The sequence below is a fragment of the Magnolia sinica genome, chromosome 5 (genome assembly GCF_029962835.1).
Source record: "Magnolia sinica isolate HGM2019 chromosome 5, MsV1, whole genome shotgun sequence".
Lineage (NCBI taxonomy): Eukaryota > Viridiplantae > Streptophyta > Magnoliopsida > Magnoliales > Magnoliaceae > Magnolia > Magnolia sinica.
In genome coordinates, this window is record NC_080577.1 from 87,456,813 (window position 1) to 87,600,991 (window position 144,179).

The following is a 144,179-nucleotide window of genomic DNA, read 5'->3' on the forward strand; positions in this document are numbered from 1 at the left end:
CCCACTTGTGGGCCTCAAAGTTGAGTAATCTGGACCGTTTAGATGATGATCTACATGGTGGATGGCCCGTGCACCATAAATCTTGGACCTTGAAAGATCCTAACATCAGCTCTTCCAATGGATAATGGCACTTGAGAGTCGTAGGCACTTAATATTTTGATTGAACAAGGTGATCCCATACTAAACTAACTCGCGTGTTTGGCCGGGCCGATTCCATGGGATTTGCTGGGATGGAATGGGTTTTAAGGTAATGGTGGTGGTGACAGTGGATGGTCGGACGATTCCTTGGGATGGAAGGAAAACCGCGTTGGATGGCCAGCGTGTTTGGGATGTCTGTCGGTTTCGGTGTACACTGTTTATTTTACCTCATTGTATGTTTGGGTTCAGCTGACCAACTGAATTCGACTACACCTCTACCATAACCAATGCCAGAGCTTATATATTATGCACATTTCAAAACATACGAGGGAAATGGGTGGGTCCGTGCTATGTGGGCCCCACCATGTGGTTTCTGTCTCATCCATGCCGCCCATCTATTTTTAAACATGTGTGAGGCTACACATACCAAAATCAAATATCACGCAGACCATACTATGAATTGCTTTTTCACCTACACCCATTCCATCTTCTTCCAACCATGTAACTGTCTTCAGAAACGTTTTCAACGGAACGTTCATCACGCCATTTCGGTGTCTAAAATTACACACATGGGTTAGGACGATGAACGGATGAGATCTCATACGTGGATGCAATTACACACATGTATGGCGCTTGTTGCGGCGTGTGTAATTGTGCGGCAGCAAATACCTTGTAAATTCTCACTATTTTGGTGTACCCCACTTACTTTCGGACGTTACAGCGTTAGGTCAACAGCGTAGAAAGATTTTGGATTGTTCTGCCTAGCCGATCAATAGTCCAAATAAGGATTTTATGGTGTGTGTTTTTCACAATTTATTGAAATTTAACCTACCCATCCAGGGAGGTGTGAGGTGCATGTATGCGAAAACTGACCATCCTCCCTCATGGGATTGGTCATGGATTGATCTTATGCGAAATTTGTAGTAGGCCCAAAAAGCCTAACTGTCGAATACTTATCTTCAATGAGATGGTTAGTGACAAAATCGCCACTCCGATGGAGTGAAATAAAAAGGTCATGATTTTGCAATATTTGGCCTCTTTTCAAGCTATTGTTCATCCACAAGATGTATCGCAATGTGGGTTGTTTGATTGGATTAAGTAAATGCTACTCTTCGGTGAATGAGTTACCACACTTTAGTAGTTCATGAAAATAAAGACCACATTCCTGTCCAATAGGTATTGTATATCAGACAGGTCCCATACAAATAGCTAGCACTTTCATGTAATATAGGCTAACATTTCATAGCACGTATATAGTAATCGTCCGTGCTGTGTGTCTTTAGAAATGATACGGTGTATAGAATATGGATTGAACATTGGTGTGCCGAACTGGTCATCGTCCTTTGCATCACTTAAGACAAGTATATCAAATGAACGTGGTAAAGTAGGAAATGCATTCCATGTAACATATTATCATGGAAGTGCTTAAGTAGTAGTGAAATTGTTTACTAGGCAAAGCAAGTGACTAAAGTTTGATGACAATATACAGAATAAAAAACACAATTATAATACCCGTTAGCAATGCAGCTAACGTTTCGCCCCATGATACGTCGACATCATCCGTTGAAGTCGCTCGAGAAACCACTGTTCGGGTCGTCTGTTGGGTTGACGACCATGACGTCCTCCGGGAGGCAAACCCATCGCTGGAGTGGGATGTAGGTGCCTCGATGTGCGCCGATACTATACTTGCCTGAGCAAGTGTGATAGAATGATAACTTTCCCAATAAGCTGCAACTTCTCTCCAGTTTTTGAAGGCCCGGAACCTACTGTTTCTGTATCCTTCTACTTCCAATTGGGCCTCTTCCCAGGACAGATAAATCCCTGGACAACGACCAACTAAAACAACGTAATACTTATCTTTCTTCATCTGTAGAAACAAATAACACTCAATCATTTTAGGAGATCGCAATGTGAAATGAAAATAGCATAAGAATAAGATATTATTAGATACAAATGTCTGTATGTAATATTGAAGAAAGGTAAGTTAGATGAATTTATTATTTAGCCCTGCAACAGGGAGTCTATTGCAATGTATAGAAAGGAATAGTAGCACGTACCTTGATCATTTGTCAAAGACCTGTATTAGAGCTTACATATTTCAAATATGTGAATTTAAGATTTGGCTAATATCATGAATGTCTATTTCATATGATCATATAAAAGTATTATAGTTAGCGATTGTAAGCAGTTTAATGTCATCCACAAAATGTAAACCTACCAAGATCAAACCAACCAGAAAAAAAAGAGTAAAATCCCAATCCACACCACCAAGCAAAAAAAGAGAAAAAAAAAATTAGTTATTACAATTCTAAAAGCATAAACTGTATCATCATGGGACAAAGCCCATCAGACAGAACCACTAGCACCATCACCAAACTTATCTCGGATTGTTTGTTTCAACCAATCCACGTGGCGCTCAGGGCGTAGGCTGACAAAGAAGGAAGCCATCTTCTCGTTTCTGCTTAAGAGCTGACCAACTTCAATGAACTCAGAGTTGGTTAGGCCCTGCACCTCTTCGAGGACATCCAGAACTTTGCTTGTTCGGTTGATCTTCTGTCCTAACCCAAAGTCTCGCATAGCGTCCGCAACAGACCTTAGAGAAGCACCAAGTACATCACATGGTCGAGGTGGGCGCTGTCGTTTCTTGGTGCTACTCCACTCCCAGTGCGGCCATGATTTGAATCAGATGTCTGAGTGGGAGTGTCGCGATAACATCGATTTTACATGCTCGGTGTGTCCGAGGAAACTTGACCGCCCATGGTCCCTATAGAATCCCCTAACGTATCCTCTGATACGTCAATATGATCGTCAAGATCATCATCTAACTTCGTCCACATCTCGTTCAGATCTCGATTAATCCTAGATGACGAAGCAACCATTGTCCTTGGTCCCTTTACATAATGTCCGGTCGCTTGATCAGAGCCAACGATAATCCCTAGGTCATCCATTCTCTCAATCCTCTTGCCCCGTAATCTCGCAGCGCGTGGGTGTGAATACAGAAACAGAACATGTGTCATTATTTCCATGTATTTAGATTTATATAATCAGAGATTTGTGTTGAAAGATAATACATGGGATGAATAGATATAGAACAACTAGATTTAATAGTACCTTGAGATACTTTTCCCATACTTCATCTGGTGCAGTGACCACCATACGCTCATTGTCCCAGCCGAATCCACTAGCAGCTAGCATGTCCCTGACATCATTGTACTCTCTTTTGTGATATCGAAGTCTGTTTTGTATGTTCTACCAGGTGACAGGCATCCCTGTTTGTCTTGTCACTTGCTCGGCCGCAACTTGATATGTTTTTCTTTTAAAGCCATTGTCGGCTCTCCTTCTCAGTGCGATTTGTTCCAACAATGTGTTACATAGAACCTGATCCGTTGGAGAGCTCCACTTGCTCTTTGCTGCCCGGAAGAGCGGTTCTGCAAGGGATTTGATCGTCTTCGCTCGTGGTGAACATCGTGTAGGTAAAGCAGGGATCCGAATGGGTGACTGTATCAGCGTGGATGTATCAAATAGACAATTGTCCGACATTGCACCTACACAGACAACACACTATTATGTGCCCTGTTATTCAAGCATTGAAACCATCCATTAAACAATTCGTAAAGAAAGTCGATGTACTATAGGCAAATAATGCGGTTGATTAACAAGACGAAAATATTCATTGCCCGCTCCATTTACTTACAACATGTTTGGTCTAATGTACTTCATACGTAAAGACAGAACTTGTAAAAAGTAAATTACAATTGCATGGGCCATCTGCTGTGCTATCTTATCCTACTTCATATGATTTTTCAAGTTATCAACCCACTGTTTAATAGAGATTTCACTCTACCACTGTTTCATCAAACCCTCACCAAGAACCGTCTGAAGTTACATAGGACGGTAATTCCTTCTTTCTCCATTTATTGTGGTCGCTGTATTGACATGTATTTGGTATCGGTTCATTCCTTGCTAGCAACCATCGGCAATTCCTTCTTAATAATGTTTTGGGCAATTCCCTATCTCACCATGTCCTATCTATGTCCACTGAAGCAAACAACCTATTATTTTTATATTTATAAAAAGAGAAAGAGAGTTCGGTCTTTTACTACAAATGAAAGAAACAAGTCCCCAAATCCATGCAGGATCCAACCATGTAACTTAGAACCGTCAGCCCAAAATAGATTTCTCCCGTTTCAATCAAAAAAATAACCACTCTCAAACAGCACATTGATATTATTTGTAAAGAGGAAAAATAGAAAACATTAAAAAAAGAAAAAAACACAGACATAACACAAGAAACTTGTTTCCCTTTAGCAAGTGTGTTGTTCTTAATCATCACACTAGGATATTGTATATCCTCACAATGAAGTACCCAAATCCATTCAAGATCCAAGACAAAGAATGCAAAAGTCATCAATGAAAAACAGATCGGACCCATTAGAATCCGTCCCAGAGAAAACACTCCCCAAACAAGATAGCATTATGGAAGAAATAAAAGAAGGTAAACAGACAGACAGACACACACACACCCCCAAACAGACATTAAAGCAGAGGATTGCAATACCTTACACCACACCACTAGAAAAAATTACCATTATTTTGGTTTGTGGTTCAGGTATCTACCTGCAATCGATGGCCATCAGATAGTGGCATTTTGAAGACCGGAGGGAAGATTCACCTCACTGCATGCAACAGGGACAGGGTACACCGTCGCTGGACACACCGTTTCTCGAAGTACCTTAACCGTGGCTGTAGGACGTGGACGATGAAGACGACCGAAGAAACCCCACCTCAACGAGGATGAGGGAGTCGGGCGACCCTAACCTGAAGCTTCTCCTACCCCTACCCACTACGGCCATGATCCTTATATGGATGAGTAGCACTGGTTCGGTCGCAGTGTTGCGTCCCTTCCATCACCATTCCGAGTCGCCTGCACCCGCCGTCTGCAGCGTACTCTTCAATCCCATCGCGAATCCCATGGGATCTGTTGGGATGGAAAAGCGAGGGTGGCGGATAGGCTGAATCCGATCGCAATCCCACGCACGGTTTACGAGGGCAGCGCTATCGCCTGTACATGGAGTGGCCAAAGATAAGGTGGGATGGGAAGAGTCAGGATAACCCATGTTACGCGCTGGATGGTCGATATCCAACGCCCGACCAAACACGCCCAGTAAGACTGGATTTAGAAACTCAACCATCACTCCAACGGCCAATTGTAATAAATAATGAGGCAAGTTGTAAAAGGGTAGGGGTGAGTCTTTGCTAATGAATTCTTTTTGCCTTGTTTTAATAACTTTTTTTTCATTAGTATTTGCGACTAATGTATTTCTCAAATCAATAAAGATGAACAAATAAATTAAAAAGATTAAAATAATGCTGATTTTATTAATATGTATATATGGCTTATTACAATCAACAACATAAAAATAACTAGAGACAATGAAAAAAAGATAAATACTTAATTCATCCATATGCATAAACAATTGAGGTAGATGATCAACATGATTTGACAAAAAATATTGATCACTTAAGTAAAGACTTGGTTGATTAGGATTCAACAACTTTGGGTTGTGGATGTCTAATATAATCCTACGATACTGTAGTGACGATGTTGAATAGTAGTCATTTATATTAAAACTAGTCTATGATAATATAAACATAAAAATAAATGTAAAAGAAAGATTGTGTTTGGCGCGTGCTTTGAGCTTTTCATTGCGGGCTCTTTTTATAGGTTATCGAGGCAACAAAACTCTTGCTGTGTTTTCTTGATGGTCTAAAATCCTTCGCATCTATGACTTGCATTCTGAATAGAGAAATCTCTGTAAATCTCAAATCGTTAGTTCTCAGATCTCCACTTTTACATAGATAATCTCTTATTAGATACATTTAGGACAATGTTGCATCTAAAAATAGCTCTATCAGAGATATCTCCACCCTTCATCCCTTTAATTTGATCGTAGAACTGGTGAGATGGAATCCACTCAATCGAGCTCTCCCATTCTTTTGATTCCGGATCTGTTCCAATGTGGGTCTATTCCATTGATACCTATATGTTCAGATGTTGGTTCAATATTTAGATATTCGGAATCTTTGTGTCGCCACAAGACCACCGAACATCTTTGGAAAGATCTCCCATTTTAGAATAATTGTGAGAGACGATTTTACCGAGTATGTCATATCTAGATTCATAATAGGATTCTTGCTTTGGTAGGTCTTTTATAAATGTGTTTGGTATGTTGCCTCATTCAAATGTCATGTGAAAATCACAGTTACGTTTCATTCGGCATTTAAATCTCTTAAAGGCATGCATACAGTTTTGTGCCACCCCATTATTAATGAAAGATGTATTTTCGAAGAAAAGGTAGTGAAAGATTTCTTCAAATGTGAGTATGATTTATACCAGCATTGAACTCATAGTGTCAATACGTGATGACTTCTTATTAGTCCACATTGGTGCACTGAAAATGGGTGTAAACAACCATCACATTAATGGTCAAGGTCACTTTACAGCATAGTTCAAAATGCTAAAAATCATGGGGTCGTTTGATTTCTCATTTTCACAGTAAATACAAAAAAAAAAGGTCATTATTACTCAATGTGCCTGTTTGAAAATATGTGAGTATTTCTGCTTAAAAAGTCGATCCGAAAAGGACCGACTTAAATATGTGAGCCCCATTATAATGTATGTGACATATTCACATTGTTCATCCATTTTATCGGAACATTTTAGGGCATGAGCCAAAAAATGAGGTAGATCCAAAGCTTAAGTAGCCTACATCATAAGAAACAGTAGTCATAAAACTTTCACCATTAAAAGGTTTTCTTAGGGCCCACATGATTGTTTATTTGTCATCTAACATGTCCGCAAGGTCACACATGAATGGATAATGGGAAAACACAAATATCAACTTGATCCAAAACTTCATAGGCCCCCGAGAAGTTTTTAACTCTCCACTATATCATATGGTGTGGTTCGCTTGGGCTTTGTATATGCCTCATTTTTGGGCTCATGCCCTAAACTCATCTAGTAGAATGAATGGACAACGTGGATAAGCCATATACATAGTAGAATGCCTCACATGAAATTCATATCCATTCTCGATTTTAGGGTTCAAAAAGCAAAACATCAACATCAGCATTGAGAATACTATTAGAATTACATTGGTAAATAATTATTACATATTTAAAACGATGAATTAAAAAGAAAACACCGGTTCGATGTCTAACCAAGTCTAGCAAGCTTGTAGACTCTAATGAGTTTTAAGTTGATAGGACTGAACTTTGAAGTTGGTAATGTATGAGAAATATGAATAGTACAACTGTACAACTCACCTAATGGATGTGGGTCGTTTATAACTATACACCCACCTAGCACCTTCTCGTCTTTTCTTTAGGTACATTGGTTTTGTTAGTGAAAATTGATATTGTGACTTAGCTTGTTACTTATTAATATAAGCGGAAAGAAAATGAGCAGTTTATAATTCTCTTTTTCTCTCTTTTTTACATTTTTTGGGTCTCTCTCTCTTTTTTTTTTATTTTAAAAAAGGTAAATAAAAGAACATGGGAGAGAAGATGCAACTTTTGCTTTGGCAATGTAATATTTTGAAAATATGGTGATATTGATGTGAAAGATTAATATATTAAATCCATAAAATAATGCATTTTTTTAGAAAAAAATAATTCCATATCAAGAATCACTCCACCTTGCAATAGATGCTCTCTAAATCTATGAATTCGTAGATTTTCCCAAAACATTAGACTTTGGAATATTGCATTTTTCCACCAAATGTCCAGTTCAAAGGTGACTGACTCGGTTGAAGTCATGTCGAGTTATATCGAGAAGGCCTAGTTGTTGAGTCAAACGAGTCTTGACCGAGTCAATCTTGTCATCAAATTTCTTTGATACTTTGCACAAAATCTCATCAAGCTGAGTTGATTCAGCCAAGTTTAAGTCTAGTCGCGCCTTTTAGTACTGCTCTTCACTGGACCTGTACACAGTCGAATTGAGTCAGCTTGGCCCAACTTGGCTAGGCTCAGCCAGCAGACTGAACTTGGCTTGGCTCGATCCTTGAGCTTGACTGGGCAGCTCGGCCAGCTCAAGCCGTTAATATTTTTGTGACCTTTTTAACATAATGACAAATAAATATCACTGTGGGCCCGAGGAAAGTTTCAACGGTGGACAGCGTGGTGTGGTCCACTTGAGCTTTGGATATCCTTCAATTTTGGAATCATACCCTTAAATGATCTGAAAAAACGGATGGACGGCGTGGACAAGACACATAAATCCATGGTGGGCCCCACAGAGTTTATGGCACACAATCCGCTTCCCTCGATCTCAGTAGATCTACCGAAAGCGGCAACAAACATGCGGTCCAAGGTACGCGCTCGGCGTACGCAGCGAAAGCGAAACGGTTCCTCTTCTTGCTTTTGTATATTTGAAATGAGAGAAGAAATGTGAGAGAGAGAGAGAGAGTAGGTGAGATAGAGATGGGTATAAAAGCCAAGAACTCCCTTCTCTACTCTCCCGACTTTGGAAGATCCAAACTAGAAGGTAAAAACGTCCGAAATTGGTTCTCATTTCTTCAATTTTCGGTTCTTGACTTCTGTTTCCCTTCTTTAGAGAATCTCGAATTTTTTATGATAATTCCGTATTCCTCTGGAGTTTTAATCATCACTGATTCAGATTCCGTATGAATTATTTGATTCTTGCTATCGATTTTCTTGATTGTGTTCGAGTATGGATGTTTATCATTCATGAGTTGGAATTTGACTGACATTGAGCATTTGTCTGTGTATAATTTGGGTTTGTATTTGCCTATCTGGTGGCTCGGGATCATTAGCATGTGTCGTCCCATGAGGTCCACTTGTAAATATGGTCTGAATATCTGGACTGTCCACTTGGCTAGGATGATCCTGACAGCTGAATTTCCTTTCACTGTTCCACATTCAATTATACATATCCAATATCAGAATGGATGTTCAGCGTACGTTTCTTATGGCTCATCTGGGATAGCTTCCAGAACATGGACGGTTCTGATCGCAGAACTATCTTTGCATGTGGGCCCCACTGCAATCACAACTCGCGACGTGGGAATGGTGAATTCATCTAATTTTTGAGTAGGAGTGAAAAAGTTCAAATTCATTTGAGAAATGTTTTCTTGATAGTGTTTCAGTGTGTTCTTCATGTGCAAAAAGCCTCTGGTGTTGGATCTCTGTAGGTAAGCTAGGTGACAAAGCACTCTATTACTGTACACCTTGGCTGCATATAGAAGATCTGGGCAATTCATCAGTGCAGACCTGCCATAGATAGGCCATGGCCCAAGAAATCACATTGGCAGAGAGAGGACCATCCTACTCACGGGTTGAAGGGATGTTAGAAATGCAAATGTGCAGTTTCATAATAGCGGGACCTGTTGTTGATGAACATTACTCAAATGTGCAGTTTCTAAGGTATGATCCATTGATGTTAGGGACAAACAGATGAGGAACCCGGATCTCATACATGCATGCCATGCGTGCAGAGATAAGAGTGCCGAATCAGGATTTAAGTACTGGTTGGAGTGTGACTCACCTGTGGACCTAAATTGGTCTGAATTGCTTTGACTCAGTTTGACTCAGTCTTGTATTAGTGTGGTAACTCATATCATTTCCACACGATGTTTAAAATGCATAGGTTAATTATTGTGCGTTGCACTAAAAAATTCAACATTTGGCACGAGGGTTTGGTGATCCAGACCATTCTTGTGCTGGGCACCAGCAGATAAGTGGTATGGATCTGTTTCATTCATGCCCCATTTACTGGGATGGACTATCCGGTAAATGAAGAGAGAATATTAGTTACAGCTAGTTCTCCTGTGTTCTGTACAGACAATATCTGACTGGATGGTTCAATTCATCTGGACTGTTTATGTGATTGGTACTGGATTTCCTGTTGATCTGGATCATTCATGTGGTTTTCCCTACCATGGATAGGCTACGGTGAAATAATCTTACTGACAGGATAAATGGAGGTGAAAAAACCATAACATTCAACTGGAAAAGGTCCAACCATCAGACAGGATTTTCCAATCCATACAATTTTTGGATCATGGTTGTATTCACGATAGGGATGACCAGGTGAACATATTGGATCACCAGTCAGTTCAACACACATCTTTTTTCTGGGTCCAGATGAACATATTGGACCACCAGGATCACAGATTCACAGTAGTATTTCACTACCATTTTTGTCAATGTTGGCATGATTTGATCCTTTTCTGTTATAGATGTCATAGATGTATACAATGTTTGATGGATAGAGTTGTAGCGATTGTTTTATGGAAATTGTTCAACCAGATACGAGAAAATGGTTTTACGGCTTGTTTGAATTTGGTTGGTGGAATGAATATGTAGTAATGAAAGAAAAGTAATGTAGTGTTCACCAATGTTTACTGGCTTTGCTGGAATTGGACTTCTTCTTCTTTATAAGTGCTTCAAGATTCTGCAATCCAATGCACAACTATTAATAACTAAGAAAATAACTTGATTGTTTTGTTATGATAGATATTCTAATATATCTGTTTCAGCTCATGACCCATGAGAATGGTTCAAGATTGAAGAACCTGTTTTGTTTTGTAATAACAGGAAAAAGATGTCGTCTTATGATAGTTGTGAAGTTTAATCTTTACTTACCACTGCCTTATGCAGATCATAGGGTATTGTTGATCATACCAGCATTCTCACAACGCACTCTCATTGGCAATGAGTGAGTCCTCAACTTCAACAATTGCATCCTTGTCAAAGGGAAGCGACTCCAACAATTTACCAGAGAAAGGGTGCCTTTCCATTGTTGTGCTTGGTGCTTCAGGAGACCTTGCCAAGAAAAAGACATTTCCAGCGCTTTTCAATCTTTATCGACAGGTTTGTTTTAATATGTTAACATTACATGTTGAGGATACTGTTAGAGTTATATATTTTGGTTATCATTACTTGTTTCATGTGAAGCCCTTTTGGGAAGAACATATCCTGTCCAAACCATCCAAGCAATAAACAAAAACTTGAATGATATGTAGTTTCGAGGAGGATGTGAATTACACGAGATGGTGTAGTTTGAAGGACTTTATTGTATTATACAAGCCCGGATTCAGGATTTTCCCTTGTGGGAATTGGGAAATCAGGTGTTCTGAAGATGGCATTTGGGGTGAAGGAGGTATGTAGGTTTTCTATAAGCTAGATCGCCAGAACGGATTAAGAAGGGCATGTACCTTCCGTTATATACTGTAGTCAGCTCTGTCTCCAAACCACAATGAACTGATTTACTGCAAACTTGCCTCACTTTGCCATAGGAATGATATTGTGAAGCTCGCGTTCTGCATGGATTTGCATAAAGCATGATATAGGACATCTCAAGACATCAGCTTATGCTTTTTAAAATTTTAAATTTATTTTTAGGGATTTTTCATATTAACGCCTATCATTTAGTGCATACATTAAAAACCACCTACTTCTAAAATTCTTCCACATAAACACTCACCTTTTCGGCAGTCAGTAAAGTGCTCAACGTTAGAAATCCATACTATAACGTATGGTATTTTTTAAATGACTAAAACGCCCAGAGTAAAAGCCCCCTTAACTAACCCACCTACCTATCTAAACCATGGTTAAATTTCATCTACCATGCTACACATGCCGCTTGTCACATGGAGATCGTATAACTCAAAGTTCTGTGGCGCACACTGTGATGTCCTTGTGACATCTTCTCCGTCCATGAATTTCACCAACTCATGGTAGGCTGTGACCCCACAAACTAGGCAGATCCAAAACTCAAGTGTGCCACACCACAAGAAACACTGGGGGATGGAAACATCCACTGTTGAAACCCTTCATGGGGCCCACCACAATGTTGACATGCACTCTGTCCATCAGTTTCTGAGCTCATGGTAGGATGTGAACCCAAAAACTAGGCACATCCAAACTCGGATGGGCCGTGAGTGACACCACAGGAAAGAGCAGGGGATGGAAATGCCCACCATTGATACCATCATGGGGCCCACCATCATCTCTATGTTCCGTCCAACCCGTTTGTAAGGTGATGCCCACAACAGTAAAGGGAAAACACAAATATCAGCCTCATCTAAAGCTTCTTAATAAAGTTTTAATGTTATGCATTCAATCCCACACTTTCCTGCGGTGCGGCCCACTTGAATTTTGGATCTGCCTAGATTGTGGTCTCACATCCTACCATGAGCTTGTGAAACTGATGGACGGAGTGGATGTGACAAGGACATTACAGTGGGCCCTATCAAACTTTGGCTTACCCGAGCTCATCTTAGCCAGGTGCAATTGGAGTAAAACAGTGGAAACTATGTTCAAAGGGGGCCAAATTGTCGTTTAGGCTGTTAACAACTCTTTTTGTTAACTATCTGTTAGTCAAAGTCGAAGTATCTGCCTTTTCAACTGTATATATAAAAGGTGAGCTTTTTGTGGAAAAAACTTAAAAAATATGCGGTTTTTGGTACATGCACTACATGATAGGCAGTCCTATAGGAAAATCCATATATATATATATATATATATATATACACATGGACCCTCCTCACCTGTTCCACTGCATGCTATCTTGCGGGAGCACAATCAAAGCACTCGATCCACCTATCAATTGCCAAAGCAACATGAACATCTCCTGTCCTGCACCTCCAATGCACACTTACAATGAATCAGGTCCTCTCAATCCTGCAGCACCACCTCTCTATGCTAGCCTGGAACTTGAGTTCAGCAATCAAATAGTTCACCAATCTTAATCCATGGGGTTGCCATCATGTGCCCCAATCCGACCAAAGCTCTGCTTTCATGGGCTTCTCCTGTATGCCACAAGCTGACTAAACTCGAATCCAAAAATCTTAGTTATCCAATCTTAATCCATGTGCCACTAGCCGACCAGCAAAGTGCTGCCTTCATGGGCTCTGCCACAAGCTGAATGCAAAGTTTTATATTGTATAACTATAAACCTTCATCCACTATGACTCAATCCTCAAACTCCAACCTTTGGTCAACTCACTTTGACACCAAAATGACTGTTAAAATATGCCTACCTCATATAATCAACTTTGATCGCCTGAGTAGCCATGAGTGTGACTTCTGATTGTACGGCCAGGCTGATCCCAATATAAGGCTTGAGGCCCTTACTCAGTACTCACACATTGGACCTCAACATTAGCCTTCAATGTCAATTCCAGATTGCACAAGAACATTTTTTCAAATTCCAATATCTACAAAAATCTGCTATTGACTGGAGAATTTGCAGCCAAATGCATGCAGTGCTTTGTAGCTGCTCTAAGTTTCTATCCCACATGCTAACTGCTTTGTGATGCAGTTATGGGCATAAAGTCTAAACCTAAATCACGAAGCAAACATGCTCAATGATCTGGTACACATCTAAGGGTTGTCATGGCCAAAAGGGAACCAAGAACAGGGCCTAGAAAACAGCCCAAATTTGTAGCAAGGGAAAATCTGCCATGGGAGGTATGAAAAATAGTGCAGGATGGCATAAAAATTTGAACCATGTGTGTTTGGAGACCCAAGACAGGGGTTGGTTGATAGCATGACCCCATATCAAACTGACATCGACATTCCCCCATCGCAAAGGCTCTTTCATATTAGTTACATAAGCTGTGTACAGTTGGTTTTAATGAACTGATATTGTCCAGTCTACTTGCAGACTGTGGCAACTGTTGTTTAGCTCACGTGGCCTGTGGGTTCCTAAATAGGTTTCGTTGCTTAACGTGACATGTATTTATTTATGGATTTTAGTGGCAGAGGTTACGACAAGTCTATGGCTAGGAATTAGGAGCACTTTATGGTTGATTTAGAAGGTTTATAAGGGATGTTTACAGACATAATGGACCGCAGTTGCTTCTTCTTCTTTTTTTTTTCTATTGTAGATTCAACATGAGGCTTTTCATGGGTTCCTTAATATAACCCTAAACTTGTTGATGTCTCTCCTTATTTGTATACATGTGAATTGGTAGATGTAAAGTTACTTTGATTGTAGAGTATTTGTGATTTGATGGCTGATTTTTATGTTATGGTTGCTGAAATTTGAGTTATATTAGCAGCAATTGAGCGAACAAATGGAGTGTGCAACATATGGGAACCAATTTTTTCTCTCACAAAGTGACAGTCAAGTTCAATGTGTTTTGTCCTCTCATGAAAGACAGAATTAGATGCAATACTAATCACAGTTTGTTGTAATGTTAGGGGATAAGTAAAGGAGTACTATATCCCATTGCCTTAAGAAACAATCTAGCCCAAATAACTAAATCCCATTGCCTGAAGAAACAATCTAACCCAAATAATATCGCAAATTGCTTGTGCAATTGCATGATACTCTGCTTCAATGGAGAATGAGCAACTACAATTTGCTTCTTGCTTTTCCACAATACAAGATTACCCAAAAAAGTATAAGAACCAACACCGGACCTTCTATCTGTAGAAGAGCCTACCCAATCAGCGTCGTATTACCCAGTCAAGTTCAGATGACCATGGTTGGAAATTTGGAATACAAGTGTTTCCTTGGGGTAGATTTTTGATACCGTAGAATCTTGTATACTGTATTCAGATTGTAAGAAGAAAGAGAAAGGAGTGGAGAATGTAGAGAGGAGAATGGGTTGAAGTTAGGGTTCACACCCCTCATCTCCTTCTTTTATATTATGAAAGTTTCATATTACATAAATTCCATTAATAACGAAAGAAAAAATCCCCTCTATGTCCTAGACCAAAATAACCCATCTAAGTGGGCCTATGTAGGCCCATATCACATTCATTAACATTCTGACGCAGGGATGAACGTGATGAGGATAACTACTCCGAATCCACGGAGCTTCTCTGGACTCCTCACAGAGACTTCTCGAATCCACGAGGAAAGAAAGCAGAAAATAGAAATAAATTCTAATAAATTCGAAATTGATTAATTGATGAATAAAAACGAGTTCACAACCCTTTAAATAGGGGTACCAAGCAATGGGAAAGAAATCAGAATCAAACTACAACTCAAACTCTTAGAATCCGCGACTTACTATAAATAGTAAACTTACTATTTATAGACGGTCGTGATGTCTACTAGTGCGCAAGGTTTTCGGCCAAAAATAGTAAGTGTCCTATTTGGCTTCACCAAACCGTTCTCCTAATTATTCTAAGCTCTTTTCACGTTGGGCGCAACTCCTAAAGCCCGACGGATGAAGAGTTATAATCAAACTAAAACTTACTATTTATAGTAAAAGCGAAATTAAAACAAGGAAACAACCATCGATCCAGGGGTATTTCCCAATTTCAGGTTACATAACCCGGCGTGGCGGGGTTGGTTGGCTAAAGTAGCTCGTTCTACCCCAAAATCATATATTTTACGCCTGATAACTCATTCCGGATTGTGAGATACGCCCGATCTAAGGTCCGACGGTCCGGATCACTTCTGTCGTCGACCGGGCCTTTTCTGATCCATCTTGGCCATGAAACTGTCCGCGACCTGCTCTACATCAGTCCCCTCCACTTCAAAAGAACTCGTCCTTGAGTTCTCACCCTACTTTGGTTCATGATACTTGGTCAGGTCCGGAACGTTGAAAGTCCGTGAGATGGGCATGTCATCGGGAGATCAACAACATAAGCGTTGTCATTGATCTTTCGGATGATTGGTACCGATCCAATCTTCTTATTTTTCAACTTGTTGCACATCCCGGTTGCAAATGGACCATAACGCGGCCGCCTACCTCGAACACTTTTTGCGCCGATGCTTGTCCGCTTGTTCCTTGTGCTCATGATCTTGTCTACCATATGTTTTGCTGCAAGGCTCAAACCTTTGAGCTTAGGCAAAGGAACCAAGTCAAGTGTGTGGCGAGGCACTTGGCATAAATAACCTAGGACGGAGACTTCCCTTTCGAGCAATTCACCATGTTGTTGAATGTAAACTCTGCTTGAGACAAGACCAAATCTCACTGCTTCGATTTTTCTCCTGAAATACAGCGAAGAAGGTTTCTCAACGTGCGATTCATAACTTCAGTTTGCCCATCAATCTGTGGGTGGTAAGCACTACTAAATTGAAGTCGTGTATCGAATCGATTCCATAAAGTCCGCCAAAAGTGGCTAATGAACTTCGTGTCACGATCAAAAGTAATGGTCTTGGGGACCCTGTAGCCGAACGACCTCCCTGAAAAATAAATTCGCCACATGTGTTGCATCGAGGGTCTTCTTGCATGGGATAAAGTGCGCCATCTTTGAGAAATGATCTACCACCACGAACACCGAATCCATGCCGGTTGTGTTCGTGGGAGACCAAGACGAAGTCCATTGATAAATCCCCCCTGTAGAGGCCCGTATTCCGAGATTGCCCCTTGGAGGTCCGACAAACATGACAACGTTGTACGGCTTTTCCCACATCGCGTGCTAATCGCGGCCAATAATACCGCTCTTCCACAAGAGCTCGCGTCTTGTCTCGCCCCTGTGTCCACCAAGGCCACCTCCATGTAGCTCCCGAATAATCTGCTCCTCCGAGAACTTTGGGGGATGCACAATCGATTCCCTTTAAAGAGAAAATCGGTCACTGGGGTGACCTTCTCGACACTTCATCCAAGAATCAAGTCCTCATCCTCGATCCTCCTTGAGCAGCCGACTACCTCGTTGCTCATTGTTACTAGTAGTGATGCACGACGGCTAAGTGCATCACCACCTTATTCCGGCTCGACTTGTGCTTTTAACGAACGTGAATTCCTGTAAAAACGTAACCCATCTAGCATGCACACGATTCACGTTAGTCTGACTATTAATAAACTTTAATGCTTGATGGTCGGTGTACAAAACAAACTCTCTTTAATCGAATAATGCCGCCAATGTCGCTGCGCCTTGCGTTCAACTCAAGCTCATAAGTCGACCCCTTCTTTCGGGCTTCGAAGGCTACTGGCTTGCCTTCCTGTGATAATACTCCTCCAATTCCGACGTATGAAGTGTCACACTGAACCTCAAATAATTTGTTAAAATTAGGAAGCATGAAGACCAGTGTTGTAGACAAATGATGTTTGATCTCATGAAAGCTCTTGTCAGCTTTATTGGTCCACTGGAACGGTCCTTTTTTTTATACAATTTGTTATAGGCGCGACTATGGTGCTAAAATCTCGCACAAATCGATGATAGAAAGTCGCCAACCCGTGAAAACTCCTCACCTCATGAATGTTTGTCGGGATCGGCCGTTCCATAATGGCTCGCACCTTTTCATCGTCCACACGGATGCTTGTGGATGTTACAACAAATTCTAGAAACAATAGTTAAAAAACTATACTTCTTCAAGGAGGTACAACTTGTTAAGTTTTAGGAACCTGCCCGAGATGTTTCTTGTGCTCCGCCTCATCCGGCTATATATCAATATGTCATCAAAATATACTACCACAAATCGGCCGAACGGTTTTAGAACTTGATTCATCAAACGCATAAAAGTACTTGGTGCGTTCGAAAGGCCGAAGGCATGACCAACCACTCATACAACCCTTCCTTGGTCTTGAATGCCGTTTTCCACTCATCACCGGGTCGAATAATCTGATGGTACCCGCTCCTTAGATCTAGTTTAGAGAACACCTTGGCCCCTTCTAACATATCGAACATGTCGTCCAACCGTGGTATTGGGAACCGATATTTGATGGTAATTTTGTTGATTGCTCTGCTGTCGACACACATGCGCCAGCTTCATCTTTTTTTGGCGTTAATAATGCGGGTACGGCACATGGGCTCATGCTCTCTCTCAAGAGACCCTTACGGATCAATTCCTCCACTTGCCCTAAGTATCTCACACTCCTTCTGACTCATCCGATAATGAGGGCTACCCCGGGACGAGGTCTATGTGATGTTGGATGTCCCTCATGGGGGCAATCCATTAAGTCCTCAGGCCGGACTTCTTTGAATTCGTTTAGAAGTCTTAAACTTGGAGGGATGTTTGAGGGTTCCTCTTCCTCGCCCTTCACCACTAAAGCGTATACCTCGCCGGTTTCCTTGGATTCTTCCATAAAATCCCGAATGGTCAAGAGGGAACTCCCCTCCACTTTAGAGGCTTCATGGTGGTTCTCTGGTGCCATAGGGGCAAGGATTATTTTTCGACTACTTGACGAATACATAAACATTATCTTGTCCCTGATGGGTCGCGTCATCATCCGACTGCCAGGGTCGACCGAGTAACATATGACAAGCTTCCATATCGACCACGCCACAAAGTATTTGATCTTTATAATTTTTGCCAATTGAAAACGAGATAGTGCATTGTTCAATTACCTTGTCTCATTCACCTTTTTTATCCAGCCAATTGAGTACGGGGAAGGATGCTTCGTCGTTGGTAGCTGCAATTTGTCCACCATCACTCTTGAGACGATGTTCTCGCTACTACCACTATCTATGATCACATCACAGACCTTCCCGTTGACAGTACACTGAGTATGAAATATATTGTGCCACTATGGATGTAATTCCTTTCGTGGGGCATACAGTAATCGCCTCACAACTAGAAATTTGCTACGATCCTCGCCCGTCACTTTATTGCTACCTGTTATTTCTTTAGTGGTTTGTTCATATTTATCAAAGCCATGGTCTTCTTCTGCAGCCTCATCTTCAGTGCCCCCTTCATTTATAGTCAAGTGTGCTGCAGGACGTTGAGGACAAGTGTTTGATAAGTGGTCTAGTTAGCCACAGTGGTAATAATTATTCGACCTTAGCCGAGCATAAGGATTTGGAACCCTACTCGGACCCGCTGTTATGGGTGCTGCACGTTGAGGTCTGGATGAGCCCGCTCCCCGTATCACGGTTTGCGGTTGTAGGAAGTTGAGGTACTAGGTCTTTTCCTCGTGGCAACACTGGATCCTGCATGGGACCCGTCATAGGGGGTCGAGTTGAAGGATATGAACGAGCAGGAGCTCTTGCAAGTTGTGTTTCTACCCTACCCGCCAATTAAACTGCTTCATCCACGATCCCGACTGGGTACATCTGAACTCGGTCCTAAATTGTCAGTCGCAACCCACCTATAAATCGTGCCACCTTCTGTGACTCAAATTCTGACAGATCGTTTCATGTAGCCAACCGTTGAAATTCTTCAGTATAATTTGTGACAGTTCGATTTCCTTGTCTACAATTTTGATATTGCTGGAATAATATCTGCTCATAATCACTGGGGAGAAATCGAGATCGAAGAAGACGTCTCATCCGTGGCCATGATGAGATGGGCGCCTTGTTCTGGCGAGCTCGTGAGAGTTGTAATTGTTCCCACCATGCAGAAGCACCAGATTTTAATTTAAACGCTACCAATTTTACCCTTTTATGATCTGGCACGTCCATGTAATCAAAATATCTCTCTACTTCGGCTAGCCAATCGAGAAAATCTTCTATACGTAATAAACCGTTAAAACTAGGAAGTTCAGCCTTACCTCGATAGTCTCTTTCAGCACGATCTAGACGATCACCTCCATGGATTGGTCGTCGCGCAAAACCCTCATTAAGGTCCTCGTCGCTAGAACTTGAATCATCTGGTGTAGCCCTACGGTTTGCCACTGGTAGTGCTCTACGAAAATCGGGGTTGTGTCGTACCGCGACCATGGGTGGTGGAGCCACCACGGGTGGTGGAGCACCGCCTAGGGCTCGGGGCGGAAGTAGCGCATCCGCAAGACGGTCGAGAGTTGCCTGCAGCCCTTGCATGGTCAACTGACTCTCCCGGTGGAAAGCTTCCATTCTTTCCGAAAGATAACGAATCCCTGGATCACCGTCCACAGGATTTTGATTCATACCTTCGTTGTTTGCCATCGGCCCGAGGGGAATCCTCGCTTTGATACCAATTGACGCAGGGATGAACGTGATGAGGATAACTACTCCGAATCCACGGAGCTTCTCTGGACTCCTCACAGAGACTTCTCGAATCCACGAGGAAAGAAAGCAGAAAATAGAAATAAATTCTAATAAATTCGAAATTGATTAATTGATGAATAAAAACGAGTTCACAACCCTTTAAATAGGGGTACCAAGCAATGGGAAAGAAATCAGAATCAAACTACAACTCAAACTCCTAGAATCCGCGACTTACTATAAATAGTAAACTTACTATTTATAGACGGTCGTGATGTCTACTAGTGCGCAAGGTTTTCGGCCAAAAATAGTAAGTGTCCTATTTGGCTTCACCAAACCGTTCTCCTAATTATTCTAAGCTCTTTTCACGTTGGGCGCAACTCCTAAAGCCCGACGGATGAAGAGTTATAATCAAACTAAAACTTACTATTTATAGTAAAAGCGAAATTAAAACGGAGAAACGACTATCGATCCAGGGGTTTTTCGCAATTTCGGGCTGCGCAACCCGGCGTAGCGGGGTTGGTTGGCTTCAGTAGCTCGTTCTACCCCAAAATCATATATTTTACGTCAGATAACTCATTCCGGATTGCAAGATACGCCCGATTTAAGGTTCGATGGTCCGGATCACTTCTGTCGTCGACCGGGCCTTTTCTGATCCATCTTGGCCATGTAACTGTCCGCGACCTGCTCTACATCACATTCCCTCTCCAGATGGTGCATAGATATTATCTATTCCTAGCATGGAATATATGTATAGCCTAAGTGGAATGAAGAGCCTTGATGAACATATCAGGATGAAACTTGATCGAGTAGACCCATTTGCAACCCACATCATGTTTACCAGTCAGAAGAGTGGTTAGTGCCCAAGTGTCATTCTGATGAAGTGCATCCATCTCTTCCTTCATAGCTTGCTTTCACCCCACATGTAATAGAGCTTCCTCATATAACTTGGCAACATTGTGAGAAGACAAGGATATGGCAAAGTTGTGGAAATTTGGAGATAAGCCATGAAAGAAAACATATTTAGAGATGGAATGATTGGTGCATGGACGCTTACCTTTTCTTATAGCAATAGGAATATCAGATGGGAACAAAGTGAGAATACAAGGGTAGGGCAAAGTTGTGGAACTTTGCAGATAAGCAATGAAATGAAACATATTTTGAGGTGGGATGATCGGTTTATGGATGCTTACCTTTTCTTAGGGTAATAGGAATATCAGATATATTTGGAGAACTCATTGGACTGCAAGTCTTTGAAGAAGTTATGTTGGATGGCACATTGTGATCGACTCTACCATCTGTCTGTTTTTGTTGTGAATAGACATTCAATTAAGGCATAGAGGGAATGTAAGAGATAGTAGATGATGGAGGTTGCATGTCTTTGTTAACCGTAATACGTGTGGGAATAGCTTTTGTATCAAGAAATTTGCTATCTTTTAAAAAAAATGAGGTGGACTAAAAAAAAAGGTAACATTTATACCTATTGTCTTCGAAGTGGACTATAACAACAATAACTCCTCTGTGTGCAACAAGAAAAATACATTTAATTGCTCAAGGATCAAACTTATCATGGTCAGATTCTAACTGATGGACAAAACAAACAGATTAAAAACATTAGGAGTTAGAGAAAGCAACCAAATATTTTGGAACAAAACTTGATGAGGTGATCGACCCCTTAAAACAGATGAGGATATCCGATTTATCGAAAAACATGCTATGAGTATTATGTCACTTCTAAAACTCTTATGAACATTCATATGAATTAAGAGAGAACGTGTTACCTCAAGTAGGTGACGATTGTTTAGTTTTGCAACCCCATTTTGTTGTAGGGTGTGTGTGAATGATGTCTGCTGTAGGATTCCTATTTTGGAAAAAAATGACTAAAAGCTTGAGACATGTACTCCTTTGCATTATTAGACCAAAACACAAACACTTTCGAATTAAATTGATTTTGCACTTTCATGCGGAAAGTTTTAAAAAGTAGAAAATTATTCAGATCTATCTTTCATCAAATAAAGCCATGCCATTCTCGACCAATCATCAACAAATTTAATAAAATACTTAAACCCAGACCTAATAGATATTTTTACTGGACCTCAAACATTTAATAAAGTAAAGACATCCTTGCTACCATGGGCATTAATTTCACATTTAATGTGGAAGATCTAGTTCCCTATCGCGAGTCATGACCTTTATCTATTGGTTCCCTCGTTTCTTCCCAGACCCCCCCTATATATGAACCTTGGCCATGGACTTACCTTCCTGTATCCATCTTACATTCTCTTCCATCTGCATCGAGAATAGACGAGATAGAAGAAATTTTGGACTTCGAGGCGGTTTCCACTTGCTCTGGGGGTTTCTAGAAATTCCTAGTCGAATGGAGGGACATGCCCGTTATAGATAACTCTTGGATCACAGAGACAGTTGCAGCGCATCGACCTCGATTTGCTCGAGAGATACAGAAGTTCACTTTCGCTTCTAGCAAATTCTTCTTACCCGAGGTGAATTGATGCGGACATCATGGTACACCTTTTAAAGTGTACCAGAGGAGGAGGCGTCGTCGACAGAATACTAGAGCGGAGGAGTTGATGTGGATGGACGTCGGGTCCATCAGACCCATTTTCTGACGCGCTACAGGTACAAGAGCGGCATGATCGCACCTTGACCGCGGGCCCATGGGGCGGATTTTACACCCTGCTGCGCGAGTGTTTTAATTTTAGGCATCTTTTTGTTCTTTTCCTTCCTTTTAGGGGCTTTAATGCACTTGTTGTTTTTAGGCGTCTTTTTATCATTTTCCTTGTTTTCAGGGGCGTTAGTGCACTTTTTTGTTTTTTCCTTGGCTTATATATATTGTGAGAAATCCCATTTTATTATTGAATGAATGAGAATTCGTATGCTTTCTTCCTCTTTTACCAAAGAGATTAGGGTTTCAGGATTGGCCCTTGGGTGTTGAGGATTCCGCTTCGGTTTCAGGTTTTCATTCTTTATAAATTTTCGAGGTGTAGGAAAAGGTAAGAATCAATTGTCTTCTTTTTCTTTAATGCCCTAAAATTCGTACACTCTTTTAATCTCGGACCCATCTCTTTCGTTCCTCTCTGGATATTCCTTTTTGGTTTGAATGAAAAAAAAAAAAGGATGGCTAGTTAGGAGAATTGGATCCAAACTTGATTGTGGACTGGTTTATGCTAGATCAGGGATATCCTCATATCCCTAGGTCCTCCATTTTATTGTTTACGTGATTTTATGTTAAGGGGCATGATCTTGACGGAACAATTTCATCTCTATGTTGAGATTTGCTTAATCGACATGATTGATAACAATTAATTGATTAATTTTATTATTTGAATATCTTCAACCTGATTACACATGCATCTACAGTTAGGCCATCACATGTCCTTACATCAACGGAGAGGCATGCCAGGCCTTATTTTTTTAGTAGAATATGTTGATGATATGGTTGTTATAGGAAATGATGATAAGGGAATAACAAAGCTAAAGACGTATCTAAAGATGCTTTTGTTCACAAAAGATTTGGGACATCTTCAATACTTAGGTATAGAAGTAGCCAACTTAAAGGAATGAATTAATTTGTCTCAACGAAATATGCTTTAGATTTACTCATAAAGACTGGTCTTCTTGGTACTAAGCCAATAGATATGCCGATTGATCCAAATAACAAACTTACTAGTGATCAAGGAGAGGTGCTTGAAGACCTAGGGAAGTATCGAAGATTGGTTGGTAAACGCATCTATGAACCATCCCTTGGCCAGATATTTTTTACATCGTGCGTGCAGTGAGTCAATTTATGGCCTCTCCAAGTGTACTGCACATGGATGTAGTCATTCGAACTCTCTGATATCTTAAAAGGGCACCATGTCAAGGAATTTTGTATTGATGAAACAATCATCTTTGGGTCATATGATATTAGGAAGACATGAGATCCACTACAGGATACTATACGTTTATGAGAGGAAATCTAGTTACATGAAAGAGTAAGAAATAAAGTATTGTGGTTCGATCAAGTGTTGAACCAAAATATAGAGCAATGGTTCATATTACTATTGAATTGGTATGGATTAGTGTTTTAAATAGCGGTAGCGTGATGCGTAGCACTCAACCCTCTATAGCGTGTAGCGTAAGCTACATGATACTTCTATTTTTTAATTTAAAAATAGGACAAATATAATAAATAGTGGAAAAAAGGAAAAAATATAAAAATGCTTAAAAGAGTATTCATTTTATCAATTATAAGCATGTTCAAACAATTTATTAGTTATCATTTATCAAAAGCTAATCCACTTATATAAGACAAATCAAATAATTATTACATCAACAACTTTCTAAGAAAACCACTTTAATTAATAATGTCTAATTGAAACCACAAGTCACAATTATGAAAAGAAATAAAAATCCCATAGGTTAAAAGTATCAAGTACAATATAAGTGTCACACAAGGTGTTCTGTAACAGTAACGGTGGCCGTAATGGCCACGTCCGTTACCTTTACGATACGGGGCATAACGGCTGTTATGGCCCCGTAATGGCCGTTACGGTCTCTCTTTTTTATTTTTTTATTTATTGAAAAAATCCCCAAAAACATGTATCTGCCCCATATTGTTGATTAAAAAATATGAAAAACCTATATATGTCCCGTAATAGACCATTACGGGGCTATTATGGCCTTTATAGGGGATGTAACGTGTTGTCAACAACAATTACAGGTCATTTTTTTCCATAACGGTTGTTACGGCCGTTACGACCCCATAACGTGTAACGGTTGCCACCATTACCTTTACATAACAGCCTTTACGACCCCGTAACGGCCTTTACCGCACACCATGGTGTCACATTCCTCAACATTAGAGACAGAAAAACCATGAAAAAAGTAATAAAAAATAAAATAGTAAAAAAATACATTGTAGCTTACGCTACGTATACTACGTGCTATGTAACGTACGCTATGACCCTTGTAGCGATTTACACTATTTAGGACGCTACGTAGTGCTATAGCCACACTACGCTACGTAGCATACGCTGCGGGTGCTATTTGAAATACTGGTATGGGTCAAGAAATTGCTACAAGAAATGGGGTTTGTGGTGAATCTACCAATGCAATTGTTTTATGATAATTAGCTTGTATCCCATATTGCAAATAATCAAGTCTATCGTGAAAGAACTAAACATATTGAGGTAGATTGCCACTTCATTTGTGAGGTCTTTAGTGGCGAAATCTCTACACCATATGTCCGGTCATAGGATCAACTCGCAGATGTATTCACCAGGCTCTTCCTCATAGTCGGTCTACGCATTTATATTGCTAGCTTGTCATCGGCAACATCTACACTTCATCTTTAGAGAAAGTATTAATATACGAAATATGGGTATGACCCATCTATGGATGGTTGATATGGGCCTAGTCTTTCTTTTATCTCTTTGCTAAAGTCAAATTAGGGTTTTAGATTGATTCATTGTTTGTGTTTGATTAGAATTGCTGTTTATGATATAAGTGTAATTTTTTGCTTTTATTACTGAGGGTATTTATGTCTTTTCAAAAACTTAAATAATATAAATAAGGGGGAGGGGGACCCAATCCCCTCTTCTTTTTTTCCTCTTTTCTTTCACATGTTACAATACCGTGATGCAATAACAAGTACATTGTTCTATAACAACGATCACACGTGAGATGATATCATTTAAGAAGCCGATGTCTTCATTCCCCTCGCACAGACGGACCATTACAAGAGGCCCGTCACACAAAAGAAACAAAAAAGAAACCTTAGGTTTCTTAAGAAATTTTCAACACAAGCAAGATAAAGGGCACTAGGGGATGAAAGAAAAGAAGAAATAAGAAGATTTAGAGAAGAAGAAGGATCAGAAATGATGAAGCTCTGATAGTATGTAAATAGTGGAAAGAGAGATGGAATAGAGAAGAAGAGGAGAGAGGAGGAGACTGTAGGATAACGGGCTGAAGTTAGGGTTCACACCTGCCCGCTCGTTCTTTTATATTATGAAAGCTTCATAATTATAGAATGCCATAAATAACAAAAGAAAAAAAAATCCGTCTATGTTGTAGACCAAAATACCCATCTAAGTGGGCCTCTGGAGTACATGGAGCATGCATGAACAGTCTAGTCACACTCACAGCATAAGCAAAAGATCTGGATGCATAATTGTCATATAAGTATAACAACCGACTAGATGACGCCACATGTGGCTGATGCATTTCACCAAAATCTACGCAACTCCTTCAAATAACTTCAAATAAGTGTGCTACCACTTTTGGGGCATTGATACTTTCATACATACCAAATGCAATAAACCTCCTTAAGAAACCCGAAATCAAGAAATATAACCCACATACCATAAATGAATTTCGAATGATTATTTTTAAGATTTAACAAAAGACCTTTAAAAACTCACCAAAAAGGCTCTAAGACATGATCATAAATCCTCTTAAATCATGCTCTACTTAGTCCTAAGTTCCTTTTTCCAAAATGAGAACAATTGTCCATAAGAGCTGATGTCATCCATACAGACTGATGATTTTAGCGACAATACGAGGGATTGTCGACAAGAAACTTGGCTCATATCCCAAGTAGAGATGGGAGGTAGATTCAGACATGCTTTATTTATGAGATGAAGAAAAGGGTATGGTAATTCTCACGGATACAAGGGAATATACACATGCAACATAATCAAAATATATCTCTATAGTTATGCTATTTTCTAGTGTGGATGGCTAAGGTCTGGTCGTTGTTGGTTAACTCAACCAACCTAGAATTGTACAACATTAGCTTTGGGTCATAATCATCATCATCATCATCTAAGCCTTATCCCAATTAATTGGGGTCAGCCACATGAATCTTGTCTAGCCATTCCACTTTATCAAGGGCCATACCTTCAATTACACCATAGGTCATTAAGTCTTATCTTACTACCTTCATCCACATCCTTTTGGGCCTTCCCCTTGCACTTTTAGAGCCTTCAACTTCTAAGTTGTAACCGGTGTTCTAAATATCAATATCGCGTTACATATCACACCCTTGGGATACGGATACATATCAGTTATCGCATGGGATATATCGGCTGTATCACGTAATGTATCGATGTTGTTGGAAACATTGGGAAATTGGTCTAATTTTTCAATGAAACTTCAATGATTGTTAAAAAAGACATCAATACACACTTATAAATCAAAACATTACAAAAAATAAGTGCACATAATAGGTTTTCTTTGTATGTTGTCCTAACTGAATTAATGCAAGTACCTTCAAAGTCTATTCATATAATTTATAAATGTAGGAAGACGTGCAGAAAAACAAGCAATACATTCAAAAGAAAAAGAAGAATCACTAGATTAGGTTACATACATGTTTGATTTTATGTTTGGACGTAAAGATTGCAACTGATTTACAAGAAATTGGAAAATTTTGATTTTTTTCAATTTTTTGCAACTCCGCCTATCTCCTCAAAATCTCAAAATCGAAGCTTCCAATCCATGATTTTTCATGCTTTTGCATGAAAAATCATGGATTTACAACAATTTGACACCGATTTAACATGATTTATAGAAAAAAGGGATAAAAAATCGAAAATGCTCACTAGATCGAACATGTGGGATATAAACCACTACTTGTGCGTTTCGTATTGCACAAATGGAATACAAGATATATTGTGGGATATATCGGCCGATATCGTCAATACTTAAAACACTGGTTGTAACAACAACTCGTAATTGGTGCTTCTTGGTGTTATTACCTATTGGTGCGACTCCCAAGCTCCTTCGAATGTATTCATTTCTAATTCTATCTTTCCTCATCTTGCCGCTCATCCATCTCAACGTCCTCATTTCAACTACACTCATCCTATGAATATGTTGTTCCTTAACTGTCCAACATTCGACCCTATAAAAATTTGCTAGTCTTATAGCTATCTTATAAAATTTCCCTTTCACTTTGAGTGGTAAATGGCAATTACATAAAACTCTAGAGGCACATCTTCATTTCTTCCACCTAGCTTGAACTATATGGGCAACATCCTTCTTAATCTCTCCATTCTCATGAAGTATTGACTTAGGGTATCAAAAGTGGTCATTTTTGGAAACTTCTTGGTCAACAAATCTAACTATTTCATCATTTTCACTCTTATTATTACTAAGATTGTGCTCCATATACTCTGTTTTGGTTTGACTAATTTTAAATCCTTTAGATTCTAAGTACTCATGAATCTGGCTTTATGTTTACATCTTCCCTTGTCTTGTCAATTTAAGCTATGTCATCCGCAAACAACATATACACTATTGTATCTCTTCTTGTAAATGCCTTGTTGACTCGTCCATAACCATTGCAAACAAATACAGGCTCAATGTCTACCCCCTGGGGCAAGCCTATAGTAATTGGGGAATTGCTTCTCTCCATTATTGGTCCTCACATTTGACTCCCTCATACATATCCTTAATTATGTCAATATATCCTCTTGAAACTCCTTTCCTTCCCAACATTCACCGGATTAACTCTCTAGGGACCCTATCATACACTAAGTCAACATAGACCGTGTGGAGATCCTTCCTCCTTTCCTTATATTTTTCCATCGATTGTCTAAGTAAGAAAATAGCTTTAGTGGAGATCTCCTAGGCATAAAACGAAACTGATTTTATGATACATCCATCTCATGCCTTACTCTTTGCTCAATCATTCTCTCCCGAAGTTTCACTCTCCTAGAGGCATGAAACCAAATTTATTTTTTGATAAAGCAAAAACTTTGGGTCATCATCATCATCTAAGCCTTATCGGCCACATTCTGCATGAAACCTATTCCACCATTCAACTATCCAGTGTTCGAAATATCGGTATCGCACCATGTATTGTACCCTTGGGATATAGATATGTATCGGTTATCACACGGGATATATCGTTTGTATTGCGTAATTTATCGTACTTTTTTGGGAAACATGGGAAAACATTGTGAAAATTGTTGAATTTTTCACAATGAAACTTCCGGGATTATTAAAAAAGATCTTAATAAACACTTTTAAATTATAAAATCTCAAAAAAGATGTGCACATAATAGGTATCCTTTGTAAAGGGTCCTAAGCTATGCGATGGCTGACTGAACTAATGCAAATATAGTCAAATTGAATGCATAACATTAATAAATATATTAAACCAAATTTATTATTTATCCATCGATTGTCTAAGTAAGAAAATAGCTTTAGTGGAGATCTCCTAGGCATAAAACGAAACTGATTTTATGATACATCCATCTCATGCCTTACTCTTTGCTCAATCATTCTCTCCCGAAGTTTCACTCTCCTAGAGGCTTGAAACCAAATTTATTTTTTGATAAAGCAAAAACTTTGGGTCATCATCATCATCTAAGCCTTCTGCATGAAACCTATTCCACCATTCCACTATCCAGTGTTCGAAATATCGGTATCGCACCATGTATTGTACCCTTGGGATACAGATACGTATCGGTTATCACACGGGATATATCGTTTGTATTGCGTAATTTATCGTACTTTTTTGGGAAACATGGGAAAACATTGTGAAAATTGTTGAATTTTTCACAATGAAACTTCCGGGATTATTAAAAAAGATCTTAATAAACACTTTTAAATTATAAAATCTCAAAAAAGATGTGCACATAATAGGTATCCTTTGTAAAGGGTCCTAAGCTATGCGATGGCTGACTGAACTAATGCAAATATATTCAAATTGAATGCATAACATTAATAAATATATTAAACCAAATTTATTATTTATCCATCGATTGTCTAAGTAAGAAAATAGCTTTAGTGGAGATCTCCTAGGCATAAAACGAAACTGATTTTATGATACATCCATCTCATGCCTTACTCTTTGCTCAATCATTCTCTCCCGAAGTTTCACTCTCCTAGAGGCATGAAACCAAATTTATTTTTTGATAAAGCAAAAACTTTGGGTCATCATCATCATCTAAGCCTTCTGCATGAAACCTATTCCACCATTCCACTATCCAGTGTTCGAAATATTGGTATCGCACCATGTATTGTACCCTTGGGATACAGATACGTATCGGTTATCACACGGGATATATCGTTTGTATTGCGTAATTTATCGTACTTTTTTGGGAAACATGGGAAAACATTGTGAAAATTGTTGAATTTTTCAATGAAACTTCCGGGATTATTAAAAAAGATCTTAATAAACACTTAAATTATAAAATCTCAAAAAAGATGTGCACATAATAGGTATCCTTTGTAAAGGGTCCTAAGCTATGCGATGGCTGACTGAACTAATGCAAATATATTCAAATTGAATGCATAACATTAATAAATATATTAAAACATGTATGAAAACACAATTAATTCATTCAAAAGTTAAAAAAAGAAGTAGAAATTGTAAACATACCCATCAATGATGTAACTGACTGTTTAGGGCATGATGGACGTTTAATCATCACTGTTTCGTGTTGTGCGGCCCACTTGATCTTAGGATCTACTTGATTTTTTGTCTCATGTCCTAATATGCTCTGCAAAAATGGATGGACAGAGTGGATTTCTCATAAACATCATTGCGGGCCCCACCATGAGCCCCATAGGACCATCCGTCTCTAACTAGGTCCTAGCAGGATACAGATTGCCTACTGACGCCGTCAGTAGTCAGTAGCTATTGGATTCAAATATGAGGGCCCCACCATAATATATACATTTTATCCACTTTGTCCATCTATTTTTTCAAATAGTTTTATACCACAATCCAAAATATGAGGTAGATTGAAATCTCATGTGGACCACATATGCAATCGGCGCGTGGATACATAGCTAGAGACGGACGGTCTATCAGGGGTTCATGGGACCCACTGTGATGTATGTGTTTTATCCATGTCGTCCTTTCATTTTAACAGATAATTTTAGAGCATGAGCTAAAAAGGTAGGGAGATCTAAGGCTCAAGTGGACCACACCATAGGAAGAAGTGAGGATTGAATGGTTGTAGTTGAAAATGTCTTGAGGGCCACATAATTTTTGGATCAAGCTTATATTTATGTTTTCTCTTTATCCAGGTCTGTCAGACCTTATGAACATATTGGATGGAAAATAAACATCACGGTGGGCCCTAAGAAAGTTTCAACAGTGGGCATCATTGTCACCACGGCTTTCCGTGGCATGGTCCACTTGAGCCTCAGTTCTAACTCCTTTTTTGGCTCATGCCCTAAAATAACTTATCCAAATGGATGGACGATGTGGATAAAACACACATCATGGTGGGCCCTACAGAGCCCTCGACAAAATCATCTATCTCCGGCTACCAATATGCCTGCACTTGTAAAAAGGACGCGGATTACTGATAGGTTGAGTGGCGAGACTCTATACTAAAGTGATGTCACCACGTTTTATGGGCCTCACCATGATGTATGTGTTGTATTCACACCGTCCATCCATTTGGAGAGATTATTTTAGGGCACAAGACAAAGAATGAGGCAGATCCAGAGCAGTAGTAGACCCCTTCATAGAAAACAGTGGGGAGAGTGACGCCCATTATCGAAACCTTCCTAAGGTCCACCATGATGTTTATTTGAGATCCAACCTTTTCATAAGTTAACACAGGCATGAAATAAGGGAAAAAACAAATATTAGCTTGTTCGAAAACTTTTGTAGCCCTTAGAAGTCTTTATTGGTGGGCGTCACTCTCCCCATTGTTTTCTGTGGTGGGGTCCACTGGAGCTTTGGATCTAAATCATTCTTTTTATCATGCCTTAAAATGATATCTCCAAATGTATGGACGGTGTGGATACAACACATAAATCATGGTGGGGCCCACATAATGTGGTGACATCACTTCAGTAGCTAGTCGTGCTACTCAAACTTGTCATAGCTAATCTGCGTATGTAAAAAGGGGACACGGTTTGGCTAGTTATGCTGCCACCAGCTAGTTGACTAGTGCTCGGTGCTATGTGGACCCCACCATGATGTATGTGTTTTAGCCACACTGTTCATCCATTTTGAAAAATAATTTTATGGCTTGGTCCCAAAAATTAGGTAGATCTTAATCTCAAGTGGACCACACCATGGGAAAACACTAGTGATTGAATGTCCACCATTAAAAACCTTCTAGGGCCCACTGTAATGATTATTTGACATTTAACCTGTTGATTAGGTCAGACAGACTTGGATGAAGGGAAAAAATATATATCAGCTTGACCAAAACTTTTGTGGCCCCCAAGAAGTTTTTAATGGTGAGTGTTCAATCAATATTGTGCGGTCCACTTGAGATTTGGATCAACCTAATTTTCAGGCTCATTCCATAAAATGATTTGGAAGAATGGGTGGATGGCATGGATGAAACACATACATCATGGTGGGGCCCACAGAGCACCAACCACCAATTCGTTTCCCTAAAAAGGCATCGAAGCCTTTTTTTCGAAACCAGAGTGGATATTGGTCCTTCCTGCCCGGAACCCTAAACTCGAAAATCCCTGTCTCTCGAATACACTCCAAAATTGAAGGTAATTGAAGATTTTTTCGCACTTACCTATGAACAGCGCACCACTTCGATTGATTGGCCCACCAAATGCAACTTCCGATTATGCAATCGCTTCAACAAGTATCGAAATACACTCTCTTGAAATTTTTTCCTATATATATATATATATATCGATTTTCTGGGGTTGTCCTGATTTTTTTTCTGATTTTTCCAACATTCCCGGCCCTTTAATTGCGAAGAAAACGTTAAAATCCCCGATAAAAATGGTAGAAGTGATAGTGTCAGTCGATATTGCCCGATATTTTACGATATCTCACGATATTTTGCAATATATTGCACGATACAGAGGATTCTTGGAATTTTTTGTATTTCAGGGGCCTTCCGAGGGGTTTCGTATCGCTCGCCATCGATACCGATAATATTGGCCGATATATCGGCCAATAGTATTGATATTATGAACATTGCCACTATCAAGGGTTAGACCTTTAGTTTGAAGTGTCATATTGTTCAGATTCGTGATGAAAATTGTGGCATAAGTTTGGCGCTGGCAGCCAACCTGATGCAACCCTCCTTTATCTAGGTTGGGGACCAGCAATGAGAGCACAAACTCCCACATGATCAATGTAATAGATTATTACATGGGTTGCTTACAATCAAGCGCTATGCCGCTGTCTTATAGTCAATCACATAGGTTGATTATAATCAACGAGTTACAATACTAACTTCGGTTATTATATTTAATTAGCCCTTGCTATTTTCTAATTCATGTCTTTTTGACATAATATTTCCTTTTTTCCTTTTTGGTGACTCTGCCTAGTGTAGTCATTGAAATTGTTCGAAATCAGGCATATCAACTTTAATACTGCATTTTATTTCTCAGGAAAATTGTGTGGTGTTAAGCTTCTTAGTTCATTGGTTTTATCTAGTCATCTAAGGAAGTAAGTACATTTAGACTCACAACCTTGGGGAAGGTGTAATCTCTTTCTGATGAACTATTAAGTTTCATATGCTTCCTCCAATATAATTTTGTGGTTTCTTTTTATTTTTCAGTTATGTTTCCACAGAGTCCTGAACATTCTTTCTGTAATACTTGGTATCTTGTATTAATTTTGGTTAAAATTCACATAGGGATTCTTGCAACCAAGTGAAGTTCACATATTTGGGTATGCACGAACAAAGCTCTCAGATGATGGTTTGAGAGACCGGATACGAGGGTGAGATGTTCTATTAGTTTATTCATTTTGACTAGATTTTCCTAACATCCAGAACATTGTTAGGAAATAATTGAAATATCGACTCACTGTTTCTTATGTCATATCAAGTTTGAGTTATTTTATCTTATCCATGTTCATTTCTTAATGTGGCAGAAACTTCTGTATCATAATTAACTACTCATGGAAGTTAAGTGGAGATGAAGCTTGGGTCTAACAATAGAGAGTGTTATAATTGATGTTACGTTATGTCTATTGGGAAAGAGAACAGTTACTAGACTTGAACAACCCCAAAATCTTTGCATTTCCTTTTTCTAGTCTCCAGGGATGGTTTCTCATCATTCCTCTTTATGTTTTCTAGCCTTTCCTTTTGTTTTTAATAAAATAATCGTTAATATTAAGCACACACACGCACAGACACTCACTCAGGATACAGGGACACATATATTTTATGCATTAATATATTCTAATATCACTTTGGACATACTTTTTTTGTAATTATAATTATTTTTTGTAGTAAAATATGCTTTTGAATGTAATGTTTTCTATTATCGATTTCTGAACTAAAATGTAATTTGACATACATTTTTTTTAAAAAAAAATAAAAAAATATTGGAAACTGTTTAGATATCATCGAGCTACATTTTACATGGATTCCATACCCTTACCCGTACCGTGACATGTTCAACACATGTTCTTTGAGGGTTTTAAAAGATCTGTGAAACATAGTTCGTAATGTTGCATGTAATATTTGACATTCCATCTGGAGTTATTATAGAAAATAGAGGAGCTAAGCAGGGAAGCAGATGAGTTTTATTTTCTGTTGTTGTAAGTTGTGACAGACCCCCCCCCTACAGTTTTTCTTTGCTTAGTGACTTCATGATATCTTCTTGTCTCCATTAAAAATTACATAGCAATGTTTACATAGAGATGAACATGTAAGAAATTTGTTTGTGCCTGTCACATAACTGCGTGGCTTAAGATTCCCTGAGACACTTCGTCATGCAGTCCCTTGTGTGAGAGAGAGAGAGAGAGAGAGAGAGAGAGAGAGAGAGAGAGCTATTATAATGAACCTAATGCACCACGAGCTATTATAATGAACCTAATGCACCACGATTTTGTCATTATACAGTTACCCTAGGAATATCAGGTACACGTCTCACAGCACCTTGTCATTAGTTGATCTATGCTTCATCATAAGTTCTGAATCTTCTGATTGATATTTTGCATGTTCTGCCTTTTTCAATGTTTTTTTGATATCACATCTGATTTGGATGCCTGCCTGATATTCTTGTTTGTTCCATCATTAGTTCCAACTTCCAACTCCTAATCAAAATTGTTGCTTTTTTCGCTTTTCCCTGTTCTTTTTCTTTTTCCTGTTCTGCATTTTTTGTGATGTATTTCATAACTAAAGGAGATTGATTCATGTGTGAACAATGAATACAGACATCTTACCCAATGCAACGGAGCTTCATCCATTCAGTCAGAAGATCTTTTGAAGTTTTTACAATTGGTAAATTTGGTCATTTTCTTTGTAATTCTATAATAAACATGCTTGTTTGGTAATTTATAATTACTTCAAACATCAAATTTTGCAGGTCAAATACGTTAGTGGTTCTTACGATGATGAGGATGGTTTTAGATTGTTGAACAAGGAAATATCAGAGCATGAATCATCAAAAAACAGTCAAGAAGGCTCCTCCCGGAGGCTTTTTTACCTTGCACTGCCTCCATCTGTATATCCATCTGTTTGCAAAATGGTTAGACATTTTTGCATGAACCAATGTAAGCATCTCTTGAGTATTTGGATCCTACGAACTTAATCTTTAATTCAATTAAAACTGGTTTTTATCAGGCTAGTTTGCTTGTAAAAACTACTCTTTATTTCTTATTGAATTTTCATCTAGATGAATGAGGTCTACTTGATGCTTTTGGAAGATTTATCTTTCAGTTTTCTATATGATTAAGTTTACTTGTCTAATTCATATATACCAAGAAACAAAGGATACCAATCCCCTTTGCATGATAGGTGTCATATCCCACTTGCTTCAGGTAATTGGCATTGCATTGAGACATACCAAGAGAAATTGCTGAGGACATCCGAGCACCATACTAGAGGAGGGCTGAGCCAGTCTCCATATGGCTAGATGGCCATTACATGAGGCCGACTTGGTCCAATTCACATTCCTAGCCACGTTAAAGACCCACGTGCATGTTCGTGCATCTTTGAAGACCCCACATTGGGAAGATGCACATGGGTTGCATATAGGAGCTTGATGGACACATCGAACTCTTGGATTGGGTGGATACGATAATCGGACCATTGGATCATAATCCTTGGACATTTTGATCGTGGACCCCCATGGGCCATGAAATAGTTTAGTTGTTTAGATTGTTTACATGCTTGTTATTTTTGGTATACTTTACATTCGTGTTAAGATTAGGGACTTAGGAACAACTTTTAATTTATTAAGCGTCTTTATGTTGAGAATCTTATCTGAGAGTGTCTTTTTGTATTATTATTATTATTATTTTTTTGATACTATAAAAGAGAAATATGGGTGTGTGAAGCCCTAATGCCATTATTTTGAAAAAAATCTTTGTTTTTCTCTTCTTCATATGATTCGAAGAATACTCCATGTGATTTGGATCTTAGGTGTGGTATGATTCTATTCCTCATTCAATAGAGGTGTGAGACTTCCATCTATCATCTTCATTCTCTCTTCCTTTCTATCCAAAAGAGGTATTTTTCCAAAAAAAATCATCTCTTTTCTTCCCTTCCTATCCAAGACCATCCAAATAATCTTTTTCTTCAACTTTTCATCATCCAACTTCAATCCCAACCGAGATCAACCATTGAGAGCCCAAAAACCCTTCCCAACAACCCACACGTGCTAGCTCCTAGGCTAACCGTATGGACAACCACTCAATCCTTTGATTTTCTCTTGCTTCCCCCATTAAAACCCCTTGATTCCCCATCCATAACCCTACCCTAAACCGTAGATCCCCAATTTCTAAAAAACTCTAATTCCAAAATCCTCAATTCTCATGAACCCTAATTTCCAAATTTCAGATATTCCCCTTCCTAACCAAAATCAAAAACCTACAAATCTGTCCCTTGAGTGTGGAACGTGCTTATGCTAAATTGGAATTTCTATTCATCCATCGGGCCTAGTTTTAATTGATGCATGTGATTTCTTAGCATACGGGCATGTGATTTAGGTTAAATGAGATTATATTTCCTATTGTTTACTCTTAATTACTTGGTGCGTTAACATATTTTGTTAATTGAATTACTTTATGAACTCTTTCATAATATCCACGTTGCATGCTAGCATTAAATCATGTGTCTTGCATAAAAAATCCACTTTATATTAATTTTGATCTTAACCCTTCCTTTTGAGCTCATCATTGAATGGCTACGACAATTGTGCCTTCATATTGTATTTCATCTGATGGCTGTTGTTCTCTCCAAAAGTGATGCCTTTGCGGTGTGTCAACTATATGAGAAATCCTCTAAAAAATAATAGATGATAGATGCCGAAGCATATAAAGACGCAAATGCACAAAAGAAACCACACATTACTGAACTCCACCACTTATAATAGATAACTGATGACCCAATGAATTAAGATAAGGTATCTGCAAATAGGGCTACATACCGTTTTAAATCAGCATTTGGGATTGGCAATGATATTTGTCACAATATTGCATTTTGCTCCTGTAGGCATACAAGTGCAAAGAACTTGATGGAGAAAGGCTAAGTTTGCACATAATGGTATTATCTGTTTAGATGGTGATTGGCTTAATTTCATTGATGATTCATCAGTTTAAGTTCATGTACTTTCTTCTTCTTAGGTCATCTCTCATCTCATGGAAGAGAAGTAAGCATCACAAAATTCGTTATTGAGGCTGAATATCTAACCAATTATCTACTTGTAACTAGAGGTGTAGCTTTCTAGCAGTTAGGAAGTTGGTAATAATTCCCTTCCTCATCATCACAATGTGGATTGACAAGTGCACTGTTATGATTGCTTCTAATCCACTTTTCATGACCATAAAAATTTGAGATTGATTAACATTTTCTTGGAGAATAGATTCATAGGACAAAGTCATCTTAGCATCTCTTCCGGTCATCAACTTGATGACTCATTCAACAATCCCGTGATGTTCTTGGTTAGCAAACACCTTGTTCTTTTCACTCCTTTAGTGGTGTTACTTGTTTTCCTTTTCTTTCATGGGTTGTCCTCTATTATGTTCTTTTGTATTCGTATGTGCTATGGGTTTTGTTTCTGTTCCACTTTACTAGGATAGGTGGTAGTTTTGTTTTGTGACATTTTTTGTAATTACATTATTATTTTTCTTAAAAATAATGTTATCAAACTTAGTTATATAAGCTGAACAAGCAATATGAGAAGCAGACATTGGGGCAGAAGCAGTGTTCGAAATATCAGTATCACGTTACATATCGCACCCTTGAGATACAGATACGTATCAATTATTGCATGGGATATGTCGGTTGTATCGTGTAATGTATCATTGTTGTTGGAAACATGGGAAAACATTGGGAAATTGATCGAGTTTTTCAATGAAACTTTAGTGATTGTTAAAAAAGACATCAATACATATAAATCAAAACAGTATAAAAAACAAGTGCACATAATAGGTTTTCTTTGCATGGGGTCCTAATCTATGTGTTGTCTGAATGAATTGATGCAAGTATATTCAAAGTCTATTCATATAATTTATAAATGTAAGAAGATGCGTGGAAACACAAACAATACATTCAAAAGCAAAAGAAGAATCACTAGATCAGGTTACATACATGTTTGATTTTATGTTTGGATACAAAGATTGCAACCGATTTGGGAGAAATTGGGAATTAATTTTTTATTTTTCAATTTTCCACAACTCAGCCCATTTCCTTCAAATCTCGAAATTGAAGCTCCCAATCTATGATTTTTCATTCAAAGCATGAAAAATCATGGATTTGTAACAATTTGACACCGATTTGAAATGATTTATAGAAAAAAAGGATTGAAAATCGAAAATGTTCACCGGATTGAACATGTGGGATATATCGCTCTACTTTGTAGATTTTGTATCGCATAGGTGGGATACAAGATATATCGTGGGATATAACGGCCGATATCATCGATACTTATAACACTAGGCAAAAGGAATTAGGTAGTCAGTTTAGATCTTAGAATACATAACTAATGTGATAGATGCAACAACTTTCTAAAAAACAATGATACAAAATCCAAGGAAAACACTAAAAAAGAGGAAACGAAGATATGATAAGTGACCTCTTTGTTACATACATGCATTACGTAATATAAGTGTTACCTTCAAAACTATTGAGACAACAAGGGATCAAGATTATTGAAATACTAATATAATTGAGGAAAGAAAATTCCTATGAATAAAAGTTATTCTGATATATCTTGGGATCTCCCGCCTGGTAGAAATTTATGTTTGTTAGTGCTCACCATGATACCCTCTCTAGTAACTTGTTGATTGTTAAGGTCGGTTCACTTATTCCACTTAACAGCTAGATAATTTTTTTCTGCTTTTAGTCAATTTTGTTCTAGAGCAGATTTTTCCTCCGACATTTTGACTGGGCTTGCCATGATCAAATATCCCTACACAAGTAGAAATGTCAATCTTGATAACCATGAGTATATTTTCTTTTCCAGCTGATCTTGGTGGATGGACTCGGATTGTTGTTGAGAAGCCTTTCGGCAAGGATTTGAGCTCTGCAGAAGAACTGACTGCCCAGTTGGGAGAGTTGTTTGGTGAAGAACAAATTTATCGTATTGACCACTACTTGGGAAAGGAATTGGTGCAGAACTTGGTAATCTTTGCAACACGAGTCCAATCAGTATTTTTTTTCTAACATCTTTCCACTCATTTGGTCTTTCTTTCCTATTTCCATTGGAATTGGCAGCTGGTGCTTCGTTTTGCAAATCGTTTTTTTTTGCCCCTCTGGAATCGCGACAGCATTGATAACATACAGGTGGGTCTCTTTCCATTAATATATGTATGTTTGGGTGCGGATATTTGTAAACTAGTTCTATGGACAGTATTTATTTTTAAGTATTCTCAAGTTTAGTGAATGCAAGTTTGTTATTAGAATGCCAAGAAAAGCTTCTAAAGGGATGATTGGATCACCATAGCTCCATCAATATTGCTTTTTGTTTCTTCGAAGAAAATATTGAGTACACCGTCCAACTATCCTGTTCATTTCATTAGAAGTGATTACCATAAGGATTATATTGTGAGTTGTTACTTGAGTTTCATGATGATGTTCACATGTGATCTGTTCCTGCTTGATGATAGTAGGAACGATTCAAATAATCTATGCAGCTTTAACTTCTTCCATCCAAAGCAATTTAAAAAAGCGAATTGCCTTTTCCTCCGTATCTCATATGGGTTTCACAATTATAGGAGTTGGTTCTTGCAATTCTGAGTGGAAATAAGGCAACCAATCAAATGAGTTTTTTTGGCTCCATTTGCTGATAATTTAGTATATGTGTCTCCCATGTTATCCACCTCAGAAGACATCAATTCTTTATTGTCCCCTGAAGCATATTAGTTATATCAATAGAATTGTAAAAAGGACGACAAGATGGTGATGCTGCTGGACGTTGGGCGTCCACACAAGAAAAGAAGAAGAAGGCAGAGAGGAACTGAACATTTAGACAAGGCCCATTATAACCAGCCCAATACATCAGAGATCCCAATGGCCCAATGAGCCTCTATACGAATTAGCCCAAACTGGATGTTTACACCCCCTCAAGCTGGAGCATATATATTAATCATGCCCTGCTTGCTATTTAGTAAAGCGCCATGTATGTGAGGTTAAGGTTTAGTAAAAATTCGGTGATGATCTCCTTGGATGCGACCTTCTCTTGACTAAAATGATAATCCACTTCTATATGCTTTGTTCTCGTGGAAGATGGATTATTTGCTATCTGGCCCGCTGCTTGATTATCAAAATGAAGGACATTTTGGTACCGTCAAATAGCTGAAGTTCTTGGAGATGAGATCTGACCTACAAAAGTTTGCAAATTTCATGGCCCATTGTCTGTATTCAGCTTCAACTTGATCTAGAAACTGCGTTTTGCTTCCTGCTCTTCCAGGTTATTTTCCTCCAACAAATGTATAGTATCAAGAGGTGGATCACTGAGATTTCCCAGTCTGCATCTGCATATAATTCGATCTGGAATGTCCATTAGATTTGTAGATGAGTCCCTTTCTTAGGGCTCCTTTGAACTTTCAAGTACCATAAGAATAAGATGCGAAGGATAGTCTGCCAATGTTGAGTCCTTGGTTGATGCATAAATCTACTTGCCACTCCCACACAGGAGATGTCCAGCCAAGTGATAGTAAGATGTATAAGTTTGCCAGCCAACCTTCTGCATTTCTCAGGGTCTTCAAGTAACTTGCTTTGATAATCAGATAATTTGCTATTTGGGTCCATTGGTGTGTTACACGACTTGCATGCCATCAGCCCATTTTCTTTTAAAAGGCCCGGTGCATACTTCCTTTGGGAAAAAACAGTCATAGAGGTGGACCAAGTTTGGACATGACACGTGACTTCCAAAGTTCCCTAGGAAGTATTTCAAGGTTCCAAGATCCTTGGTTGGAACTACTCTGGATATGATGCTTGACTTCTAAGATTCCTTCTTCATTGTTTCCTGTGATGATAATGTTGTCTACATAGATGATTGGAGCTACCATCCCCTTTGAACTCTGCTTTAAAAAGATAAAGTGGTTCACTCGGAAACCTATGAAAGCTGTTGATGAATTTTTTGAACCGGACCATTGGAGATTGCTTGAACCTACAAATTGCTGTTTGAAATCTGCACACTTTTCCACTCTCCCCTGATCCGCAAACCTAGGAGGTTACTCCATGTACACTTCTTCAGACAAGTTCCCATTGAGGAAAGCATTCTTAACATTCAACTAGTACCATGGCCCACTCCTATTAGCTACAATAGAGATTAAAACTTGAACAGAGCTTAGTTTTGCACAGTGTTTTAAATATCGATGATATTAGCAGATATATCCCACGATATATCTTGTATCCCACCTGTGCGATATGTAACGCACAAGTAGTGGGATATACCCCACATGTTCGATCCAGTGAGCTTTTTTTCGCTCCTTTTCTTTCTTTCTTGTGAATCATGTTAAATTAGTGTCAAATTGTTACAAATCCATGATTTTTCATGTTTTGGGAGATTCAATATCGAGATTTGGAGGAGAAGGACCGAATTGCGGAAAATTGAATAAAATCAAAATCAAACATGTATGTAACCTTATCTAGTGATTCTTCTTTTGCTTTTGAATGTATTGCTTGTGTTTCCACATGTCTTCTTACATTTATAAATTATATGAATAGACTTTGAATATACTTGCATCAATTCAGTTAGACAATGCATAGATTAGGACCCCATACAGAGAAAACCTATTACGTGCACTTGTTTTTTGTAATGTTTTGATTTGTGTGTATTGATGTCTTTTTTAACAATCACTGAAATTTCATTGAAAAATTCATGCAATTTCCAATGTTTCCCCATGTTTCCAACAACAGCGATACATTACGCGATACAACCGATACATCCTATGCGATAACTGATATGTATCCGTATCCCAAGGGTGCGATACGTAATGCGATATCGATATTTCGAACATTGGTTTTCCATCTTGGGGAGATGTCTCTTCATAATCCAACCTTGTAGTTTGAGTATATCCAACCAGGTTGGTATTTAATGGTGTATACCCTCCGGCAACCGACTGTTTGTTTGCTAGGAGGTAAGGGGACTAATGTCCATGTCCCACTTCCGTGTATGTCAGATATCTCTTCCTCCATCACTTTCTGCCGTTCACGGTGAGCTAGCGCATCACGGTATAAAGTGAGAAGTACTTCACGTAAGAGTGGGTACCTTTCCAAAGAGGAATGGGAAGATTAAGTTCACTAACTTCATGTGTTGCCTTAGAGACCTCATTTGGGTGCGAAGGTGGTTGACTAGAGTCAAATGCTTTGATACTGTTATTGGACGTATTGCTTGGTGGTGTAGACTCTAGCATAGTAGGATTACCCAAGGTTGGTTGAGGGTGCTCGAAATGGTTTTTAGGCATTAGATCCCTTTCTATAGAGGTGGCTAAAAAAAGGGTGTATCTTTGAAAAAAGGTTATATCTGCACTCACGTGCACCCACTTAGTCACTGAATCAAAGCACATGTTACCTTTCTGTGTGCATGAGTAACCAAGAAATATGCACTTAACAACATGTCTCCAATTTATTTGACTGCATACCTAATTTGTGAACAACAACAGTGCAGCCGAATGCTTGTCTATTGTGAGATTATTCTTTTTGCAATAAACACACAAATGTTGTTGTCCATGTGCCATCATTAGAATAGGCATGCTCATGGCCTCTTCCTCTTTAGCAGCCACCACACCATGGTGGTCGTCCACCTCGCATGTTGCTGCCCGCGTCCAAAAGAAGACCAGCATTCTCACTAGAGTGTGTGTGTGTGTGTGTGTGTGTGTGTGTGTGTGAGAGAGAGAGAGAGAGAGAGAGAGAGAGAGAGAGAAGAGAGGGGGAGAATGGGATTCATCATTCGAGACAATGAGTTAAACCATAAAGTTATATGAGTGAAACAAAACAGCTTATGAATTCGTAGTAAGAAGATTGATTCTTATTCCCTATGTACGAGAGTAAGGTAGAAGTAAACATAAGCAGTGGAAACTGTTATGGAGTTTATACTATTGTATGTATTACCATACTAGGGATTAATAAAAAATGAGTGGACAGTTAGGAACACCAAGGTACACAATGGATTAGTAATAGAGATAATGTAAGGTATCCAAAGGGATATTTCTGCATAAAAGGAATCATAATGAGGGCTTTAAGTTGGTAGAAATGAACAAGGAGTACGTCCCCATGATTACGATATAGAGTATGCTTTTATCCACTAATTAAAGAAATGACTATCGGGAACGATGTAATCCTTTTTTTTTTTTCCGAATCCCCTCTTCTTTGGCAAACACATCTGATAAAGACAAAACCTGTTTACTTTCAAGAAGTTGAGCCTTAATTGGTTCCAAACATGGTTAGACTATGGCAAGGAACAGAGTAACACCAATCTCTTCCCTCAGGCATTGTTTTTGGGCAATATCCTAAGTGAATAGACGGTGAAGCTTCCATTCGTCGAACATGCTTTGAAACCTAGCATATTGCTCATGAAGATTGTTGCCTTGTCTTATTGTTTCAAATTTCTTTAAAATGCCACATAGACGTTGAATATTCTGCTCCTTAGAATATAGTTGTTGGAGTGTGTCCCATGTTTCTTTAGCACCATCACCATACATCACATTATGGTATACATTTTCTTCTATCTATGGAAGAGCCAACTCATCACTTGACAATTATCCTCTTTCCATTGAGAATGTGTCAGATTCTCTTCCTGAGCCACTATTTGTCAAGCGTCTCAATTTCCATTTTTTGCGAAATTTTTTTGATAGGCCAGCCCCAGGGCAAGTAGTTTTCAACCTCTCTTGACTAACGAAATTTGTTGATTGTTAGGCTTATTTTTTGATTTCGACTCCATCACAAACAAAATAATGCAACGGCTAGTAGGAAGGAGACAAACTACAGAAGGTTTGAAGAAGACAAAGTTCAATGATGGAGGAACGACATGCAATAGTCAGCGTCAAATAAAGGGTAGCGTTAACAACATCTACGAACCATATTGCTATTATCTCTATCTAGTGTCACATGCTAGTCACATTGTGAATTCTAGCATCCCACATTGGTTATGTACGGTGTTCGAAATATCGGTATCGCTACAAGTTTTGTTGGCCAGGGATACAGAAACAATATTGATATCGCCGATAATATCGTTGATAACCGGAAATGCGGGGAAACATGGGGAAAACGGTAGAATTTTCAGCGGAACTTCAGGAGATGTTAAAATGTACATATTTGTATATTTAGAAATAAAAAAAATGCAAAAAGAATACATACATAACAAGTTTCTATTTAATGGGGCCTTAAAAGCATGTGTTGTTGTAACTTGTAAGAAATCAGTCCAACCATTCCATTCGACCTTTTTAACCATCCAACCTTTCATCCAAACATGCATCGATATTGCCAAACATCAACAACACATGATATTTCATCTAGAAATCCATCAACACTGGGAAAGAAAATGAAAGATTGTGGTCCCAATATCGCACATGTTGCGATATCGATAAGATCAAGATATTATCAATGACAAATTGAACACGATACAACCATGTGCCCATGAATAAAAATTGAAATATATATATATATATATATATATATATATATATATATATTATGATAAACAAAATTTTGATGATATCAATACGTTGGCGATATTATTGAAATATTGTCGATACACTTATGATACAAGCATTACCCAGAATTTACATAGTCGAAAATATGGGCAATACATTGGCGATTTTGATGCATTGGCAATACAAGCGATCCCTAGAATTTACATAGTTGAAAATATTGGTGATTATATTAGCGATATTGATACGTTGGCAATACTTAGCGATACATTGCTAATACTTGGAATTTTTGATACTACCAGCATTATTGGTATCGCTACCAGTGTTATCGATATCGCTGAGCTAGAGATAAAGATAATATCGGAGATAATTTGAACACTGGTTATGTATGAACCACACCAGCGATGAACAATAGCCAACAATGAAGAGATCACTGACCACGATAATCTTAGCAATGATCGGGCCACACAAGTGACCACAACAAGTAACAATACAACGGTGCAACGATTAGATGAATATCGTAACACGTAGGCCCAATTGGCCTTTGGACTCAACTGATCTAGCAAACTAAGGACGAACACACAGTGTCTGCACTGCTTATGCACCTAGAACCCAGCTGGTTATGAAATGAGGGAGGAAGAATGAAATGCGCTTGCTAGATTAAAACTGCAAGATTAAAAAAACAAATGTATTCCCCTTTTGCAGATGTAAAAGAAGCAAGGTCCTGAGTTTCGATCAACACTCTGATATAATGTAAAAAAAGGCAGCAAGATGGTGATGCCCTTGAAGGCTGGGTGTCCACACAAGAAAATAAAAAGGCGAAGAGAGAGAGAGAGAGAGAGAGAGAGAGAGAGAGAGAGAGAGAGAGAGAGAGAGAGAGAGAGAGGTTAGGGTTTCATGTTCCCTATGGGCATCCATACAAATCTGCCCAAATATAGATTTTAATAAGAAAACCACTACCCACTACATTGTAGACCTTTTGTTTGATGGTTGTATATTTCAAATCTAGCTTTTTTCTTGCAGATCGTGTTCAGGGAGGAGTTTGGAATTGAAGGGAGAGGTGGATATTTCGATGAATATGGGTATGTTATTTGAATTCTAATACGTGCTCCAAAAAAGTATTTTGAGGATTCAAGAATGTGTTCATGTTTCTCACATGGTTTTATGTATCATTATTTGCATATGTATCACACCCATGGGATATAGAAACATGTATAGATCTCATCGTTAATATCGCAAATATCGGGAAATGTATTGCTGTCTGAGGGAAACATTAGGAAGATGGTGGCATTTTTCAATGGAACTTCAAGTGATGTTAAAAAACACATGATTACACATGCAGGATTCAAAATTTCACAAATTTTTTTTTTGGTACATAATAGGTTTCCTTTGTATTGGGGCCCAAACCATGCGCTGTGGGGAAAAATACTTCATTAATAAATATGATTTTAATGCACAAATTTTTAAGAGAAAATACGATAATGCAACATATATAATGGACTAATTTAAAAAATATTTCATTAATAAATATGATTTTAATGCACAAATTTTTAAGAGAAAATACGATAATGCAACATATATAATGGACTAATTTAAAACACAACTTCGAAGAGATTCCCTGAAAAAAAAATTCTTGAAACAATTTCGGTATTTTATTCTTTATTTTATTGTATTTCATAAATTTTAACTCTAGTATCTTGATAATAAAAACAATGTATTTATTTCAAAAGGCTGTTGTTGGCAGTGATTTAAATATCAATAGTATTGGCTGATACTCTTGATATCACATGTGACCGATATGATATATATGGGAGTTATTAAATTCCCCTGTATTGCACAAAATACTGTAGTGTATCGCCGATATATTGTGATATCAAGATAATGCAATAGTTTGCCAAAAGCCTTTTATAAAATTCTTCATATCATTGAAACATGCTTTGCGATACATTGCGATATGTATCTATGATCCAATATGATATCTTCCCCATCGTAAATTTTAAGAAATTGCACAAAAAAAAAAAGTACGTTTCAAAAATTCATTTCCCCCAATTTGTTTCGGGAATGTGTTCATACTTGCATTGTATCTGTATGATTTATGAATTATATGACCTCTTTTTGTATATAATTGCATTACTTCTATTAGATAAAGCATAATTTAAGACCCTATATAAAGGAAACTTGTTGTGCATACTTGTTTCTTGTAATCTTTTGAATTTTTAGTGTATAATCACGTCTCTTGCAACATATCCTGAAGTTTTATTGAAAAATTCCACCATTTACCAATGTTTTCCTCAAACAGCAATACATTCCTTGTTACCTGCAATATTTTCCAAGCGATGCTGATATGTTTCCGTATACCAAGGCTGGGATACCTATATCAAAACCAATATTTAAATCACTGGTCATGGTATCTTGTGGCATAAAAAAATACCACTAGATATTAGGATATTTCGAATTTACAAAAAGCGTCACAAAAATTAATTTTCCCCCATTTGTTTAGAGAATGTGTTCATACTTGCATTGTATGATTTATGAATCATATGACCTCATTTTTTACATAATTGCATTACTTTTGTCGGGCAACACATAGTTTAGGACCCTATATAAAGGAGACTCGTTGTGCATACTTAAAAAAAAAAATCTTTGAAGTGTATAATCATGTCTCTTGCAACATATCCCAAAGTTTTATTGGAAAATTCTATCATTTCCCAATGTTTTCCTCAAACAGCGATGCATTCCTCGATCCTTGCGATATGTTCCACGTGATACCGATATGTTTCCGTATACCAAGAGTGTGATACCTGTATTGAAACCAATATTTAAATCGCTAGTTGTCGGTATCTCGTGACATAAAAAATATCATTAGATATCAGGATATTATATTATCAATGATATCTTCCAATTTTTATTTCCCCCAGTATTTGTGTTGATGAGCGATGCAAATAATATTGGCGATATTTTGAACATTAGCTTCTTATTCATTATAGGAAAAACTTAACTGATTTGGAAAGCTGCTCTGGTGTGAGTCATTTTCCACCAATTGCAACAGATTAGTTGGTTTTGTATTAGGAAATTTATCTTATGATAGCAAATTAGCACTTTAAAAATTCCTATTTGCTTGAACTTTTTTCTTATTTTCTCAAAAACGAAACCGGAAGAAACTAATAAACTTTCTTTGACATTTTTGCAGAATCATTCGTGATATCATTCAGAATAATTTGCTGCAGGTATGACAACTTGCTATTTGGTGACACATAATGCACCATTTAGCTGTGCGAATGCTATATTGAGTTGCAAAAAAAAATATTCTTTGATATTAATTTATTGGTTTTTATTGAAAACAAATAACATTTTGACTGCTTAGATTACTTGAATGCCTGATGATTGGTACCTAGAAATTTGATTAAAAAAATCTTTCTTTTTTTCAAACCATAGATGTACACGTCATCCCTGTACCCGTGCACAAGTCTTGTCAATCATGTTGTGTTTGTTTTATGAAATCTACACGTGTATCCAAGGGACTAAGTTCTCTAAATAGATTTCATTGTGTACATAGACCTTCTATAAATGATCAATGGATTTCACAATATGTATTCTATGTGGACATCTTTATCATTATGTATTCATAATCTGTGATACTTCTTTATTTTTAAGTACAAGATCATTCTTATGCTGTTTAAGTTGGAGGAAGTCATCAAAATGTTTTGCTGGGGATAATTTAAGGATTATGAAATGATTGAACTTTAAATCTTTGAATCTGAAAATTATTCCTCAACCTAGAGTTAAATTATTGGTTTCGACATCGAAGACAATATAGAAGCCATCAGCTCCCAGAACCCTATGTCAAATTTGATGTTGTAGACATGATGGTGTACTAGTTCTCGTGCTTATAAGATATTTTTACCTATTTCAATGCTTCAAGCCCATTCCATCTAAGAAGCAAAATAATGCTCTATTTACTATGGTTCTCTAGAGAGATAGTTGGCCATGCTAAATACCATATAAGGGAGTGGCTAGAGGAGGCTTCAAATGGCATATTAAGGATTGTTGTAGAGCTAGAAGGAGGCCTATGAGGTAGGCTGGATGTTAGATGTTGTTTAGATATGTGGATGATTGGATTTTCATGAAAGGATATGATGAGCACCAAGTACAACAACTTGCTTTGCTTCTCAGTCTATCTCAAGATGACCCTTTAGAAGGTGTTAGCTAAGGTTACACAAGGCATTCAATGATTTGACCAAGTTGTGGTAGAATATGATCATGTAGCATGAGGTAGTGCCTTCAACAGTCAAGGGTGTGCGACTACAGTTAAGGCCATTGCATGGGAAACATGCCTATGGTGCACTCAACACTTACTATGGCAAACATAGCTAAACTACAGTGTAAGCGGGTGAGAGAAGAAGGAAACGAAGAAAAGGTGATTTTTTCATTCCAAAACATCTCATCATTATGCAAATTCATTAAGGCAAGCAATCAACTCAACAGCTTGAGGAAACTACTCTGACAACAACCTTGAAAGAAGAGCACAAGGGGAAGCCACTGAAAGCATGGACTGCTGAATTATCTATTGTCAGAAAATCCCCAATTTTCATGGCTGAATTTTCTGTTAACGGACTATTTGGGCAGTTATGTTGTTGGAATTTTAGTAGCGTTGTGTAGTTTGCCTCCTATAGAGTCCTATAGGATCATTTAGTCCCATTGAGACGCATATAGTGTATTAGAGGGTCTTTGAGTTAAGTGAGTAGTTGTATGCCCACACGTACTGGTCGTGGTTTTGGCTTGCACTCTACATTAAACATGGAGCAATTGTAAGAGTCAATGAACAATATAACCCAGCAGTTTGAGTATTTGGGTAGGCGCTTGGAAAAATGTATTGACCAAAGCTCTGAACAGCTTAATGTGCGCGTTACCCAACTAGAGACCTCTGCCTGGGCAAACCCCACCATTGGGGAAGATGCCCACTCTCAGGCAGGTGGTCAGGAGGATAGATAAAGGAATGGAGGTGGCTAAGGTATTGGTTATGGGCATGCACTCGTGCACCCAACTCGCAAGGGGCATCATAATCACCATGACCCAGATGAGTGACTCCTCCAGGGAGTTAGAGTAGAGGCCCCTACGTTAGATGACCACTTGGATCCTAAAGCTTTTCTAGATTGGTTGGTGGATTTGGACTACTTTTTTAAGTGGTATGATATGTCGGATGCTCATCGAGTTCGATTTGCCAAGATAAAGATTGTGGGCCAAGCAAAGAGGTTTTAGGCTACCATGGAGAGAAAGAAAGAAAGGTTGAGGGAGCCCCCAATAGTCCATTGGGGAGAAATGAAAGAAACTCTTAAGGAAAAATACCTCACTTTCTCCTATCACTTGAGGTTAGTTGAAGAATGGCAGTCTCTTCTATAAGGTTCCATGAGTGTGGCTGAATACATTGAGAAGTTTGAAGAGTACTTGTCATGGTGTGAAGTTGATGAGGATCCTGTACTCACTCTTGTTCGATTTAAGACAGGCCTCCATTCTGACATTAGGAGAGAGTTGTTCGTCAAGGACATAGACACTCTTGAACAGATGTATTAAGTAGTGTTGGAGGTCGAGCAATACCTCAAAACACCTGTGGAAAGGCGTTTTGAGCCTCGTGATTCTGGCGCTAAGGCTAACCCTTTTGGGGCTAAGTCTAGCACTAGATATTAATACAAGCCTTCCGGTAGTGTTCAATCTGGGCTGAAGGATGATAAGGGTAAAGGAGTTGTCGGGTCTAGCTTGAGCAAAAGTGATGCGATTAGGTGTTTTAGATATCAGGGGTTTGGTCACTTCGCTCACTAGTGTGGCATGAGAGAGGGCACCAAGGTGTTCCTTATTGATGGGCAAGTAGAAGTAGTGCACCTAGAAAGTGACGGTGAGGAGGAAAAATATGAGCCAGCAGAAACCTGTAGTGATGAGGAAGAGGGAGCGCAAGAGTCTGCGACCCTTGCAATTATGCATCGCGCCTTTGCACAAGCAAAGAATACTGACGATTGGTATCGCAACACGACCCTCTATACTCATACAAAATGTGGTGATAAGAGCTGTAAGATGATCGTGGATTGTGGTAGTTGTACCAATGTGGCATCAACTGGCACTGTGAGCCGTTTAGGCTTGAAGCTTGAAGCCCATCCTCAACCCTATAGAGTGTCTTGGGTTGCTGAAAATTCTAGTCCAGTCTCTCACCATGGTCTTGTTCCTATTCAGTTTGGATCATATAAAGCCACACTTTGATGTGATGCTGTTCATAGGAAGCCTATTGATCTTGTCCCCATGTCCCTGCCTCATAGGTCATCAGAGTCTGCAGAGTCCTTTGCACATCACATTCATTCATTGCATCAAGAAATCAGACGAAAGATCAATACTAGTAATGAACATTACAAAATTTCTGCAGACCAATATAAACGATTCAAGGAATTCAATGTAGGAGACTCTGTGATGGTCCGCATCAGGCCAGAGCGGTACCCTCAGGGAGCCATTCGTAAATTACACGCGGGTAACGCTGAACCATTCAAAATTATAAAACAAAATGGTCTCAATGTGTATGTGGTAGATCTTCCAGCTTCCATGGGAATTAGTTACACATTCAATGTGGAGGATCTAGGTGCATTTCAGGGGACCACTGATACATTGTCCAGCCTTGCACTGAACCATCCTGATTCCCCAGACCTTTCCCTTGATTCATGGCCTTTTCCCGACCCATCTTCTTAGCCTCTACTTCCCATACCTACCCTTCCCACACCTAGAGAAGAGATAGAGGATATTCTGGACCACGATCATCATAGGGATTCCACCATTGGATCTCATGATCGTGGTCCACTACCCTAGATAATATAGGATTTTGAGTTTTGGTTATTATCGTTATTAAAAACATCATGAACGGTTTTGATTGCGTTGATTAGTTGTTATTTTTGTTACTTCGTCTCTAAGTAATTGTGTGCGCACATAGTGCGGCTTTTGGGGTTTAGGGTTTTCTTATAAATAGGTAACCCCATGTAGGTTTTTTTTCCATTGAAGTTTATGAATAAAATTCTGCGTTTTTTCTTCTCTATTCCTCGGAGTTGAAGAATCTAATTGGGTGCGAAACCCTCCCTTCCTCGAAGGGCTAACAACTGTGGTGCGAAGCTACAATTATCCCAAATTGCCCTCACCTCCTACACCTTACATCCATCATCTTCCACAGCCTTCCCATCTTCAGATTTATCTTTTCTTTGCACCCAAATTCTCCTTTACAACAGATTTTTAGATTTTGGCCCACCAGGGGGTCAAAACTTCGGCGGAGCACCACGCAGACACTGGACCGTGGATTGACGTGAAACTTGGCGTGAGGATGGACCTCCCCTGGCTGACCAACCCCTAGCTGGCCGTTTCCAGTTTCATAGGCCCCACACACGTGCGGACAGGAACCCTTGCACGTGTGTCTGGGCTGAGCTGCTGTCCACATGTGTGGACTGTCTCAGGTTATTCTCTCTCCCTTATTTTACTCCTCTTTCACCTTAAATCCTTAACCCTAACCCTAGATAATCCCAAATTCCAAGTTTTTCCAACTTTTGCAAACCCTAGACTTTCCCCGAATTGAAACATGGTGAATCTCTTGAATTGGGGAACAATCCTTTGCAAGAGTGGATGAATCTTACACTCCTTTGGGCATTGTTTGGTTTATAATTTTGTTTGATCCAACCCTAAACGTGTGTAGGCTTGGACCCTGTAGATTCCCCTTGTTGAATGTTTGATCGTATGTGGGACGTGGAATTTTGTGATTGTTTAAAATTGGTATGATTTAAAGCTTGAAATCTTGCATGTCATATTTAATTTCATGTCCTACATCATCAACTCCATGGCTTTACCTTTGGCTTGGGAAGGTTAGGCCTTCATTGTCATATGTACACTTGCTAAAATAGCTTGGTTGCTCTTTTGCTCTTCCGCTTGGACTATTGGCACTTAGCACTGAGTGGGATACTGAAGTATGAAATTGAGACAAATGGCCAACTATTTATAGCCGGCGACCGGAATATGAAGTGACGTCAGGCGCTTGGCACATGCTTGACCCTCCAACTAAGTGGCGTTGAACACTTTGTTGCGTTAAGCATGTGGGGGGCATCTGTTGACCCTTGTGTTTTAGTAATTAACCAAAATGAGCCCCCATGAATCTAATGGCAATTTTGCGCCACATCAACTCAAAATGGACCCCCACGAAGCCAATGGCATCTTTGCGCCACATCAACTTAACTCTAGTTTCTCTGCACCAAACAATGACATTATCACGTCAAGACGTGGAAGCAGAAAGCCAATAGAAGGTCTCGCACCATGCGAAGAGACCCTTGCACCATATAGATTGCTAAGACAAGCATAAAGGTCCCCACCTCAGGGCGCTTGAAAAATCAGGCTCACCGACTTATAAATACCTCTGACACTCATTTTGACACACACATACACCCATGAATAAGTAGAGAAAATGGCAAAAGCAAAGGACTTTGGGCTATTTAAAGAAGACAAGGAACTTTAGAGGCAAATGCTCTTAAGGAGAACCTCACTTGCTTGAACATTCCGCCCCTCTTACTAAGAGGACACTGTGCCATGCTCTAGGGACCCCGGTGTAGGAGAGAGCCTTGCGTCCCGTGTTATGGCCTTTCGAATACAAGCTTCGACACCATGCCTCGAGCTCTATTGGATGGAGCTTTGTGCATAGGCACAGACTTGTCACAACATCTGTACCTAGGCATGGAGTTCTCCTTTAACCTACTAAAGGACTATAGGTGCATATAACCCACAATGGACCTCTCACACAACTAAGTTCTTCAACTGGGCACAAACCTCCTTACAGTTGGTGCTCGGCATGGAGGGTCCCATCACCTGATGATGGGAGCTAGAGAACCACTTTCCCCCGTCTTCGACATGTGAGCCCCCACGACATTGTTGGGTCAACCACTAGTAAACAAGTCTCCTGGCCCCAAACACTGAAAACGAAGAACCAAGGACTAATAAACGTTCTCTGCCACATAGCATAACACTCGCTTTGATTTTACCTTTTAATCAAGGATTTTTCCTGGGGATGTAATAAAGGGCCTGTGCTAGACCACAACTTGGAATGTAATTGCTCCCAAACATTAATGAAAGCCACCTAGCATAACTGTCGTTGTGTGCACATCGTATAGGCATTGCATGGCCCATGAAAGCTCAACAACTCATTGATGGAAACAACAATTTCCTAATGTGTTTGAAGAACAATGAACGCATCCCCATCGAATATTGACTTTCTCATACGGCTAATCGTCTATCTAACACCATCACCTCTCATGGTCAAATCAATGACGCTAACCTTAATTATATGAAACAGCTAACACCCAATGGCTAACAGAAATATCTAAACATTCTCTTCAAAGCCTAAATCACAAAAGACATCTTGTCGCAAATAGATGGATGGATGGATGGATGCATGTGTGTGTGTGCATACATGGATGGATGGTCGGATGGGTCTACCATTTTTCCCATGTTTCCCCAATGTTTTTTTAGAGTTAGCAATACATGCTTTTATGCTCCCATTAAAGGAAAACTTATTATGTATGCTTCTTTTTTGCTATTATTTCTAAATATGCAAATTCTATTTTAACATTTGCTAAAATATCTTTGAGAAGTTCGACCATTTTCCCCACATTTCCCCAATGTTTCCTTGGAATTACATGCTTTAGGTCCCCATTAAAGGAAAACTTATTGTGTATGCATTTTTTATTTAATTTAATTAATATATTTTTTTCTTCTTTTGCAATTCTTTGATACCTAAATATGCAAATATGCGAATTTTAGCATCTCTTGATGTTTCATTGAGAAATTCCACCATTTCCCCCATGTTGCACAAATGTTTCCTGCAATTAGTGATATATTTCCGAGTATTAGCAATACCGATACATGTTTTCGTATCCCCAACCAGTGATTCATGTAACGATACTGATACTGCGAACAATGCATAGGACCAAATTACAATAATTGGTTCACACACTACACTAGGAATAATTTGTATAGGAAAATTTTGGTTTTTTCTTTCAATTAAGGGTTTTCTCCTAAGGAGAGTTAATCAATGCCTTGTGGTATGTCAATGGCTTATGTTATGTCCAACATGTTAATATAACATGGGAAATTTGAATTAACTTGAGCGTTCTCTTCTTTTGTCAATGGTTCATTCCATGGAAAGAAAACACAAATTTGGTTACAAACCAATTCTGCAGTATCTTTGAAGTATGAAAAATAATGATTTCAGGGATTGTAATATATTTTTTAGTCATTATGTGTTGAAAGTTGAAACAACAATTTTAACCACAATGCAAAAGCTAGAATCATTGTTCTGCCTTCCTTGCTATAACATTTAACTGCAACAGGTTTTAGATGAAAGCTGCAACCATCAATGTGGCCTGAAAATTGCCGTCTATTTATGAATATAGCCTAGCATATCCTAGTTTTAATGGTTCCATCTGTTGAGTTTTGTGATAGCGATGTTAAGGGATCCTACATATTAAAGAGAAAAAAAGATGCACAGAAGTTTTCTGATAGTAGAGTTCACTATGGTTTTCTGCTTTGTGAATCCTCCAATCTCAAGTTTTGATGCATGGTAATTAAAAACTCTCTGATCAACCTGGGAATTGGCCAAATGGACTCTACCGTCCACCATGTCTGGGCAACTCTGCTTTTTTACGAACATGCTCATGTGATTTCCAATAAATTGGTGAGATTTTCATTGGCTTAGCTGAGTTGAACATGGAATAAGAATACTAATTCTGAGTTAAGGTTTTGAGTGTTGTTGATCTTGGACATCAAGTTAATCTTTAACTGATAGTTTTATTCTATTCCATTTCTAGGTTCTTTGTTTGGTTGCCATGGAGAAGCCCATTTCTCTCAACCCTGAGCACATCCGGGATGAGAAAGTGAAGGTGAGGTTGTTTGCTGGGTTTGAAGATTTTTTAGTTTTGCTTGTTTCTTTCAACCACTGTGCGTATTCGACATCCTGGACATAGTATTTTTAAGAACTATTTACATGGTCTGAAATATTTTGCAAAATTTACTGATAATAATTATCTTTTGCACTAATCGATCCCTTATCATTTTGACGGTCATACTTCCCTGATAGGTTCCACCATCAGTACCCTTTGATAATTATGATGTCAAATTTCAGGTGCTTCAATCTATCCTGCCCATAGCAGATGAAGATGTTGTTCTAGGACAGTACAAGGGTTACACTGAAGACCACACAGTTTCCAACAACTCTAACACCCCAACTTTTGCAACTGTGATCCTCCAAATACACAATGAAAGATGGGAAGGTGTGACATAAACATTGAATTTCTGAATTTGTTCATAAGTGCATGTTTTCATTGTTCTTTGTTCCTCTCAGCATTTGCTGAGCATTGGATTGTAGGACTAAATGGATGCTGACACTATGCACTTTTCAGTATATTTACTTAACAGCCACCTTGGAATTCTGAAAATTCATTCAAACATTATGTTTTTCCTCAATTTCGCAACTGATTACCATTTTTTTTTTTTCCTTTTCATATTGGCAGGTGTTCCTTTTATACTGAAGGCAGGAAAAGCATTAAACTCAAGTAAAGCAGAAATTCGTGTCCAATTTAAGGACGTTCCTGGTGATATATTCAAACGTATGACATTCTCCATTTGTTTAGCGTTCCAAACAGTCCAACAAACTTCCAGTTGTGTTTTGAAAATTCTCTTTAAAGTTCCTCAAAATCAATTATATTGTTAGCAATAGTGAGGTCTAAATTGGAAGTACAAAACTACCTATCAGCAGTGTCTTCAGCATCGATATTGATGCATTCTCTTTGAAGTTCCTGGTGATATATTCAAACATATGATATTCTCCATTTGTTTAGCGTTCCAAACAGAGTCCAACAAACTTCCAGCTAGTTTGTTTCGAAAATTCTCTTTGAAGTTCCTCAAAATTAATTATATTGTTAGCAATAGTGAGGTCTAAATTGGAAGTACAAAACTACCTATCACCAGTTTCTTAAGCATCGATATCGATGCACCCTTGGGATATGGAAATATATTGTTATCGAATGGGAAATATCACATGTATTGAGGAATGTATTGCTGTCTTAGGGTAAGTTGGGGAAAATGATGGATTTTTCAGTGGAACATCAGGAGATGTTAAAAGAGACATGATTACACGCTAGAACTCAAAAAATTACAAAAAATAAGAATGCATAAGAAGTTTCCCTTATCTAGGGTCCTAAGCTATGTGTTGTCTAATAGATGTGATGCAATCATATTCACAAAGAATACATCTAATTCATAGATTATACAATACAAGTACCCAAACACAAATGATTCATCCAAGAACCAAGAAGAAGCAGCAATAACAGGGAACTTCATAAAGGAATCTGGATGGTATCTCGTGATATTTTCAAATGTCACGCGATATTGCCGATACAATGCAATATTGTCAGCGATGCTAGGGAATGTCATTATTCCTTGGTTGTTTTGTATCAGGCACTTGCAATACCAATAATATCAGTTGATATTCGATGCCAAAAACACTGCCTACACTACCCAAATCAATACTCTTACATGAAAACCATTTCTTTCTTCTCATCATTAACCTCTTCACCGTCATCATCATCATTGTCATCAGTCGTACTCTAAGCTATAACTGTTTGATCTTAATTGAAAGCACGTAACTACTTATCACTTGCCAAACCAAAGGAAATCATTTTTTTGTCATCAGTATTATCAATGTCGTCATTGCTTCTGCTTTGTTCCAGCTATATGGGGTTTGCTTGTAGGTCCTGTTTCACCACTCATTTGTAGATAAGTCTTCACCAACAAGGAAACTAGCCTTCAAATTGCTCCTTAAACCCTCCTATTTTCCCTCATCCTGCTTTCAGGCCCTTCCACCCTGATGAAAGTCCCCTCGTACCAATGCCATCTTTAGTTTTTCATAACCACACGAGCGTAACATTTCAATCTATTCTCTATCATTTTATTTCCCATTAGGGCTTATCCTAGGCTACTTAGAATGTCCTCATTGTTGATTCCATACTTCCTAGTCTTCGTAAAAGTCCATCTTAACATCCTCATCTCTGCACATGTTGCTTCCTAATCACCCAACACTCAGCCTTGTATACCATAGTTGGTCGAATATCAATCTAATGAATTTTCACTCGTTGCAAATTGAAATCACATTCTCTTGGGAGGTAAAAATCATTTGATTCCAATATTTTGAACGCCAGACCTAATAAAACCACATTGAAAAGAGAAAATGTCAACTTAGATTCATAGTTTTTCTTGAAGGTCAAACCACAAAATTTCTTCACAAATATCCCAGAAATATAGAATGAAGGACTATGGGTTGATATCCAACAACCTATTAGCCGTTATCTATACTATATATAACGTGAGTAGCTTTGGACAATTTTGCCCTCACATTACTTTGTCTGGAGCAGAGAACTTTGAATATTAGAAGGGCATGGTGGGACAATCTAAATGAAGTCGATAGTATTTCGGGAATTGAAAAAATGTGGCTACTGTCTGACATATGGTTCAAATTTCACCCGCAAAAAACCTAGAAGTTGGCTTGGATTTTACAGCAAAAGCCTTCCTTCCGCCAACACAACACCTTTCCCTCGTTTTTAACTCTTTGCAAGCAGCCTGGAAAATACCAACACGTCTGTCTCTCTTTGTGCGAGTGCTTCGCTTTGAAATTTTCTCCTCGTATCTCTCTCTCTCCCTTCCTCTCTTCACATGCAATGCCTTGCCCCTAGTGCTTGTAATCATAATATTCCCCCACTCGTGGACTATTGAGGCAACACATGCCAAATGAGAAGAATGCATGATACAACCCAAGACAGTAAGTTTTTTTTTTTTTTAGCACAACTATTCATAAAAGCCTTGAATTCCATAAATCTCCTTATCCTCTTGCCTATTGTAGTAAAGATAATCATAGTGTAATTTGTGCCACTGGGATATGATGATACATTTCACATACCACTTCCAACTTGAGATAACCTTTGGTAGAGACTAGAGAGGTCCATCCTTGCCAAACTTTCCATCCACCACACCTTCTTTCAAGCCTTATGATCCCGTACCTTATGATTCTTTCGATCTTCCTATTGCACAAAGGAGAGGTAGATGGTCTTGCACCGAACATCCTATTTCCATATTTGTCTCTTTCCATTGACGTCTCTCGGATTTCACAAATTTTGCATTCTCTTTTCTCCCATTATGTTCCTAAGTCATATTAGGAAGCCTTGTCTCATTAGGGGTGGAAGCATGTTATGGAAGAAGAGATGGTTGCCCTTCATCGTATTGGTATTTGGGAGCTAACCCATCTTCTGGTTGGCAAGCGTGCTGTTGGATGCAAATGCATATATACCATTAAGTTTTAGCTTGATGGGATAGTCAAAAGATTGAAAGCTTGATTAGTTGCTTAGTGATACACTCAACCTCCTAGAGTTTATCACAGCAAGGCATTTTCTCCATAGTTTCTAAATTCCATTCGTATTATCCTCTCAGTAGCAATTAATCATGGCTGGCCCTTATTCCAACTTAACGTTGAAAATTCCTTTCTTCATGGGGATCTCATAGAAGAAGTCTATATCAACCATCTGGGATTATTGCTCAGGAGAGTTAGATAAAGTGTGTAAGCTTCATAAGGTGATCTATGGGTTTAGGCAATCGCCAAGGGCATGGTCTAACGAGTTTAGGAAGGTTGTGTCGGCCTATGAGTTACAAAGGAGTTAGGTTGATCACTCGGTCTTCAAACAGCGAGGTTTGTTTGGGTTGATTGTGTTGGTTGTGTATGTGGGATGATATTGTGGTCACAGGTAATGACAATAGAGGAATTGAAGAACTCAAGCAACACCTTCAATGCCATTTTTTTTATTCTAAAAGATTTGGGTCATCTTCGATGTTAACTAAGGATAAAGGTTACAAGATCAAAGGAAAAGAGCTAATCTATCAAAACGAAAATATACCCTAAATTCACTTATCGAAACAGGTCTTCTTGTTGCTCTTGCCAATACACCAATGGATCCTAATTGTAAACTGGAGTGACCAAGGAGGCATAGTTGAACCTAGGAAGGTATAGAAAATTGGTTGGAAAACTTATTTACTTAAGTATTACCAGACCAGGCATCGTATGCTGTTAGTGTGGTTTGTTGGTTCATAAGTTGTCTAAAAACTCCACATTTCGCTACAGTTGTTCGAATTTGTGTTATCTTAAGAGAACTTCAAGTCAAGGAATCTTATATAAGCGACATAATCAATTTTAAGTTACCAGATATTTTGATGTGAATGTGTAGGTTCTCCATTTGATGGGTGGTCTACAACAGAATATTGTTCATTTGTGTGAGGAAATTTGTTCATGTGGAAGAGTAAGAAGCAAAGTATGGTAGCAAGATCCCGTTCGAAGCATAATATAAAGCCATAGCACACTCACGTGTGAGCTTTTATGGGTAAAGAAGTTATTACAAGAGGGTTTTACTATAACTTTATAATGCAGTTGTTTTATAATAATCAGGCAGCAACTCATATTTCAAACAACCCAATTTTGCATGAGCAATGTTCCAAATATTGGCGATATTATCGATAATACCGTTGATATTATCAATATCGCCAGGTCAACGATACTGAAACTGCTGGAAATATAAATATTTTCAAATATTGTTGATATTTTCGATAGTATTGGCCACACTTGACAATATTATCACTATTAATGATACTTCGAGAAGAATCCCTTATAAAAGTTCCCTGCTAATAGCAACACCATCGATAATATCCCCAATACTAGGGAAATATCTGTAAATAGGTAGAAATTAAAAGAAAATTAAGAAAAATTCCAAAACCCATAAAATCTTCAATTATATATATACATTTATATATATATATATATATATATATATATATATATATATATATATATATATATATATATATGTATGTATGTATGTATGTATGTATGTATGTATATTTCGTTCCTTACATGATTTCAATCACTCTTGGTTTTTATTGGATACAAGTTTGGATTTTGGGAGTTGAAAAAAGGAGCAGAACTCAAGGGTGACGAAAAATCCGTAGAAATTTAATTTAAATTTTTAAAAAATGTTAGCCTGGATTACAATGGAAAATCCATGTCTATGCATGATTCTCATGCATTGACATAGATTCACGGCAAAAAATTAGCATTTAAGTGAAAAATGGATGAAATTGGGAAAGTTGAAAATTTTCCATTTTTATATGGCAAATGTGTTTGTCACTGTTAATTAATGTGGAAATTTTATATATTAACGAGTGTTGACCAATCTATTTATCTATAAAATTTATATATTATTTTATATTGATTTTTTTCGACAACGCATGGTTTAAGCCCCTATAATATGTATGTATGTATTTTATTATTATTATTTTTTTACAATATTTAGACTCCTTGTGTAAACATGTGCCTTGTAATGTTTCACTGAAAAATTCCACTTTTTTCCCAATGTTTCCCAAGTGTTTCCCTCTACAACGATATTTTTCCAAATATTGGCTATATCGATATATTTTTTAAGTATCCCCAATCATCAATACATGTAACGATGCCGATACTTTGAACACTATTCACGAGATAATCAAACATTGAAGTTGACTATCCCTTTATCTTTAAGAAAGTTAATGGTGGTGAAACTTTTATGTCGTATGTCAAGTCTTAAAATCAGCTTGTAGATATGTCCACTAAAGCTCTTGATCGTAGTTAGTATGAGTGTATCTTTTCCAAGCTAGGCATCGATGACATCTATGCTCTAGCTCGAGGGAGAGAGTTAAAGCTGGTTAATATGGGTTGCATGATCACAAAACCCACCTAATCCTCCTCTTTCTATCCTTTAGTTCCTTATGCATATTTTATATTCTTAGGGGCTTATATTGCAAATTGTATCAAGTGAGGATCTTTTGGTATTTCGGTTTTAAGTGAATAAAAGCAAGAGGGTGGGACCGTCCAACCCTGACCTCTCTTTTCTCTTTTCTCTTTTACATTCTTTTCCTTTCCCCTCCCTTCTTTCTCTTTTATCACAAACTTACTTCAATGAAAGGTGATAAGCTTTGTTTCCATTGGATGTGTTTCTAGTTTCTTCCCTCCGTATGGTAGCTAGTTTACACACCACCACCTGGTAATTCGTGGAAATTCTAATTAATTTTTATGTTCAAGCACTCCACTGTTTTGATAATGTCTGATTATGATTTGTATTTTGCTTAGGTAAGAATAATGAGAGAAACGAATTCGTTATACGGTTGCAGCCTTCAGAAACCATGTACATGAAGCTAATGGTATATGCTTGATTCGCACATAAAATATCACCTCCAAAAAATTACTATTGGGCATTTTTTTTTGGTTCTCCAATATTAGTACTTTTGTTTATATATTATAAGGTGGTTTTGGCCAAAGTGAAATTGCATGGTCTTTATAGCAAGGTTATCATTGATGTTTAAATTAATATTTCATCTTCTTAACCAATGACAGGAAACTGCAACGCAAGATTTAAGAAAAGAAATTTCCTATGCACCATGTGGATTTAAGCAAATCCTCAATCAATATAGTGAATGATCTTAGAATCCAGCTGTGCGACAAAATCATATCACAATTGATTGTTTAATTGAATAGTGGAGGAATAATAATAATATGCAAAAGTACATCAATTAAGATGCATAGGATTTAGGTGAATCGTCCATGTTTCATGACTCTTTGGGGGTTGGTGAGGGGAAGCTCAACATCCTATTTTTGTCCTTTATTATGAGACCTGAAAGTATGTAGCATTATTATTTATCAATGACCTATGTAGGTGATCCTTTTCTATATGTACTGTAAGTGATCCTTTTCTATATGTACTGTAAATTTGAAAATAAAAATCATATGGATTGGACATGGTCATTTCTGCAATTCGTGATTGAATTTCAGACTTTTGTAGTATGCTTCTTCACTCACGGTACGTGTAAGAGCCCTACTTCCATGTGAGGAATTTGGTAGCTAAGGCTATTTGATGGGGTTCTCTAGGGAGACCTTTTCTATAGTTGCTGTAAAATTGAGAAAAATGTATTAGTTGAAGGTTGGGTTCAATAAACCATCCGTGCATTGTTTTTTGCCTCAATTTTATTGAATATCTTTATGATTATACCAGGATTTAGTTCAAATCTTAGAAGCACCACTCATCCCGTCCTATGCATACTGATTCTGATGATCTATTCTTCAAATAGAAGTGTATACACATCCTTCTCAAGCTGGATAAGGCTTCCCATAAATTATATACAAAATGGTGAATTTATACACCTAAATTCATGAGTTTGGCCCATCCTTCTACTAACCGGGAATGCTTGATGGGTATTTTCTAGTTGCTTTTTTTTTCCCCGTGTTGCAGTCCCCAAAAATGTTCCTGGACTAGTCAAATTTAAGAAAAGGATCAGCTTCTTTGATGAGCTTGTGATTGAGTCTGGTAGCATTTTCACTTGAATAGTAGGGTACTGGCTTGAGGTCTTCTTCCATCATTCTTGTGGATAATGTATCAGTCAAATTATGGAAAGGTTCTTGAAGAGCTGCTTTACAAGTTAATTATCTCATCCACTTTTGTTCGTCAAGCATTTGTTGCAATTGGTTGTGGACTAGAAACCTTTGATAGATATAAGACTAGCTACTAATCCCGATACAGAAGTACCGTAGCAATAGTTTTTGGTTTCTAATCAATTCCTAGTTTGCTTATTCTAAAATAATCAGGATTTGTTGCATCTAACATCTGCTTCAGAAACTGATAACTTCAGTCTCTCTCTGCAGGTCAAGAAACCTGGACTGCAGATGTCGACAATACAAAGTGAACTAGACTTGTCTTACAGGCAAAGGTATCAAGGGGTGACAATTCCTGAGGCATACGAGCGATTAATACTTGATGCGTAAGCCTTGAATTCCTTAAATCTCCTTACCCTCTTGCCTATTGTAGTAAAGATAATCATATTGCGTAATTTGTGCCATTGGGATATGATGATATATTTCGCATACCACTTCCAACTTGAGATAACCTCTGGTCAAGTCCTTCACATCTCCATTTTGTCAAGAATGACTGATGTGTTACTAGCTAGGCACCATAATCTTCAGCTTTACCTTTCTGGGTTCCACGATATTATCACTATGGCACTCTGGTTGTTATTTCATTTCTATCATCTTAATTTGAACGAAGTTTGTATAGATGAAATCGGCTGCAGTGTATTTTTTTTAAAAGGTCAGGATAACATCTTTCAGTTTATCAGAGTTGTCTTAGTAATTAGGATGGAGGATCAGAAACCTTCACATGTGATAATGTGCTCATCATGTCCAATAGTGCTAAGCTACTGTGTGGTGCATACAACCCTGAACTGGGGTTCTGAATCATCATTAAGCCATGCCTCTTAATTCTTACGAGGAAAAAAAACTTGGCTATTTGAAATCCTTGTTTGATACAACTGGTTTCTTGGGTGACCTGTTGTTTTCAGGATATCCTTTTGTCTTATTTTGATAGATTGGACAATGTATAAGGTTACCTGGTCTTGTTTCTGTATTTTCTGCAGTTTTACTGAAAATCACGTTCACTGGGTTTACCTTCTTACCGCACACTTTTGTTATTCTCAGTTGAATAATGACAGGTTTCTATGTACTCCACATTTATTTATTTATTATTATTTAACTTATTATAAAGGGTTAATTTACATCCTGGTTAGGTATTGCTGCCTTTTTTTGTGGACGTACAATTTTATATTCTAGTGTACTTATCGCATGGAAGAATCCTTCTATTGTGCGTCTTCGACAGAATCCTTGAACATCATAACCCTTGCTTTCGAGAGTGGTCCTTAATCTTCTCCAACAATCAGTCATGTGCTTAACTAATTGTTTTGGAATGCTTTGTTGTTTAGCTATGCTAGTTTTTCAAGTTAGTCAAGGCTTCCTATTTGCTATCCTCGTTTTCCTTCGAAAATTCAGGCAAGCTTAAATCTTATATGTAATGCTTTGGCAAGCATAAAGCAATTAGTTCCCGACAAGGACAAAGATCTTGATGCTCTCAATGGTCTTGGACCAGAAGTAAACATATTTTCGATGGAAGAAGAATGAAAATTCTCTTCACTTCATGGCTTCTTTCAATCTGATGTTCCTTCACTAGGTATGTCTTCCAATTATGATCCGATTAATCTCCTTACAGCATTACGGAAAGGGAAGAGGTCGTGTACAACTCATTGTAGGGCCGATTTTATTTCTTATCATTCTCTCTCACCTTCATATTGTGCTTGTCCTTCAAATCTCTTCCAGTTATCTCCCTTCCATTGTTAGACAGGCTCTCTCATTTGGAGTGGAAAAGTGCCATGACAGAGTTGTGTGCTCTCAACAAAAATTAGTCATGGGATCATGCAGCAAGCGCTAGAGAAGAAGGTTATTGGAGATAATTAGGTCTTCACAATCAAGAAAAAATCTAATGAAGTGTATCACTATGAAGTTCACCTTGTGCAAAAGGCTTTACCGAAGCTCATGGGCCTGATTTCCATGAGACCTAGTGTTTGTTGTATTGATAGTATTGACCAATATATCAGCCAATACTACTTGTATCGCACCAGCATGGTATGAAACACAAGGGGGAATCCTGACATTCCCGTCTAAACAAATATTGCCCATATCTTGCAATATATCATTGATAATTTGATATGTCAGGAAATTTTGACAAGCCCCTTTATAAATATTCCTTAATATCGCTGATACATGTGACACCTTTCAAAAAAATAAATAAATAAATAAATAAAAATCATAGACATGTGCATTACATATTGACAATATCGGACAACACATCCCTCTTCCAAAAGACCAAAAGCTATGTTGGATGAAATTCAAGCTCTTGAAAAAAAAATCAAACATGGGAACTTGTTGCATTGCCTTTAGGAAAGAAGGTAGTGGGATGTAAATAGGTTTTCGCAGTCAAGTACAAGCCCATTGGAGAGGTGGAGCACCATAAAGCCGATTAAGTGGGATGTAAGTAGGTTTTCATAGTCAAGCACAAGCCCAATGGAGTGGTGGAGCACTATAAAGCCTGTTTAGTGGGATGTAAGTAGGATTTCACAGTCAAGTACAAGCCTAGTGGAGAGGTGGAGCACTATTAGGCCCATTTAGTAGCAAAGGGTTTTACTCAAGACCCATGGAATAGACTTTCATGAGACAATTGCCCCAGTTGCAAAATTGAATTCTGTTAGTATGTCAGTTTTTCTAGCTGTAAATCTCTCTTGGCCCTTTGATGAGGACATTGTGTGCACGCCGCCTACACGCGCACACACGCCACCCCCCCACACACGTACGTACGTAGGAGGGCCCCACCATCGATCTGGTTCGATGACGACGTCCAGAGAGGGCCTCCTAACTAGAAGACGAAGTTTTGGTTCAAAAGGGTTGGCCCGATAGTCAAGAAAAGCCCATCATGGGACCTCATGATCGTGGCCCACTCGTCGAATTGATGTCATATTTTAGGTTTTACTTATTGTTATTATTTAGAACATCGTGAACGCTTTGAATTTCTTTGTTTGGTTTTTATTTTAGTGTACTTCGCCGCCAAGTAATAGGTTGCACACATTGTGCGAGTTTTGGGGTATAAGATTTTCCCTATAAATAGGCACCCCTTGTAGTTCTTTTCATTTATTCAAGCTTAATAAAAAAATTTCTGCTTTATTTTTTTGCTCTCTTCGTGAGTTGTGGAAGAATTCAAAAGTGGGTGCGAAGCCCTCCCTTTTCGAAGTGCTAACTACGTGGTGTGAAGCCACATCTATCCCCATCCGTCCCTACCTCTCCCATCCATATACCTTATCTTTTATCATCATTATTGCTTTGAAATTCCTAGCCTTTGCAGCTATTCATCCCCCTACAGCCAGTTTCCATAATTTGGACCTGTAGGAGGGCTGAAACTTCGGCGGAGCACTACGCCTCGACTTTACGTCGGATCATCATTAAACTTACAGGGATTGGAGGTCTCCCCCGGCCGACCAAGGCCTAGGTGTCACTTTGGGGAGGCGGGCTTCCATCACACGTGCGGCCAACCCATCGGCGCATGTGCGTCAGCTTCGGGTCACCATCTGCACGCAGGAACTTTCTCCGGGTCAAGTTTTCCTCTAGTTTTTCTCTTTTCATTCTAATTTCTTAAACCCTAACCTTAGTTTGCATTAACCCTAATTTATTTGCCCATTTTTTTTTACCTTAGGGTTTCTTGAATTGAAATCGGGGAATCCCTTGGATTAGGGACTGATTCTTATACATGTGTGGTTGATTTCTATTTCTCTTTGACATCGTTTGGCTTATAATTTTTATTGGTCCATCCCTAGCCTGTATCGGCCTGGACCCGCATAAATTCCCCTTTCATTGAATGTTTGGACTATCATGTGAGATGTGGAATTTGTGTAATTGTTTCTGAATTGGTATGATCTAAGCCTGAATTCTTGCACATCATACTTGAATTTCATGTCCTGCATCAAATTTGGTATCAAAGCTAAGGGTTCTTCTAGGGGAATTCACCACATATTTAGGGTTTAGTTTGTTTGAGTCCTTCATGCATCCAGTCCATCATATATAGCTGTTAGAAAATCGTAGTCCCTGATATATATAGCTGAATTTTCGTAACGGTGTGTAGTCTCCTTCATATAGAGTCTCGTATGGTCATTTAGTTTTTAGACACAGTTGCCGTAGCAGGTCCTTAGGTTGAGCAAGTCAGTGTATGCCCACATGTACGGGACGTGGTTTCGGTTTGCACCCCACACTAAACATGGAGCAATTGCGAGAAATAGTGGCCAAGTTAGCCCAGCAGGTTGAGTCCTTGAATATGCACTTGGAACAACGCATAGATAAACGCTTTGAAGAAATAGAGGCCTCCTTCAAGGCAAACCCCACCACTGGGGAGGATGCCCAATCTCAGGCAGTTGGTCAGGAGGTTAGACCAAGGAATGGAGGTGGCTAAGGAGCTGGTCATGGGTGTGTAGCTGTGCACCCATCCCGTGAAGGACATCATGATCAATATGACCCAGATGCACAACTCCTCAAGGGAGTTAGGGTAGATGCCCCTACATTTGATGGCCACTTGGACCCTAAGGCCTTTCTAGATTGGTTGGCGGATATGGACCACTATTTTGAGTGATGTGATATGTTGGATGTCCGATTCGCCAAGATGAAGCTTGTGGCTCAAGCAAAGAGGTTTTGGGCGAGAATTGAGCGAAAGAAAGAAAGCGAGGGAACTCCCAATAGTTCATTGGGTAAAGAAGAAAGAAATGCTTAAAGACAAGTACCTCCCTTTCTCTTATCGCTTACAATTGATTGAGGAGTGGCAGTCTCTTCGACAGGGTTCCATGAGTGTTGCGGACTATATCGAGAAGTTTGAAGAATACTTGACCCGCTGTGAGGTTGATGAGGACCCAGTACTTACTCTTGCTCGTTTCAAAACGAGCCTCCGTCCTTACATTAGGAGAGAATTGCTTGCCAAAGAGATAGACACTATTGAACAATTGTACCAAGTAGTGTTAGATGTCGTGCAATATCTTAAAGCATCTGTGGGAAGACGGTTTGACTTTCGCGAATCCGGTGCTAAGGCCAACCCCTCCGGGGCTAGACCCAACACGGGATTCCAAAACAAACTTTCCCCTAATATTCAGCCCAGACCTAAGGATGATTAGGGTAAAGAGATTGTCGGGTCTAGTTCGCGTGGAAGCGGGGCCATTAGGTGTTTTAGGTGTCAGGGGTTTGGTCATTTTGCTCACTAGCACGGCACGAAAGAGGGCACCAAAGTACTCCTTATTGATGGGCAAGTAGAAGTAGTGCCCCTAGAGAGTGATGGTGAAGAGCAGGAATATGAGCTAGTTGAAACCCCTAGTGATGAGGAAGAGGGAACGCAAGAGTCTATGACCCTTGCAATTGTGCGTTGCGCTTTCACTCAAGCTAAGAGCATCGATGACTGGCGCTGCAACATGATCTTCTAGTGGTAGCTGTGCCAACGTGGCATCGACTAGCACTGTGAGTCATTTGGGTTTAAAGCTAGAAGCTCATCCTCAACCCTACAGAGTATCATGGGTTGATGAAACATCCATTCCAGTCTCGCATCGTTGTCTTGTCCCTATTCAGTTTGGATCATATAAAGACACAATTTGGTGTGATGTTCCTATGGATGTGGGCCATATCATTTTGGGTACGCCGTGGCTCTATGACAGGGACGTCACCATATTTGGTCATTCAAATGTGTGTATGTTCTGGTTTGACGGCAAGAAAGTCAAGCTAAATCCTTTGCCACCCAAGAATACGACTGGAAAAGAGTCCACTACACAGAGTGGTGCGAGCGGCCCAAAAGAAGTGGAGTTAAAGTCCAAGTCTAAACCGCTCCATATTTTGAATGCCAAAGACTTTGAGCGAGAAATGGAGGCGGACTCGACGATATATGCCCTTGTGGCTAGGGAGTGTACTAGAGACTAGCGTAAAGTTACCCAATGAGGCCATTCAGGTAGTACATGAGTTTCGTGATGTCTTTCCTGATGATTTACCGAATGAGCTTCCCCCTATGAGGGATATACAATATGTCATTGATTTAATCCCTGGGGCGATTCTACCAAACCTCCCGCATTACAGAATGAACCCAAAGGAGCACGCTGAGTTGATGAGGCAGATTGATGAACTCCTAGAGAAGGGTTTCATTCGAGAGAGCATGAGTCCGTATGCTGTGCCCGCCCTTTTTACACCTAAGAAGGATGATACATGGAGGATGTGTGTTAATAGTAGGGTCATCAACAAAATCACAGTCAAGTATCGGTTTCCCATACCGCGTCTTGATGACATGCTAGATATGATGGCCAATGCTACTACTATCTTCTCAAAATTTGACCTCAAAAATGGGTATCACCAAATCCGTATACGCCTTGGTGATGAGTGGAAGACGGCCTTCAAGACGAAGGATGGGCTATATGAGTGCCTAGTTATGCCTTTTGGGCTAACTAATGCCCCAAGCACTTTCATGCGTGTGATGACTCAAGTGTTGAGATCCTTTATGGGGAAGTTCCTGGTCATATACTTTGATGATATCTTGATTTATAGCATGACCAAGGAGCAGCACCTCAACCATTTGAGGCAGGTTTGTGGGATCCTTAGGGCCATGAAGTTGTACGCCAACCTAATAAAGTGCGCGTTCTTCTTTAGTAATGTGATCTTCTTAGGTTTTATTGTGTCAGCTGAGGGCCTATCGGCGAATCCCGAGAAGGTCAAGGCCATCGTTAATTGGCCTGAACCCCGCAATATTCATGAGGTGCGCAGCTTTTATGGCTTAGCCACCTTTTATAGGCGGTTCATTCGAGGGTTTAGTTCCATTGTGGCTCCTATCATGGACTACATAAAAAAGGGAGTTTCAATGGACAAAGGCCGCCTCGAAGGCCTTCAAGGAGATATAGGTCAAGATGACCGAATTTCCAGTCACTCGACTTCCAGATTTTTCAAAAGCCTTTGAAGTCGCATGTGATGCGTCAGGAGTCGGCATAGGAGGAGTGACGCAGGACAGCCCTAATTATGATGCATGCTCATGGAGATAATTAAACAGCGGAAATAAAAGAAATTAATGATCTAAAATTCTAACAGTAATCATCATAACTGAGAAAATCATAAAGGAAACATGCAATGGATTGGGCCATCACTACAACCATGGGTTATGGAATTCAATTACTACTTAGGTTGGACCCGGCGAGGGATGAGACCTCCCGATCTTGCATGGTCACACCCAATCGATCAATGAAGATCACTAATCCGAAGAACCAAGAAGTTTCTCGGATTAGGGATTTGAGAATTTGGTGAATTAGGGTTTTAGATCGGTTCTCAAGATTTTGATCGAAGAAGGATTAGCCAAGACTGGAAAATAAAAGGAAGAAAATTATTACCTTAAAGAAGTTGGAGGGACACAAGAAGAAATTAGAAGAAGAAGATCACGGGGAGAGAAGAAGCACCATTAGAGAGAAGAGAGGAAGGAGGCCACCAAAGGGTTTGCTTTTCATTAATCAATAGTTGAAATTCGAGTTTAGGGCTTTACCCCACTTAAATAAGCAAATAAAGACATAAAATTATTAAAATACCCCTAGGATAAGCAAATAAAGATATAAAATTACTAAAAGACCCCTAACTAAGTCAAAAATGCGCAAATAACATAAGTATGGGAAAGTTTGGGCGCTCGGTCTTCTTTTTCCAATTTTCCTTCACATGTGTCTTCCCTAAGTAGGGCCTTCTATATGTCCAATCACATGTGAAAGGTCTTTAGCTCCTCAATAGTCGCCTATTCACAAGGACGACACTTGTGGTTGGCGCTTTCTTCGTTGGTACACCTTGAATGCACTTGTGTCCGCATCAAGGAATACTTAGTCAGGAAGGGTACCCTATCGCCTTTTTTAGTGAGAAACTGAATGAGGCGAAACAAAGATATTCCACCTATGACAAGGAATTCTACGCGGTAGTGCAATCACTACGCCATTGGCATCATTACCTATTACCGCAAGAATTCGTCTTGTTCTTGGATCACGAGGTCTTGAGATACTTGAACTCTCAGAAGAAATTAAGCCACAGGCATGCCAAGTGGGTTCAATTCCTTCAAGACTACACTTTCGTGCTTAAGCACAAGGCCGGTGTCGAGAATAAGCCTGCCGACGCGTTGAGTCGTCGAGTCGCATTACTCAACTCCATGAGCGTTGAAGTTACGGGCCTTGAGCGCATCAAAGAAGAGTATTCTACATGTCCAGATTTCGGAGTTGTGTATGAGTCGTTGTTAGAGAGTCCGTTAGGAGCTAACAGTGAATATTTGATTTTGGATGGATATTTGTTTAGGAGTGACCGCTTGTGCATACCACGCACCTCCCTCCGCGATTTTCTTATCTAGGAGTTACATTTAGGAGGGTTCGCAGGTCATTTTGGTCGTGACAAGACCATTGCCCTAGTGGATGATAGGTTTTATTGGCCAAGCTTCAAGCGAGACGTGGCCAAAATTATAAGGCGATGTCGTACTTGTCAATTGGCAAATCAAAGGAAACAGAATACAGGATTATACACACCTTTGCCAATCCCATTCATCCCTTGACAGGATATTAGTATGGACTTCGTGCTTGGACTTCCCAAGACTATTCGGAAACACGATTCCATATTTGTTATCGTAGACCGTTTCTCTAAAATGGCCCACTTCATTCTTTGTTCTAAGACCTCCGATGCATCTCATGTTGCCAAGCTGTTCTTTAGTGAGGTCGTCAAACTACATGGGTTACCAAAAACTATAGTGTCTGACTGTGACGTGCGCTTTATGAGTTGCTTTTGGAAGACACTATGGCACATGATGAATACTAGGCTCCAATTTTCTTCTGCCTACCACCCTCAGACCGATGGCCAGATTGAGGTGGTTAATAGGAGCCCATAGAGTTTACTTCGATGTTTAGTGGGGGAGCATACCAGGACATGGGACACCGTACTACCCATAGCTGAGTTTGCATACAATAGTTTTGTCAATAGGTCCACAGGTCTAAGTCCTTTTGAAGTCGTTACTGGTTACAAGCCTAGGAAGCCTATTGATCTTCTCCCCATGTCATTGTCCCATAGGCCATCAGAGTCCGCAGAGTCTTTTGCGCATCACATACATTCATTGCATCAAGATATCAGGCGAAAGATCACTACTAGTAATGAACATTATAAATTTTCTGCATGTCAACATAGATGTTTCAAAGAGTTTAATATTGGGGACTCTGTGATGGTCCGCATCAGGCCCGAGTGGTATCCTCCAGGGGCCATTCGTAAGTTACACGCACGTAGCGCTAGGCCTTTCAAAATTATAAAGAGAAACGGTCTCAATGCGTATGAGGTAGATCTTCCACCTTCCATGGGAATTAGTTCCACATTCAATGTGGAGGATCTAGTTGCTTTTCAGGGACCCACCAGTACTTTGTCCGGCCCTTCGCCCACCCATCCTGATTCCCCAGATTTACCCCTGATCCATGGCCTCTTCCCGACCTTTCATCCCAGCCTTTGCCTCCCATACCTAACCTTCACACACCCAGAGAGGAAATAGAGGATATCCTGGACCAGGAGATAGTTTCCACGTCAGATGGCGGGTTTCAGAAGTACTTAGTTAAATGGAAGTCACGCCCAGCTTCAGACAACACGTGGCTCACTGAGGAGGAGGTTTAGAGACTTGATCCTGACATTCTGGAGCAGTTCAGGAGTTTTATTTCGCCAGTGGCGAAATCTTCGCAGCTGGGGAGAGTTAATGAGGACATCGTGGGCACGCCGCCTACACGCGCACGCACGCCACCCCCTACACATGTACGTACGCAGGAGGGCCCTACCATCGATCTGGTTCGATGACGACATCCAGGGAGAGCCTCCTAGTTAGAAGACGAAGTTTTGGTTCAAAAGAGTGGGCCCGATAGTCAAGAAAAGCCTATTATGGGACCTCATGATCGTGGCCCACTTGTTGGATTGATGTCATATTTTAGGTTTTGCTTATTGTTATTATTTAAAACATCGTGAATGCTTTGGATTTCTTTGTTTGGTTTTTATTTTAGTTTACTTCACCGCCAAGTAATAGGTTGCGCACATGGTGCGAGTTTTGGGGTATAGGATTTTTCCCATAAATAGGCACCCCTTGTAGTTCTTTTCATCCATTCAAGCTTAATAAAAAAATTTCTTCTTTATTTTTCTGCTCTCTTCGTGAGTTGTGGAAGAATTCAAAAGTGGGTGCGAAGCCCTCCCTTTTCGATGGGTTAACTATGTAGTGTGAAGCCACATCTATCTCCATCCATCCCTACCATCTCCCATCCATATACATCATCTTTTATCATCATTATTGCTTTGAAATTCCTAGCCTTTGCAGCTATTCATCTCCCTCCAGCCAGTTTCCATAATCTGGACCTGTAGGAGGGCTGAAACTTCGGCAGAGCACTACGCCTCGACCTTACGTCGGATCGTCGTTAAACTTGGAGGGATTGGAGGTCTCCCCCGGCCGACCAAGGCCTAGGTGTCACTTTAGGGAGGCGGGCTTCCATCACACGTGTGGCCAACCCACCCGCGCACGTGCGTTATCTCCGGGTCACCATATGCACGCAGGAGCTTTCTCTGGGTCAGGTTTTCCTCTTTTCATTCCTATTTCCTAAACCCTAGCCTTAGTTTGCATTAACCCTAATTTATTCGCCCATTTTTTTTCACACTAGTGTTCTTTGAATTGAAATTGGGGAATCTCTTGGATTAGGGACTGATTCTTATGCATGTGTGGTTGATTTCTATTTTCCTTTGACATCATTTGGCTTATAATTTTTATTGGTCCAGCCTAGCTTGTGTCAGCCTGGACCTGCATAGATTCCCCTTTCATTGAATGTTTGGACTATCATGTGGGATGTGGAATTTTTTAAATTGTTTCTGAATTGGTATGATCTAAGCCTGAATTCTTGCGCATCATACTTGAATATCATGTCCTGCATCACCCTTGTATCACCTAAATGTAAAAAAGACATTTCTCCATGGTGATCTTCAAGAAGAAGTGTACATGTCTTGATGGACTGGTTTTAGAAACACAACACAATAAAAGGGTTTTTCAAAATCCGATATTATTTAGTCAATGAGGATCCCTGTTTAGATCTGGTCATGTTCGCATAAAAACAAAGAAAATCTAATTCAATTAGATATTCCTGACGATGACTCGTCGATTAAATGCCGTTGTCAATCTCCCAAACAAGGAGCCTCTCCCAGATCTATCCCTGATGGAAAAGGAAAGAGAGACGCCGTCAAAATCCTAGGAAGGTTCAAATCTGACCTTGAGTCGTCTAAGAAACAGACCACCACACACACATGTGGATGTGTGGATTAGAGCAGTCTGGGCATGACCCACCTCTCCTCTCTTCCTCCCTCTCTCACTAGCTCTGACTCTAGCTACGACGTCCACTAAGGAAGGGGGGCTGCGTGGACATCCAGGATTCTCATTTCCCTCCTCTCTCGAATAGGATCTTATGAAGAGGATTTTAGGGTTGCAAAAGGAACCACGCCATATGGTGCTTCACCACCCAACGGAATAATTATGTACCCTATCGTGAAAGATGTCAGTAAACCTCTAGTAATCATGCCACCCATCTTAACAATGGTCACTATCCAACCATCCAAATCTCTCCACTATAGTGGTCACCATCCTTGGGCAATTCCCATGCCACCCAAGGTATGGATCATCTTAGATCTCAACCATTGGATATTTATTAAGTGTTATTTAAAACAAATCAACGGTCAAAAATGAAAATCAATGGATGAAAAACTTTGGTTAACTGATTGAAAATCTCATAGGTGTTAACCGACCTTTTAAACACTTGATGGACTATCCAAACCATAAGATCGCCACATATTCATGTCTAGGGAAAAAAAATAGTGGATCCCTTTTTGGATAATGCGTACTTTGAGAACCTTGGTGAAGAAGCTCAGCTACACCCACTTTTAGTGGCTATGTAGAAGCCTCGTAAGGAGAGCCAAAGCATGATCAATTAGGGCCTCTCCATCTGCCCATCCTCGGGTAATGGGATTTGACGGAATTGGTGTAACCTCAGGCATATTCAAGTCTAGGCATGATGGGTCTCCCAATCTTGATGCTTGCAAGCGATCCATACCAATGCAAGTGACCAAAGGCCCAATCCAAGGAACCACCCATGGTTTACTTACACACTCTTGTAGGGTAGGGAAAGAGGCGAACCAATACCAAGTTGGCCCCAATGGGTGGAGACTGTCCATCCTAGCACCAAGCCAGTCCCCTCACATGAGATGACCATCCAATCATAACACAGGTATGCTCTAGAACCTGTATGATCATGGCTAGGACAATGAGATCCATGAACACAACTCTCCCTTGTTCAATCTCGAGTGCCCAAGAGCATCAGAGGTGATGCCTCTCAAAACCCATAGAAAACATGTTCCAGAAGAATTAATTAACAATAATGAAATGCATCATGTCATATAAACTGAAGTCCAATAACATTGGTTTTCCAAGGCACAACCCCAACGTATCTCCCCTCCTGGATTTCTTCCACCTTCTAGAAAGAGTACTCTGTGCAAGCTTCGCAAGTCTATTTATGGTTTGAAGCAATCAACATAGATGGATCACATTCAATTCTTCAAAACATGAGTTGGTATCACTATGTCATTGTTTTTATTGATGATATTATTGTTACAAGCAATGATATAGAGGGCATTAAGTTACTGATGACATTTCTAGTAAAAGAATTTTACATTAAATACCTTAGATCTTGTAGATATTTTTTGGGCATTGAGTTAGCTCGATTGAAATGAAGCATAGTTATTTCTCAACGAAAGCATATTCATGATCTTTTGCGCGACTTTGGTCATTTGGGAGCTCCATACGGTGGATACTCCAATCGAACAAAATCATGGTTTCCAACTTGATAGTTGATAGTGGTGAGTTGTTGCGAGATGCCGGATTCATTAGAGGCTAGTTGGAAAACTCATATACCTAGACAATTGTCCTAATATTGCGTATGTTGTTAGTGTGGCGCACCAGTTTGTGCATGCGCCTTGCACATGTCACTTGTATTTAAGGAAGCTCGAGAGAGAGAAATTCTCTACTCTAAGCATGGTCATACTTGTATTGAGGCATGTATAAAAGCAGATTGGGTTGGATCTCTCACCAGCAGGCGATCCACCATAGGTTATTTTGCTTTTGTGGGTGTAGATCCATTTATATGGAAAAGTAAAAAAAGCAACTTGTTGTGGCCCGTTCTAGTTCCAAGGCTGAGTGTCGAGCCATGGCTCATGGGGTCTATAAATTCCTTTGGTTGGAAGACATTAATCAAGGTGAGCATTCCCATGTCTCTTCCTATGACGCTTCATTGTAATAATTTGACTTCTATTCACATATCTTCCAATTCAAATTACGATGAGCACACCAAGCATTGAAGTTGATTGTCATTCCCTTTGTGAAAAATTCTCTTCTCAAGTAGTCTTCATGCCTTATCAGAAATCAAAGGATCAACCCTTCTGGAATAAAGGCATCAGTCGTCATCAACTGCTCAACACAAGTCACAAGCTAGGCATGGTTGACATCCATGCTCCAACTTGAGGAGTGTGTAGTGTGTGTGTGTGTGTGTGTGTGTGTGTGTGTGTGTGTGTGTGTATCATATTTTTTTCTTATGTGTGTGCGCGCCTTTTTTTGCATTGTGCAGTATATATGTCGAATTCTAAAGAGAGAGTGCTTATCTATTGAGAGAAGCTCTCTAGTTCTTCCACTATTGATGCAGGACATGGAAATTAAATATGATATGCAAGATTTCAGAATTTAGATCATACTAATTTAGAAACAATCACAAAATTTCCACATCCCACATAAAATCAAACATTCAACTAGTGGGATCTACAAGGGTCCAAGCCTACACATGCTAGGGCTGGATCAATTAAAATTATAGACCAAACAATGATCAAAGGAGAGTAGATTCATCCACACATGCAAATGATTATTTCCGTAATCTAAGGGATTCACATGTTTCAATTTAGGGAACCCCTAGAGTTGTAAAAGGGGAATAGAACTTGGGATTTAGGATAATCTAGAGGTAGGGTTAGGGAAATAAGGTGAGAGAGGAGAGAGAGAACCCGTTGTCAGTCCACACGTGTGGACAACAAGCTGGCCTGATGCATGTGCGTTGATTGCTGCCCGCACGTGTGTGGGGCCCATGAACCCAAAAAGGACTAACTAGGGGTTGGTTGGCCAGGGATGGGCCACCCACACCCCAAGTTTCAAGGTAATCGGATGACAGGTTTGAGCACGGTGCTCCGCTGAAGCTTCGGCCCTCCTGTAGGGCCTAATTCTGGAAATCTGCCGTGGAGAAGGAGTAATTGCAAACTAAAGGTGGATTTGAAGAGTGGATGGCTGTGGGAGATGTGAATATGGATTGTAGGAGATGGGAGTGATTTGAGATGGGTGTGGCTTCGCACCATGGTAGTTAGCCCTTCAAAGATGGGAGAGTTTCGCACCCAATTGGATTTCCACAACTCGGAGAATTAGAGAAGCAGGAAAATGCTTGATTTTATTCATAATATTCAATGAGAAAAAACCTACAAGGGGTTGCCTATTTATAAGAAAACCCTATACCCCAAAAGCCACGCCATGTGCGCACTTATTACTTAGAGACGAAGTAACAAAAATAACAACTAATCAAAGCAATCTAAATCGTCCATGATATTCCTAATAACAATAATAAGCAAAACTCAAAGTATTAGATCATCCAGAGTAGCGGCCCACGATCATGAGATCCAATGGTAGGATCCACATGATAATCAGGTCCACTCCAAGGAACCAAAACACAGTCTTCTAACTAGGAGGCCCTCCATGGATGTCATCATCGATCCAGATCGATAGTAGGGCCCTCCTTGTGTACGTGTGCGCGAGATGTCCCCATCAACTATTCTCTCCCTTTCTTCCCTTACTCCTCTCCCTCTCTCTCTCTCTCTCTACATATATATATTTATTTATTTATATATATACTTTCTACTCTTCGATATAAAACATAGTTTAGGACCATATATTTACTTTTTTATTTTTTGTTGTATTTTGAGTTCTAAGTGTGTAATCATGTCTCTTTATATCCTGAAGGTTCATTGAAAAAATGAAAGCCTTTTCCAAAGGGTATGATGGTTCATTGAAAATTTTCATCATTTTCCCAAGGGTTTGAAGGTCTGTTGAAAATTCTATCATTTTCCCAAGGGTGGGTCCCATGCATTGATACAAATATTGCGAACATTGATGAGACCTTTGCTACTGTTGCCAAGTTGAACTTTGTGTGTGTCTTGCTCTCCTTGGCCGCTTCACTAGCTTGATATCAAAATGCCTTCCTCTAAGGAAATCTCCAAATAAAATTCACATGGCTCCATTGCTCAGGTATTGTTCCAGTTGTTGGAAAAAAGGTTTGTTTGTAAGCTTTGCAAGTCTATTTATGGCTTGAAGAAATCTCCAAGAGTATCGCTTAAGCATTTTAGTAATGCTCTATTATAGTTTTGATACACTCGAATTCATGCTAATTATACCCTCTCTTTTTTTTTCTCAATCGTGCAGTTGGTCTTTCCATCATCATTTTTATGATGTTAATATCATTGTCCTAGGTGATGAGATTGATGTGATCCAATCCTTGAAAATTCTCTTGTCCTAGGTGATAAGAATCTTGGTTCTCTTCAATGATTATAGTACTGATAATATCAGGCAATATTATCGTATCGCACATGGGCAATACAAAACTGGCATGTAATGTCTCAAATCCTGAGTAATGTATTGCAATGTATTGTCAATGTAATGCTGATATCACAATGTATTGTGAGATATCGACGATGACTTTTTGCTTCAATCTTCTCTCTTTTAAATATATTGTAGGTGGATTTCAGTCATGCCTTTGCAATCTTTTGGGAGAAAACCAAGATTTCAAAGTTGATTCAAGATTATTTTTCAGATTTGGGTTTGGTTCTTATTCAGTGGATGTATTTGCATGTCAATCCTTTTTTTTTTTTTTTTGTAAATCATACAAAATCAGTGTCAAAAGGTTAGAAATTCTTTATTCTTCATAGTTTGCATGAAAAACTAAGGATTTGAACCTTCGATTTCAAGATTTGAGGGTAGGTGGTCCGATTTTGGGAAATTGAGGAATCAAAATTTGCCCAATTTCTCTCAAATAGGTTGTAATCTTATACTCCAAACACGAAATCAAACATATATGAGGCCTGATTGACTGATTCATGAAGTTTTTGTGATTTTTCAGAACAAATAATTAAAATATACTTTTTTTCCTGAAATTTCACTTCTAACAGCGGTCAATTGAGTCCTATTTCACAGTATTTAGGAGTGTTTAATGAAATCATCATCACATACACTTTAATTTCAAAATTCGAGGGTAGGTCCGATTTGGAGGAAATTGGGGAAATTCAAAATTTCTCAAATTCTCCCAAATTGGGAGTAATCTTACACTCCAAACACGAAATCAAACATGTATGATCCTTGGTCTATTGATTCATGTGTTCTTACATTTATAATTATTATGAATTCACTTTGAAGTTAGTTGCATTAGTTCAATCATACAACACATAGCTTACGACCCTATACAAAGGAAACCTATTATGTGCACTTTTCTTATGTGATGTTATGATTTAAAAGTGCGTAATAAGGTCTTTTTTAACAATCCGTAAAATTTCGTTGAAAAATTCGACAAATTTCCCAATGTTTCCCCTTGTTTCCTAAAAAGTGTGATACATTACCCGATACAAACGATATATCCCATGCGATAACCGATATGTATTTGTATCCCAAGGCTGCAATATGTAACGTAATACCGATATGGTTAACACTGGTTCTCTTTGTTATTTTATTTTATTTCTATTTTTTGTTATTGAAGTTGCGATCTTGGAAAGGATATTGTCATCTCGCAATGGAAGTAATATCCTTAATCTCCCGTGGGATAGTGATATTTTTAGTGCTCCTCGTGGATACTCCCACTGAGCAGAATCATTGCCTTTAGCTTAATAATGGTGAGCCTCTTCCAGATGTTGCGTAATATACACACTTATTGAACTCATCTATCTCACACCACCTCACCCTGATATTGCTTTTGCTTAGTGTGGTGAGCCACTTTATGCATGCTCCTTCGACTTATCACCTTGATGCCATGTATTGTGTGTACACATACGCACACATAGATATGGATATATATTTCTATGAGGCTCCGTAAGTTGAGCCATTCTTTATTCCAAACATGGTCATCTACAAATTGAGGCCTATACAAATGCTGATTGAGCTAAGTTGTTTTTTAGTCATAGATCTACTTCCGATTATTACACTTTGGTGGGTGACAGTCTGTAATGCAGGAGCATTTTCACACTGGGCTCGAGTGGGGTAGCCCGTGGGATGCGGGGACACACTTAAGGTGGGCGGCCTATGTGAGGTGGGTGGCTTATGTGAGGCGGTACCTATGTGATGTGGGGCCCACGAGGGGGGTTCAACCGAGGTCCTAACCCATGCGATGTGGGGCCTGGGCTATGAAATAAGGGGATTAATTCGCCATGCTCTATCAGTTCGAGCTTTTAGAGCAAGTGGTTAATTGTCCTGCATTAAAGTGGTATTAGAGCGGGAGGTCTCGTGTTCGAGATTTCTCATCAGGGGTGATTAATGCAGGGGCATTTTCACACTGGGCTTGAGTGGGGTAGCCTGTGGGATGCGGGGACACACTTGGGGTGGGCGGCCTGTGTGAGGCGGCACCCATGTGATGTGGGGCCCACGAGGGGGGTTCGTCCGAGGTCCTAACCCATGCGATGTGGGGCCTGGGCTATGAGATAAGGGGATTACTTCGCCATGCTCTATCAGTTCGAGCTTTTAGAGCAAGTGGTTAATTGTTCTGCATCAGTCTGGTTGCTTGAAAAAAGCAAAAATAACTTTATTATAGCTCACTCTAGTGCTAAAGCAAAGGATCGGGCCATGGCTAATCATGTCCATAGAATTGTAAACTAGAAGTAGAATAAAGAAGAAGAAATAAGAGGAAAGGAGAGAGTAATTAAAAGAGGATTGTAGGGCTGGACATCTCCCCTCATCCTATTTATATTAATAATAAGCAAGTGAAAAAGACATGAGAAAGTGCCAATGCCAAGAATCCTAATTTAATTTAACTCAAGAATCATAACCAAGAATCCTAGTCTAATTTAACTCAAGAATAGACGAGAAAGTGCTAGGTGGGCATTACAACTATACAACCCACATCCATATCCATTGGATGGGCAATACAGTTGTGCGACCCATATTTCTTATGCATCAATACTTAACACTTCCCCTCAAGCTGGAGTATAGATGTTGCCAATGCCAAGCTTGGAGTATATGCGGGTAGTCTAACTACGAAGTAAAACCTTGGTGAATACATCAACAAGTTAATCTTAAGACTGGACATATGGAGTAGAGATTTCACCACTAGAGACCTCACGTATAAAGTGATAGTCCACTTCATTATGTTTGGTTCTTTCATAATAGACCAAATTGTTTGCTATGTGAGATACCACCTAATTATCATAAAATAACTACGTAGCTAGATTCACTACAAACCCCGTTTCTGGCAATAGCTTCTTGATCCACATCAGCTCATAGGTAGTGTGAGCCATTGCTCTATATTCTGCTTCAGCGCTTTTCAAGAGTACTCTTCTACGTTACTAGATTTCCTCCCACAAACATACATTGCCCAGTGGTAAACCGCCTATCTGTCAAAGAACTTGCCCAGTTCTCATCAGAATACCCGAAGTCCTAAAGATGATCATTCCATCTATACAGAATTCCAACATGGTTCTCCTTTAAGAACCGCATAATTCAAATAGCTGCAGCCATATGTTGTACTCTCGGAGGGCTCAGAAATTGGCTCACCACACTCACTATATAAGATAATGTTTGGACAAGTAATAATTAAATATATGAGTTTCCCAAGCAACCTTTTATACCTCCCTAAGTCTTCAAATACATCTCCTTAATGACCAACGAATTTGTAATTTAGATCTATTAGTGTTTCAACTATCTTGGTACTAAGAAGACCTATACCTGTCTTCCTTTGGGAGAAATTAATTCATAACTTTCATCTATCAACTTCCATACCTAGAAAGTATACAAAATGACCCAAATCTTTTGTGAGAAAATGACTTTGAAGATACCTTTTCAACTTCTTGATCCCTCTATTATCACTTCCTATAACAACAACATCATCAACATATACTACTAACACAATAAGACCTGAGGTGCCTTTTTGTACGAAGATGAAATTATTTGCATGACTTCAAACAAAGCTATAGTCATCACAACTATACTATTTTTTATTTTTTTTTCAAACCATGCATGTAAAGACTGCTTCAACCCATATATCGCCTTTCTCTGTTTACACAGCCTTTTTGATTCCCTTTGAGCAACGAATTCGGGTGGTTGCTTCATATATACTTCCTCTGGGAGAAGGGTCAGCAATGATTAATGGCTAAGGAAAGAATAACACAAATAGACTTCAACTTGGCAACATGAGAGTAGGTTTCAGTATAATCAACACCAAGGGTCAGAGTATATCCCTTGGCAACTAAGTGAGCCTTTAAACCTTCAATAGTACCATCAAGGTAAAATTTTATGGTGTACAACCAGTGTTCAAAGTATCGGTATCGTTACAAGTTTCGCTGGCCAGAGATATGGAAACATTATCGATATCGCCGATAATATCGCTGATAACCGAAAATGTGGGGAAACATGGGAAAAACAGTGGAACTTTCAACGAAACTTCAGGAGATGTTAAAATGTACGTATTTGCATATTTAGAAATTAAAAATAAAAAATAAAAAAATTGCAAAAGAATGCATACATAACAAGTTTCCATTTAATGGGGCCTTAAAAGCATGCGTTGTTGTCAGAAATCAGTCCAACCATCCCATCCAGCCTATTTAACCATCCAACCTTCCATCCAAACATCCATCAATATTGCAAAATATCAACAACACATGATATTTCACCAAGAAATCATCAACAATTGGAAAGGAAATGGAAGATTGTGGTCTTAATATCATGCATGTTGTGATGTTGATAATATCAAGATATTATTAATATTATCAATGACAAATTGAACACTACATACAAGTACGTGCCCATGAAAAAAAAAATTTGAAGTAAATTTTTTTCTAATAAACAAAATTTTGATGATATCAATTCGTTGCCTATATTATTGAAATATCATCGATACATTTATGATACAAGCGGCACCTAGAATGTACATAGTTGAAAATATTAGTGATTACATTAGTGATATTGATACGTTGGCGATACTTAGCAATACATTGCTAATACCTGGAATTTCTGATACTACCAACATTATCGGTATCACTAAGCTGGAGATAAAGATAATATCAAAGATAATTTGAACACTGTGTACATCCACCTGGAACCAAGAACACATTTACCAACAGGTAAACTAGTGATCTACCAAGTGCTATTTTGATAAAGAGTAGAAATTTCCAATTCCACTTCTTATGTAACAGTGCTTATTGATATGACTTGGGAAAAGAATGAAAGGACAATGATTGTGCAAATTTGCAAAAAGTTGGAGACAAGCATTGAAAGTAGACATATTTGGAGATAAATGATCATGCATGCACGCTTACTTTTCTCAAAGCAATAGGAAGATTAGACCTATCTGGAGAAGTCACTGAATCGCCAGGCCAGGAATAATATATGGTTGATGTCACATTATGATTGGTTGCACTATCAACTCATTTTTTTCATGAGTAGACTTTAAGTTGATGAGCAATGGGAATGGAGTTGTTGATTGAAGTAGGAGATTGGATTATATCTTCTTCAATCACGATAGGTACAGACACAACTTCCATATTAAGAAATTTATTGTCTTGTGAGGAGCAGTGTGGACTAAGAAAATGTAACATCTACATCCATATATTGTCTTCAAAATGAAGGACTGCACCAACAATAACCTCTTTGTGTTCTTGAGTACCCAAGGAAAATACATTCAATGGCTTTAAGATCGAATTGCGGCCCGACTCTAATTGGTGAACAAAACATACACATCCAGAAACTCTAAGAGGTAAAGAAAACAATGGAGTATTTGGAAGTAAAACTTCATGAGGTAATTTACCGATTAAAACCATTGAAGGTATTTAGTTTATAAAAAAACACACTGTGAGTACTGCATCGCTCCAATAACTTTTGGGAACATTTATATGAATTAATAAAGCATAAGTCACCTCAAGTAAGCGATGATTTTTCTGTTTTGCAATTCCATTTTGTTGTAGGGTGTAGGCACACGATGTTTTGATGCAATATACATGTTTCAGAAAAATGCAGACTAAAGGTTTGGGAAACACATCCTTGGGCATTACCTAAACAAAATGCAAATACTTTTGAGTTAAACAGGTTTTATACTTCTATGTGAAAAGTCTTGAAAATAGAGAATAATTCAAATCTATCTTTTATAGAGTAAATTTAAGTCATTTGCAAAAAATTGTCAACAATATAACAAAATACGTGTACCCTGACCTACTGAAAATTTTGACCGATCCCCAAACTTCTGAATGGACCAAAGATAAGGGAATTGAGCTATGCTTTTCCATTCGTGGTAGAAAAGGAACACAATGATGTTTACTCAATTCACTCACTTTGCACTCTAGAACTGAGATAGATGACAAGGAATAACGTCTTTAAGAGTCTTAAAGGATGGATGACCGAGATGGTAGTGCCATTGATATGGAAATATGTTCTTCTATGCTGCTATACAAACAACTTCACATTCAAGATAGTATGACTTCTCATGTTCATGCCCTTCCCCAGTCTTCTTCTTCATTTTTAGATCCTGAAAAATGTAATATGAATGATAGAAAGTCACAGAGCAGTTAAGAGATTTGGTAAATTTGGTAACATATAGAAGACCTAAATGGAATTAGGAACATAAAGAGCATAAGATGATAAAAGGGAAGAAATTGATCGACAATACCCATAGTTCAATTGGTGAGCTACCAAGTGCTATTTTGATAAAGAGTAGCAATTTCCCCATCCATTTCTTGCTCCCACTTCTTATGTAACAATGCTTATTGATATGACATGGGAATAGAATAAAAGCACGATGATAGTGCAAATTTGCAAAAAGTTGGAGACAAGCATTGAAAGGAGACATATTTGGAGATAAAATGATCGTGCACACACGCTTACTTTTCTCAAATTAATAGGAAGATCATACCTATATGGAGAAGTCACTGAATCACCAGGGCAGGAATAGGATATGGCTAATGGCACATTATGATTGGTCACGCTATCAGTCAATTTTTGTCGTGAGCAGACTTTATGATGCAGGGACATGTGATGACCTAACCCTAGATGGACGTATAATCAGGTTAAAGAATATTCAAATAAATATATCAATTAACTAACCGTTTCCAATCAAAGGGATTAAGTAAATCTCAACACAAAGATGAGGTTATTCCGTCAAGATCATGCCCCTTAGCATAAAATCACGTAAAACAGTAAAAAAAAAAAAAAGAGGAGGATTTAGGGATATGAGGATATCCCAGATTTAACATTAGTCAGTCCACGGTCAAGTTTGGATCTGATTCTATTGAATAACCATCCCTCTTTTCCGTTCAACCTAGAAAGGGAGTATCCAGAGAGGAATGAAAAGGGTGAAGAACGAAGGATTCGAGATGAAGAAAAGTATGGGTCCTTTTGTTGTCAAAAGAAAAGTAGGAAGATGATTCGTACCTTTCCCTGCACCTCGAAGATCTAAAAAGAAGGAAACCTGAAATCGGGGTGGAATCCTCAACACCCAAGGGTCAATCCTGAAACCCTTATCTCTTGAATAAAGAGGGAAAAAAATAGACGAATTTCTATTCATTTAATAATAATCAAAATAGGATTTCTCACAACGTATATATAAGTTATGGAAAAAGTAAAAGTGCACTAAAGCCCCTAGAAACAAAAAAAATAACAAAAAGACGAAAAATAAAGAAAGTTGTAATAAAGCCCCTAAAACAAGAAAAAGAACAAAAAAGTCTAAAACTAAAACACCCGTGTGGTAGGGTGTGAAATTCGACCCATGGATCTATGGTCGGAGTGAGCACCTGCGTGGTAGGGTGTGAAATCCGACCCATGGATCTATGGTCGGGGTGCGGTCATGCCGCTCCTACACTCGTAGCGCGTCAGAAAGTGGGTCTAATGAACCCATTGTCCATCCACATCAACTCTTCCACTCTGCTACCCTGTCGGCGACGCCTCCTCCTCTGGTACACTCTAAAGGGTGCAACACTGATGTCCGCATCACTTTAAGTTGATAAGCAGTGGGAATGAAGTAGTTGACAGAGGTAGGAGATTGGATTATGTCATCTTCAACCACAATGGTACATGCATAACTTCCATATTAAGAAATTTATTGTCTTATGAGAAGAACGGTATAGACTAAACAATGTAACATCTACATACATATTGTCTTCAAAGTGAAGGACTGTTTGTAACAACGATAACCTCTTTGTGTTCTTGAGTGCTCAAGGAAAATACATTTAATGGCTCTACGACTGAATCGCGGCCCGACTCTAATTGGTGAACAAAACATATATAGAAACTTTGGGAGGTAAGGAAAACAATGGAGTATTTGGAAGTAAAACTTCATGAGGTGATTTATCGATTAAAATAGATGAAAGCATTTAATTTATCAAAAAACATGTCGTGAGTATTGCATCGCTCCAATAACTTTTGGTACATTCATATGAATTAATAAAGCACGAGACACCTTAAGCAAGCGATGATTTTTTCATTTTGCAATTCCATTTTTTTATAGGTTGTAGGCACATGATGTTTGATGTAATATACCTGTTTCGGAAAAATACATACAAAAGGGTTGGGAAATACATTCCTTGGCATTATCTGAATGAAACCCAAATACTTTTTGAGTTAAACAAGTTTTGTACTTCCATGTGAAAAGTCTTAAAAATAGAGAATAATTTAAATTTATCTTTTATGAAGTAAATTTAAATCATTTGCAAAAATCATCAACAATATAACAAAATACTTGTACCCTGACCTACTGAAAATTTTGACTGGTTGGCAAACATCTGATTGGACTAAAGAGTAAAGATAAGGGAATCAAGCTATGCTTTTTCATTCGTGGTAGAAAAAGAGCACAATGATGTTTACTCAATTCACTCACTTTGCACTTTAGAACTAAGATAAACAACGAGGGAATAACGCCTTTAAGAGTCTTAAAGGATGGATGACCAAGATGGTAGTGCCATTGATTTGGAAAGATGTTCTTCTATGCTGTTACACTAACAACTTCTGTCAAGATAGTATGACTTATCATGCTCATGCCTTTCACCGGTCTTCTTCTTCAGTTTTAGATCCTGGAAAATGCAATGTGAAGGGTAGAAAGTGACAAAGTATTTAAGAGATTTGGCAAATTTGGTAAATTTGCTAACAGATAGAAGGCCTAAAGGGGGTTTAGGAACATAAAGAACAAAAGACAATAAAAGGGAAGAACATTGATCGACAATACCCATACTACATTCTTTGGATTGCGTACCTTTTCCTCCTTGACAGGTAATCCCATTAATGCTATTAGTGGAGAAAAATGCAATAGATTTGATTGTCGTATGATCAAATGCTCCATATCAATGGCCCATGGATCGAGGAACTTGGATCCTAAATGTGCTATACTTGAGGACACTAATGTAATCCTAGGAATGGAAGGAGCAATAAAAGTAGCTAGAACAAGTTGATTTTGCAAAATTTTTAGCAACTTGGAATGCTCATCTTGAGTAAGAGTTACTATCTCTCTGGTTGGATGAGAACCACCACTCTCTAATGTGAGATGTCTGATTAGCTCATGTTGGCTTTCTATGAAGATCCCAACAATTTTCAACTGGATGATTCATAAGCCCACAATTGGTGGTGCACTTCTTAGGTCACTAATCTTTACCACGACCTCCTCCCACTTCACCATGGGTGCCTCATCCAGTAAATGATGCAAGAGCAAAGCTATTGGCTTTGCTTTTAGACCCCAGGGATACACGTTGGAGGCATGCTTATAACTTGTTCAACAATGGCACATCCTTGCTACCCAAAATCTGTGTACGAACTTGGCTCATACTCAAGCTATAAACCAGACGAAAAATTTAGCCACCTGAAAGTCCCCATGTTGCTAGTGTTATTTTTCCAAATCTGTAGTGGGAGTTTGGTACACATTAAGTTCATTCCACTTTATTATTATTATTATTATTTTTTTTTTTTTTTGAAGTTTTAAATAATATTCACCTAGAAATTTATCTCCTTGTTGGAATCCAAATATCCCTTCAAGGATGTATTACATCTCTTGTAATGCACCCTGCACTTTGTAGTATCCCAAAACATTACATTAGCACTAACGGATGATCCTATATGATTCCACAACAATGTCATAATTTGAGCATTCTGCTAGCTCTATTGTTCATATGTAATAGAACTCTCATCAGGTTTCTCTACAATCAAGTACTTCAGTTTTTCCTTTGTCATTAAAAATATTTGAATGGACGTAGGACCATTTTTCCTCTTATAGTCCATTTTGCATGCCCTTAATCTAATGTTTGTGCTTATCTAATAATTGTTGTTTTGGGGCATGTGCAATCTCTAGTGGGTTTCTCCTATCCAACAATGTTAGTTGATCATGGGTGCACTCACTTGGGCCCTATAGGGATTCACACTATAATAAGGTAGGAAGAATTCGTATTGGATCATAGCTCTATCTATCCATGTCGAAGGTTATCATCTTTTTCATTAGATGCATTGATAATCTACGTCAATGTCATCATCATCATCATCATCATCTAAGCCATTCCACTTTATCAAGGGCCAAACCTTCAATTAGACCATAGGTCATCAAGTCTTTTCTTATTACCTCCATCCACATCCTTTTGGGCCTACCCCTTGCCCTTTTAGAGCCTTCAACTTGTACCAACTCATTCCTAACTGATGCGGTTCTTGGTCTCTGTTGCACACGACCAAACCATGTAAGTATAATTTTCCCAATAGGTAAGTAGATGAGGGAAAGTAGACTTGGATGTTTTGGTCATGTTCAAGGGAGACCAAGAACCATGCTGGTTAGGAGAGAGTTGGTATAAGTTGAAGGCACTAAATGCACAAGGTTTAGGCCCAAAAGGACGTGGATGGAGGTGATAAGAAAAGACTTGATGACCTGTCGTCTAACTAAAGGTATGGCCCTGGGTCCTTACTCATGCCTCGGTGGTAGACTCACAAGAGTTTCAACACGAGGTCATGGGTTCAAGTGCCTATTGCGGTGAAATCCCATTGTGATGTGAGTGCGTGCAAAAAAAAAAAAAAACCTGAAGGTATGGCCCTTGATAGAGTGGAATGGTGGAACAAGATTCATGTAGCCCACCCCAATTAATTCGGATAGGCTTTTTGATGTTGATGATGATGATGGTGATATTGATGAGCTGTATATGATTAAGCCATACTTCGCCTAGAATTCAATTTGTGTGTTTCTTGATATTTCATTTTTCTTAGTATTTTTAAGTGTTATAGAGTGCCGCTGTAGGACATGATCTTTATGACATTTGGTTGCCTATGCTAGAAACATGGGAAATTCTTTTGCGAGAAAAGGTTGCATGTATCACTATATTTCGACTCATCTTAAATTGCATTGGGAGAATGCAAACATCCAATGCATTGGGGGAATGGATGCTGCCATTTTGGTTTTAAAGCTGATTTCACGAGCTTTTACCTTCCTGGAAGTACTTATATTTTAAAGAACGCATGCCCTTTTTAAAGATATACTATGTTCAAAAGAAGATAAATATGTTCCGTTATTCAACGTTGATTTTTTTTTTTTTTTCTTTGTTTCTTAGTTTCTCACTAAAATCTGTAAATATTTCATTCTCTGGTCCAATTCCATATCTGTTGAATCACTCGAACACACCCATAAATATGCCTTTTTATAAAATATAAGTTCATAGCATTTGAACTGCATACATATTTTACATTGAAATCCATGATTTTGTTCCCGTTTAAAACAAGATAGACATTGTGATGGCGCATGGACAAAAGAATAAACTAAGTCTGAAAGCTTCTTTTTTTTTTTTTTTGTTTGGGTTGCAGAATAAGAGGAGATCAACAGCATTTTGTCCGCAGAGATGAATTGAAGGTAGAACTCCCACAATTTTTACATCACTATCAATGCCCGACTTGGACCTCAGGTTGATGGTTGTTTTGTTTTGATCACCAGGCAGCATGGGAGATCTTCACCCCTCTGCTACATAAAATCGATGACAGGGCACTGAAGCTACTTCCTTACAAACCAGGCACCCGGGGCCCCATAGAGGCGGACGAGCTAGTCACAAGAGCTGGTTATGTGCAAACTCATGGCTATATATGGGTACCACCTTCCCTGTAACCAAGTTGCATTGCTTGGATTTGTACTGTTTACTAGCTAAGTGGGGTTAGGCACATCTGTAGCAAGCTTGCATATATACAGCAAGTAAACAAGCTCCTCCATTTTATTTCCCCTTGCAGCTGCAGGAAAAAAAAAGAGAATCTTTTCAATAAAAAAGACATCCATGGTGTGGTATTAACATGGTCTGGAAAGGTAGAATATCCGCATCATAGTTTTAAAAACTTGACCTGACTCAGCTGCTGAGACACGACGTATTTCATCAAGACATGAGAAAAGGTTGATTTGGTCACCCAGCTTGGTCCATATTTGAAAAAAAGAAAAAGAAATTGACAGAACTCGTAAAAAGCTTGACGAAACTCACCAAGACTCAGCCATGTTTTTTAAATATTATTCTATTATAACTTACAAGTATCAAATATTATTGAAAAATACTTGGTTAAAAACCCCCACGTTGCTCACCTCAATCCAACTCGACAGACCTTCAAATCAAGTCGATCTTTCGAGTTTTTAAACCGTGGTTCGTAAACACCTGGAAACACTATGATACTGTCTACCTCAGACAGACTTGTCAACATTTCATGTATAGAGCATCTGAGTTGTCTAAAAGGTGAGACCCACTATTTAGCTTGGCTGGTGCAAAAATCTGTTTGGTCCACTCATCAAGTGGGTCACACCCCTAGCTAGCAAAACACCATTTTAAACTCCATATTTAAAAGAAAAAGAAAAAGAACTCATATAATTGAACGTCTAAAAACTCCATGTATTTTAGATGATAGCCATAAAAGAAAAGAAAAAAAGAAAAAAGAAAAAAAAGACTCCCTTGTTGGGACATTGAATTAAACTCCTCTTTTTCAATAAAACACATTCTATTCAGAAAAAAATAAATAAAATCTTTTGCTGGCAATTTAAAAAATAGAAATTGGCAGTTGCCACCCATTGGTGAAATTTAGTAGCAGGTGTTTTTTTTTTTTAAATTTTTTAGAGATGGGTTAATTTATATGAACATTACATGAAAAGGAGGGGTTTGAGAGGAGGCAAAGAACACCATTCCATTAGATATATAAAATCTTGCTCAGATATATAGATATTTTAATTATTTAATTAAAGTTTTCTATTTAAACCTTATTATATAATATATAAGCACATATGTGCACATATATAGCCATTTTTTACTCCATTTTAATGAGTCCAAACCGTATTAAACACAAACTTCACATTCTCCAAATTTTTGGCATTTTTTTTTTTTTTTTGCCATATTTTTTCTTTAGATCAAGACTGAATTAAACAGAACATTCCCCATACCCACTTTTTGTAAAAGTCTTTATATTTATACCAGTGGGTGTTGCACCTGGGGTGAGTGGGGGAGAGAAAAAGCTAGAGATGGAGGGAAATGGAGAGGGTGGGTGCAGGTGTCTGTCTATCCACATTGAGGGAGAGAGAGCGGTTCAAGTGGACAACTATCCTAACTTTTCTGGATCTAGGGCTCACTCGAGCTTTAGTTCTCCATCTTTTTTTGGCTGATTCTCCGACATGAGCAGGCAGTAAAAATGTAAGAGCGGATGTTGCACAATTATTATGGTGGCCCCACAATGTATTTACTGCATAAAATCCCTACCTGCTTGGTAAATGCCTTTTCCAACCCTGGCATATTTTTAATTACTCGTGAGAGGGTAAGTGCTTGTTTGGGAGCTCGTAAATAAAGATTAATGGGAAATGGAATGAGCAGTGAATGAAGTGGGAGTAAATGGCTTACTCGGTCATGTTTGGATGGGAGTAAATGAAATACATTTGAAATCCAAATATTTCTTTTGGATCTGAGTAAATGGGAGGAATTGAAATGCATTGGAATTTTTTAATATATTCACAGGAACACGTGATATTTAAAATCAGCTTTAATATATCAAATTAGTGTACATTTGTGATATTTAATCGAATGATTGTAATAAGCTCATTGAAATAAGTACTTTAGCCAAAAATGAGGAAATTTCAAGCCCCGAGTGGGCCACAAACATAAGGATCATAAACAGACAATTGCCAACGTTTGTTTAACCATCCATTTAGATGACCAACCTTTGGACAATTTGGATCATTCTATTGGTGTGATTTTAGTGACATAGCTGATAATTGAATTGTTTTGGAGTATTATTAGCTTGCCACGTGTGGTGGACATGTGCGTAGTGCCACATTTATTTACTTCTCTCTACGGGAGCTCAAAAATTCATTTCAACCCGTTTACTTCCAAAACCTATTTCAGATAAAAGGATTTCATTTATAGGTCCATTTACTCCCATTTCATATCACTTTCATATATTTACTCCCATCCAATTGGCACCTAAAATTGCCCTTAGCTACTCAGTTTTGTAGGTACAGTCTAAGTCATTTAGAAGGGTTTTGCCGGTGAAAACTAAACTGTACATCAATTTAGCAGCCATATTTTTCCAATTTCCCAAAATACTCACACCTTCATTTAAAATGTTTCTCATGTCCTTTAAACTGAAAGTTGATGACCCATCCTAGAGGGCGTAGAAATATCTGCGACTATTCAATGGCAGGTTTCCATCCCACCATTCTCAGGGCTGTAACCCAATTGAGTTTTAGATCTGCATTGTTTCCAGTCTAGTGCGCCACATCTATTGGATGGAGCAGATGTCACAATCATCACGATGGGCCTCATATAGCCTTTTGATGTGCCTCACATGGCATTTTATATACTAGAGATACTAGTAAAGTGCACATGCATCACATGTGAGAAATTAAAGCTTAAAAAAATTGAAAAGTTCTGACATTTTTCTCTCCTTTTTTAATTTATATATATATATATATATAATGATCTTCTATTCTTTTTTTTTTTTTTTTTTTTAAGGATACCTTCAACCAAAGGGATAAACTTAAAAATCAATTATACATATGCATTAATAATTAAAAAAATATTCGATTAGGTTAGGCTTAGTGGCAAATGTGCCAATAATGCAAGATCAAACTAATCTATAGGTTAGATAGGAACCAACAGTTACAAGGAACATGGACACGAAGAAAATCGCTGAACGAAGGTGACACCCCTCCATGATACACCTCTTCAATCTTTCCTCACACAAATCGCTTCATCTACCTGAATGTGCTACTGGAGAGAGAGAGAGAGAGAGAGAGAGAGAGAGAGAGAGAGAGAGAGAGAGGTGATTCACAATGCATGTGGCACAAGTGTGAAAAATCAAGCTCAGGAAAGCTAAAAATTGTACTACTAAAAAATATTAGTGAAGGTTTATTTCTATATTGCATGTGTGGCACATCATACACATATCGTCTTAATATTCTTTTATAAAATGATTAAGGTTAAGGACACGAGGGAGCGGTAACAAATACTTACCGAGGATTACTAGTGGAGAGACAAGTGAGTTCTCAATTACTCTGGGCTTCTAGTAAAGGTCTACATTGAGTTTGTACTTTTTTGCATTTGTTGTAGATGAGTTAACAGGACATTTGTATATACTGTTTGCGGAAGACAGTTTTTATTAACGAAACAAAGATATAAACACAAAACTAAATTTATAACAGGATGCCTTAGAATCTAAAGGATTTAAATTAGTTGGGCAGTGATAAATTATAAGGACTGCAACTTCAGTAAAATTATGAGTGAGAATGAGGAATTTGTGAATTGTTGATGCAAAAATTTGGACGTCATTCCTAGACCACTCGAGACCTGCAAAAAAGTGGCAAGAATGAAGATCTTCGCTGCTGCAGGGGACCCTGCGATGCCAAAGTTAGATAAACAAGTTAGGTCTGGTCGAACGTAAGGGTTTTCGGGCTTGAGATTGTACGTACCTTTCACTATTAGCGATGCCCTTTATATAGTTGAGAGAAGGTGGTGACGTAGAGGGCGATCTCCTTTTTTAGTAGGTGCGTATTGTAGATTAATTTAGATCCTCGGTGTATAACACTGATCTTCCAAGATCTTTGGCGAAGATCTTGGACAGATCCGTGTTGCAATTGTCTCCCTAGATCCTTGGCTAGAATCTTGGATGAGTAAGTTTGGTAAGATCTAGACAGTCGGTCTTAGGTCGGAATTCGTAGAAGCGCGCAGTGGGAGGCCAAGGTGGAGAGTCATTCCAAGGAGGGGTTCGGCCAACCCATGTTCTTCTGTCGAGTTGTTCTTGAGCTCCTTTTGGCGTCGGGTAGATTAGCGGTCAACCAACCTGCCTTCGAAGACTGTCGGAAGACCGAAGTTGATCTCCTTTCTTACTTGGATTGGGATCGAAGTTGATCTCTTTACCGTATCAGTTGTTGATCGACCTTGTGGCGCTCACGGATGTCTGACTTGACCTTATCTTATCGGTCAGTCCATTTTTACCCATAACAGTAAGCCCCCTGCTTCTGAGAGTGCGCAGCGGGCTCGCAAAGTAGGTCGGTTTTGGTGAGATTGGACTATCTTGTGTCTGGTGTATTGGGTCTGCTTGTCATTAATGCTGGATAGGGCGGTTGGCGTGAGGACCGAGGTAGATTTGCAATCATGGCACAACACGCTTAAGATAATGTATGCTACTCGAGGTCACGTGCGTTGGCGGGATGCCTACTCAGCTTTTGACCTATGGGGTGCTGACACATGGCATCTTCTGGAAAGTTGAGTCGACCAACAAGTGGGAGAGCTCCACGTATCCGAGCATGGTCATCGAGGCACTGTTTTGGCTGTCATAATGAGTGTGGTCATTAAATGTTGTACAGCTGAGTCCCCTATAAAAGGGGACACCCTAGCATTGTTGGGGCTATTTGCTCTGTTGTTTCTCTGCCTCTTTCTCTACTCACCCCAGACTTAGGCAATTTTCACTGACCTCTAAACTCCTTCTCCTTCTTCGATGAGCTTCGTTCCCTATCTTCCCTCCTCATTTTATTTTCTTTTTCTACTGGGTCTTCGCCTTTCGGCAACCGTTCCAATTAAAAAAATGTCAAGATCATCAGAGTAGTGGGGGGAGTCGTCCTAGCGTGATAGTGGGCCGGATGATTTTGACCTTTTGGAGAACCTGCCCTCTCCATTGGTGATGATGAGTGATAGGGACTTCCAAGCATCCCATGGGTCGATGATGGTTGCCTAGTCCTCGAATGCTAAGGGGGTTGCCCCGACCAGGGAGGAGGCCGGCCAATCGTTGTCGAAGTTGGAAGAGACTGGGCCAATCAAGTCAACTTTGACGAAATCCGCCCTGGTACGGATCAAGTCAAAGCACCACATTCCAAACTCTATGGTACTCCGAGCTCCTGTACTTGGCGAAATTCTGAGTGAGCCCCAGGACGGCAAGGTGGTTATATTCTTGGTCACCCTCCAGTGTGGCTTGAGGCTCCCTCTTTATCGTATAGTTAGGGATGTCCTCTTACGCCTGGAGTTAACTCCTGAGCAGATAATCCTGAACGCCTGGAGGGTGCTAGTAGGATCATTCATCTTTCGGGCCGACCTTAACCAACCCCAGCTGACAGTGGATGAATTTCTCCATTTGTACCAAATGAAATCTAACCCCTATCATGAGGGTTGATATTATTTTTCTACCTGGCCGAAGACTGGCAAGGCCATAATCATGGATGCCTCGACCTCAAATAAGAATTAAAAGAGTAACTGGTTCTGGGCATCAGGAGATTGTGAGGCTCCAGCAACTTCCGGGCTACGCCCTCGGGTTCCAACTCTCTTCGCTGAACCAGGTCGGTATGTCCGAACTGAATTTTCCTTAACTTATTTCGTTTTCCTCATCTCTAACTGTGATTGTCTTTAGTAGCTCTACCCAAGTACCCTGCTGGGGTGAGCGAGTCGGAGCGTATCCGAATGGTTGAGGCGAAGTCGGTGGACGCTACTCTAAGGTCTTGGAGGCTGCTAATTATGCCCGAGCTTCTTTTGAAATAAGGTCTTGCTTCATTTGTATTAGGTATACTCTAGTAGATGGTTGGGGTTTTATTCCATCCGTTTGTTTACTGATTATTATTATTATTATTGTTATTATTATTTTCATGTAGGAATGCCTGATCAAAACTATTCCAAGTGTAAGGCCCCCTCCACATCCAAGGTGGCCCAGAAGAAGCAGAAGCAGGCTTTAAAAAAGAAGGGAACTCCCGCCCCTTTGTCTGCTGCTTGTCGATTGAGCGTGGCTGCCGACCCCGCCACTGTTCCTACCAATACTCTTCCAGACCCGCCAGTGATCTCTAAGGTGGTCGGGGTTGCTGTGGAGGTGACCCCCGTTGCTGAGGCCCGACCTTCTGAGTTTCGGGCGGCTACTGGTTCTGAGGCCTAGTCCCTCTCGCCTCAGGCCTCGGCGAATAGTTTGGCCGGTGGCCGAGGGGGCAAGGGTCGAGGATCCCTCTGATCTTCCTTGCCTATGACAGAGGGCCTTCCGCCATGGATATCTCAGCACGTTCCTGATGCCAAGTTCACTAAGGTGAGAGAGGCGCCTCCGTCCACTTTTGTAGGGCGGATGGTGGCACTCTGCTATAAGGTAGGGCATTTCCTTCATGATAGTTGTTTTTTATTACTTAGAAAATTTTCTCTTGTCTTCTGATGTGGATTTGTTTTCAGTTCGGCCCTGCCCTTTTAAATGGTCGTCGTGAGATACTGCGCGACGAGGTAGAGTGCAAGGAGGCGAATCTTATAAGGAAAACTGTTGATTCCAAGCAGCTCCACTTTGAGGTTGCTGCTTTGAAGGTGAGGCCGAGGAGGCTCGAAAGAATGAGTCACAGGCGAAGGTCGAGTTGGAAGCGTCAGGTTTGCTCCTAAAGAAAGCCCAAGAGAAGGGTGCATGTTTTGACAAGAAACGAATGTATTGAGACTAGGGATTTATCATTCAATAATAACAAAGAAATAGATAAGAGAACAATCATCATGAAATATTTATTAATTTTGTAATTCATTTGCATCCTCAAATTTCCCTTGATTTCGAAATAAAGCATATAATACAATAGTCTAGTCTCGTTCAATAGTCAATTTTGGCAGCATTTCAATTCATAATACGGTTTTCCAAATACAGAAGCTATTGTGCAGAAACGATATCTCCTTATAGATCTTTTCAATCCTTCAGAATTTCTTTTCCTTTCAGATCGTCCAAGCTCTTGGATGAATCACGAAGGTGCAACTCATGAATAAGAGGCAATTGCGTGCGCAACAAGCTTGTTGCGCGCCATAGGATGAGTTTTGGGTCCACCATTGCACGGGTCCCTCGTTGCGCGCCGTGCAACCGAACTCCTCTTGTACCTTGCCAAATCTGGAGAAATCTCATCTTCTGCTGGCTTAGTCTTTGTATATTGCAAATGAAGAAAGATGATGGGTATTTATAGGTAACCACACGTGTGAACTCATATTTTCCGTGCAATAGCCCTTCATTACGCAAGAGATGGTAACCAAGACATGGATGAAGGGAAAACACAAATACCATATTGATTTGAAACTTGTGGCCCTTAAGAATTTTTCGATGGTATACATTCAACTCAAGTTATTTCCCGTGGTGTGGTCCACTTAAGCTTTTGATATGCTTCATTTTTGGGCTCGAGTAATAAAATTATTTGGTAAAATGTATGGACGGAATGGATAAAATACATATATTATGATGGGCCCCACAAAGTTTACTCAGTACACAAACATATTGAGTTACTCAGATTGCGTACTAGAAACTAAATATGCAATCGGAAGTGGATAAAATGTTGGAATTTTTGGATATGTAAATCAGTAATTATAGAAATTTGAAATTTAAAAAAAATAAAAGAAAATTAAAATTTTGAATAAGGAGGAATTTAGAAAACTTATTTGATTCGAGGCACACCGAAGGTCACTCGACTTGAAATTGATTTGTCCTCTGTACGATGTCCGTAGTGCAATAGGAATATTGGACAATCAATCTCCGGGATACCCTCGAATGTTGTCTTGTCAAACCCACACTTGATGTACAAAGACTCAAACCGTCACTGTGTGTTTAACCCGAAGATTGAACTCAATTCATTGCAGAGATTCGAAGTGAGAGAGAAAAAAATCGAAATATTGAATCGAATATAAAATTCAAAACCAGCAAAGTCCCTTATATAGAATTCAATGGTTGCCTTAAATGGGTGTGTACACACCCTTGCCAACAAACATGACTGTTGGGTTTTTTGAAGAAGAAACCTTTTTGTTTTCCGGCTCTGTTTGAAAATACAAAACAAATAACAGTTGTAAATCGAAATTTCAAAAGGCAACGAAAACTTTTAGGCTTGCAAGAATATTCGTGCGCACACGCACATGCACACACACCACACCGCACCGCGCCGCGCCACGTCCATGGGCATAGCCCGGCCCGGCGAGCGCGCACGTGTGGTTCATGGCACAGATCGGGAATTATAATGATTTACATGGTTAAAACCTTCCTAGGGTAGTGATGTTTATGTCTTCCAAATTGTTCGTAAGAACATAAAGAGATGGATGGAGGGAAAACACAAATATCATATTAATTCAAAACTTCTATGGCCCCTAAGATTTTTTCAACGATGGACATTCAATTTATACTATTTACTGGGGTGTGGTCCACTTGAGCTTTGGTTATACTTCAATTTAGGCTCTAGCCCTAAAAGTATCTGATAAAATGAATAGTAAGAGTGGATAAAATACATAAATCATGGTGGACCAAAATAGTTTAATACATAAATCATGGTGGACCGAAATAGTTTTCTCAGTACGCAGTCGGCTTCCAACTTTATGTGGCCTGAATTAGAAATTATAAGAAATGTGCCTGCAGGCCCACTTAAACATACACGATTTGATAAATCCAGGCGGTGCATTGGGTTCGAGTGTATCCATCTCTCCACTTGTCATGCAGGACACGTTTACTTCAAACTTGGACAGCTAGCAACCTTTTCTAAATCCCTGTTTCCGTACATTGTAGCCCACATGATAAATGTAACATCTTATAATTTCAGGACTAGGTCGTCTACAGGATGGGGTCGACCTGATTCGTGGCTCAAAGTAGGATACCCTGCCATGCAGAGTAGAGCAATATCAAAAGCCAGATATGATCATTAGATAAACGCTCACACATATAGAGTACGTCCAATTAGTTAGCATATGGGACCCAATTGTGATGTTTGTATCCAATCCCACTCTTCATCATGGGAAGCCTATAATGAAAATAGGATGCCCTAAAAATTAGGTTTGTCTGGCTATCAGGTGAGCTACACCATAGAAAATAATGAACAACCACCCAAAAATATCTACATTCATATCAGTCAGATCTAACAGTTGAATCGACCAGATTTTCAGAACATTCCATTTTCCCGGCGGGACTACCTTACTATACCGGTGGGCCACAAAGTTTAGTCCATACTCAGTATACTGAGTTAGTCTGCAATTTGCTTCCACAAATATTGAGAAGGCTTGCTTTATGGCGCTTTTATGGTACTGAGTAAACTCTATTACGCACTTCGTGAATGTACATAGTTTATCCCCGTTGTCCATCCATTTTTCCGGCTTATTTTAGGAGTTGAACAGATAATTGAAGCATATCCAAAGCTAGTGGACCATACCATAGGAAACAGGAAACAGTAGGATTAATGATTTCCACCGTTGAAACCTTCCTAGGGAAGTGATGTTTATTTGTCATCTAACTTGCTCCTAAGACCACAAAGACGTGGATGAAGGGAAAACACAAATATCATGTTGATCGGAAACTTCCGTGGCCCCTAAGATTTTTTCGACGGTAGAAGTTCAAATCATACTATTTCCTGGGGTGTGGTATAAAATACATGAATCATGGTGGGCCCCAAATAGTTTACTCAGTACGCAATCCACTTCCAACTTTATGTGGCCTGGATTAGAAATTGCAAGAAACGTGCCGGTAGGCCTACTTCCACTTGTCATGCAGGACGTGTACATCAAATATGGACAACCAGTAACCTTTTCTAAACCCCTCATTGTTTCCATACATGTGTAGCCCACATGATGAATGGACCATTTTAATTCTCAGGCTAGGTCGTCTACAAGATGGGGCCCACCTGATTCATGGCTCCAAGTGGGATACCTAGCCATGTAGATTTGAGCAATATCAAAAGCCAAATATGATTATTGGATAAATGCTCATACCTAACTAGTACTTCCAATTAGTTAGTATATGCATGGTACCCAACCGTGGTGTTTGTATCCAATCCCACCCTTTATCATGCGAAAGCCTGTAATTGTAATAGGATACCTCAAAAACTAGGTCAGCCCGGCTAGCACGTGGGCCACACTATAGAATATAATGAACAACCACCCAAAAACATCTTCATTCATAGCAGTCAAATCTAATGATTAAATCGACTTCTTTTTTTTTTTTTTTTTAACACACGCACATGCACCCCACGTACTCATGCTAGTGGAATTTCTCCACCCATGGATACTCGAACCCTTGACCGGGTGTTGAAACTCCTGAGAGTCTACCACCCAAGCAAGAGTAAGGATCAAGAAGTGATGTTTATTTATCTTCCTACTTATTCCTAGGACCACAAAGACATGGATGAAGGGAAAACATAAATCAACCTGATTTTTAGGACATTCCATTTTCTCGGTGTGACTACCTTACTAGACCAGTGGGCCACTGAGCTTAGTCAATACTCAGTATATTGAGTTACTCAGTATGCAGTTGGCTTCCATCAAAATTTAGAAAGCTTGGCTTCATGGCACTTTTCTGGTACTAGTAAACTCTGTTAGGTACACCGTGAATGTATGTAGTTTATACACGTTGTCCATCCATTTTTCCAGCTTATTTTAGGAGTTGAACCCAAATTGGACCATACCTTAGGAAACAGTGGGAATAGTGATTTCCACTGTTAAAACCTTCATAGGGATGTGATGTTTATTTATCTTCCTACTTGTTCATAGGACTGTAAAGACATGGATGAAGGGAAAACATAAATATCAGCTTGATCCAAAACTTGTGTGGCCCCAAAGGTATTTTCAACAGAATTGTTTCCTGTGGTGTGGTCCACTTGAGCTTTGAATATGCTTCATTTTTGGGCTCAAGCCCTGAAATTACCTGGTAAAATGGATAGCCAGACTGGATAAAATGCATAAATCATGGTGGGCCCCACATATTTTACTTGGTACGCAATCTGCTTCCGACTTTGTGGCCTGGATTTGGAATTGTAAGAAACGTGTCTGCAGGCCCACTGAAACATACATGATCTGATAAATCCAGGCCGTGCATTGGGTTCGAGTGTGCCCATCTCTCCCCTTGTCATGCAGGACAGGTGTACATCAAATAAGGATGCATAGAAACAAGGAAAGATAGAATTAGAAACAAATGCACTTATGAAAACTTAAGAGTAGTAAGAATGGGTAATAAGATAAGGGAAAGTAGACTTAGATGATTTGATCACGTGCAATGAAAATTAAGAAAGAACAAAACGACGTAAGTGAAATTAATAAGAAAAGACTTGATGGCCAATGGTATAATTAAAGATCCAGAAAGGAATGGCATGGCAGGATTTATGTTGCAGACTCTAATTAATTGGATAAAGCTTTGATGATGATTATCAGAGAGGATTTTACGGTGGACCGTGGCCCCAAATCCCACAATTTGTGGGATCATAGGCATATGACCCGAGAATCTCCTCTCCAAATCACAAAAACCATGTGACCTATCAATTGAGAATGTAGCCCTTTGTTTTGGATTCACAAACCATGTCATGGGATGGCCATGCTTCACACGCTGTCCATCCATTTTTCCAGCTCGTTTAAGGGTTTAGATGTCAAAATTGAAGCATATCCAAAGATCAAGTGTACCACACCACAGGAAACAGTGGGAATAATGATTTCTACTGTTGAAACCTTCCTAGGGCCTCATCTAACCTGTTCATAAGATCACAAAGACACGGATGGATGAAGGGAAAACATAAATATCAGATTGATCCAAAACTTGTGGCCCTTAAGAATTTTTCAATGGTATATATTCAATTCAATCTGTTTCCCGTGGTGTGGTCCACTTAAGCTTCAGATATGCTTCATTTTTAGGCTTAAGTTATAAAATTATCTAGTAAAAGCGTATCGACATAATGGATAAAATACATACATGAAAGTGGACACCACATAGTTTACTCAGTACGCCAAGCATACTGAGTTACTCAGTACGTGGTCAGCTTCCACAAAAATTGGGAAGGCTTGGCTTTATGGAAATCGGATTGCGTACTAATAAATAAATACGCAAAGTGGATAAAATATATAAATCACGGGGGGGCCACAGAGTTTAGTCATTACTCAGTATACTAAGTGATTTAGTACGATAGTGGGCTTTCACAAAAATTGGGGATTTTAACCGTACTAGCATTACGGTGTGGTCAAATTCTTCGGATGAAAGGAAAGTTTCAAATGATCCGAGGATTTCATCTTACAAGTTTTGTAAAAATTTTCAGACCAAATTGCCATTGCACACGAAAATAGGTATTTATGATGAAGAGATGATGGCAGCGGTTAAGTCTTCTGCATCATGCTATTCTCCTAGACGACGTGGGCCCACTGTGATTTAAGTTTTCAATCTACATAGTCTATCACTTGTGCAATTTCACCGTAATATATATTCCAAAATTCAAAGGTTAGGTGCAAATGAAGTGGACCACACCATAACAAATAGTATGGGTTGCGCAAAACTGTTGAAAACTATGAGGAGGGCCACGCACCTTTTCTGATTAATATGATATTTTTTGCTTTCCCTTTGTAGATGTATATGTGAAATGATGAATAAGTTAGATGAAATATAAACATCACTGTGGGCCCCCGTTTTGGTTAATCACATGTCGGTACATAAAAAATCACATGATAGAGAAGGCCGTGGCTATGAATTCCGATGCCCATAGGAAATGGTCGATCGTATCAGTTTGATCAAGGGGCCCATCAAAACTTGGATCTAATCTGTTAATAATATTCGTGGATTATGATTTTCTTTAAAATGTGTAATCTTCACACTATTTGGAGCTATCATTGGGATAGCCAGAGTGGATAAAATATATGAATCATGGTGGGCCCCACATAGTTTACTCGGTACACAATCCACTTCCAACTTTATGCCACCTAGATTAGAGATGATAAGAGCCATGAACGCAGGCCCACAAAAACATACATGATCCGAGATATCCAGGCTGTGAATTGGGTTCGAGTGTGCCCATCTCTCCACTAGTCATGCAGGACATGTTTACATCAAATCTGGACCGCTAGCAACATTTTCTAAACCCCTCGTTATTTCTGTACATGTGTAGCCAACATGATGAATGGACCATCTTAATTCTCCGGCCAGGTCATCTACAGGATAGGGCCCACTTGCTTCATGCCTCTAAGTAGGATACCTAACCAAGCAGATTTGAACAATATCAAAAACCGAATATGATTATTGGATAAATGCTCACACGTAACTAGTGTTGTTTTTTTATGTCTTAAGTCCAGTCGGATACATGGTCTGTCGATGACATCGACTGACTGTTCGATGTCACCTTCAATGGCATCGAACAATGCTCGATCCCATTGAGATTTTTCGAAATTTTCCAATTCGTCGTAGGATTAATTGGGCACTTTCTCGATACCATTGATGAGTGTTTGATGACATCAAAGATTAGTTCGATGTCATTTAAGATGGCCCGATGCAATCGGAGAAAATCGGATTTTCATGTTTTATCTTTGGACAGTTTAGGTGTTAGTTTGATGCCATCGTCATAGTTTCGATGCCATCGAATAATGTTGAATGTCAAATATTTCATATTAGACTCCAGTAATTACCTGATTTTATGAACATGATACTGTTTAACATCTTATTTTGATCATCTTTGTGTTGAATGATGAATTTAAGAGCTTGGATTGAAAATGAGTGCTAAAGGCATGGATTTGATGCTTAAGAATTACCAAGGCAAGAGACGGATCTTAGGGGATTAAGATTGAAGAATTCACATGCCAAAGATCCAAGAAAATCAAGTGATTTGACGATAAAGAGGCCTGAAAGTCATCCCGAATGCAAGATCACAGGGTTCCCACCATCCGTTTGGCTCGAAACTTTATATCAAGCCTGAGGACCCTAAATTAACCATACACATAAAATTTCAGCCACTGAATCTTTGTGGAAGTGGCTCAATGGACGGATCAGCCCATAAATCACTGATCTAGGGCCCACCTGATATCTGGATATGCTTTACTTTTGGTCTTAACCCCTAAAATTTGGATGGAAGAGCGGATGAACGGAGTAGATTTATCAGAAACATCACAAGTGGACCCCACTGGCAGTGCCAATGCACAGTACACAAGTGCAACTGCCATGCACTAGACCCAAATTGTGATCAAAGGCGGGTTGACCCGACCCCATCTCGCTGTTTACACAGCATCCGCACCCATGTCTGACTGGGACGTGTAGTGGGCCACCACCGTCCACCATTTGAACGATCCAGACAGTCCATTTGATTAAGGGGGTGGGACCAACCATACCCATGAAAATATTTTGGTCCCATGCATGTGTACACATGTAGATCATCGTCAAACGCAGGATGAACGGTGAGGTGATTTGATATAGTGGGCTACACAAAAACTCGATAAAAACCACTCCTTTCCGATCGAAATCTCGCCAGGAATAAAATTAATGGGATGGATTTCTCCAAAAACATCACTGTGGGGCCCACCGAACACCCTGACACAGGTTTTTACATAAATACGCACAACTGCAAGCCTGGCTCTCCGTGGGTTGTTGTATGAGCTTGGACACGATCGTTTCGACGATCTGGACCGTCCAAAAGGTCAAGAAGGGGTCCACGACCCTAGCTAAGAAATCAGATCTCAGCAACAGATCAGTTATCCATGCCAAAAGCAGGCCAAACGCGGTTCGCTGTTCTTCCACTGTTGCTGCGCAAACAAGTTACGCACATAACCTGTATCTCCGCCGACTCTAGCACTGCCTCACGCAGGCTATAAAAGGAGATGGAAAACGTGGAGAGCATCATCTTGGGGACATGGAGCACCAGAGAGAGAGAGAAAGAACGTGGTTGGCATCGGCTATCCCTCTTTCGTCTTGGGTTTTTCTTTTCCTTTAATGGCTTTCTGCTGAGATCTTAGTTCAATCATGTCTATGATAAGCTAGACCTCTTAGTTAGGGCTAAGAGGTGAAGCTTGTATCATGATGGGGTGTTTTCTACGGCTTTGATTTATGGTTAGTGGACTCTCTTTGATTATAGTTTGATTATATGAAATATTCATAGTTTTTAATGGTTTGTTGTGACTTAAATTATAATGGATCTGCGATAGCTTTGAGTATTTTCTATGCATGTATAGAGATTGTGAGCGTAGGACCCCTGTTGTTCACCATCATCTCATGGACATGGTTGGATGATGGAACCTTCCCCTATGTTCATAACTCTCTCAGATTGGATATGGATTGGTTAAATTCTGCTGTTTACTTTGTCATGGGCATGGTTTTGTGATGGAATTAAGTCTAATTCACATCCTTCTCATCTCTTAAAAATTGGATAAAAGGAAGTTCAGATTTGATTTTTAATGTTATATCCTCTAACTGGATGAAGATGAGACTCTAAATCTAGTTGTGTTCTTGAATCAAGCGTAGATCTCCTTGATCTCTACAAGTGGATCCTTGGAAACCCTAGTTCTCCACCTTTGAATTTTACAAGTTCTAGTTAAAGTTATTCATCATTATTCTCTTAAATTCCTTTGGTTTAGATTACATCTTTGTCTAGTTCTAGTTCTGGTTATTTTTAAATTACGTACAAGGTTCAGTCCTTGTGGATTCGACCTCGGTCTTACCGAGATTATTACTACATCGTAATCCTATACTTGGGGATGAACAAGTTTTTGGCGCAGTTGCTTGGGATTGACGGTTACGTTTTTCTGAGATTAACTAGTTTTAGAATTAGGTTAAGATTAAGGTTTTTCTAGTTTTTAATTCTAGGTTTAGGTTTTTCTATTTGATTTTTAGAAACTAACTTAACTTTCCTGTTTTGTAGGACCCTGATATAGGCTTTCTAAATTGGTAATCTTTTTCTAATTTTTCTATTTTTAGGATTAGGGTTTTATTTTCTATTTTTAAAAACTTTCTATTTTTAGGATCTCTTTTAGTTTTAGAAACTAACTTACTTTCTATTTTTTGTGTAGAACTTTCCTAATTTGGTTTTAGAAACTTTCTATTTTCCTTTTTTAGGAATTTTTCCTTTTTAGAAACTAGTTTACTTTCTATTTTTTAGGAATTTTCTCATTTTAGACTTTCTATTTTTAGAAACTGACTGGTTTTGTTTTGTTTTGCAGGTTCTTAATTTAGGAACTTCTGATTTGGTAACCTCTTTCCAACTATTCTTTCTCTTTATTTCTAGATTTCTATTTCTTTTCTTCTTTAGGTTTAGGTTAGAATATGATATTGAGGGCTGCGAGTGTTTTGTGCCCAAATGAGACCGTGACAATACTCGACATCTCTTGACTGAAGGAGGATTCGTTGAGGGGTTAACTATCCATCGCAGGACTAAACACCGCTCGAGATTCCCAAAGTTAATTGAAGTTATGGCTGCAAATTAATTAGCCAATCAACTAGAAGGACTACCTTAATCTAGGGTTGAGGATGTCCAGGATGAGAATGAGGTGCATCAAACACCCCCACCTCGTACTTTACGAGATTATTTACAACCAGTGGGGGTGAGGACGCCCTTATGCATGGTTTTTCCAGAGAATATAGGACACATGGATATCAAGCTAGGGGTGATCCAACTCCTTCCTAAATTTCATGGGCTTGAGTCAGAAAATCGGTACTTACACCTGAAAGAGTTTGATGAGATCATAGCTACTTTATACTTTCCTAACGTGTCTGATGACATGGTCAGGCTGAAACTCTTTCTCTTTTCTTTGAAAGAGAAAGCTAAGATGTGATTGCATTCATTACGTCCCTAATCTATTGGCACATGGAATGACATGATAAGGGAATTCACAAAGAATTTTTTTCCACATCATAAAACGAACACCCTTAGAAAGTCAATCATGAACTTTGCCCAAAAGGAGGATGTGACATTCTTCCAATGTTGAGAGCGGTTTAAGTATCTTGTTAGTTCATGCCCACAACACAGATTTGAAACGTGGCGCATTACACACTTCTTTTATGATGGTTTGACATCTTCCATGCGCCAATTGGTCGAGACAATATGTAATGGGGAATTCATGAAAAAAATGTCGATGATGTGTGGAACTACTTGGATAGACTTGTTGAAAATGCACAATCATGAGACACTTACCCAAAATCAAGCACCACTTATAGGCCTACTCAATCAAAGGAGAGGGGTGGATTATACCTTCTGAAAGAGGATGAAGATGGGACTTTAAATCCAGTTGTGTTTTTGAATTAGCGTAGATGTCCCTGATCTATACAAGTGGATCCTTAGAAACCTTAGTTCTCCACCTCTTAATTTTACAAGTTTTAGTTGAAGTTATTCATCATTATTCTCTTAAATTTCTCTGGTTGATATTACATCTTTGTCTAGTTCTAGTTTTGGTTATTTTTAAATTACGTATAAGGTTCAGTCCCTGTGGATTTGACCTTGGTCTTACTAAGATTATTACTACATTGCAACCCTGGCGCCGTTGCCGGGGAAATTTGAAGCCATGGAATTAAAGAAGGATAAGGTTAAGGAAACTGTTTGCGGTATTTGTGCTTGCAACATTCACACCACTGAAAATTGTCCAATAATACCTGCCTTTCAAGAGGTGTTGAATAAGCAATCTAATGTTGTGAACAATAACCAAAGACCTTTCAATGGACCTACCTCTAATACATACAATCTTAGTTGGAGAAATCATCCAAACTTCAGTTGGAGGAATGGACAAACTGCTACTCCTCAAGGTTTCTTTAATCAAATTCCAAATCAAGTGAAACCTCAAGAAGAATTAGTTTTAAATTCCACACAAATTCAAGAGCTTACTCAAGCAATACGAGAACTTACGAAATATATGCAAAAGATGGATTTACGTGTTACAGTTATAGAAAGGGGGATGCTTCCTACTTAACCTCTCCCAAATCCTAAATCATAATACGAGATAAGTGATCCAAGCTCTTTAAATCAGATGGAGCGAGCTAAATCTATCACCACTCTTAGGAGTGGGAAGACCATTGACAAAACTATTCCGGTTAGGGCTGAAAAATCCTAAGGACCTGGAAGAGGATAACGATGATAGACCTAGCACTGCTCCACAAGAATTAAAATCGGAACTTGAAGGCAAGCTAGTTACTTCATTTTCCCAATGGTTGGTTGCACCAAAAACTTTATCTAATTCTCAGGACATTCTAAAGGTGTTGAACAAGTGAAGGTCATTATTCCTCTAATTATGCCGTAAAACAAATACCTTCATATGCCAAGTTTATAAAAGACTTGTGTACAACCAAAAGATGGCAAAATATTCAAAAGAAAATCTTCTTAACTAAAAAAGTGAGTATCATCCTAAAGCAAGATGTGCCACAGAAATTCAAGAATCCTGGTAGCCCAACCATACCTTATGTAATTGGGAATTACCACATTGAGCATGCACTTCTTGATTTAGGAGCAAGCGTAAATTTAATTCCCTACTTGGTGTACAAACAGTTAGGTTTGGGTGAATTAAAACCCACCCTAAGCACATTACAACTTGCAAATCGACCAGTTCATGTACCGAGAGGGATTATTGAGGATGTGTTGGTCCAGGTTAACAAATTCTACTACCCAATAGATTTTATCGTCCTGGATACCGAACCCATCAGTAACATGAGCACTCAGATTCCCGTCATTCGTAGTCGCCCATTCCTTACCACGTCAAACGCAATTATCAATTGCAGGAATGGAGTCATGAGTATGTCTTTCAGGAATATAATATTAGAGTTAAATATTTTTTTCAATACAGGCAGACGGTTAGAGGATGATGATGATTTCCACGACATTAACATGATTGACTCTTTTATGAAAAATATAACACTTTTGACCTTATCCTCTGACCCTCTAGAGACATGCTTGACCCACTCCCATGATTTTGATGATGACATGATTAGGGAGATGGTTGTCATGCTTGATACTACGCCGGTACTTGAAGTTAATCGGCGGAGGCTACAATTTGAAGAATTGCCCAAATCGAAGAAGTGCCTCTTCCGTCTAACCTCAAGGCATTGAAGCTTGACCTAAAACCTTTGCCCTCTGATTTGAAATATTTTATTTAGATCAAGATGAGACATACCTGGTGGTGATTTCATCCCACCTTGAGCAAGAATAAGAGAATATACTCATATCTACTCTCATTGAGCATAAGGGAGCCCTTGGATGGATGATTGCGGACCTTAAGGGATTTAGTCTTTCGATTTGTACTCACCGCATTTATTTCGAAGATAATGCGAAGACCTCTCGACAATCACAACGTAGACTAAATCTAAACATGAAGGAAGTGGTTAAGGCTGAGGTCCTTAAACTATTGGATGTAAGTACATATACCCTATATTCGATAGTCAATGGGTGAGCCCAACTCAGGTGGTTCCTATGAAGTCTGGAATCACCACCGTAGCCAATGCCGATAATGAACTCGTGCCAACTAGAGTTACTACTGGTTGGAGAATGTGTATTGACTATAAGAAGTTGAATACCATCACGAGGAAGGATCACTTTCCTTTACCCTTTATTGATCAAATCTTGGAAAGGCTAGTTGGTCATTCTTATTACTGTTTTCTTAACCGGTATTCAGGTTATAACCAGATAAAGATAGTTTCTGAAGATCACGAAAAGACCACATTTACATGTCCTTAAAGAACCTTTGCTTATCGAAGGATGTCATTCGGACTATGTAATACCCCTGTGTAACACCCTGAAATTCGGGGGTCGAGCATAACTCAGCTCCCGAGTTCCAAAACATCACTTATGCAACATATTTAATGATGGATGTATGTTGTCTGTATTAGTGCATAAAACATGGAATAGATTAAGCCAAATAGCAAATATAATTCAGGGATAAGTGAAGAAAGCAAGCGGAAGACTTATACAAATATAAGTGTACATGTGCGAATTCCTGAAGTACATATACATACCAGGTTGAAATGTAAGTGTTGCTATCAAAATTACAAGTATCAAATTACATCATTTAATTCCCAAAAGAAATCTCAGCATCCCGCGCATCAGAACAAGGCTCACTAGAACCCGTCTGAAAACTGCATAAAAGAGAAAGCAGCCTCATCATCATCCATCTCCCGCTCTGCCTCAGAAGTCGCCTCAACAGTTGCAACATCAGCAGCTAAGACAGAGTCTGGTGGGTGTTTAAACACCGTCCCAGAACGTGGGAGTGAGTGATCAACTCAGTGGAACAATAAAGCACAGGTTAACATGTTATCAATTCAATCAAGCAGTAATGATAAAGCAGAACAATCAAACATGTCCTAAGTACTCTTGTTAATGCAAGGATATATGCAGAATGATGCGTGCCCTCACGCGTACACCCTCAACGTCTTCATCTTACGTTACGTATGACACCACCTCAAAGTGTGCCACGTCTACAAAGCACATGCAAATGCGATGCATGGACATGATTACCAAGTTGTTATTAGTCCTTTTCATACAGCAGGATTGGGAAGCTAAGATACCTTCCTCATATCACCATCTAAACAGTGATCCATTCTAGGGTCGTCAGTCCTAGACATCTCATACGATCATATGGTTTGAGGTCGTTTGCAAAGGGCTCGTCACCAATCAATGCACGCCTATCATACCTTCGTTACTACACTAAGGCTCATCACCTCAATGCGGTATTCAGGTATGCTCGAGGTCACTACAAAGGGCTCGTCACCAATCAATATAGGCCGACAGCACGAATATAGTGTCCCATACCACCATAATTGGCTCACGAGTTTAGTTGCTCACTGGTCACTACGGGGAGGCTCGTCACCCCAGCGTAGGCTGACAGCTCGACCACGGTGTCCCATACCACCATGTCCAGCTCATGAGTCTTAGCGGATCAAGGTACCAAGGTTAATAGGATTTCACTGGTAAGTTCGGTACCTTAGATTCAAACAATAGCGTCCATACATAGTGAACATACATCGGACAATCGGGTTACTTGACGAACTCGACTAGCATGAGCGCACGTTGGGTTGAGCGACATAGAGTGCGCAAACACTCCACGTGGCCAAACCACTGCCGACAACTCTAATACGACTCGGGTTCGTCTAATCACGTCCTACATGGCGAAAGCAACCTCAGCCATGAACTTAAGGCCGATTACCGATTTCCTGGATTATTCATAGTCCCAAACACATTTGACTATAACAGGTATTGATATCAACAATATAGAATAGTAATGGAACAACAACTCAAATCATATGGTATGTAAGCATCTGAAGAACATCAACTTAACATGGATTTAAGCATAAGTAAGACTTGAAATTAAATAACAAGGAATGTAACTTACATGGAGGAAATCATACACACTAATAGGAGTGTTGAGAATTGCTTCTCAAAGCCCACAATCAGGTTAATAAGTAGCACTTTAGATCATTCAGACATTTCTACAAACACTTAGAATACATAATACAACATACATGGCGTATGTTGAAGTACACACATTTGGACAATTCCTTTTACCAAGGAGTTGCCGCACATGCAATAAGCATAAGTACACGACAAATAATCATGGTAATCACATGTTCATAATTTATACGCATACGGTACTTTATACATACATATAGAATACATAAATCTCAATATAACACATGCATATCAGGAACGTAAAGTAAACATAACATTTGGCATGTGAAAACTCATCCATAGCAAGAATAAACCATTAATTGGCATTGAAAGCCTTGAAAACCATAACCTATACACTTAAAGACCGCACCTTAAGCCAGAAAAGAACACCGAACTGATTTCAGACGATATGTCTTCGTCAACGGCGACAGAATAACCTAAGACAAGAATAGAAATGAGATACAACAACACCAAGACTATTCTAAGCTCTAACACAGATTAGGGTTAGATTAACTTACCCAAAGATGAACTCAGAATCGCCGGAATAACGATTCTAAAGCGACGGCTAAAGGATGAAGAAGAACAGGAAAGAATCTAAGATGATTCACCAACTTTCTCTCTCACTTTCTCTCTCTTTTCCTTTCCCTTTCTAAGGTAGGGTTAGGAAATTCGTATGGAAAAGAGAGCTAGGGTTTTAAGGTCTATAAATAGGCCTAATATTGATGAAAATAACCCCAGGGCCAAGGTATACTTAAGGTATAACCAAAGCAAGCCTCTCATGATCCAACGAAGCACTTTTGGTAGGCCTATTACCACGAAAGGTCGGACTTAAGCTCACAGACCATGGATCTAGGTCAGGCTGAGTTTTTGTACCGACCGGCTTTACAGATCAGCCGTGGCGGACCACACTCAATTCAACGGTCACCGAATCTCGATCAGGTCCACAAGCACAAGGACATGCCTGGGCCACCTTCCCTGATCAGAGGATGAAATTGGGTCAGAATCCAACGGTCAGATTGCTTAAAATCGTCGCGCAAGCGACACGACTCAGATTTCATAAAATCTCATTAAATTTCCAACCGTTCTCACACTCTTCACTCCGAACTCAATCAAATCGACCCAGAACATCATCTGGACTTGATTTTTGAGGTGATGACCAAGCCCAACATGGTGACCGCAACAGCCTAAGATCATCGCTATCAGACTTTCGACGCGTGGTCCAGGTCCGATCCAGAACTTCCAAAAATTCCCCAGAACAACTGGATTTAGCAATGAATCCTAGATTTCAGAGTAACATAGCGCTAACTAATCTACAGGTTTTGAATCATGCAGATACAATTTAAAGTGATTGATGCAAGTTTCACAAGCAATCGAGATAAGCGCTAATTACCCCAAAAAGCTTCTAAGGAGAAATAGAGGTAGTACTCGGGTCTTGGCACAAAATTTTCAGGGTCATTACAATCTACCCCCCTTAAAGAAAATTTCGTCCTCGAAATTCATACCTTTTTATATTCCTCAAGGATCTGATGGTAGCTCTTCCTGACCTCAGCTTCAGATTCCCAAGTAGCCTCTTCTTCACTATGATGCGTCCATAGCACCTTCACAAGAGGGATAACCTTGCTACGCAATACCTGCTCCTTTCTATCGAGAATACGCGTCGGTCGCAGTACATAAGTGGCATCCTCACTCAACTGCACTTGCTCCCAACTGATAATATGCGAAGGATCATGAACGTACTTCTTCAGCATAGAAACATGAAATACGTTATGCACGCCCGCAAGAGGGGTGGGCAAAGCAAGGCGGTAAGCTACCGCTCCCACTCGATCCAGAACTTGAAATGGACCAATAAATCTCGACGTCAGCTTCCCCTTCTTACCGAACCGCAAAACTTCCTTCATAGGAGAGACCTTCAGAAATACATGGGTCGAAGCAATTCTGTGCCGGAACAATGACCATCGAACGGTCATTAAATTCTTTAAAAAAAACATCCTTTATCAGTTCGGAACGCCCCGAGCCATCATTAGTGATGGGGACTCACATTTTTGTAAAAGACCATTCGAGAATTTAATGAAGATATATGGTATTTCTCATAAGGTGAGCACTCCATACCACTCACAAACAAGTGGGCAAACTGAGATATGCAATAGGAAAATTAAACACATTTTGGAGAAAACGGTTAACATTGATCGAAAGGATTAATCAGTCCGATTGATTGATGCTTTATGGACTTATCGTACTGCATTTAAAACCCCTATTGGAATGTCTCCCTTTAGACTTGTATATAGGAAGGCTTGCCACTTGCCTATGGAGTTAGAACATAGAGCCTATTGGGCGATCAAAATTATGAACTTCAATTTGGACAACGCTGTCTCGTTATGCAAACTTCAATTAAATGAACTTGAAGAAATCCAGAACGATGCGTACGAGAACTCGAGAATTTACAAGGATAGGATGAAGGCATTTTATGACCAACACATTTTGCAAAAATCATTCACACAAGGTCAAAAATTCCTTTTTCTGTAATTCTTGCTTGCATATCTTTTCAGGTAAGCTCCGATCTTGTTAGACCGGCCCTTTCACCGTTATCAATGTTTATCCTCTTAGGGCTATCGAGATTCAGAATCCAGACAATGGCAATGAGTTTAAAGTAAATGGACATCGATTAAAGCCATTTGTTGAGAAATTTGATTCAGAGGACATGTCCATGCCTTTGAATGATCATGTTTACCAGGATTGATCTCCTAGTCTGATGGAGGTATAGGTAGGTTTACTGCTTTTATAGGATTAGGGTAGTTTATTTTTTGTCATTCTAGGATAGTCGGCTTTATGCCGTTAGGGTAGTTTGCTTTCCATTTGTTCTACGATAATTTACTTTTGTGGTTTCACTCTTGTGCTAACCCACCTTCACGTTGAGATCTCTTTAGAAAAGCCGTTCAATTTCCTTCATCAGGTACTATCTTTCCATCACTTCTCCTTTACTTTCATTGTCTCATGTGCATTGCATTCTCATATCTTCAACATTGAGGACAATGTAACTTTTAGGTTGGGGATGGGAGATTAGGTTACCTAATCAGTATTTTCTTGGTCTTGAGCACAAATTGTGAATTTTTTTCAGAAGTTTCTGGAAATTTTTGTAAATTTGAAGTGATCTTGATGGCCGTCTTTGATTTAGAAGTATAAGATACGTAATGTTGGTAATTTATAACTCTTAAATTTAGCTATCTGTTAGATTTCACAGTTAAGTTCGAATTGTTAATCCATGATTAGAAATTCTAAACATGATTGAGTCATGATTTCACATGTCACATCTAGCTTACACATTAAGGTTTCAGTTCGATATTGAATATTAACCTAGTAATCACTAAGAATGGAAGGAACCAACCTGAGAAATTTGTCCATCATGTTCATTGAAAAAAAGAAAAAAAGAATTCCCAGCTGAAAAACAGTTGTGTTCGAAAACAGTTACTTGTTAAAGATCTTTAAGAAGGTTGACACGGCGTGAATCCATCAATAGAAAAAATCAAAAGCTAGAAGAATAAAAAGGTTGAACTACAAGACAAGTTTCGATTTAGGTTTGGTTATCCGGAATGCTCTCGTTGGTTACTAATGATCTCATGAAAATTTAGAATTAGACCTTTAATTGTGATAAGTCAGGGTTACATTATACACCCATGGAACTCAATATTTATAAATTTTCTGATGGATGGATTATTACTTTGAACTTGACTATGAAGTTTACCATGCACTTGAGCCTAGGAAAAAGTAATGCCCAATATTCATAAATCTTAGAATTCTATTGACTGGATTGTTTTTCAAACATCACTCGAATTTATAGGAATTGTCCCATAATTCTTAAAATATTTTTCGCATACTTTGCTCGAGACTAGCAAAATGCCAATTGGGGATTGTGTTATCAAATATTGCATATTAGACCCCAATTATTACCTGATTTTACGAACATGATACTGTTGAACGTCCTATTTTGATCATGTTTGTGTTGCAGGGTGAATTTAAGAGCTTGGATTGAAAAAGAGTATTAAAGTTATGGATTTGATGCTCAAGAATCACCAAGGCAAGGGATGGATCTTAGGGGACCGAGATTAAAGAATTCACACACCAAAGATCTAAGAAAATCATGTGATTTGATGTTAAAGAGGCCTGAAAGTCGTCCCAAATGCAAGATCACAGGGTTCCCACCATCCGTTTGACTCGAAACTTTATATCTGACCTGAGGACCCTTAGTTAACCGTACACACAAAATTTCAGCCATTAGATCTTTATGAAAGTTGCTCAATGGATAGATCAGCCCATAAATCACTGATTTGGGGCCCACCTGATATCTGGATATGCTTTACTTTTGGTCTCAACCCCTTAAATTGGATGGAAGAGCGGATGAATGGAGTAGATTTATCAGAAACATCACAAGTGGACCCCACTGGCAGTGTCAGCGTACAGTGCACTGGACCCGAATTGTGGTCAAAGGTGGGTTGACCCGAATTGTGGTCTCATCTCACTGTTTACATAGTTCCGAACCCATGTCCGACTGGGATGTGTAGTGGGCCAACACTGTCCACCATTTGAACGATCCGGACCGTCCATTTAATTCGGGGGGTGGGACCAACCGTACCCATGAAATCTTTTGGTCCGATACACGTGTACATACGCTGATCGCCGTCAAACATAGGATGGATGGCGGAGTGATTTGATATAGTGGGCCGCACCAAAACTCGACCAAAACCACCCCTTTCAGACCGAAATCTGGCCAGGAATCCAATGAACGGGGTGAATTTCTCCAAAAACATCACTGTGGGGCCCACCAAACACCGTAACGCGGGTTTTTACACAAATACGCATGTCTGGCTCTCTGTGGGCCGTTGTATGAGCTTGGACACAATCATTTCAACGATCTGGACCATCCAAAAGGTCAAGAAGGGGTCCACGACCCTAGCCGAGAAGTCAAATCCCGGCAACGGATCAGTTATCAATGCCAAAAGCAGGCCAAAACGCGGTTTGCGGTTCTTCCGTTGTTGCTGCGCAAACAGGTCTCTGTCGACTCCAGCACTAGCTCACGCAGGCTATAAAAGAAGAGGGAGAACATGGAGAGCATCATCTTGGGGACGTGGAGCACCAGAGAGAGAGAGACAAAGAACGTGGCCGGCATCGGCTATCCCTCTTCCGTCTCGGGTTTTTCTTTTCCTTTAATGTTTTTTTTTTCCTGAGATCTTAGTTCAATCATGTCTATGATAAGCCAGACCTCTTAGCTAGGGCTAAGAGGTAAAGCTTGTAGCATGATGGGGTGTTTTCTACGGCTTTGATTCATGTTTATTAAACTCTCTTTGATTATACTTTGATTATATGGAATATTCATAGTTTTTAATCGTTTGTTGTGACTTAAATTACAATGGATCTGCAATAGCTTTGAGTATTTTCTATGCATGTATAGAGGTTGTGAGCGTAGGACCTCTGTTGTTCACCATCATCTCATGGACATGGTTAGATGATGGAACCTTCCCCCATGTTCATAGCTCTCTCAGATTGGATATGGATTGGTTAAATTCTGTTGTTCACTTTGTCTCATGGGCATGGTTTTGTGATGGAATCAAGTCTAATTCACATCCTTCTCATCTCTTGAAAACTGAATCAAAGGAAGTTCAGATTTGATTTTTAATGTTATATCCTGCAACTGGATGAAGATGGGACTCTAAATCTAGTTGTGTTCTTGAATCAAGCGTAGATCTCCCTGATCTCTACAAGTGTATCCTTAGAAACCCTAGTTCTCCACCATTGAATTTTACAAGTTTTAGTTAAAGTTATTCATCATTATTCTCTTAAATTCCTCGAGTTTAGATTACATCTTTGTCTAGTTCTGGTTATTTTCAGATTACGTACATGGTTCAGTCTCTATGGATTCGACCTCGGTTTTACCGAGATTATTAGTACATCGGAACCCTATGACTGAGTTCGATGTCATCAAATGATAAGTTTCGATAACATTGAAGTGTGTTCAATGACATCAATCAGATCGTACAAATTTATGCAGAGTCAAGATTTTGTGAAATTTGTTTCCGATTTTACTTGGGATCGTTCTATATGCTATATGCTCTCTCTCTCTCTCTCTCTCTCTATATATATATATATATATATATAATAAAGTTTCGATAACATCGAAGTGTGTTCAATGACATTGATTGGATTGCCTAGATTTATGCAGAGCGGAGATTTTGTAGGATTTGTTTCCAATTTTACTAGGGATATATATATATATATATATATATATATATATATATATATATATATATATATATATATGTATATATATATATATGTATATATATATATATAGGTGTAAGCGGGATTAGGAGGTACAACTAAGGCTTTTAATTCATCCAAGGGTTTTAAAGGTGTAGTAAGGGTGAGATTCGAGGTTGTTCAAATTGGGTAATCTCTTTCTCTTTGTAATTTTTTCTTTCATAGTGTTCATCTGTTGTTTTGTATCATGGTTTTTTCCCTCAAGGGTTTTTCCACGTTAAAATCTGTGTTCTTCTCCTTTTTGCTTGGTGCTTTTGGATTGCAATCTTAGATCCACTTCTGTGTGCTTCCGCAGTCCTCCAACAAGTGGTATCAGAGTTAATGTTAAAGCGTAGACTTTGGATCTAAAGGATTAATATCAATGGGAAACCTTAAATATGATATTGAGAAGTAGTCAGACAAAAATAATTTTGTATTATGGAAGGTTAATATGATTAGCCTATTAACTAAGTAAGGGGAAGATGAGGCTCTTGAGGAGCGACGATCGTATATGAATGACGATGATTGGTAAACTCTTGATAAGAAGGCGAAATCCTCCATCCAATTGTGTTTAATGGATGAGGTTCTGTATAATCTTATGAGGGAGAAAACCACAATAGAAATGTGGACGAGGTTAGAAGATGTTTATGTTAAAAAGTCCATTGAAAATTGCCTACACCTAAAGTTACAGTTGTTCAACTTCAAGATAGCAGAAGGTGGAGATGTGGAAGCCCATATCAATAGGTTTAATAAGTTGATTTACAAGTTGCTTGATATGGAGGATGTGGTTAAAGATGAAGATCAAGTATGTATTTTGTTGAATTCTTTTTCGGCATCATATGAGTCATTCAAGGACTCATTGTGTACCAGTAATGTGTCCCTGAGTGTGGACACTGTAATCTCATCCCTTCAGGGGAAAGCCATGAGAAAGATAAACAATAGCATAGGGACTTCTTCTAATGCACTGCTTATAAGAGACATGAATACTAAGCGAGATACAGGATATTTAAGGTTTAGATCCAAATCCAAGGGCAAGGGCAAAGGCAAGTTAAAGTGCTAGAACTATAGGATGATAGGACTCGTGAAGAATGATAGTACAAATCTTAAGTTGAAAAAAGAAAACTCAGAGGCATCTTCCAAGGAGGCTAATATTGTCACATCTGATGAAGAGCTAGCACAGGTGATGTGTTGTTTGTGTCTATGATCGGACACTTGTACGATGATTGTAGAGACGAGTGAATCCTTGATACAGGGGCGTCATATCACATAACTTCTTATCAAACTTGGTTCGCCAGTTATAGAGAGTACGATGGTGGACAAGTCTTTATGGGCAATGACAATGCTTGTAATGTTGTGGCTATTGGTATAGTACGCATTAAGATGTTTGATGGGATGGAGCATACCTTAACTGATGTCAGGTATGTTCCCAATATGAAGAAGAGTTTGATTTCTCTCGGTGCACTGGTGGCTATAAGGTTCAAGTTCATCAGTTTTAATGGTGTCCTTAAAGTTTCAAAATGATCACTTGTGGTTATGAGAGTGTAGAGGAATGGAAACCTTTATAGCTTGATCGGGAGTACTTCAGTATGTGAATCGGCTGCGACTGTTGCAGATTCTACCTCTACACATATGTGGCATGCTCGTCTGGGCCACATGAGCGAGCGGGGCATAAAAGTACTTTATGATCGTTGTTTGATTCCAACTTTTAAGAATTCTGATTTATATATATGCAAGCATTGTATATATAGTAAACAATATAGATTATCTTTTAAATCTAAAAAACATGTATGTAAGGGAGTGCTTGATTATATGCACTTTGACGTATGGGGGTCATCGCCAAAGGTTTCCGTTGGAGGGTCATCATGATTTGTCTCATTCCTTGACGACTACTCTCAGAAAGTTTGAGTTTATTTCATGAAACATAAATCCAAAGTTTACACCATATTTAGACAATGGAAGGCAATAGTGGAAAAATAATCAGGGTGAAAAATAAAAGTTTTAAGGACTGATAATAGTGGCGAATTTACTTCCACTAAGTTTAATGAATATTGCAAAGATGAAGGGATCATTAGGCATAAAACAGTGCTCAATACACCCGAGCTAAATGGTGTGGCTGAGCAGATGAATCGAACTTTCTTGGAGAGGGTCCGATGCATGTTAAGTAATGCTGCATTGGACAAGGACCTATGAACTAAGGCCGTTAACACGGCTTGCTATTTACTGAATTGGTCCCCTTCTATGACAATTAAATGTAAGATCCCAGAGGAAGTATGAAGTAATTATAAGGTATACTACTCAGAGTTATGCATATTTAGTTGTGAGGCTTACTCTTATGTACTATTAGTTGAGAGAGATAAGCTAGACCATAGAGCCAAAAAGTATATCTTTGTTGGTTATAGTGTTAGTGTGAAGGATTACAAGTTATATGACAAGATCACGCAGAAGGTTATCACTAGCCGCGACGTCAGGTTCGATGAAAGTTCCATATTCCACAAGAATGATCATGAGGAGCAAAAGCAATCAGAAAGGTTGGTCATTGAAGTTCAAATTGCACAGATGATACTTAGGCATAGTCACATGTGCAGACAAAGGTACATGAGCAGGTGGATTAAACACTTGTGAGAAGAAACCCACCGCATGATCGCAGGTTACTGGTAAGATACAATGACAAATTTAATATCGCATATGCCCTCATTATAGATGACGAGGACTCGTCTACTATTCAGGAGGCTCTTAATGAGTCTAATGCAGAAAAGTGGAAGGCGGTTATGGATGATGAGATGGACTCGTTGAACAAGAACAAGACATGGGAGCTAATGGAGCTTCCTGTGGTTGAAAAGTGATTGGATGTAAGTGGTTATTCAAAAGGAAATACGATTGATACAAATAGAGGTTGGTAGCGAAAGGTTACGCTGAGAGAGAAGGCATTGACTTCACGGAGATATTCGCGCCGATGATTAAGTAGGTATCCATCATATTCATATTAACACTGGTTGCCTAATACAATCTCGAGCTGGAATAAATGGATGTAAAGATTTCATTTCTACATGGAGAATTAGAAGAGCAGATCTTCATGAAACAACCAGAGGACTACAAAGTTAAAGGGGCAGAGAGCAAGGTTTGCATGTTAATGAGGTCGTTGTTCGGCTTGAAATAGTCGCCTAAGCAGTGGTATAAAATTTTGATTATTTCATGTCAAGTCAGAAATTTACTAGGAGTGAATACGATCACTGTATTTATTATAAGGTACTGAATGATGAAAAATTCATCATCCTAGTATTGTATGTTGATTGCTAGTCATGATATGTCTGAAATTAATGTACTGAAGACTCAGTTATCAGAGACATTCGAGATAAAAGATTTAGAGGCTGCAAAGAGAGTTCTCGACATAGATATTCATAAAGACAAGAAGAGGAGTAGGCTTTGGTTATTACAGACAGAATACCTTAAAAAGGTATTGATTAAGTATGAGATGAACAAAGCGAAGTTGGTTAGTGTCCCCATGTGTCTCACTTCAAGTTTTCTTCAAAACAATATCCTAAATCAAATGAGGAAAAACATGATATGTCTTGTGTACTTTATTTGAATACGGTTGGAAGTTTAATGTATGTCATGGTCTATTCGAGACCAGATATTTCATAGGAGGTCGGTGTTGTGAGCAGATATATGTCAAACCCTGGCACGCAACATTGGGAAGCGGTGAAATGGATACTTTGATATGTTCGAGGCACAAAAGATTACGTCTTAACTTTTGTAAAGACAGGTAAAGTTGGTAGGGTACGTGGATTCAAATTACGCAGGCAGTGTAGATTCCAGAAAGTCGACTTTAGGTTACTTTTTTGTACTAACGGGTGGAGCGATCAATTGGATGTCAAAGCTTCAGTCCATGGTGACTCTTTTCATGACTAAAGCAGAGTATACGGCAGTGATGGAAGCGTTTAAGGAATGTGTTTGGTTGAGAGGCATGATGAATCAATTGGGGCTTTAGTAGGAGGTCGTGCCAGTTAATTATAACAGCCAGAGCACTATCAATTTGGTTAAAAAATTAGTTTGTCATTCCCTTACTAAACACATTGATGTTCGTCACCATTTTATCCGACAGGTGCTTGAGGAAGGAGGCGTGACTCTAGAGAAGATTTACACTTGTGTGAATCCTGCGGACATGTTTACTGAGGTGGTTGCTATAGAGAAATTCAAGTTCTGCGCAACTTCTCTAGGCTTAGCGATGGCATAAAAGAAGGACAGTTTGTACTAGAAGCGTCGATGGAGCTATGATGTAAGGTAGGGATAAGAGAAGAGGATAAGAAGCTACACGTTTGATGATTTAAGACATGATGGAGATTATTGTATTTAATATCTTAAATCGTGTCAAATACATGGTCTGTCGATGCCATTGACAGACTATTCGATATCACCTTCTATGACATCAAATAGTGCTCGATCTTATCGAGATTTTTCAAAATTTCTCTAATTGGTCATTGGACTAACTGGGCAGTGGGCACTTTCTCGATGCCATCGATGAGTGTTTGATGACATCGAATATCAGTTTGATGTCATTGAAGATTGCTCAATGCAATCGGAGAAAATCAAATTTTCATGTTTTGTCTCTGGACAGTTTAGGTGTTAATTTGATGTCATCGACATGGTTTCGATGCCATTGAATGATAAGTTTCAATGATATCGAAGTGTGTTCGACGACATCGATCTGATCGAGCAGATTTTCATAGAGTGGAGATTTTGCAGGATTTGTTTCCAATTTTGCTTGAGATCCTTCTATAGGTTATATATATGGGTGTAAGCAGGATTGAGAGGTACAAATAGGGTTTCTAATTCGTCCAAGGGTTTCAAAGGGTGTAGTAAGGATGAGATTCGAGGTTGTTCAAATCAAGTAATCTCTTTCTCTTTGTAATTTCTGCTTTCGTATTGTTCATCTGTTGCTTTGTGCCGTGGTTTTTTCCCGCGATGGTTTTTCCACGTTAAAATTTTTGTGTTCTTCTCCTTTTTGCTTGGCACTTTTGGATTGCTATCCTAAATCCACCTCTGTATGCTTCCGCTATCCCCTAACAACTAGTATGTCAAGTTAGTATATGGGACCCAATTGTAGTGGTTGTATCCGATCCCACCCATTACCATGGGATGCCTATAATGAAAATATGATGCCCCAAAAATTAGGTCAGCATGGCTATTAGGTGGGCCACACCATAGAAAATAATGAACAACCCAAAAACATCTATAATCATATCAATTGGATATAATGGTTGGATCGATGTGATATTCAGGGCATTCCATTTTCAGGGTGAGACTACCTTACTAGGCTTATGGGCCATGGAGTTTAGTCAATACTCAATACACTACGTTAAGTTACCTTTTTTTTTTACACACCCCCACACACTCACGCGGTGGTGGAATTTCACCACCTATGGATACTCGAACCCTTGACCAGGTGTTGAAACTCCTGGGAGTCTACCACCCGAGCAAGAGTGAGGATCCAATACACTAAGTTACTTAGTATGCAGTCGCCTTCCACAAAAATTGAGTGGTCTTGGTTTTATGGAAATCGGAATACACTTTTATGGTAGTGAGTAAACTCTATTAGGCACACTGTGAATGTATGTAGTTTATCTATGCCGTTCATCCATTTTTCAAGTTTATTTTAGGAGTTGAACCCAAAATTGAAGCATACTCAAGGCTTAAATGGATTATACCACCGGCTGGGATGCATAGAATGAAAATAGGATGCCCTAAAAATTAAGTCGGCCAGCTATTAGATGAACCACCATAGAAAATAATGAACAACTACGTACTTCAAAACATATACATTCACATCAGTCCGATCGGCCTGATTTTTAGGGCAGTCCAATTTCTCAGCGTGACTACCTTACTAGACCGGTGGGCCGTAGAGTTTAGTCAACACTCAGTATACTTAGTTACATAGTACGACAGTCAGCTTCCACAAAAATTAAGAAGGCTTGGCTTTATGTAAATCAGATTGCACTTTTATGTTATTGAGTAAACTCTTTTAGGCACACAGTGCATGTAGTTTAATTACCCTTTCCATCCATTTTTCCAGCTTATGTTAGGAGTTGAACTCAAACCTTAATGGACCATACCATAAGAGACACTGGGAATAATGATATTCTCCGTTGAAACCTTCCGAGGAAAGTGATGTTTATATGTCATCCAACTGGTTCCTGAGACCACAAAGACACTGGATGAAGGGAAAACACAAACATCAGCTTGATCCAAAACTTTTGTGGGCCCTGAGATTTTTTTGAGTGTAGACGTTCAATTGATACAGTTTCCTGCGGTGTGGTCCACATGAGCTTTGGATATGCTTCATTTTTTAGCTCAAGCCCTAAAATTATCTGGTAAAATGGATAGCCAGGGTGGATAAAATACATTAATCATGTTCCCCACAGAGTTTACTTGGTACCCTGTTCGCTTTCCACTTTATGCTGCCTGGATTAGAAATGATAAGACAAGTGCCCGCAGGCCCATTAAAACATACACAATCCGATAAATCCAGGCCGTCCATTGGGTTTGAGTGTACCCATCTCTCCACTTGTGCATGAAATCTGGACAGCTAGCAACCTTTTCTAAACCCCTCATTGTTTCGGTACATTTGTAGCACACATGATGAATGGACCATCTTAATTCTCGGGCCAGGAATTCTACAAGATGGGGCCCACCTGATTCATGGCTCTAAGTGGGATACTGGCCATGCAGATTTGAGTAATATCAAAAGCCAAATATGATTATCTGAGATCCAATTGTGGTGTTTGTATCCGATCTCACCCTTTACCATGGGATGCCCGCAATGAAAATAGGATGCCCGAAAATTTAGGTCGGCTTGACTATCAGGTGCGCCACACCATACATGATAATGAACAACCATCCAAAAAGATGTGCATTCATATCAGTCGGATCTAATGGTTGGATCGACATGATATTCAGCACATTCCATTTTCACGGCAGGACTACTTTAGTAGACCGGTGGGCTACAGAGTTTAGTCAATACTCAGTATACTGAGTTGCCTGGTACGCAGTAGGCTTCCACAAAAATTGAGAAGGCTTGGTTTATAGAAATTTGAGTGCGCTTTTATGGTACTAAGTAAACTCTTTTATGCACACCGTGCATGTACGCAGTTTATCCACGCCGCCTGCCATTTTCCCATTTTAGTTTAAGGTGTTGAACCCAAAATTGAAGCATATTCAAAGCCTAAGTGGACCATACTACAGGAAACAGTAGGAATGATGATTTCTACAGTTGAAACCTTCTAATGGAGGTGATGTTTATTTGTCATCCAACTTGTTTATAAGACCACGAAGACACCAATGGAGGAAAAACATAAATATCAGCATGGTCCAAAACTTCCGTGGTTCCTAAGATTTTTTCCAACCGTAGACATTCAATTCATACTCTTTCTTGCGGCCCACTTGAGCTTTGTATATGCTTTTTATGCTCAAGCCCTAAAATATATGGTAAAATGGATAGCCAGAGTGGATAAAATACATAAATCATGGTGGGCCCCACATAGTTTACACGGTACCTCATTGTGAGAGAATACCCTAACACTAAATTCCTGATTTCTTCTCTCCTCTTGATAGGAGAATGCCCGACCACCAAAAACTTATTTCCTAAAATTTTCTAATTTCTTTCTATTTTTTCTTTTGGTCGAGAATACATTTGCTGCATACTTCATTTTCTTCACTTTTCCAACTCAATATAGGATGAAATGGTACCCACATCGAAGAAGCTACGAATTACAGGTATATTTGAAAATATTAACTTCATTATATGGACCCCACCGTATTATATATAATATATTTGCACCATCTACAGTTTGCCTATTTTATTTAAACATTTTATGGCATCAGCCAAAAAATGAGACAAATTCAATGCTCAAATGGCCCACATGAAAGAAAATGGCTTTAATTCCTCCATTGTTGAAAGTTGCTTCTTTCACTAGGCCCACATCAAGGTTTTTTAAAATCAAAGAATGAAAACTGAAGTGAAATTGAATGAAAACCGAGTGAAATTGAACGAGGATATTGTGAAATTGACCGAGAACTGAGTTAAATTGACCAATGACATCGTGAAATTGACCGAGAACTACATGAAAGTGATCGAGAACTGAGTTACATTGACTAAGGACTAAGTGAAATTGACTGATAATTGCTTGAAATTGACATCGTGACTGAGAACTGTGTGAAATTGACCAAGAACTGAGTTGAATTGACCAATAACTGCTTGAAATTGACATCGTGACCAAGAATAACGTGAAATTGACAGAGAACTTGCAGAAATTGACCGATAACTTTATGAAGTTGACCGAGAAATGAGTGAAAATGGCTGAGAATTGAATGAAATTGACCGGTCAACTTCCACAAGTTCTCGATCAATTTCTGCAAGTTATCAGTTAATCTCACTCATTTCCTGGTCAATTTCCACAACTTCTTAATCAATTTAAGTGAGTTCTCGATCAATCGGTCAATTTCACGATGTTCTTAGTCAACTTTATAGAGTTCTCAGTCAATTTCATAAAGTTCACGGTCAATTCCACGAAGGTTCTCAGTCATTTTCACGGTGTCCTTGGTCAATTCAATGAAGTTCGCGATCAATTTCACAGAGTTCTCGTTCAATTTCACCAGTTCTAGATCCATTTCACTTAGTTCTCAGTCAATTTGATGAGGTTCTCGATCAATTTCATTCAATTTCACTCAATTCTCGGTCAAATTCATGAAGTTTTTGGTCAATTTAATGAAGTTCTCGATTAACTTCACAATGTTCTCGGGCAAATATGCAACCTATAACTCGGGAAATTCACTAAGAACTTCACTTAATTGATAGAGAATTGAGCAAATTGACTGAAAACTGAGTGAAACAGGCCGTGAATGAAGACCAAAGTGAAGTTGAACGAAGACTGAGTGAAATTGATCGAGGACATCGTGAAATTGATCGAGAACTGTGTGAAAGTGACTGAGAACTAAGTCAAATTGACGGAGGACATTGCGAAATTGACCGAGAACTATGTGAAAGTGATCGAGAACTGAGTCAAATTGACCAAGGATTAAAGGAAATTGACCGATAACTGCTTGAAATTGACATCGTGACCGAGAACTGTGTGAAATTGACTGGGAACTGAGTTAAATTCACTGAGAACATAGTGAAATTGATCGATAACTACTTAAAATTGACATCGTGACTAAGAACAACGTGAAATTGACCAATAACTTGACGAAATTGACTGATAACTTCATGAAGTTGACCGAGAAATGAGTGAAAATGGCTGAGAATTGAGTGAAATTGACCGGTCAATTTCTACAAGTTCTTGGTCAATTTCTGCAAGTTATCAGTTAATTTCACTAATTTCTCTATCAATTTTCATAACTTCTCGATCAATTTAAGCGAGTTCTTAGTCAATTTCACGATGTTCTCAGTCTACATTATAGAATTCTCGGACAATTTCATAAAGTTCTCGATCAATTTCACCAAGTTCTTGTTCAATTTCACCGGTTCTCGATCCATTTCACTTAGTTCTTGGTCAATCTCACAAAGTTCTCGATCAATTTCATTCAGTTTCACTCAATTCTCGGTCAAATTCATGAAGTTTTTGGTCAATTTAATGAAGTTCTCGATTAACTTCACAATATTCTCGGGCAAATATACAAACTATAATCAGGAAATTCACCGAGAACTTCACTTAATTGATAGAGAATTGAGCAAATTGACTGAGAACTGAGTGAAATAGGCTGCAAACTTGTTGAAATTCACCCATAACTCGGGCATTTTGACTTGGAATTCATCAAAATTGATCGAGAAATCGGGAAATTGACAATATACTATATGAATTTTCACCATCTCCTCGTTGCTATTCAACAACAAGTCAACTTTCACACTATCCTTTGTTAAATATTGAACTTCATTTTTAATATATTTTTCAATTTATCCTTGTAGTTGGCAAGTCTTCACATAAAGGGATTTGATGCTGGAGTCCCAAACTTGTCCTCCAGATGTTCACTAACGTAGTGGTTTGATACTGTGAAGAGTGGTTTGAAGAAGAACGAGAGTAGATTAAATATTTTTAGGCAATCTCCATTCTCTTTTTTACTATACATTCCATCATTTAGGTTTATAGAAGCTCTCTTTCACCTACTTTTTGTGAGATATAGAGGTGATTTTATATTCGAGATACGGGAGACACGTTTGAAATTTACGAAGATAGACTTTACCCTTATAACAAGGCTGAAGACTGAAGACCTCTGTATACCAAAAATTCATCATACTAATAAGTCAATAAGAGAGAAGTACTTCAAAGAATATTCTATCTTAAAAAAATATCTACTAGAGGTGTTTGATCAATTAGTTGATAATGATAAGCATGAAGATGTCGTGAAGGTGTCCTACTAGTATGTGTAGAGTGGTTTGTTAGGGGAACTAACATGGAAATTGTAACGACCTTGGAAATTTTTGTGCTAATCTTTCCTCAAGTAGTTGTTTTTGGGGTAATTAGCGCTTTACTTGATTGCTTGTGAAATTCGCATCAATCACTTTAAATTGTATCTGCATGGCTCTAAACGTGTAGATTAGTGAGCGCTACGTTACTCTGAAATTTGGGATCCATCGCTAAATCCAGTTGTTCTGGGGAATTTTTGGAAGATCTGGATCGGACCTAGACCGCGCGTCGAAAGTCCGATGGCGATGATCTTAGGCTGTTGCGGTCACTGAGTTGGGCTTGGTCTTCACCTCAAAAATCAAGTCGATCTGATGTTCTGGGTCGATTTGGTTGAGCTCGGAGTGAAAAGTGTGAGAACGGTTGGAATTTAATAAGCTTTTATTGAAATCTGAGTCGTGTCGCTTGCGCGACGATTTTAAGCATTCTGACCGTTGGATTCTGACCCAATTTCACCATCTGATCAGGATGGTTGGCCCAGGCATATCCTAGTGCTTGTGGACCTGATCGAGATTCCGTGACCGTTGAATTGAGTGTGGTCCGCCACGGCTGATCTGAAGAGCCGGTCGGTACGAAAACTCAACCTGACCTAGATCCATGGTCAATGAGCTTAAGTCCGACCTTTCGTGGTTATAGGCCCACCAGAAGTGCTTCGTTGGATCGAGAAAGGCGTGCTTTGGTTATAACCTAAGTATACCTTGACCCTGATTTCCATCATTTTAAGGCCTATATATAGTCCTTAAACCCTAGCTCTCATTTCCATACGAATTTTCTCTAACCCTAGCTTGGAGAGAGAGTGGAAAAGAGAGAGTTAGTGAGAGAGATTGGTTGGTGAATCATCTTGATTCTTCCTTGTTCTTCTTCACCTTTGAACCTTCACTTTGAATCGTTCCTCTGACGATTCTGAGTTCTTTTGGGGTAAGTTAACCTAACCCTAACCTGTGTTAGAGCTTAGATTAGACTTGGTGTTGTTGTATCTCATTTCTATCCTTATTTTAGGGTATTCTAGCGCCGTTGACGAAGACAACTCGTCTAAATCAGTTCGGTGTTCTTTCTTCGCTTAAGGTGCGGACTTTAAGTGTATAGGTTATGGTTTTCAAGGCTTTCAATCCAGTTAGTTATTTATTCTTGTTATGGATGAGATTTCACATGTCAAATGTTATGTTTGCATTGCTTTCCTGATATGCATGTGCTATATTGAGATTTGTGTATTCTAAGTGTATTTATAAAGTAACGTATACGTATAAAATACGCACTTGTGCTTGCCATGATTATTGGTCATGTATGTATGCTAGATGCATGTATGACAACTCCTTGGTAAAGGGAATTGCCTAAGTACATGTATTCCAACATACGTCATGTATGTTGTTCCTGTATGCTAAGTGTTTGTAGAAATGCATGAATGGTCTACGTGTAACTGATTACACTAAATGCGGCGTTGAGAAGTGGTTCTCAATACTTCTATGGATGCGCATGATTTCCTTTATGCATTTACATTCCAAGTTATTTAAATTCAAGCATTCCTATGCTTACATTTATGTTAAGTTGATATTCTTCAGATGTGTATGCACCATGATTTGAGTGGTTGTTCCATTACTGTTTTACATTCCATATAAATATCTGTAGTAGTGTAGGATATTTGGGACTATGCCTTAGTCCAGGAGATCGGTAATTGACCCTATATTCGTGGTTGAGATTGCTTTCGCCACGTGGGACGTATTAGACGAACCCGAGCCGTATTAGAGTTGGCGGCAGTGGTTTGGCCACGCCGAGTGTTTGCGCACTCTATGTCGTTCAATTCAACGTGCGCTCGTGCTAGTCGAGTTCGTCAAGTAACCCGATTGTCCGATGTATGTTAACCATGTATGGACGCTATTGCTTGAATCTAGGGTACCGAACTTACCAGTGAAATTCTAATAACCATGGTACCGATCCGCTAAGACTCATGAGCCGGACATGGTGGTATGGGACACCGTGGTCGAGCCTCGGCCTACGCTGGGTGACGAGCCTCCCGTAGTGACCGGTGAGCAACTTAACTCGTGAGCCGATTATGGTGGTATGGGACACTATATTCGTTGTCGGCCTACATTGATTGGTGACGAGCCCTTTGTAGTGACCTCGAGCATACCCGGATACCGCAAGGAGGTGACGAGCCGATCGTGGTAGTAAGGGCATGAAAGGCGTGCATTGATTGGTGACGAGCCCTTTGCTACGACCTTAAATATAAAATCGTATGAGATGTCTAGGATTGACGACCCTAGTATGGATCACTGTTTGGATGGTGACATGAGGAAGGTATCTTAGCTTCCCAATCCTGTTGTGTGAAATGGACTAATAACAACTTGGTAATCATATCCATGCACCGCATTTGCATGTGCTTTGTAGATGTGGCGCACTTTGAGGCGATGTCATGCGTAACGTAAGATGAAGACGCTGAGGGTGTACGCGTGAGGGCACGCATCATACCGCATTCATACTTGCATTAATAAGAGTACTTAGGATTTATTTAATTGTCTTGCTTTATCATTACTGTTTGATTGAACTGATAACATGTTAACCAGTGCCTTATTGTTCCACTGAGTTGATCACTCACTCCCACGTTTCTGGGGCGGTGTTACACACCCACCAGACTCTGTCTTAGGCCCTGATGTTGCAGATGTGGATGCGACGTCTGAGGCAGAGCGGGAGCTGGATGACGACGAGGCTGCCTTCTCCTATATGCAGTTTTCAGACGGGTTCTAGCGAGCCTCGGTCTGTTGCGCGGGATCTATGGGATTACTATTTTGGGAACTGAAATGATGTAACTTGTACTTATAATTTTGATGAATAACACTTTTACACGATCTGGTTGTATATGTAATTCAGGGGCTTACACTTGTACACATATTTTACTATAAGTCTTCCGCTTGCTTTATTCACTTATCCCTGAATCATATCTGTGTTTTGGCTTAATCTATTCCATGTTTTATGCACTAATACAGTCAACATACATCAGTCATTAATTATGTTGCATAAGTGATGTTTTGGAACTCGGGAGCTGAGTTATGCTCGACCCCCGAATTTCAGGGCGTTACAAGTTGGTATCAGAGCATGATCTGGATTAAACCGGACCTGGGTTATGGTCACACACCGCACGTTGTCGCCACTATAGTGTAATTGGGTGCGGGTCTATCATCGCTTTGTGTTTGTGCTCCGTAGTTTCTATCGGCGAAAGTTTCTTGAAAACCGTTGCCGAGATCGAGTCTGTACTCTTACCTGATCACACACAGTGACCCGAAACCTTTCCTAGACCCTCTATTAATGAGTGTAGATGGTCTATCTTCCCATTATTCATTTTTAAACCTTCCAGAAATCGCCGGTTGAACCAGATTTCTGTCAGAATGACCCGATAGGCTTCAAACTACACAAGGGGCCAATCGGGGCATTTTCTGTGGGACCCAGGGGGGAACCACATCATTTGGACCAAGGAGGACCAGGAGGACCTCGCCAAATCGGCGAGGCATCGCCGATATGTCCAGAGACCGGCGATGCCATCGCCGGTCGGCGGGCCAGGCGGGCCGGGCCAGGCGGGCCGGGCCGACGCGGGCCGATCGTCCCTAGGTCTTGTGTGGCCCACCCCTCCACGGTTTTCATTTTAAAACCTCTCCTTTTACCTATTTCCTTCACAAAACCCACCTCCAAGCTTTCCTTTTCTTCCAAAACCTCTCCAAACTCTCTCAAATCTCTCCCAAATCTTCATCTTCCTTCCATTTTCGTGCAAACCCATCACCCCATTCTCAAATCTTCCATTCCATTGCTGATTTCTCCATCTTTCCCTCTCATTTGAGCCCTTTCATTCCCTATTTGGCTAATAGTTGTGTGGAAGCTTCACCATCTTCCTATTTCTCTCTTTCTCTCATTTCTCATGGCCCTCTTTGAGATTGTGACGGTCATCTTTTCCATTTCCTCCCTTCTTTCCTTGATGGGGAAGAAGAGAGCGCCCGTGGATGAAGCCGGGCCGAGCCGCCCAACCCGTGCACGGAGGCCGAGAGGTGCCGCCGCTAACACGTCCGCCACGCGCAAGTTCCAGACGAAGCGGGACCTCGATCCTCGAGCTCCTGTCAGTAGGACCTTGTTGGCGGAATTGTCGCATGGAGTCTATGAGGGGCGTAGAGTCCTTTTTGAGGCTCATGTTGACCCGCGGCTCTTTGGTGAGTTCTTCTTGTTGGAGCGCCTAGAAGGGGCTGGTTGGGGTCCCTTGTTCGAAGGCGAGTATCGCGCGAATGCTAGCACTGTTCGGGCCTTCTATGCCAACATTCTGGAGCCTTCGCTGGATCCTCTGCAGTTCAAGATTCCCTGTGGTAGCGGTCGAGTTGGAATTGTCAATGTTGCTTTGATATCCCGACTCTTGAAGGTGCCACTTGGGGAAGTGCATGCCAGCGAGAAGAATGTGGACAGTGTGCGCGAGAGGGATCGTCGCACCCGATCCTTGTGTGGTCGTCTGGTTGAATGGCAGCCGAATAGGAGTCTTCTGGCTTCTTTCATGACGGACGACTTCCGTTTGCTTCACCACATCTTTACGTTCAATGTGTATCCAAGGTGGAGCAACCGCAGCGAGTGTACGCGCCTGATGGTAGATTTTCTATATCAGGTGGGGTAGGATGCGAAGTTGTGTGTGCCGACGTACGTCCTGCGTCAGATTATTCTCATCGCTCGTTCGAGTAGACGGACCGAGTCTCTTCCCTTTGGCCGCCTCATTTGCAAGATCGCACATGAGTTTGGCTATAGGCTTGGAGCTGAAAAGCCGGTCCCTGTTCGTTATATCAACTTGAGGACCCTTAAGCTGATGGAGGTTGGTTCTGGTCGGCTTGCCTCTGAGGGTGAGGCCGGGTCTGAGAGTGGTGATGATGAGAGTTATGCTGGTGGTGCGGAGTCCGAGGAAGAAGCAGAGCAAGACGAGGAAGAGATTGAGGCACAGGATTCGAGTGATCGCTCTCCTCCTGTGGTGCCAGAGCAGGGCGTAGAGCAGGTTGCCAGAGATGCCCGTCTTACACGGCTTGAAGAAGGGCAAGCTGCTTTACGCCAGGAGATGGTTGATCTTCGAGGCTTGGTTAAGCACAAGTTCAAGAAGATGTCTCGGACTTTGAAGTCTATCCTGTGTTGCTTGCAGGATAAGGGTGCTCCGCCTCCATATCCTGATTCCGACGAGTAGCATCGTCGTGGTCGTCTTTGCTTTGTTTGTGTTTTTCTTTCTGTGTGTAGCCGTTGTTGGCTTGTAGTTGGAGTTGTTGTAGTGTGGTAGCTGTTAGTGGTTGTAGTTGTTGTGGTTGTTTGAAGTGTTAGATGTTGTTGTTTTCATGCTTTCCTAGTCGTGATTCATGTATTGCTGCACTACTTGTATTGCGACGATTTTAGTTAATGGAATGCATGTTGTTTGTTTTTGGAGTTGTGCTGTGTTGTTGTTGTTGTGTGGATGGATTATGTGACTTAGAATCTGACAGGTTGCATCCTTTGATTTAATGTAGGGATGCCTCCTAAGGGTTCGAAGGCTTCGGCCCGTCTTTCTCTGATTGAGTCGCTTGCTGGGGTTCCTCCCTTGAGCGATAGCCAGTCAGATCCGCAGGCGGGTCCATCTCGTGCTGGTGTTGGGTCGACACCTATGGCTCCTCCAGTCACACCCTCGGTTCTTGAGCCGAGCCATGCACCTTCTTCTGCTTCACCTGTTGATAGGTTTGAGCAGATGATGTTGTTGATGCAGCAGCAGCAGTATCAGCAGCAGCAGCAGCAGCAGCAGCAGGAGTTCCTCTCCTCCATGGCTGGCATCTTTGCTCAGTCAGTAGGGGCGACTCCACCTGTTTCACCTATGCCTCCATCTGGGAGTGCCAGTGCCAGTGTTAGTGCCAGCGGCACATTCGAGCGATTCCAGCGCTTGCGACCTCCTACTTTTGCGGGTTCTCATTGACCCGAGGTGGGCTAGTATTGGTTTGACCTCATCTCTAAGATGCGGAGGCCGTTGCACTGCTCTGAGGTCGAGCAGGTTGAGCTTGCCACCTTCATGTTTGAGAAGGAGGCCGGTTTGTGGTGGGACAGTGTGCTTCGCATTGTCGAGGAGGACTTCGTGTGGTCGTGGCGGCGTTTGAGGCGCGCTTCCACGAGAAGTATTTCCGGTTACGCGCGACACGAGAAGGAGAGTGAGTTCCTTCGCCTCCGCCGGGGAGGGATGTCGGTGACGAGTATGAGAACCGGTTTATTGAGTTGGGGCGGTATGTTCCTTTGATCTGGGCGATCAACCGATGAGGATGCGGCGTTTTTCTGAGGGGCTCCGACCTGAGATCCGATCAAAGATTTGCTGTGCCAGCATTTCTTCATATGCGGAGCTAGTGAGCATGTCCTTGCGAGCAGAGCAGGACGGAGATAGAGCGTCCCACATGCGAGCACCGATGCCTCCTAGGCCGAGACCGGATTTCCAGGGTGCACCTTTCCTTGGCAAGAGGCCGCGTGTTGATTCTCCTCCTAGGCGTTCAGCGCCGCCCGCTCAGCAGATGAGAGTTGATCTGAGATGTTCTTATTGTGGGAAGGTTGGGCACTTAGACCGTTTCTGCTTTTCCCGTATGCGAGTAGGTGGTTTTACCCCACCGCAGAGGGTTAGCCGTCCGATGCCTCCGGTTATTTCTCCTCCTCTTCGATCAGCGCCAGCTCATCCATCCTTCAGACCTGCAGTTCCTGGTTTCAGGCCACCTCAGCGGCCCATGATTCCTCCGCCGAATCGTCAGCAGCAGGCTCGTGTTCATGCGCTTTCAGCAGAAGCGCCTATGTCTGACTTGGTGCCGAGGTCCTTTGAGGTGACAGCGCATATAGAAGGTATTCCCGTTTCTGTTCTAGTGGATACAGGGTCCACTACTTCTCTTATTTCTTATGCGGCAGTTAGGCGTTTGGGTTTGAGATCTGTTCCTATACCTGGAGTGACGCTTACTACCGCTACGGGGATGTCCTCTGCCTTGGGCAAGCGTTGTATGGATTGTTTAGTTGATCTGGGAAGTGGATCGATCCGTGTTGATTTGCTAGTCGCACCGCTTTATCACTACGATGTTATTATGGGTATGGATTGGCTCACGAGGATGCGAGCTGAGATTGATTGTGAAGCGAGATCAGTGACGATCCATGGACCTGAGGGCGAGATTGTTACTTTCCCAGTTCAGGTCAGTTACCCTATTCGTATTGATGTTTATTCTTCTCTGTTGGAGAGTTCGGCCGAGTCGGCGTTGGTTAGTACGCCGGTAGTTCAGGAGTTTGAAGATGTGTTTGAGTCGATTCCTGGATTACCTCCTCAGCGTGAGATTGATTTTGCTATCGATCTTATGCCTGGTGCGGCGCCCATTTCTTTACCCACCTATCGGATGCCTCCGAGTGAAATGGAGGAGTTGAGGAAGCAGATAGATGGTTTGCTAGAATTGGGTTTTATTCGCCCAGGTGTGTCTCCTTGGGGAGCGCCGGTCTTCTTTGTGAAGAAGAAGGATGGTTCCTTGCGATTGTGTATTGATTATCGCAGTTGAACTTCTGGTAATCGTGAAGAATAAGTACCCCTTGCCCGGATTGATGATCTGTTTGATCGGTTGAAGGGGGCACGGTACTTCTCGAAGGTTGATCTGCGATCGGTATCATCGATTGCGCGTCAAGGATGGAGGCGTGCGAAGACCGCTTCGAGGACCGGCCGGTCATTATGAGTTCCTTGTGATGTCGTTCGGTCGACGAACGCACCGGCCGTGTTCATGGATCGATGAACAGGGTGTTGGCCGTTTCTGTTTCGATTCGTCATTGTATTTATTGATGACATCTTGATTTATTCGGCGAGCCGGAGCACGAGGAGCACTTAAGAGCGGTTTTGGGTACTCTTAGGAGCATCAGCTTTTCGCACAATTCAAGAAGTGTGATTTCTAGAAAGAGGAAGTCAAGTTCCTGGGACATGTGGTGTCCAAGGAAGGTATAGCCGTCGACCTTGCCAAGGTAGCTGCAGTGCAGGACTGGCAGCCTGGTTCAGTTACTGAGGTGAGGAGTTTTCTTGGCCTTGCAGGATATTATCGACGCTTTATTCGGGACTTCTCGAAGATTGCCACACCGTTGTCGTAGGTGACACGGAAGGATTTGAAGTTTGCTTGGAGTGAGCGGGCGGAGTTCTTTTCAGGAGCGAAGGACAAGTTGACGTCCGCCCCTGTGCTAGTATTGCCGAGCAAGGGGTTAAGTATATTATATATACCGACGCCTCTCGCGTTGGCCGGTTGTGTCCTTATGCGGAAGGACAGGGTGATTGCTTATGCTTCGCGTCGATTAAGGAAACACGAAGAGAATTACCCTACGCACGACCTGGAATTGGCATTGTCATCTTCGCATTAAAGCTTTGGAGACATTACCTCTATGGTGAGGAGTTCGAGCTCTTTTGCGACCACAAGAGCCTTAAGTATATCTTCACGCGGCGTGATTTGAATATGAGGCAGCGCAGATGGATGGAAACATTGAAGGACTTCAAGTTCGATGTTTCTTACCATCCTGGTAAGGCGAACCTTGTGGCGGATGCGTTGAGTCGCAAGAAGGCTTTGGAGTTTGCGGCTCAGCGCTGATGATAGCAGAGTGGGAGATGTTGGAGTTCGTGCGCGATTTTGAGCGAAGCTTACGGTGGTTGAGCCGTATGAGGTTATCGCACACATTCGTATATACCCCTTATCGGCGAGAGGATCGTTGCAGCTCAGGGAGATGATGAGCTTTTGGTGAAGATGAGGCGGCGGGTTGGTACGGATGAGAACTCCGACTGGAGTGTTAGTTCCGATGGGGGCCTACGTTTTCGTGGCGGTTATGTGTTCCTAACACCCTGACTTGAGGCGTGAGGTTCTCGAGTTAGCCCATAGTTCTAAGCTTGCGATGCATCCAGGTAGCACGAAGATGTATCAGGATATGAAGAGGTCTTGTTGGTGGGACAATATGAAGGTCCAGATTGCTGAATTTGTTTCTCGTTGTCTCACGTGCCAGCAGGTCAAGGCAGAGCATCGCCGACCTCCTAGGTTGTTGATGCCCATGCCCATAGCTGAATGGAAGTGGAATTTCATCTCTATGGATTTTATTTCTGGGTTGCCGAGGACGAGAAAGGGATTTGACTCTATTTGGGTGATCGTCGATCGATTAACGAAGTCGGCGCATTTCTTACCGATCAGAGTCACTTACTCTGCAGACGAGTTGGCTAGGTTGTATATCAAGGAGATAGTGCGTCGACATGGATCCCCTGGAGATTGTGTCCGATAGAGACACGCGTTTTACATCTATCTTCGGACTCGTATCCGGAAGCAATGGGTGTGAAATCGAAGATCAGCAACGCGTTTCATCCGCAAACAGATGGGCAGACGGAGCGCGTGAATCAAGTCCTGGAGGATATGTTGCGAGCTTATGTTTTGGATTTCAAAGACAGTTGGGATGATTGTCTTCAGTATGCAGAGTTCGCGTATAATAATAGTTTCCAGGCGAGTATTGGCATGGCTCCCTACGAGGCGTTGTATGGTCGCCCGTGCAGAGCACCACACTGTTGGGCAGAAATTGGTGAGCGTAGTTTGCTTGGCCCAGAGTTGGTGCAGGTGACTTCAGAGAAGGTTGACATCATTCGACGTCGACTTTTGACAGCACAGAGCAGGCATAAGAGTTATGCGGATACGAGGCGTCGACCGCTTGAGTTTGTAGTGGGAGACCATGTGTTTCTGAAGGTCTCTCCTATGAAGGGAGTTCTGCGGTTCGGTAAGAAGGGGAAGCTGACGCCGAGATTTATTGGTCCATTTCAAGTTCTGGATCGAGTGGGAGAGGTAGCTTACCGCCTTGCTTTGCCCACACCTCTTGCGGGCGTGCATAACGTATTTCATGTTTCTATGCTGAAGAAGTACGTTCCTGATCCTTCGCATATTATCAGTTGGGAGCAAGTGCAGTTAAGTGAGGATGCCACTTATGTACTGCGACCGACGCGTATTCTGGATAGAAAGGAGCAGGTACTGCGTAGCAAGGTTATCCCTCTCGTGAAGGTGCTATGGACGCATCATGGCGTAGAAGAGGCTACTTGGGAATCTGAAGCTGAGGTCAGGAAGACCTATCCTCTGATCCTCGAGGATTATATGAAGGTATGAATTTCGAGGACGAAATTTTCTTTAAGGGGGGTAGATTGTAACGACCTTGGAAATTTTTGTGCTAATCTTTCCTCAAGTAGTTGTTTTTGGGGTAATTAGCACTTTACTTGATTGCTTGTGAAATTCGCATCAATCACTTTAAATTGTATCTGCATGGCTCTAAACGTGTAGATTAGTGAGCGCTACGTTACTCTGAAATCTGGGATCCATCGCTAAATCCAGCTGTTCTGGGAATTTCTAGATCGGACCTGGACCGCGCGCCGAAAGTCCGATGGCGATGATCTTAGCCTGGGTCACCGAGTTGGGCTTGGTCTTCACCTCAAAAATCAAGTCGATCGGATTTCCGGGTCGATTTGGTTGAGCTCGGAGTGAAAAGTGTGAGAACGGTTGGAATTTAATAAGCTTTTATGAAATTGAGTCGTGTCCGCTTGCGCGACGATTTTAAGCATTCCGACCGCTTGGATTCTGACCCAATTTCACCATCCGATCAGGGAAGGTTGGCCCATGCATATCCTAGTGCTTGTGGACCGATCGAGATTCCGTGACCGTTGAATTGAGTGTGGTCCGCCACGGCCGATCCACTGATTCAGGACGAAAACTCAACCTGACCTAGATCCATGGTCAATGAGCTTAAGTCCGACCTTTTGTGGTTATAGGCCCACCAGAAGTGCTTCGTTGGATCGAGAAAGGCGTGCTTTGGTTATAACCTAAGTATACCTTGACCCTGATTTCCATCATTTTAAGGCCTATATATAGTCCTTAAACCCTAGCTCTCATTTCCATACGAATTTTCTCTAACCCTAGCTTGGAGAGAGAGTGGAAAAGAGAGAGTTAGTGAGAGAGATTGGTTGGTGAATCATCTTGATTCTTCCTTGTTCTTCTTCACCTTTGAACCTTCACTTTGAATCGTTCCTCTGACGATTCTGAGTTCTTTTGGGGTAAGTTAACCTAACCCTAACCTGTGTTAGAGCTTAGATTAGACTTGGTGTTGTTGTATCTCATTTCTATCCTTATTTTAGGGTATTCTAGCGCCGTTGACGAAGACAACTCGTCTAAATCAGTTCGGCGGTTCTTTCTTCGCTTAAGGTGCGGACTTTAAGTGTATAGGTTATGGTTTTCAAGGCTTTCAATCCCAGTTAGTGATTTATTCTTGTTATGGATGAGATTTCACATGTCAAATGTTATGTTTGCATTGCTTTCCTGATATGCATGTGCTATATTGAGATTTGTGTATTCTAAGTGTATTTATAAAGTACCGTATACGTATAAAATACGCACTTGTGCTTGCCATGATTATTGGTCATGTATGTATGCTAGATGCATGTATGACAACTCCTTGGTAAAGGAAATTGTCTAAGTGCATGTATTCCAACATACGTCATGTATGTTGTTCCATGTATGCTAAGTGTTTGTAGAAATGCATGAATGACCTAAGTGTAACTGATTACACTAAGTGTGGGCGTTGAGAAGTGGTTCTCAATACTTCTATGGATGCGCATGATTTCCTTTATGCATTTACATTCCAAGTTATTTAAATTCAAGCATTCCTATGCTTACATTTATGTTAAGTTGATATTCTTCAGATGTGTATGCACCATGATTTGAGTGGTTGTTCCATTACTGTTTTACATTCCATATAAATATCTGTAGTAGTGTAGGATATTTGGGACTATGCCTTAGTCCAGGAGATCGGTAATTGACCCTATATTCGTGGTTGAGATTGCTTTCGCCACGTAGGACGTATTAGACGAACCCGAGCCGTATTAGAGTTGGCGGCAGTGGTTTGGCCACGCGGAGTGTTTGCGCACTCTATGTCGTTCAATTCAACGTGCGCTCGTGCTAGTCGAGTTCGTCAAGTAACCCGATTGTCCGATGTATGTTAACCATGTATGGACGCTTCTGCTTGAATCTAGGGTACCGAACTTACCAGTGAAATCCTAATAACCATGGTACGATCCGCTAAGACTCATGAGCCGGACATGGTGGTATGGGACACCGTGGTCGAGCCGTCGGCCTACGCTGGGTGACGAGCCTCCCGTAGTGACCAAAGTGAGCAACTTAACTCGTGAGCCGATTATGGTGGTATGGGACACTATATTCGTTGTCGGCCTACATTGATTGGTGACGAGCCCTTTGTAGTGACCTCGAGCATACCGGATACCGCAAGGAGGTGACGAGCCGATCCTGTGGTAGTAAGGGCATGAAAGGCGTGCATTGATTGGTGACGAGCCCTTTCTACGACCTTAAATATAAAATCGTATGAGATGTCTAGGATTGACGACCCTAGTATGGATCACCGTTTGGATGGTGACATGAGGAAGGTATCTTAGCTTCCCAATCTGTTGTGTGAAATGGACTAATAACAACTTGGTAATCATATCCATGCACCGCATTTGCATGTGCTTTGTAGATGTGGCGAACTTGGAGGCGAGGTCATGCGTAACGTAAGATGACGACGCTGAGGGTGTACGCTTGAGGGCACGCATCATACCGCATTCATACTTGCATTAATAAGAGTACTTAGGATTTATTTAATTGTCTTGCTTTATCATTACTGTTTAATTGAATCGATAACATGTTAACCTTAGTGCCTTATTGTTCCACCGAGTTGATCACTCACTCCCACGTTCGGCGGTGTTACACACCCACCGGACTCTTAGGCCCCGATGTTGCAGATGTGGATGCGACGTCCGAGGCAGAGCGGGCTGGATGACGACGAGGCCGCCTTCTCCTATATGCGGTTTTCGACGGGTTCTAGCGAGCCTCGTTCTCGCTGGATCTATGGGATTACTATTTTGGGAACTGAAATGATGTAACTTGTACTTATAATTTTGATGAATAACACTTTTACACGATCTGGTTGTATATGTAATTCAGGGGCTTACACTTGTACACATATTTTACTATAAGTCTTCCGCTTGCTTTATTCACTTATCCCTGAATCATATCTGCGTTTTGGCTTAATTTATCCCATGTTTATGTGCTAATACAGTCAACATACATCAGTCATTAATTATGTTGCATAAGTGATGTTTTGGAACTCGGGAGCTGAGTTATGCTCGACCCCCGAATTTCAGGGCGTTACAGAAATTATGTGCAATACGGAGTATATTGATTTAGCGAACTTATTGGAAGACTTTAATTACTATCATTGGGATAGTTTGGCCTTCCAGACAATGGCCGAAGGGGTCGAAAGTGCCATGAAGGCATCTCATGGGTTTCACTACAATCTTAACGTCCGCATCTTTCCTCTACAAGTAAGGATTCATCAAATCTGGATAGCTAACAACTTTTTCTCAACCCCTCATTGTTTCGGTACATGTGTATCCCACATGATGAATGGACCATTTTAATTCTCGGAGAAGGTAGTTTACAAGATAGGGCCCACCTGATTCATGGCTTACCCGGCCATGCAGATTTGTGCAATAGCGAAAGCCAAATATGATTATTGGATAAATGCTACACTTAACTAGCTAGTAAGTCCAGTTAGTTATTATATATATGGACCCAATCGTGATGTTTGTATCCGATCCTACCGTTTACCATGGGATGCCCGCAATGGAAGCCTTAAAAATTAGGTCGGCCCGGCTCTCAGGTGGGTCACGCCATAGAAAATAATGAACAACGACCCAAAAACATTTACAACATTTACATTCATATCAGTCGAATCCAATGGTTGGTTCGACGTGATTTTCAGGGCATTCCATTTTCACGGCGGGACTACCTTACTAGACCAGTGATTTTACACCAGGATGATGGTGGGCCTGATACACAAGTAGTCGGGTGTACAGCGGCATTAATGGGTCCCACATTTCAGATATTCAGATTGTTCATACGTGGCTTAATTATCAACGGACAATATCCTCCATCAGAATATCTTAAACAGTTCAATTGATGACATGTAAACTGATAGAAAACGATCAAGCCATTGATGGCTGGGATCACCGTGTAACCAATATCTGATAGTATGAACGGTTCGGATCTCTGAAAGGTGGGCCAACTATAGAGTTGAGTGTAAAAGGAATGTAATTTGGTGTCACGTGTAAACTTTTCCTTGAAAGATAAGGCTTACTTTCTGAAAGTAATAGCTAAATGGTCGGTGTAGTATTTCCTGTCGAACATGGATGATGTTCTCATCCGTCCATTTACAGGACAGAGATCCAACCGGTAATGAAATGAAATGGAGAAGTTCTACGGGCATGGCCCATCGTTGATGGAGGCCATTAAATGAACGGTCTGGATCAGTGGAAGATAGGCCGACCTGCACATCTGGCCCGGCCGAGCATCATACAGTGACTTGTGGCGTAGAGAAGGAAAGACTTGCAGATGGGGGTTACCCCGTGAAGTTGTTCACCTTACCATCTACACATTCTTCTCTTCTTCCTCACCCCATCTACCACGTGCAAGCAAACACGCCAACATGGCACACGTGTGTGAGATCAAGCTTCTCATCTGGTGGGCCACACTGGTTACATCTTCTGTTTAAAAGATGTGACCAGTAAGGCAAGGAGATCTAAACAGTGGGGTCCACTAGGTGGGATCTAACACACGTGCCGCATTGTCATGTCTACTGGCGTACGTGTGGATGGGCAGGGCCTCTAAAAGCCGTGGGCCAAGTTAACCTCCCATGTTAAAGGGAGGGGATTTTTACCATACCGGCCCATGGAGTGGCTGAAGCACATGTTTAGCCTTTCTTTCCTATCTTTAAGGGCAAAAATGCTTATGCATTGAGCAGTGCTGTAGGTCGTTTGGGGGTGCAAGAAGAGGACCACATCATGATGTGTGCAGTGGGTCCCATCTAATCATGATATGGCACACTTCATGAGAGATCCAATCTGCTAATTATTTTGGTTTCAATGATGAGGTCTTGATATCGATTCCCTAGTGGGGTGGCTA

The 144,179-nt window shown here is 39.8% G+C and overlaps 1 protein-coding gene across 2 annotated transcripts; it reads left to right on the forward strand.

Moving 5' to 3' along the window:
- The first annotated feature begins 8,518 nt into the window (after nucleotides 1-8,518).
- LOC131246247 (glucose-6-phosphate 1-dehydrogenase, cytoplasmic isoform-like) lies at nucleotides 8,519-91,104 on the forward strand. 2 transcript variants are annotated; one of them, XM_058246174.1, is made up of 16 exons: nucleotides 8,519-8,683; nucleotides 10,819-11,031; nucleotides 33,561-33,646; nucleotides 35,090-35,156; nucleotides 35,242-35,428; nucleotides 39,343-39,500; nucleotides 39,594-39,662; nucleotides 45,998-46,056; nucleotides 48,165-48,201; nucleotides 55,840-55,911; nucleotides 56,154-56,301; nucleotides 56,542-56,637; nucleotides 62,229-62,299; nucleotides 63,795-63,910; nucleotides 90,670-90,715; nucleotides 90,797-91,104. In XM_058246174.1, the coding sequence occupies exons 2-16, from the start codon at nucleotides 10,873-10,875 to the stop codon at nucleotides 90,962-90,964; spliced, it is 1,539 nt and encodes a 512-aa protein (XP_058102157.1). In that variant the 5' UTR covers nucleotides 8,519-8,683; nucleotides 10,819-10,872; the 3' UTR covers nucleotides 90,965-91,104. The 2 variants fall into 2 exon arrangements, with proteins under 2 accessions (XP_058102157.1, XP_058102158.1); XM_058246175.1 differs by lacking the exon at nucleotides 8,519-8,683 and adding an exon at nucleotides 9,840-9,899.
- The last annotated feature ends 53,075 nt before the right edge of the window (nucleotides 91,105-144,179 follow it).

Bases quoted from the DNA above. Each gene is read 5' to 3' on its own strand.
- LOC131246247 (XM_058246174.1), top strand. From the start codon at position 10,873: ATGAGTGAGTCCTCAACTTCAACAATTGCATCCTTGTCAAAGGGAAGC. The intron at 35,157-35,241 runs GTAAATTTGGTC...CAAATTTTGCAG, and splicing joins TTTTGAAGTTTTTACAATTG to GTCAAATACGTTAGTGGTTC. The intron at 39,501-39,593 runs GTAATCTTTGCA...TGGAATTGGCAG, and splicing joins AGGAATTGGTGCAGAACTTG to CTGGTGCTTCGTTTTGCAAA.